Genomic DNA, 144,179 nt, shown 5'->3' on the forward strand with positions numbered 1-144,179 from the left:
AGCCTTTAGAATGGGAGAAAATAATAGCAAATGAAACAACTGACAAAGAATTAATCTCTAAAATATACAAGCAGCTCATGCAGCTCAATACCAGAAAAATAAATGATCCAATCAAAAAATGGGCCAAAGAACTAAACAGACAGTTCTCCAAAGAAGACATACAAACACATGAAAAGATGCTCAGCATCACTTATTATCAGAGAAATGCAAATAAAAACCACAACGAGGTATGCCAGTTCAGAATGGCTGCCATCAGAAAGTCTACAAACAATAAAAGCTGGAGAGGGTGTAGAGCAAAGGGAACCCTCTTACACTGTTGGTTGGAATGCAAACTAGTACAGCCACTATGGAAAACAGTGTGGAGATTCCTTAAAAATCTGGAAATAGAACTGCCATAACACCCAGCAATCCCACTGCTGGGCATACACACTGAGGAAACCAGACTGAGAGAGATAGGTGTACCTAAATGTTCATTGCACCACTGTTTACAGTAGCTACAACATGGAAGCAACCTAGATGTCCATCAGCAGACAAACGGATAAGAAAGTTGTGGTACATATATACAATGAAATATTATTATTCAGCTATAAAAAAGAATGCATTTGAGTCAGTTCTAATGAGATGGATGAAACTGGAGCCTATTATACAGAGTGAAGTCAGAAAGAAAAACACCAAAACAGTATATTAACGCACATATATGGAATTTAGAAAGATGGTAACAATGACCCTATATGCAGACAGGAAAAGAGACACAGATGTAAAGAACAAACTTTTGGACTCTGAGGGAGAAGGCGAGGGTGAAGTGATTTGAGAGAATAGCACTGAAACATGTATATTATCATATGTGAAAGAGATGACCAGTCCAAGTTCGATGCATGAAACAGGGCACTCAAAGCTGTTGCACTGGGGCAATCCAGGTGGATGGGATGGGGAGGGAAGTGGGAGGGGGGTTGGGGACAGGGGGACACATATATACCCATGGCTGATTCATGTCAATGTATGGCAAAAACCACCACAATATTGTAAAATAATTAGCCTCCAATTAAAATTAATTAAAAAATAATAACTTGCTGAGATTTTTATTGGAATTGTTTTGAATCTATAAATCAAGAGAGGGAGAAATGGCATCTTGATGGTATCAAGACTTCCTATCTGTGATCATGGAATATCTCTCCATTTATTTCATTCTTGCTTCTTTCTTCAGATTTTTGCAGTTTTTCTTCACAGACCTTATACATACCTTATTAAACTTAAACCCAAGTATTTCATTTTCCCCATACTAATGTAAATTGTGTTGTTTTCAATTTCCAATTCCACTTGTTCTTTGATGGTATATAGGAAAGTCCGGTATATAAGAAGGCAATGGACTCTTGTGTACCACCTATATCCTTCAACTTTGCTATTGAAAAACAACAACAGATTTTCTATACAGTCTTATCAGCTGTGAACAAAGACAACTTTATTTCTTCCTTGCCTATCACTGTATCTTTTATTGTCTTGTCTTACTGCATTAACTAGGATTTCCAGTGTAATATTGAGAAGGAGTGTCAGAGAGGATATCCTTGCCTGGTGCCTGATTTTAGTAGGAAAGCTTCTATTTTCTCATCATTAAGTATGTTGTTATCTGTAGATTTGTGGTAGATATTCTTTATCAAGTTGAGAATGTTCCCCTCTACTCCTAGAGTTGTCATCATGAATGGCTGTTGGATTTTGTCAAATGCTTTTTCTGCATCTATTAATATGATCACAGGAGTTTTCTTCTTTAGCCTGTTAATGACTGTGGATCACAATAAACTAAAATTCTGAAAGAGATGGGAATCCCAGACCACCTGACCTGCCTCTTGAGAAACCTGTATGCAGGTCAGGAAGCAACAGTTAGAGCTGGGACATGGAACAACAGACTGCTTTCAAATAGGAAAAGGAGTACGTCAAGGCTGTATATTGTCACCCTGCTCATTTAACTTATATGCAGAGTGCAGCATGAGAAACGCTGGGCTGGAAGAAGCACAAGCTGGAATCAAGATTACCGGGAGAAGTATCAATAACCTCAGATATGCAGATGACACACCCCTTACGGCAGAAAGTGAAGAGGAACTAAAAAGAAGAAAGTGAAAGAGGAGAGTGAAAAAGTTGGCTTAAAGCTCAGCATTCAGAAAACGAAGATCACGGTCCCATCACTTCATGGCAAACAGATGGGGAAACAGTGGAAACAGTGGCTGACTGTTTATTTTTGGGGTCTCCAAAATCACTGCAGATGGTGACTGTAGCCATGAAATTAAAAGACGCTTACTCCTTGGAAGGAAAGTTATGACCAACCTAGACAGCATATTAAAAAGTGGAGACATTACTTTGTCAACAAAGGTCCATCTAGTCAAGGCTACAGTTTTTGCAGTAGGCATGTATGAATGTGAGAGTTGGACTATAAAGAAAGCTGAGTGCCGAAGAATTGATGCTTTTGAACTGTGGTATTGGAGAAGACTCTTGAGAGTCCCTTGGACTGCAAGGAGATCCAGCCAGTCCATCCTAAAGGAAATCAGTCCTGGGTGTACACTGATGTTGAAGCTGAAACTCCAGTACTTTGGCCACCTGATGCAAAGAGCTGACTCATTTGAAAAGACCCTGATGCTGGGAAATATTGAGGGCAGGAGAAGAGGATGACAGGAGTTGAGATGGTTGGATGGCATCACCGACTCAATGGACATGAGTTTGGGTGAACTCCGGGAGTTGGTGATAGACAGGGAGGCCTGGCGTGCTGCAGTTCATGGGGTCGCAAAGAGTCGAACACGACTGAGTGACTGAACTGAACTGTTAATGAAATGAATTACATTAGTTGATTTTCAAATGTTTAACAAAGCTGCGTACCTGAGATAAATTCCACTTGGTTGTGCCATTTAAGTTTTTTATTAATTACTGGATTCAATATGATAGTATTTTGCTAAGGAGTTTTTCATGTAGGTTCATGAGAAATATTGGTCTCTAGTTTTCTTTTCTTGTAATGGCTATGTCTGGTTTGGGTATTAAAGTAATGTCAGCTTCACAGAATGAATTAGTAAGTATCTATCTTCCTCTGTGTGTCTCTCTCTCTGGAAAAGACTATAGACAATTATGAATTATTGATCTGATTTCTTTAAGATATAGGCCTATCCAAATGTTCTATTTCTTCTTGTGTGAGTTTTGGACAGATTGCCTTTCAAGGAATTGCCCATTTAATCTAGGTTATATAATTTGTGGGCATAGAGTAATTCACAGTATTATTTATTATCTTTTGGATGTCCATAGAGATTTATCATGATGTCCCTTTTTGTTTCTGAAATTGGTAATTTGTGTGCCTCCCTTTCATTCTTTTTATAAATTTAATGTTTTGACTGTGCCATGCGGCTTGCAGGATCTTAGTTCTCTAACCAGGGACTGAACCTGGAATCATGTTAGTGAAAAGTACTGAATTGTAACCACTGGACTGCCAGGGAACTCCCCTCTACTCTAAATTTTACTATTTCTTTTCTTCTGCTTACTTTGAATTTAAAGTGATCTTTTTACTTTCCTAAGATAGGTTAAATGATTAATTTTAGATCTTTTTTCCTTTCCAGTACCTGCATTCAATGTCATAAATTTTCCCATAAGCACTGCTTTCATTGCATTCCACGAATTTTAAGTTGTGTTTTCATTTTCATTAAGTTTAAAATATTTTTTTAATTCCTCTTAAGAGTTCTTCTTTGACCCATGTATTATTTAGAAGTGTATGGTTTAATCTCATGTATTTGTAGATTTTCTATCTTTAATTCCATAGTGGTCAAAGAATATACTTTGCAAGATTTTTATTCTTTTAAACTTATTAAGATGTGTTTTATTCTTTTAAACTTATTAAGATGTGTTTTATGGCCCAGAAGGTAGTTTATCTCAGTGAATGTTCCATGTGATAGTGAGAAGAAAATGTAGTCTGCTGTTGTTGAATTAAATAGTTCACTGATGTCAATTACGTCCAGGTGATTGATGGTGCTGTTGAGTTCAACCATGTCCTTACTGATTTTCTGCCTGCTGGGTCTATCCATTTCTGGGTCTATCCATAGAGGGGTGTTGAAGCCTCCAACTGTACTAGTGAATTTATGTATTTCTCCTTAAAGTTCTATCAGTTTTTGCCTCATGTACTATGAAGCTCTGTTGTTGACACATACACATTAAGGATTCTTATGCCTTCTTGAATAACTGACCACTTCATCATGCAACACCTCTCTTTATACCTCATACTTACTGCTTTGAATCTGCCATCTGAAATTAATATAGCTATCCTAACTTTATTTCAAGTAGTGTTAGCTAATCTTTCTCCATTCTTTTACTTTAAATGTACCTCTCTATTTAAAGAGGGTTTTTTGGGGAATTCTCTGACAGTCCAATGGTCAAGACTCCATGCTTTCACTGCTGAGGGCCTAGGGTCAATTCTTGTTCAGGGAACTAAGATCCCACACTTTGTGCAGTGTGGCCAAAAGAAATTTTTTTTAATTTAAAAAACTAAAGCAGATTTTAAAAAATAAAACATATATCTGATACTTGTTTTTAGATTCACACTGACAATTTCTTTTAGTTGCTGCATTTAGACCATTGACATTTTAAATGATTATTGATACAGTCAGACTACTATCTACTGTATTTGTTACTGTTTACCATTAACATTGGTTTCCCTTCTTTGTTACCATTTTTGTCTTTTCTTCCTTTTTGGTGTCAACCCAATACTTGATTCCATTTTCCCTTCTTTCTTAGTGTATCTATTGTACTTTAAAAAAATTCTAGTGTTTGCCCTAGAATTTGCAATATATATTTATTACAACCAATCCAAGTCCACTTTCAAATAGCACTATACTGCTTCACTGGCAGTACTAACACCTTACAAAATCAATATAATCCTAATTCCTCTCTCTAATCCCTTGTGTCATTGCTGTCATCCATTTCAATTATACATACTTCATAATCATGAAGCAGTTTTCTATTATTATTTTTGAATGATACTGTTTTGAGTATTTTTATTTTGAATAAAACTGTTATCTGCTATGTTCTCTGCTGAACCAATAAAGAAAAATAAAAGTTTTTATTTTACTATCACTTATTCATTCCCTATTGCCCTTCTTTTATTTGGATGAGTTTCTGACCTGACTCACTTTCCTTCTCAAGGCATGTCTTCTGGCAACAAATTTCATCAATGTTTATCTAAGAAAGTCTTTATCTCTCATTCACTTCTAAAGGATAAAGTTACAGAACACAGAATTCTAGATTGGAAGGTTTTTTTCTCCTCAACACTTATGTTTCATTCCACTATATTTTTGCTTAGATGATTGCTGAGGGGAAACTGGATGTAATTTTTACCTTTGCTCCTCTTTTCATAAGATGTTTTCTTTCCTTCTGGCTTCTTTCAAGATTTTTTTCCTTTGATTTTCTGTAGTTTGAATATATTATGCCTAAGTGTGTTTTTGTTTGGTTGGTTTGGTTTTGTGTTTTGGCATTAGGCTCCCTGGTGTTCCCTGAGCTTCTTTAATCTGTGGTTTAGTATTTAACATTGACTTGAGGAACTTCTCAAGTCTTGAGTTTACCAGAAGCCATCCTGATTCACAATCTAGAAGTTGTCTCTATATAAATAAAAGTTAAAGCCACAGTAAAGATAAATGGGTGACGTGAAACATTTTGGACATACTTGTGAGAGAACCAACCCTTAAGGTATATACTGAGAAGGAGCCATTAAAATGCTATTTAAAAAAAAAAAAAAAATTAACAGCGAGAAGAGAGTGGTCTGTCCAATAAAGGCATTTAAATAAAATCCAGCATCCCTAACAGAGTTTAAGAGTAAACTAGCAAATAATCCATCCTCTCTCTCTCTCTACACTCTGCTGCACTCTAAAAACACATCAACTGCATCCATGTCCCTGAAATTTGTTCGTAGTGATGCTTTCTAAGGCCCACTTGACTTCACATTCCAGGATGTCTGGCTCTAGGTGAGTGATCACACCATCATGATTATCTCGGTTGTGATCATGGCATCTGGTCCCATCACTTCATGGGAAATAGATGGAGAAACAGTGGAAACAGTAACAGACTTTATTTTGGGGGGCTCCAAAATCACTGCAGATGGTGATTGCAGCCATGAAATTAAAAGATGCTTATTCCTTGGAAGGAAAGTTATAATCAACCTAGATAGCATATTAAAAAGCAGAGACATTACTTTGCCAACAAAGGTCTGTCTAGTCAAAGCTATGGTTTTTCCAGTGGTCATGTATAAATGTAAGAGTCGGACTGTGAAGAAAGCAGAGTGCCAAATAATTGATGCTTTTGAACTGTGGTGTTGGAGAAGACTCTTGAGTTTCCTTTGGACTGAAAGAAGGTCCAACCAGTCCATTCTGAAGGAGGTCAGTCCTGGGTATTCATTGGAAGGACTGATGCTAAAGCTGAAACTCCAGTACTTTGGCTACCTCATGTGAAGAGTTGACTCATTGGAAAAGACCCTGATGCTGGGAAGGATTGGGGGCAGGAGGAGAAGGGGACGATAGAGGATGAGATGGCTGGATGGCATAATTAACTTGATGGACATGAGTTTGAGTAAACTCCAAGAGTTGGTGATGGACAGAGAGGCCTGGCGTGCTGAGATTCATGGGGTTGCAAAGATTCAGACATGACAGAGTGACTGAACTGAACTGAACTGATATGCACAAAAAAAAAATCACTTAAATTTGATCATAGACATAAATGTGAAAGGTAAAACTGTATAATTTCTAGAAGAGTACATTGGAAAAATTTTTGCATATTGGCTCATGCAAATATTTCTTAGAACACAAAAACACTACTTATAAAGGAGCAAATTAATAACTCAGAGTTTACTGAAATTAAAAATGCATACTCCTCTAATAATACCACTAAGGAAACAAAAATGCAAGACAAAGAATGGAATTAAATATTCTCAGCACATACCTGGCAAAGTACTTGTATCCAGAATATATAAAGAACTCTTGCCAACAAATAGGATGAAAATAGCCCAATAAAAATAAATAAAAGATTTAAACAATTCACAAAAGAAATTATACAAATGGTCAATAAGAACAAAATGCTCAAAAAATTAGTGTTCAAGTATGTGAAAATTTAAACTACATTGAAATAACATTGCACTTAACTAGGGAGGGGACATATGTATACTTGTGGCTGATTCATGTTGATGTTTGACAGAAACCAGCACAATGTTGTAAAGCTATTATTTTCTAATAAAAATTTTTAAAAAATGCTTCAGTTAATTTGTTCATAAAATCTTAAAAATGCTGATAGCTGGGTACTGGACTTGAAGTTTTCCCTCTTTTACACTTATCTGAGTTTTCCAAATTTTTGCCTTGAGTGTGTATCACTTCTGAAGTAGGAGAAGTTTTCCATAAAGCATATAATTTTACCTGTTTTTTTTTAACTTCTTTTGTGGCATTTTCCCCTTTTCTTAGTGTTATAACACATGTATTATCTCCTCGATTGATTTCTAAGTTTCTTGAAGACATAATTTACTCAGTTCATAATGTCTTACAGTTACTAGTGCAGTAAACTTGCAAATGAAACACCAATAAAATTATGAAGGGCTCTAGTACCACCAGATATTTAAAAATATCAAAAAGTTATTCACTGAGGTGTCAGTGCAAGAATAGACAGTCAGATAAATTTGTTTCCAAAAAGAAACTTGTAAATTGAAGAACTTATATAGTAAAGGTGCTAATTTAAGTATAAATGAAAGAAAAATTCATCAAGAGTTCATGCTGAGCCAATTCGTTTAGATTCTATAAATTTATATTACACAAAATAATTTGAGGTAGATTTAAGAGTTAAATATTAAAAGTCAAACTATAAAAATCCAGGAAGAGGGTAATAAATGTTTATTTGGTCTCTATTTGGAGAGAAAGTGAAGGACAGGGAAGCCTGGTGTGCTGCTGTTCATAGGGTCACAAAGAGCCAGACACGACTGAGTGACTGAAGGACAACATTGGACAGAATTCTCAAAGCACAGAAATGGACTAAATAATAAAGGAAAACATATTTTTATGAATCAAAATTTTAAAATGTGTGTATTATGCATGTATATATGAACATATAGGTTCATAAAAAATAAAGGTCGAAAATCAAGAAGGAAAAATCACATATGACAAGTTAGTAGACTACCAGTCACTCCTTTTGTGTGTAAACAGATCAAACGATTATTTAAAAAATATCAAGATGCAAGTGGATACTTATGCAAAATATAGGACCAAACATTCCACAAGAAAGAAAATATGTATGACTAACATAAACATTAAAAATTTCAACATTCTTAATATTGAAAAATACTAATAAAAAGAAATAGCCAGCTTTTTCTGACAGTCACTTTGTTTTTAATGACTACAGTCAATGCTAATGAGAGTAGGAAAAATGATGACATAGGTACTGTTTTACAGTTCTAGGAGTTGTGCCAAATCACTCAAACTCTCTGTAGAGTTGTTTAGAAATCAGTTTCACTCTAACCATCTCTCTATTCTTTCCTGAGTAATTCTTACTTAAGGAAACCAGGCAAGTCAAAATTTTATACAATATACATTATAATATTCAAAAAAATGGAAACAATTGTTTTGATTAAAGTAGTTGCTGATTAAGGATATTTGGACATATTCAAATGATGAAATATAAAACAGCTATTTAAAATTATAAAGCATTTTGAAATCAGGAGAAAACATTTTAGAACAAGCAAACAGTTAATGTTCAATATATGGTGGCTTTCACTGGTTTAAAAAAAAAACAAAAACCCTAAAATGCAAAACTGCTTATATGACATGATCTCTAAGGTATAAAAATTATTTTAAGAGACTCAAAAGAAATATGCTAAAATTTTACCAGCTCATGTCTGAAATTGCAATGATCTCTTTTCTTTTTTTGTGTGATTTTCTTATTGCCACAAATTATAGCAAGTGTCATTTGTATCATCAGAAGTTAAATGTTATCACTAAATGATGTTATCTTATTGTCCTTGGGCCAACAATCACATGCCTGGCAGCCATTGCCTGGAAAATGAACTCTTCTCTTTCACTTGAGAAAGTGCAGGTTGAGCAACCAAAGGTTGGGGAAGTTCGTATTAAGGTAAATTTAAATCTTTGAACTTGTACTTGTGAAGGCAAGTGTAGGGAAATCTTATTTCATGTATCAAGTTGTTCCCAGTGTTCCAGCACTCCCACTACTGATACTGAAACAGCTAGTCCCTATCCCTGCCTGTATGCTTTCTGGCTGAATTCCAGGCAGAGCAGTAATACAGTGGCTATGGTACCGGAAATGTTTCATTTCTATGATCAGTATAGGTGGATTGAGTCTATCCACAAACAAGAAAACCTGGGCTATTAACGGAGAAGTTTTAAAACTTTCAATGCCAATTAAATTTTGCAACAGTTAAACTCAAACACATTTTACATTATTAACTTAATGTTTTCAATATGCTGGTTTAAAATCGATTTTCCCAGAGGTCTGGGAAAACATTCCACAATACTGGGCTTAAAATTTTTGGTTTCTCAATGGTGGTGCTATGGATACGTGGTCAAAATTCCTTCATTAAATAGAATAGACTCTCATATTGCAAAACTAGTTGATGACCTAGGTTTACAGAGTAGATTTCAAAAGACCTACTTTATTACCAGATCTGAACATCCACCATGAGAGTGGTGGTCTTTGAGTCTCCCTTTCCACATCTTTAAATTAAGGGTAATTAGACGTGCCCTGTTGGAGAAGGCAATGGCACCCCACTCCAGTACTCTTGCCTGGAAAATCCCATGGATGAAGGAGCCTGGTAGGCTGCAGTCCATGGGGTCACGAAGAGTCGGATACAACTGAGCGACTCCACTTTCACTTTTCACTTTCTTGCATTGGAGAAGGAATGGCAACCCACTTCAGTGTTCTTGCCTGGAGAATCCCAGGGACGGGGGAGCAGGGGAGCCTTGTGGGCTGCCATCTATGGCGTCGTACAGAGTCAGACACGACTGAAGCAACTTAGCAGCAGCAACACCAGCAGTAGCAGACGTGCCCTGTGTTTCTCTGAATATTATTATAGGGATCAAATGAGGCCATTCATGTAAAAAAAATTATTCATAATGAATCTCAGACAAAAGAAAATTTCCAAACTAATTTATCCCTGGCCACTTAATTCCTGTCCAGATGATATCTACAGGGATCTGAGGTTCTTATGATCATGGTAAAAAAGGAGTAATCCCACTGAAGTATCCCTTCACCCCAGGCCATGAAGGAGCTGGAACTGTGGAGAGTATCGGCGACGGAGTGAGCTCAGTGAAACCAGGTGGAAATGGACCACAAAAATCTCTGCACAAACAGCCCACCACCAAAATGCATTAGCATATTTATAGGAGAAATAAGTTGGTTTGCCTCTGAATTGTTTTACCTAATCACATATCATGGTAGTAAATATATCCAGTGATTTCCAAGGGTCACACAGTTTCTCTGCTGTCAGTGCTAGCAATCCAGAGAGGTAGTGGCTGAGCCAAGTAACTAGTCACAGCGGAACAAGAGTTGAGACAGGACCAGTGTACTTCTAAACAGATTAAAATCTCCTTAGGAGCAGGGGCTGCTTCTTTTCTTTCCAAACAGACAATAAAACCATATTATAAACATTAAACTTTCTAAGTGACTAGATTTTAATTGTTACTGAAACTAAAAGAAATTATAATTACATGACACAATAGAAGTGTTAGCTAATATGAAAATGGCAATCATATTGCAATATAAATGTATCAAATCAATATAAACTTACAATTTTGTTTATCAAATATATGTCAGTAAAAACTTTTTTTTCTAATGAATTATTTGTCAGCAGGAAGGGAAATTTTATAATCTGGCAAGTTCATTTATTCTGACATAGCTGCAGAAGAATTCACTGTTTCCTTTTTTATTGAAATACAGCTGACACACACACAATACTATGCTACAGGAGTTCCCTAGCAGTTCAGTGGCTAGGACTCCATGCTGTCCTGCCAACAGCCTGGGTTCAAAGCCTGACTGGGGAACTAAGATCTTACAAGCTGCATAGTGTGGCCTATAAAAATACATCTATGTGTGTGTGTATCAGTTCAGTTCAGTCGCTCAGTTGTGTCCAACTCTTTGGGACCCCATGGACTGCAGCACCCCAGGCTTCCCTGTCAATCACCAAATCCCAGAGCTTGCTCAAACTCATGTCCATTGAATTGGTGATGCCATCCAACCATAACATTCTCTGTCATCCCCTTCTCCTCCTGCCTTCAAACTTTCCAGCATCAGGGTCTTTTCCAATGAGTCACTTTTTTGCATCACATGGCCAAAGTATTGGGAGTTTTGGTTTCAACATCAGCCTTCCAATGAATATTCAGGACTGATTTCCTTTAGGATTGACTCGTTTGATCTCCTAGCAGTCCAGGAACTCTCAAGAGTCTTCTCCAACACCACAGTTCAAAAGCATCAATTATTCAGCGCTCAGCTTTCTTTATACTCCAACTTGCACATCCATATGTGACTACTGGAGAAACCATAGCTTTGACTGGAGGGGCCTCTGTTGCCAAAGTAATGTCTCTGCTTTTTGGTATGTGGAATAGTTTGATCGTAGCTTTTCATCCAAGGAGCAAGCGGCTTTTAATTTCATGGCTCTAGTCACCATCTGCATTGATCTTGGAGCCCAAGAAAATAAAGTCTGTCACTGTTTTCATCATTTCTACATCTCTTTGCCATGGAGTGATGGGACCAGATGCCATGATCTGGTTCACATAATGAATAATAATGCAAGAAATGCTCAGACAAGAGAAAAGTTTAGAAAGAATAGTAAAGATTGGTGAAAGGTAGCTGGAAAGAACATAAAAGAAGGACCAGAAATTTAGACAAGAATAGTGTTAGGACAGAAACCTAAGTCAAACTGCAGAATGGGTATTCAGTGGCTCAGGCAGCCAAATAATACATGTCATCTGGTTTTAGAAACAGAAGTATCTAGAGCAAGCTTTCTCACTCTTGCCAGTCAGTCTGTAATAGGTATTTACTGGTTGCCTGCTGTTCCTCATGTACTTTCTGTGTTGATGGAAACAATGATGAGTAAAAATGTTTTAAATAAGACAGTGTCTCTCCATCTCTGATGGAGACCTGCCTTTACTTAAAAACTCATTTATCTTGTTTTTTAACTTACCATTTTATCTTTCTGCCTCCGTACTTTCATTTAAAATTTTCAATCTGTTCTTTTTGTTTAAGCTTACTCTTTTCAAGGAAGTATTTTAAACAATTAAATATTACATCATTGGTTTTTGGAAAATTATGCATAATTATTGCTTAAAAACATTACATAATAGTATCATTATGAAGGTAAGAATTAGCTGAAACTTCACAATGGCAGCATAGATGCTTTTAACTTTTGAGTAAACATCCTTTCAGAACACTTTCTTTTCTATTCTTTTCCATTCCATTCCATTATCTGTCTGTAGAATCTATCTACACATTATTTATAAAAAAGGTATATAGCCTTATGCAAATGAGATTATACTTAAGTCAGTGTTTTTCAAAATGTAGTTTGGCAAGATTACCAGCATCAAACCACCCAGACTTACTGGGATCTGCCTCTGAGTTAATGAATAGAACCCCCCTGTCTGGGGTTTTAGACAGTTTGACTTCCCATTTTTACCTTATTTTCCATTTTGATTAAGTAATGTAAATGTATAACAAAAAATGAAATATAAGGACCTATAATGAGAAAGCAATTTTTCGTTCCCAACTTCATTAAACAGAGGTATACACAGTTAAAATTTCCTGTTTTCAGATCTTTTGGTAGTTACTCCATAGAATGAAGTCATATGCCTATGCTTTATTTTTCCGTTTTAAACAAAATATATTAATACATTGCATAAGTAAAGCCAAGTCTTTCTTTTTCTTCCTTAAAACTTATTATTATTTGTAGTTCTATTGGTTGCACTTATAATTTTAAATTGAAATGATGGAAGTAAGATAATTAGCATTTAGTTCTCTCATATTAAAATTCATATTCTAAGATAGGATGTAATATTTTTCAAGAAAAAGCAATAACAGGAATGAAAAATGAAAAGACATGATAGAAAAGATTGGGGAATTAATAGGTAGATCAGATACAAGAAGAAGGGACCAAATGGGTCAGGAGTGGTTTCTGCCTTGCTGCTCATTTCCTTGCTCTGGGCACTTAGCACAATCCTGTCTTCAGATATGGAAGTGTGAAATCCTACCAATAAGGACAGTACAGTTTAGATTTATTACTTCTATCACACTACTTGAGTGCAATCTCAAAAATGGCAAAATGATCTTGGTTCATTTCCAAAGCAAACCATTCAATGTCACAGTAATCCAAGTCTGTGCCCCAACCACTAATGCTGAAGAAGCTGAAAAGTTCTATGAAGACCTACAAGACTCTCTAGAACTAATACGAAAAAAAAAAAAAAAAAAAAAGATGTCCTTTTCATCATAGAGGACTGAAATGAAAAAGTAGAAAGTCTAGAGATGCCTGGAGTAACAGGCAAATTTGGCCTTGGAGTACAAAATGAAGCAGGGCAAAGGCTAACAGAGTTTTGCCAAGAGAACACTGGTCATAGCAAGCAGTCTCTTCCAACAATACAAGAGACAACTCTACACATGGACATCCCAGATGGTCAATACTGAAATCAGATTGACTATATTCTTTGCAGCCGAAGATGGAGAAACTCTATACAGTCAGCAAAAACAAGACCAGGAGCTGACTGTGGCTCAGATGAACCCCTTATTGCAAAATTCAGACTTAAATTGAAAAAAGCAGGGAAAACTCCTAGACCATTCAGGTATGACCTAAATCAAATCCCTTATGATTATACAGCAAAATTGACAAATAGATTGAAGGGATTAGTTCTGATAGAGTGCCAGAAGAACTATGGAAGGAGGTTCAAAACTTGGTACAGGAGGTGGTGACTAAAACCATACCCAAGAGAAATAAAGACAAAATGGCTGTCTGAGGAGGCCTTACAAATAGCAGAGAAGAGAAGAGAAGTGAAAGGCAAAAGAGAAAAAGGAAGTTGTACCCATCTGAATGCAGAGTTCCAAAGAATAGCAAGGAGAGTTAAGAAAGACTTCCTCAGTGATCAATGCAAAGAAATAGAGGAAAACAATAGAATGGAAAAGACTAGAGATCTCTTCAAGAAAATTAGAGGTACCAAGGAAACATTTCATGCAAAGATGGGCACAATAAAGGACAGAAATGGTATGGACCTAATAGAAGCAGAAGATCTTAGGAAGAGGTGGCAAGAATGCAAGAACTATACAAAAAGGTCTTAATGATCAAGATAACCATGATGGTGTGGTCACTCATCTAGAGTCACATTTCCTGGAGTGTGAAGTCCAGTGAGACTTAGGAAGGATCCCTACAAACAAGGCTAGTGGAGGTGATGGCATTCAAGCTGAACTATTCCAAATCCTAAAAGATGATGCTGTGAAAGTGCTGCACTCAATATGCCAGCAAATTTGAAAAACTCAGCAGTGGCCACAGGACTGGAAAAGGTCAGTTTTCATTCCAGTCCCAAAGATGGGCAATGCCAAAGAATGTTCAAACTACCGCACAATTGCACTCATTGTACATGCTAGGAAGATAATGCTCAAAATCCTTCAAACTAGGCTTCAATAGTATATGAACTGAGAACTTCCAGATGTACAAGCTGGATTTAGAAAAGGCAGAAGAACCAAAGGTCAGATTACCAATATCTGTTGGATCATAGAAAAAGCAAGGGAATTCCAGAAAAATATCTACTTCTTCTTCATTGACTACTCTAAAGCCTTTGACTGTGTGGATCACAACATATAACTTGTGAATTATGTTTCATGGAAAGAAAGAAAGAAGGAAGGAAGGAAAAGAAAGAAAGAAAAAACACACAGTTGTGTCTGACTCTTTACAATCCCATAGACTATAGCCTGCCAGGCTCCTCTGTCCATGGAATTTTCCAGGTAAGGATACTGGCGTGGATTCCCATTTACTTCTCCAGGAGATCTTCTTGACCCAGGTTTTGAACCTGGGTCTCCTGCACTGCAGGCAGCCTCTTTACCATCTGAGCCAGTCTTAGATAATTAAGATAGTTGAAATCATAAGAGCAGGGACTTAGACACAGAAAGGAATGGTGTAAAAAAACACTATAAATTATTTGTTTATCATTAGCAGTCCACAGTCAAATATGACCAAATTTTATTCTCCAGAGGTTTTAATAATATTACAAAAAGTGTTGATAAAAATGAGATCACAGGGCAGAGAATTACATCTCTGTTCACTGACCACAAGCATTTAATAGGCATACCACACTTTATAGAAAATTCCTCTAGGCCTGAACAGAGTTTCTATCCCTAGGGTTGTTAATAGTGATGCCTTTTACTCTAGGTTTATTTTTTAATCTGTTTAAAGCTGCTTGAGTCAGCTTTCAATATTAGATCCTTGAAGAGTAGGATCTTGCTTTCTATCAAAGCAAGAGTGTATTAACTAGCAGCAAGGGAAATTATTTAGTAATGGAATTAATAGTGAAATTTTATTTTATGAAAATTCCCAATTGATTCCCCAAATTGACTTTACCACACTAATGGAATAGTCCTCTCACAACTGACTGTCACAGCTGAGAAGTGAAGATTTTTTTCCCATGGCTTTCCTTGTCAGCTTTAATTTTAACATTGGAAACTTCAGGAGAGATAATTAGAAAATTAATTAACATTGGAAGTAAAAAGCACATTTTAACAAATTGAAGCTATTTGGGGAATTAAGAAGATAAGACCAGAACAAAACCACTCTAGATGTGTGTTTTATTTTTTCTCAGTGAGACAGAAGACATTTGTTTATACTGTCATATAGCCTTTCACTTATTAACCTATTCATTTTCTATTTCTTTTCTTTTCTGATTTTCCTCATTTTTAGTCAGGCAGGCTCACTACCTTAGTGTCATTTCAACCTCCTCCCTTTCTGCTGCTTTTCATGTAATTTCATTTGTTTCCAGGCTGCTTGTTCTATTTTTTCAATGATTTCTGCTTCCATCGTCTTGTCTCCACTCCTGTATAGGTACTCTGTTTAATTATTTCTCCCTCGGACTACTATAATAGATTAACAATGTGTCTTGTGTTATTGGCCACTTCTCATTCCGATCATCTTTCTCTTTGCTGCCAGTTCAGTTTTCTCAAGACATACATTCACTTATATCCTTCCACCATGAGCCTTCTAAGCTCTGCTTCCAACAACATTCTGACATAAAAAGGGGAGAAGTCCTTCAAGTGATTCCCATTGAATGCATTTGTTTATTCAGTCTGTTTTTTCGCTTGCTCTTTAAAAAGATGCAATATCCAGTATATCCCCAAGGGTATCCATAAAGACTAATGTAATGAATTGAACCATCATATATCTGTTAGTTGGATTAAGAAATGAACTGAGGTTATGACAAATCCAGACAATGTTTTTAAAAGCAGAGACATCACTTTGCCGACAAAGGTTCGTACAGTCAAAGCTGTGATCTTTCCAGTAGTCATGGATGGACGGGGGAGTTGGACCATAAAGAAGACTGAAGGCTGGAGAATTGATGCTTTCAAACTGTGGTACTGGAGAAGACTCTGAGAGTCCCTTCAGCTTCAAGGAGATCAACCCAGTCAATCCTAAAGGAAATCAACCCTGAATATTCTTTGGAAGTTCTGATGTTGAAGCTGAAGCGCCAATATTTTGGCCACCTGATGTGAAGAGCCAACTCATTGGAAAAGACCCTGGTGCTGGGAAAAATTGAAGGCAAGAGGAGAAGAGGGCAGCAGAGGATGAGATGGTTAGATAACATCACCGACTAAATGGACATGAGTTTGAGCAAATTCTGGCAGACAGTGAAGGACAGGGAAGCCTGGTGTGCTGCAGTCTATGGGGTTGCAAAAAGCCGGACACAACTTAATGACTGAACAACAGGAACAACATACCTTGTTTCATTGCACTTTGCTTTACTGAGCTTTGCAGATATCGCATTTTTCACAGATTGAAGGTTTGTGGTAATCTTGTAGCTAAGCTAAATTATCAGTGACATTTTTCCAACATTTGCTTACTTTATATCTCTGTCACATTTTGGTAATTCTTGCAATATGCCAAAGTTTTTCATTATTATTACAATTGTTATGATAAACTGTGATCAACGATCTTTGATGTTATTACTGCAAAATATTAAGACTTGCTGAAGGCTCAGGTGATTTCCATATATGCTATTATATACTTAATAGACTAAAATATAATGTAAATATAACTTTTATATGTATTGGAAAACCAAAAAATTTCTGTGATTTACTTTATTAGTATTCTCAGGAACCAGACCTGCAATATCTCTGAAGTATGCTTATAATTTATGTTTTCTCAGTAAATCATTAATCAGCAAGTGTTTCAAACATGTTTGCATAAAAAATTTACATTGCATTTTCTTGTAATGAAAAGAAAATGTCTATCTTTGGTTAGTTTTCTTTCTTACTCCTAATCCTGTATGTGTGTATTTTTGTTTTCTCTCTTTTTCTTGATTTTGCTTCGCTCAAGGTCACTGAGGGTGGTACAGGCCCTGGTGAAACTGCTTTTCAGACAATCTAGAAAGAGCAAACTGGCTTGAAATCTTTACATGAAATCTCTGCAGATATTCAATACAGTTAGGCCTGAGGCTCTGGTCTGGTATTTGTGTGAGCGCCTTTTCCTTATCTGAACCTAGATCTTGCCAGTTTCTTCTATGTGATTATGTAGGCTAATTCTATACCACGCAGGTAGGGAGGAGTATGTGTGGCACTCCTTTGATGCACTTGAGTCTCTCCCAATATTCCATTGTCCAGCTGTAACTGTGAAAAGACACATGCAGCAACCATAGCTCAGGAATGCTATGATTCCTCAAGCCGTTATGAACCTGCCTGAAAGCATGGCTGCTTTCTTCAGAAAGCCTCATGATGTCAGTAATAAGCCTTTTCATATCCTCTTGGCCTCAGTGATGACATGTGACGTGATCAGTGACATCTGTGACATCATCAGTGCACATCTGGACAGATTTTAAGTGAGAGATCCACATTCCTAAAAACAGATTGTTCACTAGGACTTTTAAGGCTTGTCAGAAATACTTTGCTCCTGATGCTGCCTATGGCTCTGTCACCAACAAAGATCCTGGTTCTCAGGTTTAGGGAAAAATACCTATGGCACATTAAGCCAGGGGTTAGCACTGTAGAGCCAGCATTGCTGTCGAGGAGGCCCTAAACCCTGGCAATGCTGATATGAGACTCTCTGGAAGAAGAAACTAAATATAGAGTAGAGAGGATTTCCTCCATGTGTGGCTGGTAACTACCCTAAAAATACAACTATTTGACCCAGATGTAAATACAAAACTACTAAAAACTTTATAAAATAGAAAAACAAACAAAAGAAGTTTTTGTGTTTCTATAATACAGGTTCTAAATTAATATCTGCTGAGATACAACAATTGACAAACTTTCATGAACTTAATATTAGGACTCAGGGTATAGTTATAATTGGGGATCCTACTACATTTAAACCAAGAGATTTGACTAAATTTAAGTAAATGGCTCTCTATACTCTTAAGGGAGTGACTAAATATGGAACAGAGGGAAATTAGGTATTCCTTATCTTAATGCCTTATCTATTGCCTTGCTTAAATTTCCTATGGTCATATAGCATTCTTGTCCTAAAATATCCTCTAGTGGTTATGCATACTCTGGCCCAACAAGTAATAAAATAAATCTTTGGCACTTAAAATTGGCTTTCAAAAACAACCCCTCACCCCAGTTAAAATAGTTGATATAACACAATATAAATTAAAATAGGGATTTTAAGGATTGAAACCCATTATTCAAGACCTAATTAAAGAAGGGATGGTTATCTCCACTCTCTCTCCATTTAACAGCCCAATTTGGCCTGTTCTTAAATCTGGGAAGAATGATTGGCTCCTTATGGTGGACCACCACAGCTTTAATGTTGTGGGCATACTGTTAAGGACCCTGAAGGTGAAAGTATTAGTCACTCAGTCTTGTCCAACTCTTTGGGACCCCGTGGACTGTAGCCTGCTCTTTCCATGGAATTCTCCAGGCAAGAATACTAGAATGGGGTCCCTGACCCAGGGATCAGACCTGGGTTTCCTGCACTGCAGGCAGGTTCCTTACCATCTGAGCCATTAGAGAATCCCATTGAGGACCCTATACCAATATTATTGAAATGAATTATTATTTTCTGCAAAGAGTTTTTATAGTTACAGCTCTTACATTTAGGTCCTTGAGACATTTTTATTCAAAATGGATCATATAGGGTGAGATAGGGATACAATTTTATGTTTTTGCATGTGAGTATCATCATGTCAGCATTATTTGTTGAAAACAAATTCTTTGCCAACTGAGGGTCCTAGCACCCTTGAAAAAAATCAATTCATCACAAATGTATGAATCATAGATAATAAACTAGGGCAATTAATTGTAGAGCTCAATTCTTCTGTTTCTTTTCACTCCAAATACTCTTTCATTGCCTAATGTTCTGTCTTAAAACCATTGTCATATACAGATGTGAAAGATATATACATTATATCTATATAATACATGTATATGTATATATTATACACATTTATATTTTATACACAAATATTATACATGCTTTTTTTTTTCAGTTTTTTTTTCAGATGGGAGGGTAAATCTCATCTCAGTTACTCATTTTTGACCAGAAGTGAAAGTCTGGGATTAATTCATACTTTTTCCAAATGATTATTTTTTTAATATAGGGAAAAAAATGAAACAAGATCTGTCCTCTTAGTAATTGTTGAAGTGTGCCACACATTGTTGTTAACTGTAGGCACAATATTGTACAGACTTCTAGACCCTTTTCTTCTTTTGTAACTGAAACTTTATACACATCGAACACCAACTTCCTGTTTCCCCTTCCCATAGTCCCTGGCAACTGCTATTCCATTTTCTTCTTCTTGAGTCTGACTACCTTAGATGCCTCATAAAAGGGGAATCATGCAGTTGTCTGTGACGGACTTATTTCAACTTAGAATAATGTCCTTCAGGTTTACCCAAGTTATCACATATGACAAGATTTCCTTCCTTTATGAGGTTTCTTAGTATTCCATTGAATGCATATGCCGGATTTCTTTATTTCAAACATTCTAGTGTAACAATGGGGAGGGGATTAGTGCTTTCTTCCCTTACATTTTATATGACTGATTTTGTTGTTGTTTACCTGCTAAGTCATATCTGGCTGTTCTGCAAACCCATGGACTGTAGCCTACCAGGATCCTCTGTCTATGGACCAGAATACTGGAGTGGGTTGTCATTTCCTAATGCAGGAGATCTTCCTGATCCAGAGATCGAACCTGCATATCCGTATTGGCAGGCAGATTCTTTACCACTGAGCCACCAGGGAAGCCCCATATGACGGATTACTGATGATAAAAAGAAAAATGCTGCACTTAAGTAAAAATTCAGATCTTGTATAGTAGAGGGGAAAATGTAATAAAGGAGAAATAAAATTTTTGCATTAAAAAACCCATTGGTTGTTAAGGAGTGTGTTCCTAATTTCCTTAGATTTGTGATTTTTCCAGCTTTCCTTGTGTTATTGATTTCTAATTTCCTACTGTTTTGATTACAAAAGATACTATATATGATTTCAGAAATCTTTTAAAATTTGTTAATATTTGTTTTGTGACCTAGAATATGATATCTCCTGGAGAACTTCATGTGCACTTGACTTGAGAGAAGTGTATATTCTGCTGTTGTTTGATGGAAAATTCTGTGTTTGTCTACTTGGTCTAAGTTGTTGTTCAAGACCATTATTTCCATATTGATTTTCTACATGGTTGGTCTATCCATGGTTCAATGTGAGGTACTGAAATTCCTTATATTGCTGCTACTGCTAAGTTGTTTCAGTCATGTCCAACTCTGTGCGACCCCATAGAGGGCAGCCCACTAGGCTCTGCTTGTCCCTGAGATTCTCCAGGCAAGAACACTGGAGTGGGCTGCCATTTCCTTCTCCAATGCATGAAAGTGAAAATGAAGTCACTCAGTCATGTCCGACCCTTTGCGACCCCATGGACTGCAGCCTACAAGGCTCCTCCATCCATGGGATTTTCCAGGCAAGAGTACTGGAGTAGATTGCCATTGCCTTCACCTTATATTGCATGGCTCCCTATTTCTGTTCAGCTCTGTTAAAATTTGCTTAATATATTTAGCATCCTCTGATGTTCAGTTCAGCTCAGTTCAGTTGCTCAGTCCTGTCCAACTCTTTGTGATCCCATGAATCGCAGCACGCCAGGCCTACCTGTCCATCACCAACTCCGGGAGTTCACACAGATTCACATCCATCGAGTCAGTGATACAATCCAGCCATCTCATCCTCTGTCATCACCTTCTCCTCCTGCCCTCAATCCCTCCCAGCATCACAGTCTTTTCCAGTGAGTCAACTCTTTGCCTGAGGTGGCCAAAGTACTGGAGTTTCAGCTTTAGCATCATTCCTTCCAAAGAAATCCCAGGGCTGATCTCCTTCGGAATGGACTGGTTGGATCTCCTTGAAGTCCAAGGGACTAGCAAGAGTCTTCTCCAACACCACAGTTCAAAAGCATCAATTCTTTGGCACTCAGCCTTCTTCACAGTCCAACTCTCACATCCATACATGACCACTGGAAAAACCATAGCCTTGACTAGACGGACCTTAGTTGATAAAGTAAAGTCTCTGCTTGGTTCATATATATTTACAATTGTTATATCCTCTTACATGACATGTTCCCTTGGTATCTCTAATTTTCTTGAAGAGATCTCTAGTCTTTCCCATTCTGTTCTTTTCCTCTATTTCTTTGCCTTGATCGCTTAGGAAGACTTTCTTATCTCTTCTTGCTATTCCTTGAAACTGCATTCACATGCTTATATCTTTCCTTTTCTCCTTTGCTTTTCACTTCTCTTCTTTTCACAGCTATTTGTAAGGCCTCCCCAGAGAGCCATTTTGCTTTTGCACTTCTTTTCCATGGGGATGGTCTTGATCCCTGTCTCCTGTACAATGTCACGAACCTCAGTCCATAGTTCATTAGGCACTGTACCTATCAGATCTAGGCCCTTAAATCTATTTCTCACTTCCACTGTATAATCATAAGGGATTTTATTTAGGTCATAACTGAATGGTCTAGTGGTTTTCCTTACTTTCTTCAATTTAAGTCTGAATTTGGCAATAAGGAGCTCATGATCTGAGCCACAGTCAACTCCTGGTCTTGTTTTTGCTGACTGTATAGAGCTTCTCCATCTTTGGCTGCAGAGAATATAATCAGTCTGATTTCGGTGTTGACCATCTGGTGATGTCCATGTGTAGAGTCTTCTCTTGTGTTGTTGGAAGAGGGTGTTTGCTATGACCAGTGCATTTTCTTGGCAAAACTCTAAAAGTATTTGCCCTGCTTCATTCCGCATTCCAAGGCCAAATTTGCCTGTTATTTTAGGTGTTTCTTGACTTCCTACTTTAGCATTCCAGTCCCCTATAATGAAAAGGACATCTTTTTTGGGTGTTATTTCTAAAAGGTCTTGTAGGTCTTCCTAGAACTGTTCACCTTCAGCTTCTTCAGCATTACTGGTTGGGGCATAGACTTCGATTACTGTGATACTGAATGGTTTGCCTTGGAAACGAACAGAGATCATTCTGTCATTTTTGAGATTGCATCCAAGTACTGCATTTCAGACTCTTCTGTTGACCATGATGGCTACTCCATTTCGCTGAGGGATTCCTGCCCACAGTAGTAAATATAATGGTCATCTGAGTTAAATTCACCCATTTCAGTCCATTTTAGTTCGCTGATTCCTAGAATGTCAACATTCACTCTTGCCATCTCCTGTTTGACCACTTCCAATTTGCCCTGATTCATGGACCTAACATTCCAGGTTCCTATGCAATATTGCTCTTTACAGCATCAGACCTTGCTTCTATCACCAGTCATATCCACAACTGGGTATTGTTTTTACTTTAGCTCCATCCCTTCATTCTTTCTGGAGTTATTACTCCACTGATCTCCAGTAGCATATTGGGCACCTATCGACCTGGGGAGTTCCTCTTTCAGTATCCTATCATACTGTTCACGGGGTTCTCAAGGCAAGAATACTGAAATGGTTTGCCATTCCCTTCTCCAGTGGACCACATTCTGTCAGACCCTTCCACCATGACCTGCCTATCTTGGGTGGTCCCACGGGGCATGGCTTAGTTTCACTGAATTAGACAAGGTGGTGGTCCTAGTGTGGTTAGATTGACTAGTTTTCTGTGATTATGGTTTCAGTGTGTCTGCCCTCTGAAGCCCTCTTGCAACCCCTACAATCTTACTTGGGTTTCTCTTACCTTGGATGTGGGGAATCTCTTCAGGGCTGCTCCAGCAAAGCGCAGCCACTGCTCCTTACCTTGAATGAGGGGTATCTCCTCACTACCACCCCTCCTGACCTTGAACTTGGATTAGCTCCTCTAGGCCGTCCTGCGCCTGTGCAGCCACCACTCCTTGAATGTGGTGTTGCTCCTCTCGGCCGCCGCCCCTGGCCTCGGACGGAGGAGGGGTGCGGGGAGGTGGGGGGGGGGCACGGGGGGTAGCTCCTCCCGGCCACTGCCCCTGAACTCGGACGTGGGGTAGCTCCTCTCAGCTGCTCCTGTGCTGTTGCAGCCTGGCAGTCTCGGCCACCACACAGGCTAGCTCCTCTTGGCAGCGGCCCCTGACCTCGGTCATGGGGTAGCTCTTCCTGGCCGCCACCTCTGACTTCAGACGTGGGGTAGTTCCTCTTGGCTGCCTCCCCTTGGGCATGGGGTCTTCCTGGCTTCTGTCCCTGACCTTGGACGTGGGGTAGCTCCTCTGGGCCGGGCTTGTGTGCCGTTACAGCCGCCCACACTTGTGCACCGTTGCAGCCACAGAAGATGTTAAGAAGAGGTGGCAAGAATACACAGAAGAACTGTACAAAAAATATCTTCTTGACCAAGATAATCACGATGGTGTGATCACTCACCTAGAGCCAGAAATCATGGAATGTGAAGTCAAGTAGGCCTTAGAAAGCATCACTACGATCAAAGCTAATGGAGGTGATGGAATTCCAGTAGAGCTATTTCAAATCCTGAAAGATGATGCTGGGAAAGTGCTGCATTTAATATGCCAACAAATTTGGAAAACTCAGCAGGGGCCACAGGACTGGAAAAGGTCAGTTTTCATTCCAATCCCAAAGAAAAGCAGTGCCAAAGAATCCTCAAACTACTGCACAATTGTACTCATCTCACACACTAGTAAAATAATGCTCAAAATTCTCCAGGCCAGGCTTCAACAATACGTGAACCGTGAACTTTCAGATGTTCAAGTTGGTTTTAGAAAAGGCAGAGGAACCAGAGATCAAATTGCCAACATCCACTGGATCATGGAAAAAGCAAGAGAGTTCCAGAAAAACATCTATTTCTGCTTTGTTGACTATGCCAAAGCCTTTGACTGTGTGGATCACAATCAACTGTGGAAAATTCTGAAAGAGATGGGAATACCAGACCACCTGACCTGCCTCTTGAGAAATCTGTATGCAGGTCAGGAAGCAACAGTTAGAACTGGACATGGAACAACAGACTGATTCCAAATAGGAAAAGGAGTACGTCAAGGCTGTATACTGTCACCCTGCATATTTAATTTCTATGCAGAGTACATCATGAGAAATGCTGGGTTGGAATAGCATAAGCTGGAATCAAGATTGCCGGGAGAAATATCAATAACCTCAGATATGCAGATGACACCACCCTTATGGCAGAAAGTGCAGAGGAATTAAAAAGCCTCTTGATGAAAGTGAAAGAGGAGAGTGAAAAAGTTGGCTTAAACTCAACATTCAGAAAATGAAGATCATGGCATCTGGTCCCATCACTTCATGGGAAACATGGGTAAACAGTGGAAACAGTGTCAGACTTTATTTTTGGGGGTTCAAAAATCACTGCAGATGGTGAGTGCAGCCATGAAATTAAAAGACACGTACTCCTTGGAAGGAAAGGTGTGACCAACCTAGATAGCATATTGAAAGGAAGAGACATTACTTTGCCAACAAAGGTCCGTCTAGTCCAGGCTATGGTTTTTCCAGCGGTCATGTATGGATGTGAGAGTTGGTCTGGGAAGAAAGCTGAGCACCTACAAATTGATGCTTTTGAACTGTGGTGTTGGAGAAGACTCTTGAGAGTCCCTTGGACTGCAAGGAGATCCAACCAGTCCATTCTGAAGGAGATCAGCCCTGGGATTTCTTTGGAAGGAATGATGTTAAAGCTGAAACTCCAGTACTTTGACCACCTCATGTGAATAGTTGACTCATTGGAAAAGACTCTGATGCTGGGAGGGATTGGGGGCAGGAGGAAAGGGGACGACAGTGGATGAGATAGCTGGATGGAATCACCGACTCAATGGACGTGAATTTGGGTCAACTCCGAGAGTTGGTGATGGACAAGGGGGCCTGGAGTGCTGCGATTCATGGGATTGCAAAGAGTCGGACAGGACTGAGCGACTGAACTGAACTGATATCCTCTTGATGAATTGACCCCTTCATAATTATTTAATGATCTTCTTTTTTTCCCTGTCAGATTTTTTGACTTAAAGTCTATTTTGTCTAATATAAGTAAATATAGCTACTTTTCTTCTCTTTTGCTTTCTATTTTCATGGAATATCTTTTCCCACACCTGTACTTTCAGCCTCTGTGTATCCTTGGAGCTAAAGTGAGTCTCTTGTAGACAGCATATAGTTGGGTCTTATCCTTTTTTTTTTTTTTTTAACCCATTGCCAAGTCTATATCTTTTGGTTGGAGAATATAATCCATTTATATTTAATTATTGATGGGTGAAGATTTACTATAGTCATCTTATTGTTTTCTGTCTGTTTTGTAATTCCTAGTTCCTTCCTCTCTTGTCTTCCTTTCAGACTTGATAATTTTCTGCAGTTATGTGCTTTGATTATGTTCTCTCTTGTGTACTTATTATAGGTTTTTGCTTTGTGGTTACCATGAATCTTACATAAAATACATTTTGTTTCTAATAAAAGACAATTATTTCTACCTCTTTTTTTCCCCTACTGCCACATTTTGTTTCCAATGTCTCTTTTTATATTGCACATTCACTAATAAATTATTATAGATAGATTCATTTTTAGTACTTTTTCTTTTATCTTTATATTAAAGTGATTTACACACCACTTTTATGGTATTAAAGTATTCTGAATTTTATACTTACCTTTAAGAATTTATTTTATATTTTGAAAAGTTTTTATGTTATTAATTAGCATCATTTCATTTCAGCTTGAAGAACTTTAGTTTTTCTTGTAAACCTGGTCTAGTGATGATTAAACTCCCTCAGATCATTTATGTCTTTATCTCTTTATCTCTTCTTCATTTCAGAAGGACAGTTTTTCTAGGCAAAGTATTCTTGGTTGGCCAATTTTTTTTTTTTTTAATTTGAGCACTATGAATATACCATTGTATTCTCTTTTGACCTGCAAGGTTTCTGTTGATAGCCGTATAAGGATTTCACATATGAGATGAATTTTTTTCTCTTGCTTTTTTTGAATTTCATAATCCTTTGATTTTTTACATTTTATTATAGTGTGTCTCAATGAAATCCTCTTTTTAAAAATTATTTTTTAATTAAAAAATTTTGTTGATATATTTTGGCCACACTGCAAAACATGTGGGATCTTTCCCTGACCAAGGATTGAACCCATGCTCCCTGCATTGGAAGCACAGAGTCTTAACCACTGGAGGTCCAGTGAAGTCCAGACAAAATCCTCTTTTGATTGAATTTGTTTGGAGACCTTCAGATATATGGATGTCCATATCTCTCTTCAGATTTGGGAATTTTTTAGCCATTATTTCTCTAATTATACTTTCTTCCTCTTTTTCTCTCTGTTCTCTTTATGATAATATCGTAATGAAATACTATTTTACCTGATGTTGTCCCATAATTCACATAAGCTTTCTTCACTCTTTTGAGTTGGATTGACTTATCTCTATCTATGTTCCCTTATAGCTTGCTGAGCTTCCTTCAAGTAATAAGTTTTTTGCCAGACAATTTGCATATCTCCATTTCTTTGAGGTTCTCTACTGAAAAATTATTGTGTTCCTTTGGTAATGTCATGTTTTCTTGGTTTTTCATGTTCTTCAAAGTCTTATACTGTTGTTTTCACATTCAAAGAAGCAGTAACCTCCTCCACTCTTTACCAGCAGGCTTTGGATTCACCTGTTAGTCCAGCTAGGGATTCTGAGGCTTTCTCAGACCTCTCTATTGATGCACCTGCTTTGCACTTCTTGTTCCCTCTCAGGAGAAGGGCATCCTTAAGATTGTATCCCTTCTCTCAATCCTGCAAAACCAGACCAGGTGTGGAGGGCCCCTCATTTTTTCCCAAGGACAGTGCCCCAAACTGCTCGTGTTTGTGAGCCTTCAGTCCATCTTGCAGAGTTAGGGCAGCTTTCTGCACTTGCTCGTTAGCTGTCTGCAGAGGCTTGCTCTTTCTGGCCATGGATGGACAGAGAGGGTAAAGGGTGTCAGTGAGGAATTTGGAGTGTTAGGGATGACAGTGGGTCAGCTGGGGTTCATAGATGAGGCACCCCAGAGGCTCATCAGTAGAATTCCTGACAGAGTCCATGAAATGGTTAGCAGAAAGAACAGTGAGGTGTTTAGCAGAGTTTCTTTGATGACCTCAGCCCTGGCTGCTATGTTCCAGCCTCTCCCAGTCCTTTCACTCTGCAGACTACATCAGTAATCTGGGTTAGGTGAGAAAGAACGGGGCCTCTTGGAAACTGTCTCCCATGTTGGGGAAACTGGACACTCACTCCCATGCCCTCACTTTCCCCTTTGGGAGAAACTGTCTGTCACAGGGTCTCTCCTAGCACCAACCTTGCTGCCTCAAGGGAAGAGTAATGCAGACAAAGTGAAATGTTCTATTTCCCTCTTCAGTGTGTCTGTTCTCAGGATTTTTTGCTCCAAAAATGTGCTAGAATTTCTTTGCTGGACTCAGACTCCCACAAAGGCAGGCTCAACCCTGAGTCACTGCCAAATCAGTGTTCTGTGGGAGGATGATGGTTAAAATGTTCTATTCTGCCATCTAACTGATGCCACTCCCAGACAAATCTCTTTTCTGAGCTCAACAGTCCTACTTAATTTTTTTAGTAGTTGTCCTAGTGTTTGCAATATACATTTACAGCTAATACAAGTCCATTTTAAAATAACATTATAGTGATTCATGGGTAGTGAGTACCTTGTAATAACCAAAGATCCTAATTCTTCCCTTGTTTCCCTTGTATCATTGCTGTCATTTATTTCTCTTATACATAAGCATATAATGTATATATACAAACACATAATTGAATACATTTTTGCTGCTATTGTTTTGAACAAACTATTATCTACTATTTCATTTTAGAAAAAGTAAAATGAAAGATTTTACTTTTCCTTTACTTCTTCATTCTCTGATGCTGTTTTCTTTATACAGATCTGAGCTGGACCTATATAATTTTCCTTATTTCAAAAGAACTTCTTTTAGCATGTCTTGCAAGGCAGGTGTCCTGGCAATAAATTCCATCTGTTTTTTGTTTATCTGAGAAAGTTTTTATTTTCCTTTAAGTCTTTTCTGTGGATGTGTTTTCTTCAAACTTGTGTTCGTACGGTGCTAATTAGAGGGATTTGCCAGTTTCTCTTTTCAGGAGCTTGTTGTATCTTGTTTCCTCTGTTGTCTGTGTAGCTCAGCAGGTTCTCTGATTCTGCAGTTGCAAGCCATTCTGTTCTTCCTGGTCCACCAGCCAGCTCCCCTACCAGGGCCCTGAATCAGGCCAGAGAGATTGCAGACATGGATCCTCCTCTGAAATGCCTACTCCTGGATGCACATTCTGTTCCTCACCTTCTCTCTCACTCTGAGTGAGATGAGACAAAAATTGGTCCATCTGGCAGGCTACTCTCAGAAAAGTTGGTATGACGGTGGCACACTCCACTCCTTTCCCTTCCTCCTGAGGGAGAAGTTTCTGGTTGTGCACCTTCTCTCCATCGAGCAAAGTTGTGAAGTCAAAGTGTTAGTCACTCAATGTGTCTGACTCTTTGTGACCCCATGGACTGTAGCCTGCCAGGCTCTTCTGTCCATTGAATTCTCCAGGCAAGAATGCTGGAGTGGGTTGCCATTCCCTTCTCCAGGGGATCTTCCCAACCCAGGGACTGAAGCTGGGTCTCCTGCATTGCAGGCAGATTCTTGACCATCTAAGCCACCAGGGAAGCCTGAGCAAAGTTGTGCTGGCGTTTTCAGCTGCCTGCCACTTTTCCATCGACACCTTGTGCTGGTTCATCAGCCCCCTTATTAAGGGGTGAGGAGAGACAGAAATTAGTCCTTCAGGCAGCTCTCAGAAAATCAAAAATGTAGGCGGCATGTTCCTCTCATCTCTTTCCCTCCCTCCCAGAGAAGTCTCAGGGCAAGCTGTTTATCCCAGATAGGCAAAGCTGCGCCAACTAGGCCTTCCAGTTTTATGCTGTGCTCAGCTGCCTCTGGGCCTCCAACCTACGGTGGTTCTGCCAACAGTGAAAAGTGGGGCAAGACAGAAACCAGGCTCTGAAAATGTGGTGTTGAGTCTGAAAAGAAGGGTTCACTCTGTTTTCTACCAAAACAGAAGTTGCAGGTTGGGGCCTTTCTCCCTTGACACTGAGCTACGTTAGCTTGGGGGTGGAGCTGATATGGGTAAGGTGATGCTGCTTTTCTTACCCTTTTCAGTGCAGCTGTTCTAGGTTTTGTGTTTGCTTGCAGTATTGCAACTTCTTAAGTGGAATCTTGGATTAACATACAGATGTTTGGGTTTACGTGAAAGTGCAAGTGTAAGTCGTGTCTGACCCCATGGACTACAGCCCAACAGGCTGTCCATGGAATTTTCCAGGCAAGAATACTGGAGTGGGTTGCCATTTCCTTCTTCAAGGTATCTTCCCGACCCAGGAATTGAACCCAGGTCTCCTGCATTGCAAGCAGATTCTTTACCATCTCAGCTGCTGGGTTATATCATTACTAAATTGGTGTTTCTGCAGGGAAAGGAGGACTAGGACTTCCTCTTCAGCCATCTTGCTGGTCTTATCTCTGGGATTAGTTTTTCATTGGTAATCCCAGGGTTTATTTTCAGTTTTATGATGTAGGTAATATGTAATTAGGTAGAATGGTCTTCAGATTTTGCCTTGGTGTCTAATAAGATACTTTTACATAGGTAATATCTGAGGTGTTATGAAAAATGTGTTAGTGATTTAAAAATACTAGTTTTAATGTATAAAACTCAGTTTTTGCTGTTTAGATGGTTACATAGGAGACATTATAGGAAAGCACTTGATAAAGTTCTTGTAAGTAGTGCTCAAAAAGAGCATTCATAATTTAAAAGTATATAGCTACATAAGATTAATTCAATGTGTAGTCACACTTGATATTGGTACCCTTTCTCTGTTTCTAAAATCAATAATCAGTAACATTGAATAGTTTGGTTGCCTGAAATGCAAAACTAGTACCCAAACCAATCATTTCCACCAGCCTCTGATGGATGAGCATTTTGAAGTTCAGAGGCTTGAGCCAATCCTCCTCCTGGGAAACTTTCTCCTCATTGATTTCAGGTGCTGATGAGCCCAGTGGAAGCACCAGGTGCTCTGAACTTGAAGATGTTGGCTGGGCATATTCCCCCATGTTCACTGGTGTACACGTGGAACATGTGATCCGAGCACTCAGAAGTTCCATTGTTCAAATTGTTTTGCTGGATGAACCTGTATCATCAGCAACCACCACCACTTTGACTGATCTGGTATTGTTAGTTCATTGTATAGAGAATGTCTCTGAAATACTCAGGCATGCTCAACAATAGCTCTGTAGTGTGTGGACAATTCACCATTGTTATACCTGTACTTTCCCATCAAGTAATACATACTGTGAACATACTTGTGCCACAAAAATGTTAAGAATCTTCCTCTGAAAATAAATCAACTATTTCCATCCAATCCATCTACCAAAAGGGAATTTATTTTTCCGCAATAACATGTAAGCATACAGTAACATACCTAAAAAGAAGGTATACTCTCTGTACCATAAAAGAGGAAACAGAATATTGTTAGTTGAGCAAGAAGAGGAAATGAAAGGTGATTATAAGTTTGAATTGATTCATAAGATTAATAAAATTATTTAAATACTGCAATTCCATATAGTGAATCTATCCATTAGGTTTTACGATTATAGTGGCACATGATCACACAGCCATCTCTGCTATTTTAAAGTTAATCTTGGCAAATAGATTGCAGTAGAAATAAAATTTGCAATTATTAAAAAGTTGATCTCTATGTAAATTTTCTTCTTGAAGATCATGGAAAACTGTACCCAAGAGTGACACCAATATCCAAGGCATGGGATAGGCACCAATTCTGTTTTGTTTGCTGTATCCTCTATATCTATTTGAATGTGTGTACACACACACACACACACACACACACACACACACACACACACATAAAACACCTATGTGAGCACATGTGCATGCATGCTCAGTTTCTCAGTCGTGCCCATCTCTTTGTGACCCTATGGACTGTCGCACACCAGGCTTCTCTGTCCATGGGACTGTCTAGACAAGAATACTGGAGAGGGTACTTAGCACATAAAAGGTGCTAAATTCATATGCTGAATAAATGAATGTATGCTGTAGTGATGTTTTCTATTGGTAATCTAGTTTAGTGCTAGAAGCCCAGACTGGGGAAGTGGAAAGACCTGCATTTTTAAATCATTTCTGCTGTTAACTAATTGCTGACCTCAAACAGTGTTTAATTTTCCAGAGCTTCTGTTTGTTCACATGTAGAATAAGGAAAACTTATATCGTAAGGCTTTTGTCAGGATAACTGGAGGGGCCTATAAAGCACTTAGCATACTGTCTGAAACCTCAAAGCATCAGATACATGGAAGCTACTATAAACATTGAATGAAGCTCTTCTGTAGATAGTACAGGCTGATAGGGACTTAGAAATTTATTATATTTTCTTGTAGAGAAAAGACTTCCTAATCATACGGATTGGAGGTGGGGAAGTAGGATGATTCGAGTTACTGTTATAAGTTCCCTCTCTTGTTCAGAGAATAGTAAAGATAGTTGTTAAGTCCTTATATTAAAATGTTTAGTATAACTTCCAAATTAGTAGATAAAAGGAAATGGTGTGAGGTACTCAAAAAGAAGAAAAGGAATAGCATAGAGAACACAACATAGAAAGAAAGCATAAAATAAAGAAGAAATAAAATCAGGTATATCAGTGATCATAGTAAGTGTAAATAGATTTAATTGTCAGTAATTCAGTCAGACCTTTCCTGTAGCTTGCTGTACCAGGCATGTGCCAGGCCCAGTATGTAGAATGGTGAGTAAAAGCAATGTGATGAGGATGCAACCTCTCTGCATCTCTTGTATTGCCTTTCCTGTGTGTTCATTTCATTCTCAGCTCGGTTGTTTTTCCTTCCTGGAGCTGCTCAGAAGTGTTCTACCAACTTAGGAACCTGGCAGAAATAGCTGAGCTCTCTCTCAGAGCTACAGTGGAACTCCTTCAACAGAGTCTCAGGAGCCTGGCTCATGCCAGAAATCAGACTAGCCTGAAAAAGAATCTAAAAGAGTGGAAAAGAATCTAAAACAGTTGGTATACATGTATGTACATCCGATTCATCAGATATGGAGAGGGGTATTTACTTCAGATGTGGCGCATACAGACAATGGATTGTTACCCAGCCACAAAAAGAATGGAATAATGGCATTTGCAGCGACACGGATGGACCTTGAGATTATCATACTGAGTGAAGTGAGTCAGACAAAGACAGATATTGTATGATAACCCTTATATGGAGAATCTGAAAGAATGGTGCAAATGAGTATATTTCCAAAACAGAAAAAGAGTCACAGATGTAGAAAACAAACTTATGGTTACCAAGGAGGAAAAGGGAGAGGGGGATAAATTGACACACTACTATACATAGGGGCTTCCCTGGTGCCTCAGATGGTAAAGCATCTGCCTGCAATGCAGGAGACTCGGGTTCGATCCCTGGGTCAGGAAGATCCCCTGGAGAAGGAAATGGCAACCCACTCCAGTACTCTTGCCTGGAAAATTCCATGGGCTGAGGAGCCTAGTAGGCTACAGTCCATGGGGTTGCAAAGAGTTGGACACAACTGAGCAACTTCACTTTCACTGTATATAAAATAGATAACAAGAACCTACCATGTAGCAGAGGGAACTACTCAATACTCAGTGATGACTTATATGGGAAAAGAATCTAAAACAGTAGGTATACATATATGTCTATCTGATTCAATCTAAAAGAGTGGATATATGTGTATGTATTTTTGGGCTCCAAAATCACTGTAGATGGTGACTGCAGCCATGAAATTAAAAGACACTTACTCCTTGGGAGAAAAGTTATGACCAACCTAGATAGCACATTCAAAAGCAGAGACATTACTTTCCCGACTAAGGTCCGTCTAGTCAAGGCTATGGTTTTTCCAGTAGTCATGTATGGATGTGAGAGTTGGACTATGAAGAAGGCTGAGCGCCGAAGAATTGATGCTTTTGAACTGTGGTGTTGGAGAAGACTCTTGAGAGTCCCTTGGACTGCGAGGAGATCCAACCAGTCCATTCGGAAGGAGATCAGCCCTGGGATTTCTTTGGATGGAATGATGCTAAAGCTGAAACTCCAGTACTTTGGCCACTTCATGTGAAGAGTTGACTCATTGGAAAAGACTCTGATGCTGGGAGGGATTGGGGGCAGGAGGAGAAGGGGACGACAGAGGATGAGATGGCTGGATGGCATCACTGACTTGATGGGCATGAGTCTGAGAGAACTCCGGGAGTTGGTGATGGACAGAGAGGCCTGGTGTGCTGCGATTCATGGGGTCACAAAGAGTCGGACACGACTGAGCAACTGAACTGAACAGAACTGATACCTGAGTAACTTTTCTGTATAATAGAAGCTAGCACAACATTGTAAAAACTGTACTCCAATGAAGATTGATTAAAAAATAAAGACCAACTGGTGCTTTTGCCAATTTGAATGGCAAGTATATCCCAGGTTGGCTCAAACTTCACGCAATCTGCTAATATGACAAGTAGTGAAGTAAAATTTGATAATTTCTGTGGTTGTTGCTGTTCAGTTGGTGACTCATGTCTGACTCTTTGTGACCCCATAGACTGTAGCATGCCAGGCTTCCCTGATAATTTCTAAATTTAATTTCAAAAGATAAAAACAAAAGTTAAACATTAGGTACGTGCTGTGGACATCTGTAGTGCCTGAACCCTCAGTAATGTCTAACTTTTACCAAGGTTCTTTAGCACAGAATCCACTTTCTGGAGCTCTAGACCTCTCCCAGACTTCTTCTATACTCTCTCCAATCTTGATATAGCTGGATTTAGAAAATAGGTTCAGAATAGTTTCCATTATAATTTTGAAGTCATTGTTAATATTTTTGTATCACTAATGAAGCTGATAAGAGGTATGAAGTCATTCTGATTTTAAATTTTTATTTATTTACTTATTAATTTATTGTCATGATGTGCTTTTTTCTGAAAGATTTTTAAAGAAAATCTTTCTGCTTTGATGTTCTGAAATGTCATAGTAATTCATTTGTGAGTATTTTTACATTAATTGTTTCTGGTGTTTGATGAGGGGTTTTTTTAGTGTGCAAAGAGAAGTATTCTATATTTTCAGATCTTGAAAATTTTCTATTTCTTTCATAATTTCCTTTTTGCTTCTTCTTTGTTTAAATTTCAAGTAGTTGTATGTTTGATATTATGTTTTTCTCCTCCTAGCTTTTATTCCTGTTATCATTTCTGTGGGGTGTTTTTGTCTTCTCTCTTTTTTGAAAGGTTTTCTTCTTAAAGCTTTACATTATTTTTATTTAAAAAAATTTTCAGAAATCATTTTAACTTCCCAAGAACTCTTCTTTGTTCCTTTTTTATGCCATTCTCTTCTTGCTTCATAGTATTAAAGTTGCCATTTGTGCTTAAATACTTAAATGAAGCAAGTCAAACTAATTTCAAAATACATTTTTTAATCCATACGATAAACATAATGCAAAATATTAAAATTTAGAATATACTACTCTGGTTAGTCACAGACTTTCTTATCTTCTAATTACCATAAACCTGTTGACTTTTAATAACACTGGATTTCTTTTTTACTTTAAATTTGATACTTAAGAGGAAGTGATAAAAAAGAACACAAATATAGGCTTCTAGACATCCAAATGAGACACATTTTGTTGTTGTTTAGCTGCTCAGTAGTGTCTGACTGTTTCATGACCCCCATGGGCTGTAGCCTGCCAGTCTTCTCTGTCCTTGTAATTTCCCAGGCAAGAAAACTGGAGTCAGTTGCCATTTCTTTCCTCAGGGGAATTTTCCTGACCCAGGGATGAAATCCACGTTTCTTGAAATGGCAGGCAAATTCTTTACCACTGAGCCAAATAAAACACATAGAGTTCGTAAAATGTCTAACTTTTACCAATCTATGAATTAGAACAATTAGTTAGAATAACTGGTTTTCTAGTTTAAAATACTGTCAAGTTGTTCTGAGGGCTAAGTACCTACATACCAACACGACATGTGTTCTTTGCAAAAAGAGTTAAACTATGTTTGACCTTGGGCAAGTCACCTAACATCTCTGTGTTTCTTATTTTTCTCATTTGAAAAAGGAGGCTAGTAACACCCTCCTCTTTATGTCCTTATTGTGGTTTGAATATGAACAATTATGTTGACAGCTGCATCTTTATGTGAGTGTGTGTAACAAAATAAAGAGAAAACCTCACAGATGCAGTGGCTTAAAACAACACCCACTTATGAGTTGACAGCAATGTGGGTCAGAAGTGTAGGCAGGCTCAACTGGGTCTGCATCAAGGTGATTGGCTGGGCTGGGCTCTTAATCTGGAGACTCTGGGGAAGAATCTTCTTCTAAGCTCATTCTGTTTATTGGCAGAATTCTTTCGCTTGTAATTGTAGGACTAAAGCCTTCATTTCCTTGATGGCTGCCCCCAGGGGTCACTCTTGGCGCTTAGAGGTTAGCTACAGCCCTTCACATGGCACCTCCATCTTCAAGCCAGCATTAGTGCATTGTATCCTTATGTTTCAAATCTCTGAGTTCTCCCTCTGTTTTTAAGTGCTCTTGTAATTAGATCAAGTCAATTTAGACAGTCTCCTTTGGCCAAGTAACATAAAGAAAGAAAGAAAGTGAAGTTGCTCAGACAAGTCCTACACTTTGCGACCCCATGGACTGTGTAGCCCACCAGGTTCCTCCATCCATGGAATTTTCCAGGCAAGAATACTGGAGTGGGTTGCCATTTCCTTCTCCAGGGCATCTCCCTGACCTGGGGATAGAACCCGGGTCTCCTGCATTTCGGGCAGACGCTTTACCATCTAAGCCACTAGGGAAGCCCCTAGTTATTCATGTAACATAATCATGGAGATAATAGTCATCTAATTCACAGGAAATCTTGGTGGAGTATGGAAGATGTTTTGGAATTCTGCCTGCCACAACTCCATTTACCAGTGTGCCTGGATATATATTACAAATAACTGCTTTCTCCTTACCCCTTCTCCATCCTTGCATTCATAGCATGTCTATCTGATTGACAGTTAAGCAGCTATATCAAGTCATTTATTGCAGGTAATCCAGTGTGGTTCATCTCACGTTTTCTGTGCCTGTTTTGTGCTAAGTACTTCAAAACCACCAAAAGGAAACTGATGAAAGTAAATCCTTTTTAGGAAGCAGTTCTACAAATGATTAGATTTTTTTTCTTTTTTAATATTTGAAAATTTTATTTTTCATCTATAGTGTAATTCTATTTATCTTTTCACCTTATTTTTATTTTATGGTGAAATATAGTTGATTTACAATCTTGTGTTAGTTTCAGATGTACAGCAAAGTGATTCAGTTACACATATACATATGTCCATTCTTTTTCAGATTCTTTTCCCATATAGGTTATTACAGAATATTGAGTAGAGTTTTCTGTGCTGTGCACTAGGTCCTTGTTAATTATCTATTTGTACAATAGTGTGTGTATGTTAATTCCAAACTCCTAATTTATCCCTCCCCAATCTTTCTCCTTTTGTAACCATTATAAATGCTTCAATTTTAATGAAGAGAATGTATTTCTGAACTGGGAGTAAAAAGGCCTGAACTGTGATGTACAGATTCATTTTGAGTTCAATTTTCCAGTTGGAAAGGGTTCTTAACTTTCCAGACTTCAGTTTTCTTGTCTATGAAATGAGGACACTGGACTGTAGTATCTCCTTTAACTTCCAGCTCTAAAAATTCTATGCTTCTATATGGTTTTTTGGTATAAGATTTTCAGTTATTAGACCCAGAATCCTGAAAGTCTTCATATTCATTCTTCCCACACATACACTGATCACTCAATCAAGAATATTTTTCTCAGATATCTCTGGTACATCACCCTCTTTTATTTTCTTTATAACTCCTTTCATATCTGTTCATTTATTTATTCACTTGTTCATTATGTCACTCCCCATATACCTGGAAAATAAAACTTGGGATCTCACTTTCCTTGTTGATCACCATGTCTCCAGTTCAAGAACAATGTAGCATACATATTTACTAGGCATATGGCAGATAATAAAACAGAATAAAAGATAGATTTGGGAAATATCTGAGTTACTAGTATTGGTTTAGTGTTTAAAAAACTCTGTTTTTCTATGAAAATTTATGTTCTGTTTTAATAATTGAAAACATGGTAATAGTTCAGCTATTATGTGCCAGGTATTATGCGAAAAGTCTTATATTCTCTCATTTCACTTATCTGGGATGCTTTGCTTTTTAATAATTTTCAATATCTTGATAGTTGGATCTGTTCAGACTATGACTGACCTTCTGCCAGTGGATAAGTGAAGTGAAGTAAAGTCGCTCAGTCATGTCCGACTCTTTGCGACCCCATGTAGTCTACCAGGCTCCTCCGTCTATGGGATTTTCCAGGCAAGTGTGCTGGAGTGGGGTGCCAGTGGATTAGATAGGATCATATTTGGCTGCTCAAACATAAATACCCGAGTTAAAGTGGCTTAACTGAGATGGGAGCTTATTCATTGTCATGCATGGCCAGGGGGCTGTCTGCCGCTGTCACGGCAGCCCCACCACTGTCAGGGACCCAGACTCCTTACTACCATGCTGCCCTGTCATCTTCAGTACGCAGCTTCTGTCTTGTGGCTAAGATGGCCTTTATCATGATCCCATCTCAGCTAGCTGGAAGGAGATAGGATAGAAAAGTGCTGTTGCCTTTAGGACCATCGCCTAGTACTTCATTCATCATTTCTGCTGGAACCCCATTGAGCAAAATTTGGTCATGTTGCCATACCAATTTGTTAGTGAGACTGATGAAAGTGATCATTACTTTAAAAAGCTAAATTTCAATGTTATTTTTGAAGGTTCTTATTATTAAAATTTAAAGCATTAAATTTCAATATTTTTTTATCAAAGGGAGAATATACACAAAGAATAATTAGTGGCTCTGCCCCAATGAATAAATGGGGTTCACGTTTTCTCAACTTTGGGAAGGCACTAAGATACGAATATTTATGTGTTTTTATAGGATGACTAATAATGCTAATGACTATATGATTAGTTTGGGCACATTTTAGAAGCTAAGAAGCAATAGATCTATGTTGTTCAACCCCAAATTCAGAAATTTTATCAAAATTTCTAACATGTGAAATCTTAAAGAATTCCATTATTGGAATTCTAGATAACTCTGAACGGACTTCAAATATTGTCCCTCTACTTCAGAAAAAGTGGCCTCCTCACATCCATGGATTCATTAATTCATTATTGTAAATAACTGGATCCTCTTACTGTGAGCAAGATTCTGAGATAGTCATTCATATTTAAAAGGTAAACAAGATAAGCAAGTTTCCTATTCATTACAGGCACATCCCCAGGTTTTTAAAACTGGGGACTTGAGCCAATATTAGTATAATATGTTGAACATTGGCTTTAGTTACTTATCATTTAACACTATGCTTTGTAGGGTATATGAGCTCCACAGGTTAATGAAATCAATGGATGTTCAGGTCCCTTCCATTTAGAATATTTCACAATTTTTATTTTTTAACAAAACTACATTTGACTATTCAATTTTCTTTAGTTTTATGTCTGAAACTTTCAGAAGTCAATGTTATATTTAGCAGAGTCTCATACCCTAAAGATATTATTTAGTTGTGATTCAAGCTCAGTTCAGTTCAGTTGCTCAGTCGTGTCCAACTCTTTGCCACCCCATGGACTGCAGCATTCCAGACTTCCTGGTCTATCACCAACTCCCGGAGTTTACTCAAACTCATGTCCATAGAGTCAGTGATGCCATCCAACCATCTCATCCTCTGTCGTCCTCTTCTCCTCCTGCCTTCAATCTTCCCCACCACCAGGGTCTTTTCCAAAGAGTCAGTCCTCCACATCAGGTTGCCAAAGTTTTGGAGTTTCAGCTTCAGCATCGGTTCTTCCAATGAATATTCAGGACTGATTTCCTTTAGGATGGACTGACTGGATCTCCTTGCAGTCCAAGGGACTCTCAAGAGTCTTCTCCAACACCATAGTTCAAAGGCATGAATTCTTTGGCCCTCAGCTTTCTTCCCAGTCCAACTTTCACATTCATACATGACCACTGGAAAAACCATAGTCTTGACTAGACAGACCTTTGTTGGCAAAATAATGTCTCTGCTTTTTAAAATGCTGTCTAGGTTGGTCATAGCTTTTCTTCCAAGGAGCAAGCATCTTTTAATTTCATGGCTGCAGTCACCATCTGCATTGATTTTGAAGCCCCCTCAAAACAAAGTCTGTCACTGTTTCCATTGTTTCCCCATCTATTTGCCATGAAGTGAAGGAACCGGATGCCATGATCTTTGTTTTCTGAACGTTGAGTTTTAAGCCAACTTTTTCACGCTCTTCTTTCACTTTCATCAAGAGGCTCTTTAGTTCTTCTTTGCTTTCTGCCATAAGGGTGGTGTCATCTGCATATCTAAGGTTATTGATATTTCTCCTGGCAATCTTGATTCCAGCTTGTGTTTCATTTAGCCCGGCATTTTGAATGATGTACTCTGCATAGAAGTTACATAAACAGGGTGACAATATACAGCCTTGACATACTCCTTTCCCAATTTGGAACCAGCCTGTTGTTCCATGTCCAGTTCTAACTGTTGCTTCTTGACCTGCATACAGATTTCTCAGGAGACAGGTCAGGTGGTCTGGTATTCCCATCTCTTTCAGACTTTCCCACAGTTTGTTGTGATCCAGTCAAAGGCTTTGGCATAGTCAATAAAGCAGAAGTAGATGTTTTTCTGGAACTCTCTTGCTTTTTCTATGATCCAGTGGATTTTGGCAATTTGATCTCTGGTTCCTCTGCCCTTTCTAAATCCAGCTTGAATATCTGTAAGTTCATGGTTCATGTACTGTTGAAGCCTGGCTTGGAGAATTTTGAGCTTTACTTTGCTAGTATGTGAAATGAGTGCAATTGTGAGGTAGTGTGAGCATTCTTTGGCATTGCCTTTCTTTGGGATTGGAATGAAAACTGACTTTTCCAGTCCTGTGGCCACTGTTGAGTTTTCCAAATTTGCTGGCATATTTAGTGCAACACTTTCACAGCATCATCTTTTAGGATTTAAAATTCAAGGCCATATATATTTTGAAAATCCATGTATTCAGCGCTTGTTTTTACATCACTTATGCATATTTCAATTATGCATCTTTATACTAAAAATTCACATTAGTACATTAGAAGTAAAGTGAAAGGTAAAAGATCTTCATCTCCTTGCAACCCAGATTAGAGGAATGAAAACTAGCTTTGTTAGATATTAGCTAGCTGGGGGCTTCCCAAGAGGTGCTAGTGGTAAAAAATCTGCCTGCCAGTGCAGGAAACTCAGAAGACATGGGTTTGATCCTCGTATTGGAAAGATCCCTGGAGAAGAAAATGGCAGCCCACACCAGGATTACTACCTGGGAAATCCCATGGACAGAGGAACCTGGTGGGCTACAGTCCATGGAGTTGCAGATATGACTGAGCACACACATAGAGATATTAGACTGCCAGTTTATGGTGCAGCTGAAAACACCAAGAATTAACAGCACTTCACAGGTTTATTACAGTCATGGAATATATTGACAAGGAGAAAGGGGGCAAATCTGATTAAAGTCATATATGCTGTTTTCCTTCCACCTCTATTCAATCTCTACTTCTCTCAATTGTGAGAAGTAAGAAATGAAAGTTAGCTAGCTGGGTCTAGCTTATGGTTTTCTGTCCTGTGAGCTTGGGAAGAACACCTGGGCAGTCAGGAGTTCCGTATCCATATACATATCTGTATCTATGTCCATATCCATATGTACTTCGGTTGCATTTTAAAAGCAGAGCTGCTGAAACATCAAGCCTCAGTTCTTTCCTTTTTTTAAACTCGTGGCATGAAAAGAATCCCTGACTGTCTGTCCCTTCCATTCCCTACTGTCCCATTTCCTTCACAACCTGAAATGAATTCAGTCTATCTTTTCACTCTCCACTCAGTTTTTGGAGCTTTTGTGTCACAAGATCATATCCATTGTGCTTTTCTCATAGCAATTTATTTATACCACAAATACACTAATAATAATAATGATAAATGATTGAGCTTCCCTGGAGGCTCAGATGGTAAAGAATCTGCTTGCAATGCAGAATACCCGGGTTCAATCCTTGGGTCAGGAAGATCTTCTGGAGAAGGGAATGGCAACCTACTCCAGTATTCTTGCCTGAAAAATCCCATGGACAGAGGACCTGGTGGGCTACAGTCCATGGGGTCACAAAGAGTTAGGCACGACTGAGTGACAAACACTTTTGCTTTCACAATAATAAATATTATTATTTACCATACCACATACCACATGTGGTATACCCATACCACAACTAAGACCCAGTGCAGCCAAATAAATAATTATTTTTAAAAGTCTCTTGTAAGTTTAGATAAGGAACATCTTAACTTCACTGGCCCTAAAAAATTCCAAGGATACTGGGTCTCAAAATCAGGAGAAGCTCAGATTCTGCTGCCCTATCTTTTCTCTCAAATAGTCATCATTTTCCACAAAACTTTCACTGGGATTTGTTCAGTTAAAGAGGAGTTAGCTCCCTAACGATTGGCATTATCTTCTTGGAGTTGTGGAGAAGGCCGTGTCTTTTCGCTTTTGTCCCTCCCACTAGGCCTAGTGTCAGAGGCATGGCAGGTCCTCGATCATTGTTTGCAAAATGAATACCCTGATGATAGCTTTGTGAATGTCCTGACCACATGCCCTTCACATGAAGCTCACACATGGACTCTTCACATGTGTGATTGCTCTTATTTATTCTGACCATTTCAGATGTGCTAAGAATGGCTGTGTCAAGGTCCTTTCTGATATGCCTGGGGAAGAGTGTTTACTTTTTTTGATTCTTTGAAATATCATTATCATCCTGTCAACAAAGTTCTACTAATATATTCTACTTGATCAGAACATTCATTCGTTGAACACTCATTCGTCAGTCATTCGATGCATTCCAAACCTGAGCAGGCACTATGCTAAGTATGTGGGGGACAGACACTATATATATAGCAGCAGCAAAGAGAGAGAGAGAGAGTGAGAGTGAGAGAGAGAGAGCTGTCCCTCAAAAAACAAGCCAGTGGGACTACATTGGACTAAAAGGCTCAGGCACAGCTAAGGAAGCTATATAAACAAAATGAAAGGCATGCCTACTGAATGGGAGAAGATATTTGCAAGCAATATATCTGATAAGGGACTTCCTTGGTGGCTGAGACAATAAAACATCTGCCTACAGTGCGGGAGACCTGGGTTCGATCCCTGGGTCGGGAATATCCAGTCCCCTGGAGAAGGAAGTGGCAACCCACTCCAGTACTCTTGCCTGGAAAATCTCATGGACAGAGGAAGCTGGTGGGCTACAGTCCATGGGGTCACAGAGAGTCAGATATGACTGAGCAACTTCACTATCTGATAAGGGGCTTGTATACAACATTTGGGCTTCCCTGATGGCTCAGATGGTAAAGAATCTGCTTGCAATGCAGGAGACCCAAGTTTCATCCCTGGGTTGAGAAGATCCCCTGAAGAAGAGAATGGCTATCCACTCCAGTATTCTTGCCTGGAGAATTCCATGGACAGAGGAGCCTGGAGGGCTATCGTCAAAGGGGTTGAAAAGAGTTAGACATGAAAACATAATAAACACAGACACGCAGTATATACAATGAGTTAATACAACATTGAACTTAACATGAAGAAAACAAGCAACCTGATTTTAAAAATGGACAGAGAACCTGAACAGACCTTTTCCCAGAGAAGGCATATACAGATGGCCAACAGACAGACGATTAAAACCACAATGAGATACCATCTCACACTTGTCAGAATGACTACTATCAAAAAGACAACAAATAAGTGTTGATAAGGATATGGAGAAAAGGGAGCCCTCATGCACTGTTAGTAGGAATGCAAATTGGTGCAGCAACTATGGAAAACAATATGGATGTTCCTCAAAAAATTAAAAAAAGAACTTCTATGTGATCCAGCAATTTCACTTCTGGGAATTTACTGAAAGAAAATAATTAATTCAAAAAGATACACGAACACCAAGACTTATTGTAGCATTATTTGTAATAGCCAAGGTATGGAAGCAACTGGAGTGCCCACTGATTGACAAATGGATAAAGATGTGGTGTGTATATATAATATACATATGTGTGTGTGTGTATATATATATACCTGGGGTCTCTGGTGGCTCAGAGGTTAAACCATCTGCCAGGAATGTGGGAGACCCGGGTTCGATCCCTGGGTTGGGTAGATCCCCTGGAGAAGGAAATGGCAACCCACTCCAGAACTGTTGCCTGGAGAATCCCATGGAGGGAGGAGTCTGGTAGGCTACAGTCTATGGGGTCGCAAAGAGTCGGACATGACTGATCGACAAATGGATAAAGATGTGGTGTGTATATATACTATAGGTGTGTGTGTATATATATATATTACATATATATATACATACATATATATATACACACACATATACATACACCTCTTCCTACAACACAAGAGAAGACTCTACACATAGACATCACCAGATGGTCATCACTGAAATCAGATTGATTATATTCTTTGCAGCCAAAGATGGAGAAGCCCTAAACAGTCAACAAAAACAAGACCAGAAGCTGACTGTGGCTAAGATCATGAACTCCTTATTGCCAAATTCAGACTCAAATTGAAGAAAGTAGGGAAAACCACTAGACCATTCAGGTATAACCTAAATCAAATCCCTTATGATTATACAGTGGAAGTGAGAAATAGGTTTAAGTGCCTGGATCTGATAGATAGAGTGCCTGATGAACTATGGAATGAGGTTTGTAGCATTGTACAGGAGGCAGGGATCAAGACCATCCCCATGGAAAAAAAATGCAAAAAAGCAAAATGGCTGTCTGGGGAGGCCTTACAAATAGCTGTGAAAAGAAGAGAGGAGAAAAGCAAAGATATAAGCATCTGAATGCAGAGTTCCAAAGAATAGCAAGAAGAGATAAGAAAGCCTTCCTCAGTGATCAGTGGAAGGAAATAGAGGAAAACAACAGAATGGGAAAGACTAGAGATCTCTTCAAGAAAATTAGAGATACCAAGGGAACATTTCATGCAAAGATGGGCTTGATAAAGGACAAAAATGGTATGGACCTAACAGAAGCAGAAGATATTAAGAAGAGGTGGCAAGAATACATGGAAGAACTGTACAAAAAAGATCTTCATGTGTAGGGAATAAGGTATAAAGAAGGTTGAGAAGTGCTTGCAAATGAGACTCTCAACCAGGGCTGAACATTCTTGCAAATGAGATGTTCAGCTAAGAATCCTGTTTGTTCCCATGGGAAAAGAACATTTCTTGCACACAAGGATGTTTCTCTGATTCCTCAAAAGGAACAGACCCTGGGACAAAACGGATTCTAAGTTGATAAGAAAGTTCCCCAAAACAAAGTCTTAGCTGCAGTAAATAAGTCAAGGTAAAGGTTATCTTGCCCTGCACCTGCGCACTGTATAGTCTCTGAATCGTAGTGCTTGGCAGCTTGCCCTGTAGGTTGTTGTGCAAGGGATATAAAATAAAGCAGCTGTAAGAAGCAAGTGTTAAAATATAAAGATTTAAACCACTCTGCAGTGTTGGTGTTTCATTCCGTCGCCAGCATCTGGCGCCCAACGTGGGGCACGACGGAACCGAAAGGGTAAGCACCCCGGAGCAAAAGGCTAAAAGGGGGACTTTCAAAAAAAAGAGAAAAATTAAAAATCCAAAAGGGAGAGCACCCTGGAGTGAAACGCTGAAAGGGGGACTTTCGAAAAAAAGAAAAATAAGAAAAAAAGAACAGAAAAAAAAGAAAAAAAGAAAAAAAAACTATGGGAAATTCCCTGTCTTTAAAGTCACAATATATGGAGCTGGTTAAGGGGCTCCTGCATTCTATAAGAATTAAAACGTCTACTCGCCGCTTGAGTGAGTTATTCTGTCTTATAGAGCAGCATTGTTATTGGTTTCAATATCAAACAGAAGTAGAGCTGAATTTGAAGGAATGGAAAGTAGTGCAGAAAGAGTTAAAAAGGCAACATCAAAAAGGAAATGTGATTCCTTTAAGGCTGTGGACTCTATGTAGCGCTATAATGCAGGCTTTAAAATTAATGGCTGCTGATAGTGAGGCCGCCTCATGTTACCTTGAGGAGGGGGCTTCACCTCGGCCTCCGCCCAAACCTCCGGATGATAATAAAGATTCATCCACTGAGTCAGATAGAGATATGAGTTCTGGGGAGGATTCAAATTCTGTAGAAGCAATGACTGCTGTCTTTTAAAAGGTTTTATTAAATAGAAAACAAACTTCCAAGGCTGTTAACCCTTCTGCACCACCTTACGCATCCCTATTTCTGGTAGCTGCCGACAAGGCTGAGGTAAGAAAAGAGAGTCAATAGTTTTGGAAGTATGGGAAAAAGTATATTTTGGGAAATGCTTATTAATGACTCTCGTCCTTTAATGTCACTGATTATTGAAGGTAAACAGTTTAAAAGATTAGTGGATACAGGAGCAGATGTTTCGGTTATTTCTCTCCAGCAGTGGCCTAATGACTGGAAAAAAGAAAAAATTCCTCTTGTTTTAACAGGCTTAAGATCAATAGCAGATGTGTGGAGAAGCGCTCAACCTTTGTCATGCCAATTGTCTAATGGAAAAAAAGTATTTATTTCTTTTTACATTGTTAATGTACCTATTAATATCTGGGGAAGAGATCTTTTATTTTCTTTAGAAACAACGCTCACCATCTCGTCGGAAAACTTGTAGCCACTGCTCAAATTCCTCGAGCTCTCCCATTGAAATGGTTAACTGATGTCCCTAAATGGGTTGAGCAGTGGCCGCTTCCAAAAGTGAAGCTCGAGGCTTTAGAACAATTAGTAAAAGAACAGCTTCAATCTGGCCATATTGAACCTTCTACGTCTCCTTGGAATTCTCCTGTTTCGGTCATTAAGAAAAAATCTGGTAAATGGAAAATGTTGACTGATTTAAGGGAAGTTAACAAATGTATAAAACCTATGGGAGCTTTGCAATTAGGTCTCCCTTCTCCTGCTTTGATTCCACAGGATTGGTCTTTGATGGTTTTAGATTTGAAAGATTGTTTTTTTAATATTCCTTTGCAAATAAAAGATTAAAATAAATTTGTTTTTACTATTCCAGTGTATAATCATGGGCAGTGTCAGGTGACCTTACTATATGGATGGAAAACTTTACTTTAAATATTAATGATCCTAAAGGGCCATTTCAAGTTCATTTCATATTAATAAATCTTACTCTGCTATAGCATGTGTAAAATTTCCTTATTCTTTACTGTATGGGCAATAGATTTAAAATGAAATTTTGGGAGTTATATCATGTTCGGATTGTAACTTGACTCAATGTATAAACCGTTCCTGGTGGGAAAATGTTGAAAACAAGATGGTCCATTCCAGTAATCACTCTTCGGTCACTGTGAAAGCACGGGCTGACTCTGGTTGCCTGCGAATCTCACTCGGCCGTGGTCGGGCTCTTTTGCTGTCGCTCCTCTTGTGAACGCTGTGCAAACTCTTCTCCATCGATCTCGAAGAATGCTTGGCATTGTCATCGCATCAATTCTCGCCGTGGCTTCAGTAACAGCAACAGCAACTGTAGCAGGTCTTGCTTTGCGTCAAGGCATACAGACTGCTGATTTTGTCAGAAAATGGCATAAAGATGCTCATTTATTGTGGCAACAACAGCATGATTTGGACGCTCAATTGGCTACTGATGTATTGAATTTACAACACACTGTTTCCTGGTTAGGAGATCAAGTGACTGTGTTAGCTACAAAGAGTGTGTTAAAATGTGATTGGAACTCATCTCACCTATGTGTAACTCCTGTTCCCTTTAATATGAGTGAGGGTTGGGAAAAGGTAAAAAGGTCTTTAGTGGGACACCAAAATTTAACTGCTGAAATTATGAAATTGAAACAAACTATATTGTCAACTTTTAGTAAGACGCTGCCTGGTATTCTTGGTTCTGATATACTGAAGAGTCTTCAAAAAGGATTAGATAACCTTAATCCTTTAGGGCATGTATCTACATTGTTAACAACATCCTTTGTAAATACTTTGTTAATTGTTGCTTTATGTTTTATTGCTTTTATAGTCTACCAGCTGCGCTGGCAAAAAGGAAAACAATTAAAAAAAAAAGCTTTGCATATTCAAGCGTTTATTCAGCATCTACAAGAAAAGAAAGGGGGAGATGTAGGGAACAAGGTATAAAGAAGGTAGAGAAGTGCTTGCAAAGGAGACTCTCAACCAGGGCTGAACATTCTTGCAAACGAGATGTTCAGCTAAGAATCCTGTTTGTTCCCATGGGAAAAGAACATTTCTTGCACACAAGGATGTTTCTCTGATTCCTCAAAAGGAACAGACCCTGGGACAAAACAGATTCTACGTTGATAAGAAAGTTCCCCAAAACAAAGTCTTAGCCGCAGTAAATAAGTCAAGGTAAAGGTTATCTTGCCCTGCGCCTGCGCACTGTATAGTCTCTAAATCATAGTGCTTGGCAGCTTGCCCTGTAGGTTGTTATGCAAGAGATATAAAATAAAGCAGCTGTAAAAAGCAAGTGTTAAAATATAAAGATTTAAACCACTCTGCAGTGTTAGTGTTTCATTCTGTCGCCAGCATTCATGACCCAGATAATCGTGATGATGTGATCACTAATCTAGAGCCAGACATCTTGGAATGTGAAGTCAAGTGGGCCTTAGAAAGCATCACTACGAACAAAGCTAGTGGAGGTGATGGAATTCCAGTTGAGCTGTTTCAAATCCTGAAAGATGGTGCTGTGAAAGTGCTGCACTCAATATGCCAGCAAATTTGGGAAACTCAGCAGTGGCCACAGGACTGGAAAAGGTCAGTTGTCATTCCCATCCCAAAGAAAGGCAATGCCAAAGAATGCTCAAACTACCACATAATTGCACTCATCTCCTATGCTAGTAACGTAATGCTCAAAATTCTCCAAGCCAGCCTTCAGCAATACATGAACCGTGAACTCCCTGATGTTCAAGCTGGTTTTAGAAAAGGCAGAGGAACCAGATCAAATTGCCAACATCCACTGGATCATGGAAAAAGCAAGAGAGTTCCAGAAAAACATCTATTTCTGCTTTGTTGACTATGCCAAAGCCTTTGACTGTGTGGATCCCAATAAACTGTGGAAAATTCTTCAAGAGATGGGAATACCAGACCACCTGACCTGCCTCTTGAGAAATCTGTATGCAGGTCAGGAAGCAACAGTTAGAACTGGACATGGAACAACAGACTGGTTCCAATTAGGAAAAGGAGTGTATCAAGGCTGTATATTGTCACCCTGCTTATTTAACTTATATACAGAGTACATCATGAGAAACACTGGTCTGGAAGAAACACAAGCTGGAATCAAGATTGCTGGGAGAAATATCAACAACCTCAGATATGCTGATAACACCACCCTTATGGCAGAAAGTAAAGAGGAGCTAAAAAGCCCCTTGATGAAAGTGAGAGAGGAAAGTGAAAAAGTTGTCTTAAAGCTCAACATTCAGAAAACGAAGATCATGGCATCCGGTCCCATCACTTCATGGCAAATAGATGGGGAAACAGTGGAAACAGTGTCAGAGTTTATTTTGGGGGGCTCCAAAATCACTGCAGATGGTGACTGTAGCCATGAAATTAAAATATGCTTACTCCTTGAAAGAGAAGTTATGACCAACCTAGATAGTATATTCAAGAGCAGAGACATTACTTTGCTGACTAAGGTCTGTGTAGTCAAGGCTATGGTTTTTCCTGTGGTCATGTATGGATGTGAGAGTTGGACTGTGAAGAAGGCTGAGTGCCAAAGAATTGACACTTACTTGCTATAATTTGTAGCAATAAGAAAATCACACAAAAAAAGAAAAGAGATCATTGCAATTTCAGACATAAGCTGGTAAAATTTTAGCATATTTCTTTTCAATCCCTTAAAATAATTTTTATACAGTAGAGATCATGTCATATAAACAGTTTCTCATTTTAGGGTTGTTTTTTTTTTTTTTTGCCAGTGAAAGCCACCGTATATTGAATTACTGTTTGCTTGTTCTAAAATGTTTTCTCATGTTTTCAAAATGCTTTATCATTTTAAATAGCTGCTTTATATTTCATCATTTGAGTATATCCAAATAATCAGCAACTACCTTAATCAAAACAATCATTTCCATTGTTTTGACTATTATAATTTATATTGTTTATAATTTTGACTTGCCTGGTTTCCTTAAGTAAGAATTACTGGAGGAAGGATAGAGACATGGTTAGAGTGAAACTGATTTCTAAGTAACTCTACAGAAAGTTTGAATGATTTGGCACAACTCCTAGAACTGTAAAACAGTATTTATGTCACCATTTTTCCTACTCTCATTAGCATTGACTGTAGTCATTAAAAACAAAGTGATTGTCAGAAAAAGCTAGCTATTTCTTTTTATTAGTATTTTTTAATATTAAGAATGTTGAAATTTTTATGTTTATGTGAGTCATACATATTTTCTTCTTTTTGTGAAATGTTTGGTCCTATATTTTATGTAAGTATCCACTGGCATCTTGATATTTTTTTACTATCATTTGACCTATTTGTGCATGAAATGAGTGACTGGTTGTCTACTAACTCGTCATAAATGATTTTTCCTTCTTGATTTTTGACCTTTAATTTTTTGTGAATCTATATGTGCATATATACATGCATAACACACATATTAAAATTTTGATTCATAAAAATATGTTTTCCTTTATTATTTAGTCCATTTCCGTGGTTTGAGAATCCTCTCCACTGTTGATGTTGCTCAGTCGCTCAGTCTTGTCTGGCTCTTTGCGACCATGTGAACGGCAGTGCACCAGGCCCTGTCCTTCACTTTCCCTCCATATAGAAACCAAATAGATATTTGTTACCTTCTTTCTAGATTTTTATAGTTTGATTTTTATATAGTTAACTCTTCAATCTATCTCAAATTATTTTGTGTAATATAAATTTATAGAATCTAAACGAATTGGCTCAGCATGAACTCTTGATGAATTTTTCTTTCATTTATACTTAAATTAGCACCTTTACTATATAAGTTCTCAACTTACAAGTTTTCTTTTGGAAACATAAATTTATCTTACTGTCTATTCTTGCACTGACTCTTCAGTGAATAACTTTTTGATATTTTTAAATATCTGGTGGTACTAGAGCCCTTCATAATTTTATTGGCATTTCATTTACAAGTTTACTGCATTAGTAACTGTAAGACATTCTGAGCAGAGTAAACTATGCCTTCAAGAAACTTAGAAATCAATCAAGGAGATAATACATGTTTTACAACACAAAGAAAAGGGGAAAATGCCACAAGAGAAGTTCAAATAAAAAAATAAAATTATATACTTTATGGAAAACTTCTCCTATTTCAGAAGTGATACACACTCAAGGCAAAAACTTGGAAAACTCAGATAAGTGTAAAGGAGGGAAAACTTCAAGTCTAGCACCCAGCTATCAGCATTTTTAAGATTTTTATTAACAGATTAACTAAAGCATTTTTAACAAATTTTCATTGGAGAATAATTGCTTTACAATATTGTGCTGGTTTCTGTCAAACATAAACATGAATCAGCTACAAGTATACATATGTCCCCTCCCTCTTGATCTCTCTCCATCTCCCACCCCATCTCACACCAGTCAGAATGGCCATCATTAAGAAATCAACAAACAATAAATACTGTTGAGGATGTGGAGAAAATAAAGCATTGTTTTTAAGAGTATGATACTGGAAGGAACATAACGTCTAATACTAGGAAACTGACTAAATAAATAAATAAAAACAGCGTAATTATTTCCTTGGAATGAATTTCTTTGTTAAATGATAGGCACATTTTTAAGGCATTTAGCACAACACTGTCAAACTATCACCCAATAAGTTTCCATCAGTTTACTTTCCTAACAGTGGTGCATGAATTTCTATCGGTAGGAAAACATTGAGTGTTATCCACAGAAATCTTTGATAAGCTGTTTGGAGAAAGTGTCTTAATTTTGTTTCAAAGTGCACTTTTTGGATAACTAATAAAGATGGTTCTGTGAGAGCCGGGCCGGCGCACTAAGCCCAGGCGGCTGCGAAAGAGCCGGGCCGGCGCACTAAGCGCGGCCGACAGGAGCTACCCCACGTCCGAGGTCAGGGGTAGCGGCCTAGAGTGCCAGTCTGCCATGGTGCAGGAATGGCGGAGAGGAGCTACCCTGCGTCCGAGGTCAGTGGCGGCCAGGAGGATCTACCCCGGGCCCAAGGCCAGGGCCGGTGACCCTGAGGAGCCACCCTGAGCCCGAGGCCAGGGGCTGCACTGGGAGGAGCCACCTCATGCCGGAGGCCAGGGGTAGTGACCCTGAGGAGCCACCCCAAGCCCGAGGTCAAGGGTGGCAGCTGGGAGGAGCCACCCACTCCCGAGCCCAGGGCCAGTGGCCGGGAGGAGCAACCCGAGGAGTGGTGGCTGCGTAGGTGCAGGAGGGCCAAGAGTAGCTATCCCACATTGAAGGCCAGGAACCGTGGAGGTAGGGAGATACCCCTCATCCAAGGTAAGGAGCACCGGTTGTGCTTTACTGAGGCAGCCGTGAAGAGATACCCCACACATAAGGTAAGAGAAACCCAAGTAAGATGGTAGGTGTTGCAAGAGGGTATCAGAGGGCAGACACACTGAAACCATACTCAGAGAAAACTAGTCAATCTAATCACACTAGGACCACAGCCTTATCTAACTCAGTGAAACCAAGCCATGCCTGTGGGGCAACCCAAGAAGGTTAGGTCATGGTGGAGAGGTCTGACAAAACCTGGTCTACTGGAGAAGGGAATGGCAAACCACTTCAGTATTCTTGCCTTGAGAACCCCATGAACAGTATGAAAAGGCAAAATGATAGGATGCCAAAAGAGAAACTCCCCAGGTCATTAGGTGCCCAATATGCTACTGGAAATCAGTGGAGAAATAACTTTAGAAAGAATGAAGGGATGAAGCCAAAGCAAAAACAAGACCCAGGAGTGCACGCGACTGGTGATACAAGCAAGGTCTGATGCTGTAAAGAGTAATATTGCATAGGAACCTGAAATGTCAGGTCCATGAATCAAGGCAAATTGGAAATGGTTAAACAAAAGCTGGCAAGGGTGAACATCAACATTCTATGAATCAGGAAACTAAAATGGACTGAAATGGGTGAATTTAACTCAGATGACCATTACATCTACTACTGTGGGCAGGAATCCCTCAGAAAAAATGGAGTAGCCATCATGGTCAACAAAAGAGTCTGAAATGCAGTACTTGGATGCAATCTCAAAAACGACAGAAAGATCTCTATTCGTCTCCAGGGCAAACCATTCAATATCACAGTTATCCAAGTCTATGCCCCAACCAGTAATGCTGAAGAAGCTGAAGTTGAATGGTTTTATGAAGACCTTCAAGACCTGTTAGAACTAACACCCAAACAAGATGTCCTTTTCATTATACAGGACTGGAATGCTAAAGTAGGAAGTCAAGAAACACCTGGAGTAACAGGCAAATTTGGCTTTGGAATGTGGAATGAAGCAGGGCAAAGACTAATAGAGTTTTGCCAAGAAAATGCACTGGTCATAGCAAACACCCTCTTCCAAAAACACAAGAGAAGACTCTACACATGGACATCACCAGATGGTCAACACTGAAATCAGATTGATTATATTATATGCAGCCAAATATGGAGAAGCTCTATACAGCCAACAAAAACAAGACCAGAAGCAGACTGTGGCTCATCATGAGCTACTTATTGCCAAATTCAGTCTCAAATTGAAGAAAGTAGGGAAAACCGCTAGACCATCCAGTTATGACCTAAATCAAATCCCTTATGATTATACAGTGGAAGTGAGAAATAGGTTTAAGGGCCTGGATCTGATAGATAGAGCGCCTGATGAACTATGGAATGAGGTTCGTGACATTGTACAGGAGACAGTGAGCAAGACCATCCCCATGGAAAAGAAATGCAAAGAAGCAAAATGGCTGTCTGGGGAGGGCTTACAAATAGCTGTGAAAAGAAGAGAGGAGAAAAGCAAAGGAGAAAAGGAAAGATATAAGCATCTGAATGCAGAGTTCCAAAGAATAGCAAGAAGAGATAAGAAAGCCTTCTTCACCAATCAATGCAAAGAAATAGAGGAAAACAACAGAATGGGAAAGACTAGAGGTCTCTTCAAGAAAATTAGAGATACCAAGGGAACATTTTGTGCAAAGATGGGCTTGATAAAGGACAGAAATGGTATGGACCTAACAGAAGCAGAAGATATTAAGAAGAGGTGGCAAGAATACAGAGAAGAACTGTACAAAAAGATCTTCACAACCCAGAAAATCATGATGATTAGATCACTAATCTAGAGCCAAATATCTTGGAATGTGAAGTCAAGTGGGCCTTAGAAAGCATCACTACGAACAAAGATAGTGGAGGTGATGGAATTCCAGTAGAGCTCTTTCAAATCCTGAAAGATGATGCTGTGAAAGTGCTGCACTCAATATGCCAGCAAATTTGGGAAACTCAGCAGTGGCCACAGGACTGGAAAAGGTCAGTTTTCTTTCCCATCCCAAACAAAGGCAATGCCAAAAATGCTCAAACTACTGCACAATTTCACTCATCTCACATGCTAGCAAAGTAATGCTCAAAATTCTCCAAGCCAGCCTTCAGCAATACATGAACCGTGAACTCCCTGATGTTCAAGCTGATTTTAAAAAGGCAGAAGAACCAGAGATCAAATGCGAACATCTGCTGGATCATGGAAAAAGCAAGAGAGTTCCAGAAAAACATGTACTTCTGCTTTATTGACTATGCCAAAGCCTTTGACTGTGTGGACCACAATAAACTGTGGAAAATTCTTCAAGAGATGGGAATACCAGACCACCTGACCTGCCTCTTGAGAAATCTGCATGCAGGTCAGGAAGCAACAGTTAGAACTGGACATGGAACAACAGACTGGTTCCAAATAGGAAAAGGAGTACATAGAGGCTGTATATTGTCACCCTGCTTATTCAACTTCTACGCAGAGTACATCATGAGAAATGCTGGATTGGAAGAAACACAAGCTGGAATCAAGATTGCTGGGAGAATATCAATAAGCTCAGATATGCAGATGACACCACCCTTATGGGAGAAAGTGAAGAGAAGCTAAAAAGCCTCTTGATGAAAGTGAAAGAGGAGAGTGAAAAAGTTGTCTTAAAGCTTAACATTCAGAAAACAAAGATCATGGCATCCGGTCCCATCACTTCATGGCAAATAGATGGGGAAACAGTGGAAACAGTGTCAGACTTTATTTTTTTGGCGCTCCAAAGTCACTGCAGATGGTGACTGCAGCCATGAAATTAAAAGATGCCTACTCCTTGGAAGAAAACTTATGACAACCTAGATAGCATATTGAAAAGCAGAGACATTACTTTGCCGACTAAGGTCCATCTAGTCAAGGCTATGGTTTTTCCTGTGGTCATGTATGGATGTGAGAGTTGGACTGTGAAGAAGGCTGAGCGCCGAAGAATTGATACTTTTGAACTGTGGTGTTGGAGAATACTCTTGCGAGTCCCTTGGACTACAAGGAGATCCAACCAGTCCATTCTGAAGGAGATTAACCCTGGGATTTCTTTGGAAGGAATGATGCTAAAGCTGAAACTCCAGTACTTTGGCCACCTCATGAGAAGAGTTTACTCATTGGAAGAGACTCTGATGCTGGGAGGGATTGGCGGCAGGAGGAGGAGCGGATGACCGAGGATGAGATGGCTGGATGGCATCACCGACTTGATGGACGTGAGTCTGAGTGAACTCCGGGAGTTGGTGATGGACAGGGAGGCCTGGCGTGCTGCGATTTATGGGGTCGCAAAGAGTCGGACATGACTGAGCGAGTGAACTGAACTGAATAAAGATGATATAGACCTGTTTGAAAATTAGCACATACCTTTCCCATGGTGTCCATGGTGAGTCTTCTGTTTTCCTCCGTGTCATATAATGTCCCAAAGAATATCACCTCTTTTAATCTGCTCCTGGGGAAACCGGACTATTTATGTGCTAAGAGTAATTAAAAATAATAACATGCTGGAACAACCATGAAGAGATACCCCACGCCCAAGGTAAGAGAAACCCAAGTAATATGGTAGGTGTAGCAAGAGGGCATCAGAGGGCATACACACTGAAACCATACTCACAGAAAACTAGTCAGTCTAATCACACTAGGACCACAGCCTTGTCTAACTCAATGAAACTAAGCCATGCCCGCAGGGCAATCCAAGATGAGCGGGTCATGGTGGAGAGGTCTGACAGAATGTGGTCCACTGGAGAAAGGAATGGCAAACCACTCCAGTATTCTTGCCTTGAGAACCCCATGAACAGTATGAAAAGGCAAAATGATAGGATACTGAAAGAGGAACTCCCCAGGTCAGTACATGTCCAATATGCTACTGGAGATCAGTGCAGAAATAACTCCAGAAAGAATGAAGGGATGGAGCCAAAGCAAAAACAATACCCAGCTCTGGATATGACTGGTGAAAGAAACAAGGTCTGATGCTGTAAAGAGCAATATTACATAGGAACCTGGAATGTCAGGTCCATGAATCAAGGCAAATTGAAGTGGTCAAACAAGAGATGGCAAGAGTGAACGTCGACATTCTAGGAATCAGGAAAAAAAAAATGGACTGGAGTGGGTGAATTTAACTCAGATGACCATTATATCTACTACTGTGGGCAGGAATCCCTCAGAAAAAATGGAGTAGCCTTCATGGTCAACAAAAGAGTCTGAAATGCAGTACTTGGATGCAATCTCAAAAACGACAGAAAGATCTCTGTTCGTCTACAAGGCAAATCATTCAATATCATGGTAATCCAAGTCTATGCCCCAACCGTAAATGCTGAAGAAGCTGAAGTTGAATGGTTCTATGAAGACCTATAAGACCTTTAAGAACTAACACCCAAACAAGATGTCCTTTTCATTATACGGGACTGGAATGTTAAAGTAGGAAGTCAAGAAACACCTGGAGTAACAGGCAAATTTGGCCTTGGAATGTGGAATGAAGCAGGGCAAAGTCTAATAGCGTTTTGACAAGAAAATGCACTGATCATAGTAAACACCCTCTTCCAACAACACAAGAGAAAACTCTACACGTGGACATCACCAGATGGTCAACACCGGAATCAGATTGATTATATTCTTTGCAGCCAAATATGGAGAAGCTCTATACAGTCAACAAAAAAAAAGACCAGAAGCTGACTGTGGCTCAGATCATGAACTCCTTATTGCCAAATTCAGACTCAAATTGAAGAATGTAGGGAAAACCACTAGACCATTCAGGTATAACCTAAATCAAATCCCTCATAATTATACAGTGAAAGTGAGAAATAGGTTTGAGGGCCTATATCTGATAGAGTGCCCGATGAACTATGGAATGAGGTTCGTGACATTGTACAGGAGACAGGGAGCAAGACCATCCCCATGGAAAAGAAATGCAAAGAAGCAAAATGGCTGTCTGGGGAGGGCTTACAAATAGCTGTGAAAAGAAGAGAGGAGAAAAGCAAAGGAGAAAAGGAAAGATATAAGCATCTGAATGCAGAGTTCCAAAAAATAGCAAGAAGATATAAGAAAGCCTTCTTCACCGATCAATGCAAAGAAATAGACGAAAACAACAGAATGGGAAAGACTAGAGGTCTCTTCAAGAAAATTAGAGATACCAAGGGAACATTTCGTGCAAAGATGGGCTTGATAAAGGACAGAAATGGTATGGATGTAACAGAAGCAGAAGATATTAAAAGAGGTGGCAAGAATACAGAGAAGAACTGTACAAAAAAGATCTTCATGACCCAGATAATAACGATGGTGTGATCAATCATCTAGAGCCAGAAATCCTGGATTGTGAAGTCAAGTGGGCCTTAGAAAGCATCACTACGAGCAAAGCTAGTGGAGGCTATGGAATTCCAGTAGAGCTATTTCAAATCCTGAAAGATGGTGCTGTGAAAGTGCTGCACTCAATATGCCAGCAAATTTGGAAAACTCAGCAGTGGCCACAGGACTGGAAGAGGTCAGTTTTCTTTCCCATCCCAAAGAAAGGCAATGCCAAAGAATGTTTAAACTCCTGCACAATTGCACTCATCTCACATGCTAGAAAGTAATGCTCAAAATTCTCCAAGCCAGGCTTCAGCAATACGTGATTCGTGAACTTCCTGATGTTCAAGCTGGCTTTAGAAAAGATAGAGGAAACAGATGTCAAATTGCCAGCATTCACTGGATCATGGAAAAAGCAAGAGAGTTCCAGAAAAACATCTATTTCTGCTTTATTGACTATGCCAAAGCCTTTGACTATGTGGACCACAATAAACTGTGGAAAATTCTTCAAGAGATGGGAACACCAGAGCACCTGACCTGCCTCTTGAGAAATCTGCATGCAGGTCAGGAAGCAACAGTTAGAATTGGACATGGAACAGACTGATTCTAAATAGGAAAAGGAGTCCGTCAAGGCTGTATATTGTCACCCTGCTTATTTAACTTCTACGCAGAGTACATCATGAGAAACGCTGGACTGGGAGAAACACAAGCTGGAATCAAGATTGCCGGGAGAAATATCAACAACCTCAGATATGCAGATAACACCACCCTTATGGCAGAAAGTGAAGAGGAGCTAAAAAGCCTCTTGATGAAAGGGAAAGAGAACAGTGAAAAAGTTGTCTTAAAGCTCAATATTCAGAAAACGAAGATCATGGCATCTGGTCCCATCACTTCATGGGAAATAGATGGGGAAACAGTGGAAACAGTGTCAGACGTTATTTTGGGGGGCTCCAAAATCACTGCATATGGTGACTGCAGCCATGAAATTAAAAGACGCTTACTCCTTGGAAGAAAAGTTATGACCAACCTAGATAGTATATTCAAAAGCAGAGACATTACTTTGCTGACTAAGGTCCATCTAGTCAAGGCTATGGTTTTTCCTGTGGTCATGTATGGATGTGAGAGTTGGACTGTGAAGAAGGTTGAGCACCAAAGAATTGATGCTTTTGAACTGTGGTGTTGGAGAAGACTCTTGAGAGTCCCTTGGACTGCAAGGAGATCCAACCACTCCATTCTGAAGGAGATCAGCCCTGGGATTTCTTTGGAGGGAATGATGCTAAAGCTGAAACTCCAGTACTTTGGCCACCTGATGCGAAGAGTTGACTCATTGGAAAAGACTCTGATGCTGGGAGGGATTGGGGGCAGTAGGAGAAAGGGACGACCAGGATGAGATGGCTGGATGGCATCACGGACTCGATGGACACGAGTCTGAGTGAACTCCAGGAGATGGTGATGGACAGGGAGGCCTGGCATGCTGCAATTCATGGGGTCACAAAGAGTCGGACACGACTGAGCGACTGAACTGAACCGAACTGAAATGAGGTGTGAGAGAATAGTTTGAAACTAGATTCAATAATTGCATGTCTCTAGGCTTGGAGCGTTTCTAGCAAAAGAACTCTCTTAACCCCCTAATCACATGTTCATAACTTTTTGTTTTCTTTTGTAAGGGTTTCATAACTGCTATTTCATTGTCTCAGGGTCTTGCCCTAATACTGCTTCTCTCTTGTTCTCCCTAGTAATTATTGAAGCTTGAATCTCAAGACTTGGGTGAGAAACTGGGCTTGGCAGAGAGGACTGGCTTACAAGCTCAGGAGGATGCTCTTAGGAGGCATTCCAAGTGCCTATGCTTTATTTGGGGAGCTATCACTCATATAGGCAAGAAGGTATGTGAGTGGAGGTGTCTGAACAGGATTGAAGGGACTTACCCTTGTTCATTTCTCTCTTTTTAAATAATACCCTGATCTCTAAGCTTCCTGCACCCATGCATCTGCTCTTAGAATGTATACTTTATTCCTATTCAGCAATGCTTGGGCCGACTGACTTGAAATGAAGTCTGGCATGGAGGATCAGAAGGTCCAGCTTGGGCTTGTCTCTCCCATAGGATCTTGCTAAAGACCGAAACAATAGTCATTTATTTCCTACCCTGTTGCCTAAATCTAGACCTTTATTGGGTGTATATTCTGAGCCCTAAGCAAATAGCCAAACAAGGTCAAGGGTAGGACTGCAACTGGGAGCAGAAACTCGGAGCAATTCAACTTCAGTAGGATTTTCCCTCTCTGTTAAATGAGGCAGTACAGTGCAGTGGTTAAAAGCATGGATACTAACACTAACAGACTTACATTCCAATCTTAGTTCCATGTCTTGCATGTCTTATGTCAGTAAGAAATACAACTTCTCTGTCCTTCAGTTTCCCCATAAATAAAATGAAAATGATCATAGAGTTCCTACTTCATAGGTTTGCTTTAAACATTAAGAGAGCCAACATGCGGCAAATGCTTGGAACTGTGGTGGGCACATAGCTCTGCCTTTATGTGTTATCCATTATTATTACAGTGTCTCCCAGGATATTATTTCATTTTCTCAGCACAGCCTTGCTTTTGGGGACTATGCCACAAAAAAGCCACACACGATTATGAAATCTAACAACTGCAATGAGAGAGTTCAGATTTCTCTCTTAAGTCCAAAAATGAAAGAAAGGTTCTTTTTACTTAGTTTGAGTCATGTGTTCACTCCTAGACCAGGGAAAACTGACCAGAGTTGTAGGTTGGAAAAGAATTTGTTAGCTATGATCATAGCCATGCTGACAAACCTGAGCAGCTGAGGGTGAACAGGGAAGATCAACAGGGAAAATCACAGGGCAGATTGGTTCCACTGTGAAGTATGATCACCAAGACAAATGAGGTGTCAGCTTTGCGTGGCAATCCAGTTTTCCCTAAACAACCTGTTGTCCAGTTTCCTGAGATAACTGTCCCTCTTGCAATACTCGTACCAAACATCTGACCATCACCACCCCCCATCCCTGCCCATTTTCCTCCATCCCCATTCCTCTAGTAAGAAAGCTTACAACATCCTGAAAAGTCACCCAGTTGCTTCAGGCAAAAACCTTTCCCTCTTTATACCCAATCTACTAAAAGCTCTGCCAGCTCTGTCTCTGATGCATTTCCCTAATTTGTTAATGTTTAATGTCTGTATCCCTACAGTTCCTAGAAGAACAGAGGCTTTGAATCTCTTGCTATTTTTCTCTACTCCAAGTATCTGGAATGGTGCCTGATACAGAAGTATTGATTACATGGTTTAGAGTGGATGTTATCAGAGGGGACCCCCTTTAGGCCTGTTGCTAGTCATGTGTCTGCATCTGCGCTCATCCTGTTCTCCTTCCTCATCGCCTGTCTCCACTTGTGAAGCGTGATGTTATCGATGTCTTCTCTCAATGTGGTTTACCAGCTTTTTAACACACTCTACCACTGAAAAGGAAGGCAGAAACAAGCTTTCATTGCCCCGAATCTCTTTCCAGCTGCCACGGGGAATCAAGATGGATGTGCATGTGGCTGTCTGAAGCGAGGGTGAAGAATTCTAAGCCAAGCACTACTAATCTGGGCTTCTGTTGACCGGCCATGAGAAAGAACAATTGTAGTGAATTGGAACTTCTCAATCTGACTAAATAGTGGATTGACTTTTCAATTTGAATAACTTGAATTTGATTTATAAAAGGATGCCCATGTATAACTTGACTTTGTAATTTGGACTTTGCAGCTTTGGGGAGTTTCTATAGTGGTGTCAAGCAGTTACTTTATAGCCAGCAATATACCAGGATCATATTGTCTAAGAAAAGACACAATTTAAGAAAAAGACCCTTACATTCATTGTCTCCTTTTCCTCACCTTCCTCTCAGTCCTTCAGACATGACTTTGTGTTTTATATCCCTAATATTCCCCTCAAAGAGCCATTATTTAATCTTATTACTGCTGTCCATTTTAATAAAGCCAAGGAACATTTTCAGCAGTCATCCTGACAGTTCAGTACGACTGATCACTCCTTGAAACTCTTCCTTTGAGTTCTTGCCTCAACACTCTCCTGATTTTTTTCTATCATATTTGACTGTCTCTTTTTTGACTTTTTTTTTTTTAATGTTTCATCCTTCTCTTCTTGGCCATTAAGTGTTCCCATCAAGGTTCCTGACTATGCAGAGCAGCCTTGCTAAGCTTGAGAATTCACCCTTCTCTGGAGCTCCAGTACCTCTGTTACTAAGTCTTAGACCTGAATCTCAGCTATGGTCTGCCCTCCAACTTAAGGAGATTAAAAATGAAATGTGTCCCTTGGGATTGTTCTTTCTCTTTCTAAACCACTATCTTTTGTGTATGTAAATGACGTTTAAACAAGATGCTTATTATTTTTCTTTATTAAAGTAATACTTTTTCTTATTATAAGTGATATATGTTCAATTTAGAATATTTATAAAATATAGGAAGCCTAAAGGAAAAAATAACATCCTTATAATCTCATCACTTATTAATCACTATAAATGGTTTGGAACTTTTTCTACACATATGTAAATTTTATTTTTTCAAAGTTGACTATTGTATGTATATAGTTGACTGTGTACTACATTGCTTCAGTCCTGTCTGACTCTTTGCTACTCCATGGATTGTAGCCTGCCAGTCTCCTCTGTTCATGAAATTCTCCAGGCAAGAACACTGGAGTGGGTTGCCATGCTCTTCTCCAGGGGACCTACCCGACCCTGGGATTGAACCCGAGTCTCGTACATCTCCTGCATTGGCAGGCAGATTCTACCTCTGTGCCACCTGGGGAGTCCTATAGTTGACTGTTTCTCTCTCTCTCCATATATATATATACACACATATATATGTATGTGTATGTATGTGTGTGTGAAAGTATTAGTCACTCAGTCATGTCCAATTCCTTGTGATGCCATACACTGTAGCCCTCCAGGCTCCTCTGTCCATGAACTTCTCCAGGCAAGAATACTGGCGTAGGTTGCCATTCCCTTCTCCAGGGGATCTTCATGACCCAGTGATCAAACCCAGGTCTCCTGCACTGAAGGTGAATTCTTTACTGTCTGAATCATCAGGGAAGCCCACACACACACACACACACACATACACACACATACATATATATATATAGTGTTTTGCATCTTAAAAGTCTAAAATTACATTTTGACAATTTCCTATTTTTTTAAAGCATAGCTTTTAGTGGCTTTATTGTGTTTCATCCACAATTATATTTCTTTTGCAATTTCTTTCATTGTGGCAAGTAGGAACTGCTCTCTGGCTGCAGTGCTCAAGCTTCTCATTGTTTTGGCTTCTCTTATTTCAGAGCATGGGCTCTACAGTGTGTGGGCTTCAGTACTTGTGGTGCACAAACTTAGTTGCCCCCACCATGTGGAATCTTCCAGTACCAGGAATTGAACCCATGTTCCATGCATTGGCAGGAGGGTTCTTAACTACTGGACCACCAGGAAAGTCACCATTTGTACTTCATCCTTGTTTCTATATCCATATGACTAAAGAGGACTTTTGTTTGTATAATTCATTCGGATCTTAGCACATGCACTCTTTTTTGTTGTCTGTTTTATGGGTGGAGACTACTCTCTGGATTAGATTTGAGTCAAGAAATTCAGAAATCAAAACTGTAGAGAAAAACTTTTCTTCTTCTTTTTCCCTTTTTCTTTCTCCTCTTCCTCTTCTGTATAGGAAAACTAGGTTTGAATCTCTATCAAGGGCAGTTGAATGATGGTTATTTTTAGAGATTAAATTTGCGTAGTTATTTTTAGTCTTGAACATCACTATTGAATTAAGATGATTTCTATTCAATTCCATCATTATTAATCTTTCTTTCATATCAATCTCTATTTCACCTTGTAGAGCTGCTATCTGTCAAAATATATCTGTAGAGAGACTGGCGCTTGTTCCAGCACTCTCCTCCTCTTCACAGCACAGCAGTCAGACACCAATCAGTCAGCAAAGATGCTCACCTTCCCCAGTATCTCTTTCATTTTTAAAAATATTAATTAATTAATTAGGCTGCATCGGGTCTTAGTTGTGGCACTGGGGATCTTCACTGTGTCATGCGAGATCTTCTGTTGCAGCATGCACTCTTTTCGTTGTGGTGCCTGGGCTTTGTAGTTGCTCTGGAGCATGTGGGATCTTAGACCAGAGATTGAACCCATGTCCCCTGCATTGCAAGTTGTATCCTTAACCACTGAACCACCAGGGAGGTCCCAGCATCCCTGGCATTTCTCCTCCACTCAATACCAATCAGCATCGACTGAACACCTCCTCATTCCAGGCACTCAGGTGGGTTCAGCAGAGTGACAATGATGGACAAGAGTTGGCCTCTACCTGTGCCAGGAGGCAGTATGGGGCAGTGGTTATAACCCGGATATAGATTTGGGAAGATGCTATCCTTACTATCTATGTGAACTCAGAAGTATTAACTATCTTTGTCTGTTTTTAATCTACAAAAAGAGGGGTGAACAAATGAGGTAATCCTTTTAAAGCACTTATCAGGGAGGCTGACCGGTAGGACAACCCAAAAACAAACATTAGCTACAGTGATAAAACAAGCTTATAATCTATGGGAGGGAAGACAGGCAGACAATCAAGTCTTGTATGTATCAGCCTGTCTGGGAAGTGCTGTATCATGGGTATAAACTAGTGCTTTGGAAGCAGAGAAGGAGATGGCATTTGGAGTGGAGGGCTCAGGAAGCTTGGTAGAGGAGCCAATGTTTGAGGTAGACTGTAAATAATCTTGGAGAACAGAGAAGAATGCTCACTGGATCATTTCTATTGCCTTTTGTTCAGTGTAAGTAGTATGTGTATGGTTTCCAGAGAATAGGACTTTGATTTTTCTTCTGTCCACGTTTGGAGGCCTCACACGATCCATCATACAGTCAGCTATTTAATTCGAGGTTGTCTGTCAATGTGGATAAATCAACAAAAAAGGACATATTTCCCTAGAATTTCTGAGGGAACTTCCATGGTGGCTCAGACAGTAAAAAATCGCCTGCAATGCAAGAGACCTGGGTTCAATCCCTGGGTTGGGAAGATCCCCTGGAGGAGGATATGGCAACAATCCCATGGACAGAGGAGCCTGGCGGGGCAGTCCATGGAGCTGCAAAAGAGTCAGACATGACTAAGCATGACACAAGAGCCAAATCATGGAATTTTAAATCAGACATTTCATTTGAGCTAAAATTAGTCTTTGTGAAATTCAGAGTCCTTCTTAATAAAGAGATGATATGAACAATTAGTTTGGAGGTTGGGGTAAGAATAAAATGAAATTATGTATACCAAATTCTAAACCATAAAGCACTGCATACACTGTAGAAGAGTTTATTTTTATTTATACCTCTTTTCCTTCTAAACCCCTCATTTACTTTCCCTCAATCTTTCCCAGCATCAGAGTTTTTCAAATGAGTCAGCTCTTCACATCAGATGGCCAAAATGTTGGAGTTTCAACTTCAGCATCAGTTCTTCCAATGAATATTCAGGACTGATTTCTTTTAGGATGGATTGGCTGGATCTCCTTGCAGTCCAAGGGACTCTCAATAGTCTTCTCCAATACCATGGTTCAAAAGCATCAATTCTTCGGCGCTCATCTTTCTTTATAGCCCAACTCTCACATCCATACATGACTACTGGAAAAACCATAGCTTTGACTAGATGGACCTCTGTTGGCAAAGTAATGTCTCTGCTTTTTAATAACCTGTCTAGGTTGGTCATAAGTTTTCTTACAAGGAGCAAGCATCTTTTAATTTCATAGCTGCAATCACCATCTGCAGTGGTTTTGGAGCCCCCCTAAACTAAGTCTGTCACTGTTTCCATTGTTTCCTCATCTATTTGCCATGAAGTGATGGGACCAGATGCCATGATCTTAGTTTTCCAAATGTTGAGCTTTAAGCCAACTTTTTTGCTCTCCTCTTTCACTTTCAAGAGGCTCTTTAGTTCTTCTTCACTTTCTGCCATAAGGGTGGTGTCATATGCATATCTGAGGTTATTGATATTTTTTCCTGGCAATCTTGATTCCAGCTTGTGCTTCATCCAGTCCAGCATTTCTCATGATATACTCTGCATATAAGTTAAATAAGCAGGGTGACAATATACAGCCTGATGTACTTCTTTCCTGATTTGGAACCAGTCTTTGTTCCATGTCCAGTTCTAACTGTTGCTTCTTGACCTGCATACAGATTTCTCAGGAGGCAGGTCAGGTGATCTGCTATTCCCATCTCTTGAAGAATTTTCCACAGTTTGTAGTGATCCACACAGTCAAAGGCTTTCACATAGTCAATAAAGCAGAAGTAGATGCTTTTCTGGAGCTCTCTTGCTCTTTCGATGATCCAACTGATGTTGGCATTTTGATCCCTGGTTGCTCTGTCTTTTCTAAATCCAGCTTAAATATCTGAAAGTTCATGGTTCACCTACTGTTGAAGCCTGGCTTGGAGAATTTTGAGCATTACTTTACTAGGGTGTGAGATGAGTGCAATTGTGCGGTAGTTTGAGCATTCTTTGGCATTGCCTTTCTTTCGGATGCAAATGAAAACTGACCTTTTTCAGTCCTGTCGCCACTGCTGAGTTTTCCAAATTTGCTGGCATACTGAGTGAAGCACTTTCACAGCAGCATCTTTTATGATTTGAAATCGTTCAACTATAATTCCATCACCTCCACTAGCTTTGTTCATAGTGATGGTTCCTAAGGCACACTTGACTTCACATTCCAGGATGTCTGGCTCTAGGTGAGTAATCACACCATCATGATTATCTGGGTCATGAAGATCTTTTTTGTATAGTTCTTCTGTGTATTCTTGCCACCTCTTCTTAATATCTTCTGCTTCTGTTAGGTCCATACCGTTTCTGTCCTTTATTGTGCCTATCTTTGGATGAAATGTTTCCTTGGTATCTCTGATTTTCTTGAAGAGATCTCTGGTCTTTCCCATGTTATGGTTTTCCTCTATTTCTTTACATTGGTCACTGAGGAAGACTTTATTTTCTCTCCTTGCTATTCTTTGGAACTCTGCATTCTTCACAAGATAAATTATAATTTTCTCTATTCTAAATAAACTGTTAATATTAAAACTTGTAATGCATAAATTTAGACTCTGTAAACTGAACTTATGTGCCTTGCACTATGCTATCTACATAATTTATCCCATATAATCTTAATGTCATTTTACAAATTCAGTACTAACATCCTCATTTTAAAGACTGAAAAACTTAATTTTAATTAATTGCCTAAGATCTTACAGGGATGTACCATATGCTCTATTCTATATTAGGTCTCTCATATAGCTACCTAGAAAATATATTTTAGACTAATTCTGAAGCAGTGCGCTTTGGGGTCACTGAGATGCTAATCAGTCTGTCTCTGAAATTAGGTCATGGCTCTGTAGTCACACCCTCTGAGCTATGGAGTATGCATGATCCGTCAAATGCACAGCCTTCCTTTGATCCAAGGCTGATTATCTCTGGGAAACCATAAGATGTGATGTCATAGGAGGTAGGTCTTTGACATCACATTGTCTTCTCCAGAAATCTGGATAGAGGAAAAATATTCCTCTATGAAAGAAAATAAAAGATAATGTGTTAAAATCAAAGAGCATACCTTTAGCTTCCCCATAGGTATCTCTTACCTGTCCCATAGGAACAAAAATAGATTAATATCCTGACGTTATCAATGATATAGAATAGTCACAGTTCAGTGTACTCATTGGCACCCAAACATTTCATAATTGAGAAGCCATCTTACATCTCCCGGCCACTCCCCAGCAAAGGGTAAGACCAGAAGAAAATCTCACTGTATTGACGATAAATTCTCACCTTATCTGTCACTCTAATTAGCCATTTAAGAACAAAGCAGACAGTTATAATGTGTTATTTAAGTCTCTCTTCTGCAGACAACATCTCCCATTCCCACTCTCACCAGCCCTCACACCCACACCCAGTATGATTCCAGATTAGCTGTGTCCAGGAAAATTTTCTTCAATGATGAAATTTTTCTTTGGATTATTGCCCAACTCATTAGCCACAAGCCATATGTAGCCACTGAACATGTGAAGTATGCTACTGCAACCGGAAAACTGTTTAATTATATTTAATTTCAATTAATTTCAATTTAAATAGCCACATGTGGCCAGGGGCATAGTTGAGATTATTTTGTTTTCTGGCTTTTGCTAGGATGCTTGAGGAAACTATGGTGCAGAACTTAAACACATGAGCTTTGCTTTCAGATCACTTACTAGACATTAGTGACCTTACCAAGTAATTTAAAGTCCTTAATTGCTAGTCCCATCATCTGAAAAAATACGGTGAACAAAACATCCTTTATTACCCAGTGTAGTGAAACTAAATGAGAAAATGCAGGTAAAGCACTTGGCAAACAAGTGCTGACACATATTAGTCATTAAAACACTAAAATTAATGTTTAGTTGTAGCAGAAACAACAATGACAACAATAAAAGTAGCTTAATGGCCCTAACAAAAGATGAGGAGGAAGGCACCTATAACTATACAAAAGATGAATGTTGCAAAAGATAACTGAAGGATTTTTTGCCCTTTTAAGATATCTGGGAGCTCTTTTATTTTTTCATTGGTGTGGTTTTGCATGAGTTGATTACATGTCAATAAGACTGTATTAGTATCTCAATGCAAAATACTAGAGAAAACTTTACCATCGACCAGCCTCCCATTCTGAAAGTTTCTTTTTCCAGGGACTCTAGATGTCTGAATTTCCAGTTTGAATAAAAACACAATTTAAAAGTTAAACTGTTTCAAAAGTGATTAGGCTGGCACTTGGAATAAATAAGCACAATCGACACTGATATTTCCTCTCAATGCTAGTCCTTGGCCTCACTGAAGGAATCTACTCATATTTTCTAACACTTCTCCTATATTTGCCACATTTTCTTCCTCACTCACTACATCCAACAAGCACACTGAGGAAAATCACCCTTAAGAAGATTCTTGTTCTGGATGGAAAAAAATCTGTGATGGGCTTTTCCTATCATTCAATTCCATGCTGGCAAGTTTCTAAGTCACAAAATCTTGCCTAACAATTACATAATACTCAAATATTTTAGTGAAACTTGTCCTGTTAGGCAACAAAATATTTGAGGTCAAGGATTTGATAAAGAGTGTTAGTCATCTTTTATAAAGAGAACACATCTTTTTCCTAAAATAATGCCTGTAACCATACCCTAACTTTTTTAAAAAGCCTTAAATGCAATTTTACATGACACTTATGAAGAACCTAATGTTGTAGAAACAAAACCTTGCTAGGAATATAAAGACCTGGGTTCTAGGTTCAGCTCTGCAAATTTCTAGATATGCATTAGTGTCTTCAAATATACCCAGGATTTGACTTAGTCAGATATGGACAATGACAGACATACAGACAACTGCCTTAAAAGAAGTTATTAGTCACAGTTCCCCCCAAAGGAGGGAGCATGCCATGCTATGCAGGGTCAGTCAAGAAGACAGAAAGAGATAGGAAAAAGCATGGGCCAGAGCCTTTATTGTGGATTTCAGGAAAAGGAGTAAGCAAGCCAAAATCACTGCAGATGGTGATCGCAGCCATGAAATTAAAAGAAGCTTACTCCTTGGAAGAAAAGTTATGACCAACCTAGATAGCATATTCAAAAGCAGAGACATCACTATGCCGACTAAGGTCCGTCTAGTCACGGCTATGGTTTTTCCAGTGGTCATGTATGGATGTGAGAGTTGGACTGTGAAGAAGGCTGAGCACTGAAGAATTGATGCTTTTGAACTGTGGTGTTGGAGAAGACTCTTGAGAGTCCCTTGGACTGCAAGGAGATCCAACCAATCCATTCTGAAGGAGATTAGCCCCGGGATTTCTTTGGAAGGAAGGATGCTAAAGCTGAAACTCCAGTACTTTGGCCACCTCATGCGAAGAGTTGACTCCCTGGAAAAGACTCTGATGCTGGGAGGGATTGGGGGCAGGAGGAGAAGGGGACGACAGAGGATGAGATGGCTGGATGACATCACTGACTCGATGGACATGAGTCTGAGAGAACTCCAGGAGTTGGTGATGGACAGGGAGGCCTGGCGTGCTGCCATTCATGGGGTCGCAAAGAGTCGGACACGACTGAGCGACTGAACTGAACTGATCCCTAAGTGAGCTTCAGTGGATTCTGAGCCATAGGGATGGTCCCCAGTTATCTGGTAACTGGCCTTGGAGTGATTTAGGGCAGGAGGATAACATCCCAAACAGTTGGCAACAATAAAAGGAGGTGGTTGGGGGATATGAATCTGAGATTGGCTGGCTTGCATATCAAAGAGATACCTAAGCAAGCTGTTTGCTGTCTCTAGAAATTAAGTAATCCCGAGAGAGGCAGTCTCTCCTTGGGTCTGCAAGGTCTCAAGATATCAAAGCATAAAGTATTAAAAAATGAAAAACATAATAAATACAATCAGAGAAAAATACTCAACTTCTTGAAACCTCAGTCCTCTCAAAGTTATAAAAATGAGGAAAATAATGCCTGTTTTTGCCCTACTCACAGTGATCACATAGTAAATGGGGTCTAGGCAGGGTGCCACTAGCATATTCTGCAACTACTTGACCACATTTCTCTCAAAATATAACTAAAGTGCAGAAATTTATTTTTGAGGTTGAGACATTAGGTTTGTGAAGGAGACATATCTAGAGCCTCAGAGGGAGGGAGTAGGTACGTGGTAGCTCAAATCATACTAGCTGGAGGGTAAGCTGCTGCAGGAAATTACGGGCGCCCTAGGCACAAAGGAGAGCTGCAGGCCGATGGTCTGTGATCATGGCGGTACTGAATCCACTCCAGCAGTCCCCTGTGGTCCATGTAGGGCTCATCTGCCATACTGGTAGTCTAGCTACTCTGAGTGTAACTGCATTCCACGATGAATTAAATTACCTTGCTTTTTTCAGGAAGCATTTAACAGGAGGCTTCCTGTGTGCTGTTTTGGATCTGTCAGAAATCTTCTGTTCCTTATTAATTCCTGAATATTCAGGAATTAAGAGGAGAGGCAAGCCTCTCCTGGGGCTGAGGGATCCAGGCATTTCCTTCATTAGTCTTTCAATACGGTGACAAGTACCCTCTTCCTTCTTGTGAACCTTACGGTAAAAGTGATTGTTTACAACTCTCTCTCTCTTTAATATGGATCGCCTATGTTTTGTAAGTCTGGAATTTTAATCTTTATTTTTGCTGAGAATAACTACAGTATATATGCCCACACCATGTTGATTAAAACACCTTGCTCCATTAGAGCTTGAGTCCCCACATCTTTCTTTCTTTCTCTCTCTCTCTCTCTCTCTATTTCTGGCTGATTTCCTGGAATGCGAAAGCTGGCTGTGTAACCCAGGAAATAATAGCCTCTCTCCTTCTTTCACTTTCTCATCGTCGACTCCGGACCACCAGGTTCTGGTCCATTAAAGGACCTCAACAAGTGGCGACCAGAACAGGAGCTTGGTACTCGTGGCGGATTCGGATGGAGTGACCCCAGGGCCTATTGAGGCCAGTAAGTACTAAGACACGGGTCAATCGGCTGGAAAGCCCCCTCACTTTTCTACTTTACTTAAAGTTCAGGGACTTTGGGTTTCGTGCCAATGAGTAGAGGCTTGCCTTCAAACAATAGTTTAACATAATCCCTGGTGCCTTGATAAAGACAGTTTTAATTTAGAAATTTGGCACCAGGTCAAAGAGAATGTTGAATGAGCCACCAGACAGGGAAAAAAATATTCCGATAGATTTCTGGAAAAATTTTCCTACAAGCTCTGCCCTGGCTGCTCCAAATGCTCCTCCTGTGTCAACAGGTGTGAATCTAAAAGTCTCTCCTTTACTAGGACCTAATGAAATTACCGACTGGATGGAGGTGAGTTTGAGTGAACTCCAGGAGTTGGTGATGGACAGGGAGGCCTGGGGTGCTGCGATTCATGGGGTCACAAAGAGTTGGATACGACTGAGTGACTGAACTGAATGAAATTTATGCTGATGTTTTAGCTAGATTAGAAACTGCTATTTCCCATACTGTAATCAGAGAAAAAGATAAAAGGCAACTAGAGAAATTACTTGCTTATGAAAATGCAAGTCAGGAAAGTCAAAAGGCTATAGCTCCAATTCGTGAGACAGGGACTCTTATTGATTATTTGAATGCTTGTTACAATCTACCAGAGAAGGCAATGGCAACCCACTCCAGTACTCTTGCCTGGAGAATCCCAGGGACGGTGGAGCCCGGTGGGCTGCCATCTATGGGGTCGCACAGAGTCGGACACGACTGAAGCGACTTAGCAGCAGCAGCAGTTGCAATCTAAGATCAGAAACTGAAAAAATGTAAATGCTAGCTGAAACAATGGTTGCTGCCTTAAGAAAGGGAAATGAAGGATGCTTTACGTGTGGAAATAAGAACCATTTAAAAGGGGACTTCCCTAAGAAAGCTAATTTAAAAAAAAAAAACACAACAACCTCCAAAAATCTGCCCTGGCTACTGCTGATGTAGAAGAATGCATTGGGCCAAAGATTGCAAATGTAAATTTGACATTGAAAGAAAACCTATTCTGGAAAACTCCAAGCAGGGACCCCCCCCCAGGTCCCTTTCAACAAAAACCAGGGACAAATTCCATCTTTTCCCTGAAACCCTCAACATCTGGCAGTGCTGCCATCGATATACCAGCTTTGTTTTTAGATAATATGAAGCTAATGAGCTCTATTTAAATTCAAATTCATGTGAACTAAAAAATATTCAATATTAAATATAATGTTTATTTAAATATAAATATAATTTAAATATAATTGTTTGCTAATCTAATTAAATCATCAACATTATATAATACTTTTATTATGCCTAGGTTTAAGGTAAACTAAATTTGTCAACAAAAAGGTAACTCTTTATATATATATAAATATATAAATGAAATGAAAACTTTTAGATAAACTCTATTAAAAATAATTATATTTTTATTAATCTATTATTATAGCCTAAAATAATCTCTTAGGATTGGTATAACTTAAATTTCTAGAGTTATACTAAACTAAATAATAAAAGTTTATTAAATAACTAGTCATTTCCAAATAAAATAAGATTTTAAAACACTAATTACTGAACATTAACTTTCTCTTACAGAAAAACTAAAGAGATTTTAAGCTATTAATAAATATATAATGTATGATATATTTATATGTATAGATATAAATATATATAATAAATATATATTATAATAGGATATAATAAATATATTCACCAATCTATAAAATGTAATATACAAGACACTTCATAGTTGCTAAAAAAAGTAAGATATATGCTTTTAATATAAAAATAAGATATGGCAAATAAACTGATGAATACAAAAATATAAAAAAAGGTTTATGACAAATAAAAGAGAAATTACAGGTGACTAAGGAACTTACAGATACACAGCTAGAATTAAAGCATATTGAGGAATCTTGTTCTCCTTGGAAATCTCCTATTTTTGTTATAAAAAAGAAATCTAGCAAATGGCGTCTTCTAACAGACCTTAGAAATGTTAATACATCTATAAAACCTCTGGGTACATTACAACTAGTAAATCTCCAATGACCCTGGGAAGAAGGTCCCATGGTTGGCCTTGCTTTCAGATTACCTCAATTTTGTGTTATTCTGGATTCATTTTAATCATAGTGCCTACAAGTGGAAACAAATCAAATTTCATTTTACAAATATATTAAAATAGGGGGAATTGTCAGGAAGCATTTAACAGGAGGCTTCCTGTGTGCTGTTTTGAATCTATCAGGAATCCTCTGTTCCTTATTAATTTCTGAATATTCAAGAATTAAGAGGAGAGGCAAGCCTCTCCTGGGGCTGAGGGATCCAGGCATTTCCTTCATTAGTTTTTCAATATGGTGACAAGTACCCTCTTCCTTCTTGTGAACCATTTGGTAAAAGTGATTGTTTACAACTCTCTCTCTTTAATATGGATCGCCTATGTTTTGTAAGTCTGGAATTTTAATCTTTATTTTTGCTGAGAATAACTACAGTATATATGCCCACACCATGCTGATTAAAACACCTTTGCTCCATCAGAGCTTGGGTCCCCTGTCTTCCTTTCTTTCTTTATCTCTCTCTCTATCTCTCTATTTCTGGTTGATTTCCTGGAACGCGAAAGCCGGCTGCGTAACCCAAGAAATATTAGCCTCTCTCCTTTCATTTTCTCATCGTCGACTCTGGACTACCAGGTTCTGGTCAATTAAAGGACCTCAATAGCTTTTGGAGGAGGAAAAGAGTCAAAAGGTAAATGATTTGCTATCCCCATGAATGCTTTTTCCAGTTTTATACATAAACAGGTCATTTGATTCTTTGATTAGATTTGCTTGTTTTGGGGGGTTTTTTTGGAAGCCATTTTATTATTGACGTTTCCTTCTACAGAATTTAAAACCAGAGATTCTATTTCTAAACTGGTAACTGCTGCTGCTGCTAAGTCGCTTCACTTGTGTCTGACTCTGTGCAACTCCATAGACAGCAGCCCACCAGGCTCCTCTGTCCCTGGGATTATCCAGGCAAAAATACTTGAGTGGGTTGCCATTTCCTTTTCCAATGCATGAAAGTGAAAAGTGAAAGTGAAGTCGCTCAGTTGTGTCCAACTCTTAGCGACCCCATGGACTGTAGCCCACCAGGCTCCTCCGTCCATATGATCCTCCAGGCAAGAATACTGGAGTGGGTTGCCATTTCCTTCTCCAAAACTGGTAACTGACTACTTTCCAAAAAATAAATTAACATAGATCTACTTATAACCTATATCTTGCCTTTTGCAAGAAATAAATAAGGCATTTGAATTGCTCCAAGCTGAAAATTGGTGTTTGTGTGTATGTGTGTATGTTTGTGTAATGTGTCTCTGCGTGATATCTTGTACATATGACTCTTACATCCAAAATTTTATGAAAAATGAGAAGTCTCAGATCAAGTATAAAAGGGAGTGGTTGTAGGAAACCACGTAGATACAAGAGCTTTAAATCAGTTGTGAAGAACCCTTTAAGCAGTCATTGTGTGACCCTGAAGTCAAAGTCAAGGGTTGGTCAGTCATGTCCAACTCTGTGCGACCCATGGACTGGAGCCTGCCAGGCTTCTCTCTCCATGGAATTCTCCAGGCAAGAATACTGGAGTGGGTTGGCATTCTTTCTCCAGGAGATCTTCTCAACCCAGGGATTAAACCCCATTCTCTTGTACTGCAGACAGATTCTTTACCACCTGAGCCACCAGGGAAGCCCGTGTGACCCTAAGTGCCTTTGCCCATGCATCACTGTTGTCATCTATAAAATGAGGATGATACCTCCTCCCTTGAAAGTCAGGTATGAAGATCAAATGAGAAAATGAAAGACCAATGAAAGAATAAACACTACAAAATTATGTTATAGTAAAATTTTGTTTGCGATTTGAGTATTGATATAAGTTAAATTACAGTACAACTTAATTAGCAACCTACTTATCACTAACACAATTTTGAAATGATCTAAATTCCTCCAGAGAGTTATTTATTTACAAAGTACAATTTGTGCTGCTTTTATGGGTTTATTTTTCATCAATAGTTTACAATTTGATACTTCAGAAGTATTTCTCTTCAGCATACATTTACTAAACATTTAATAACAACACTGTGGTAAACATACTGGAAAAAGGGATAAAAGTAACCACTGCCTTCAAGTCACTGATGGTTCTGTATTATAAGACACTCATACAAAAAGAACTACAATACAGGGATGGATGTGACATCTGCTCAGACAATCCAAAAGACTATAGATTCAAGGCATAGAGACCTCACTTATGACTGGAAGACTGGGGAAGCCCTCTGAGAGCAGGTCACTCCCAAGTTGGGCTTTGGGAGACTGTATAACTACAACATGAACAATGGGTAAAAGACATTGTAGAAATTGGAACTGTGCATAAGAACCTATAAAAGAGAAAAAAGAAACTTCCAGATAGTAAGCAGGAAAAGAATTATTTTGCAAGGGGCAGATTGTGTTTGTATAGAGTAACGAGTGAGTTCAAAGGTCTTGACTGTAAAATATTTTCTGTGTAAACGAGAGTGCAAGAATGTTTACATTTAAAGAGAACTAGGTTTTCCTAGGATGCTGTATTCCCTTTCCTGAGTCTTACTATATGATATTGCTATGCAGTATCACCTAGTAGTGATTGATATAAACTAACAGTAGGTTTGGTTGAAATTATTAAAGTGTGCTTGGTAGACTGACTAAAATCAGTCAGTTACAAAGCATCTGAAAAACAGCGTTGGGGTGTTTGATCTTGAAGCTTCTTTGTAGCTCTATGAGTCCATCCGTGCATCTCTGTACATTGAGTGCAGAGTTGATGAGACTACGGTTATGGGTTCTGAAACAATATGACCCAAATAATTTTTATAGAACTCTGAAACTGACCCTTAAATAGGTCTCCTTTAAAATTCTTCAGCTGAATAGCTCACTCCTATCCACAGGCAATATTCAAATAAAAGTATCCTATTGGTCATTAGTAGTAAGAGAGTACCAAAATTCACCCGTCATTAGCCTAGAAAAACAATAGTTCCTACATTATTGATGGAGGACTGAAGCTTCATGTTGATAAGAAAAGATAAGCATGCTGAGAATTTAAAACTTACATTCTTCTCCATTTGAAGCATGAGGCCAATGCAATGTTACATACAATGGCGCATCCAAGAAAATATAATCTGAAAATTAAATAACCCATAGATTTTCAAGCATTTTAAATTTAGTGTTCTCTAAAAATTTAAAGACCAACGTCACCATATTGTGGGTGAAAATGCAAAAGTTGAATCTAACTTCTTGCTATTGCTTTTCAGTCCTAAGTTGTGCCTGACATTTGCTACCCCAAAGACTGCAGCATGCCAGGCTTCCCTGTCTGTCACTATCTTCCTGAGTTTGCTCAAACTCATGTCAACTGAGTCAGTGATGTTATCCAATGATCAAATCCTCTGTTGTCCCCTTTTCCTCCTGCCCTCAGTCTTTCCCAGTATAAGGATCTTTTCAATAAGTCACCATCTGGCAAAAAATTGGAGCTTCAGCGTCATATGTCTTTCCAATGAATATTCAGGGTTGATATCCTTTAAGATTAACTGGTTTGATCTCCTTACTGTCCAAGGGACTCTCAAGAGTCTTCTCCAGGACAACAGTTTGAAAGCATCCAGTTCATTGGTACTCAGCATTGTTTATGAACTCACATCTGTTCATGACTACTGGGAAAACCATAGCTTTGACAACGTGGACCTTCATCGGCAAAGGGATGTCTCTGCTTTTTAATATGATGTCTTAAGCCTGGCGTGCTGCAGTCCTTGGGGTCACAAAAGTCGGACACAACTTAGCGACTGAACAGCAACAACAACAACAACAAGAATAAGATTCACCTTTTCATTTTCACCTACAATATGGTGACGTTGGTCTTTAAATTTTTTGAGAACACTAAATTTAAAATGCTTGAAAATCTGAGTTATTTAACTTTCAGTTTATATTTTCTTGCATACACCATTGTATGAAACATTGCATTAGCCTCATGCTTCAATGGAGAAGAGTGTAAGTTTTAAACCTAATATGGTGTCTAGGTTTGTCATCATATTAAATCTGAAATGGGAAAGACTAGAGATTTCTTCAAGAAAATTAGAGATATCAGGAGAACATTTCATGCAAAGATGGGCACAATAAAAGATACAAATGGCAAGGACCGAACAGAAGTAGAAAATATTAAGAAGAGGTGGCAAGAATACACAGAAGAACTGTACAAAAAAGGTCTTAATGACCCGATAATCACGATGGTGTGATCACTCACCTAGAGCCAGACATCATGGAGAGTGAAGTCAAGTAGGCCTTAGGAAGCATCACTACAAACAAAGCTAGTGGAGGTGATGGAATTCCAGTTGAGCTCTTTCAAATCCTAAAAGATGCTGCTGTGAAAGTGCTGCGCTCAATATGCCAGCAAATTTGGAAAACTCAGCAGTGGCCACAGGACTGGAAAAGGTCAGTTTTCATTCCAATCCCAAAGAAAGGCAATGTCAAAGAATGTTCAAACTACCCCACAATTACACTCATCTCACACATTAGCAAAGTAATACTGAAAATTCTCTAAGCTAGGCTTTAACAGTATATGAACCAAGAACTGCCAGATATTCAAGCTGGATTTAGAAAAGGTGGAGGAACAAGAGATCAAATTGCCAACATCCATAGGATCCTCAAAAAAGCAAAAGAATTCAAGAAAAATACATCTGCTTCATTGACTATACTAAAGCCTTAAACTGTGTGAATCACAACAAACTGGAAAATTCTGAGAGAGATGGGAATACCAGACAACCTGACCTGCCTCCTGAGAAATCTGTATGCAGGTCAAGAAGCAACAGTTAGAACTGGACATGGAACAACAGACTGGTTCCAAATCGTAAAAGGAGTACGTCAAGTCTGTATATTGTCACCCTGCTTATTTAACTTATATGCAGAGAACATCTTGAGAAATGCCAGGCTGGATGAAACACAAGCTGGAATCAAGATTGCCGGGAGAAAGATCAATAACCTCAGATATGCAGGTGACACCATCCTTATGGCAGAAAGTAAAGAACTAAAGACCTTTTGTGAAGGTGAAAGAAGAGAGTAAAAACCTGTTTTAAGAATCAATATTCAAGAAATGAAGATCATGGCATCTGGTCCCATCACTTCATGGCAAATAGTTGGGGAAAAATGAAAACAGTGGCAAATTTTATTTTCTTGAGCTCCAAAATCTCTGCAGATGGTGACAACAGCCATGAAATTAAGATGCTTATTCCTTGGAAGAAAAGCTATGACAAGCCTAGACAGCATATTAAGAAGCAGAGATATTACTTTCCTGACAAAAGCCCATCTAGTCAAAGCTATGGTTTTTCCAGTAGTCATGTGTGGATGTGAGGGTTGGATCATAAGGAAAGCTGAGTGCTGAAGAATTGATGCTTTTGAATTGTGGTGTTGGAGAAGACTCTTGAGAGTCTCTTGGTCTTCGAGGAGATTAAACCTGACAATCCTAAAGGAAATCAGTCCTGAATATCCATTGAAAAGACCAATGGTGAAGCTAAAGTTCCAATGCTTTGGCCCCCGATGTATAGAACTGACTCATTGGAAAAAACCCTGATGCTGGGAAAAACTGGATTGCATCACCAACTCAATGGACATGAGCTTGAGCAAACCCTGGGATTTGGTGATGGACAGGGAAGCCTGGCAAGCTGCAGTCCATGGGATCACACACAGTCAGACATGACTGAGCATTAGAATTGAACTGAACTGAGGATCAAGTGTCCTTTAGTTTTGTGGCTGCAGTCACCATCCACAGTGATTTTGGAGACTGAGAAAATAAAATTTACCACTGTTTCCCTTTTTCCCCATCGATTTGCCATGAAGAGATAGGACCAGATGCCATGATCTTCTTTTTTTGAATGTTGAGTTTTAAGCTAGCTTTTTCACTCTCCTCTTTCACCTTTATCAAGAGGTCTTTAGTTCCTCTTCGCTTTCTGCCATTAGAGTGGTATCATCTGCATATCTGAAGTTGTTGATATTTTTCCTGGCATCTTTTCCAGCTTGTGATTCATCCAGCCTGGCATTTTGCATGATCTACTCCACATATAAGATAAATAAGCAGGGTAACAATATACAGCCTTGATGAACTCCTTTCCCAATTTGGAACCATTCGGGTGTTCCATGTCCAGTTCTAACTGTTGCTTCTTGACCTGTGTCCGGTTTCTCAGGAGGCAGATAAAGTGGTCTGGTATCCCATCTCTTGAAGAATTTTCCACAGACTGTTGTGATCCACACAGTCAAAGGGTTTAGAGCAGACAATGAAGCAGAAGTAGTTTTTTTTTTAATTCTCTTATTTTTTTTTATGATCCAACAGATGTTGGCAATTTGATTTCTGGTTCATCTGGCTTTTCTAAATCAAGTTTGTATGTCTGGAAGTTCTTGGATCATGTACTGTTGAAGCCTAACTTGAAGGATTTTGAGAATTATCTTCCTAGCATACGAAATGAGTACAATCCTGCAGTCACTTGAATGTTCTTTGTCACTGCTCTTCTTTGGGATTGGAATGAAAACTGACCTTTTCCAGTCCTGCGGCCACTGCCGAGTTTTCCAAATTTGCTGGCATATTGAGTGCAGCACTTTCACAGCATCATCTTTTAGGATTTGAAATAGTTCAAATGGAATTTTGTCACCTCCACTAGCTTTGCTTGTAGTAAGACTTCCTCAGGCACACTTGATTTCATATTCCAGAATGTCTGGCTCTAGGTGAGTGACCACACCATCATGGTTATCTGGTCACTGAGACCTTTTTGTATAGTTCTTCTCTGTATTCTTGTCACTTTTTCTTGATCTCTTCTGCTTCTATTAGGTCCTTGCCATTTCTGTCCTTTATTGTGCCCATCTTTGCATGAAATGTTCCCTTGATATCTCTGATTTTCTTGAAGAGATCTCTAGTCATTCCCATTCTATTTTTTTTTCCTCTTTTTGTTTGAGCTGTTCACTTAAGAAGACTTTCTTATCTCTCCTTGCTAGTCTTTGGAACTCTGCATTCAGATGGATATATCTTTCTTTTTCTCTTTTCCCTGTCACTTCTCTTCTTTTCTCAGCTATTTGTAAGGCCTCCTCAGACCATCTTGCATTTCTTTTTCTTTGGGGTGATTTTGGTCCCTGCCTCCTATACAATGTTATGAACTTCCATCCATAGTTCTTCAGGCAGTCTGTCTAACAGATCTAACCCCTTGAATCTATTTGTCACTTTTACTGTATAATTATAAGGGATTTTATTTAGGTCATACTGAATTTAGGGGTTTCCCCCACTTTCTTCAGTTTAAACCTGAATTTTGCAAAAATGAGTTCATGATCTGAGCCACGGTCAGCTCCTGGTCTTACTTTTGCTGACTGTATAGAGTTTCTCCACCTTTAGCTGCAAAGAATACAGTCTGTTTTCAGTACTGACCATCTGGGATGTCCATGTGCAGAGTCATCTCTTCTGTTGTTGGAAGAGGGTGTTTGTTATGATCAGTGTGTTCTCCTGGCAAAACTCTGTTAGCCTTTGCCCTGCTTCATTTCGTACTCCAAGATCAAACTTGCCTGTTACTCCAGGTTATCTCTGGACTTCCTACATTTGCATTCCAATCCCCTGTGATGAAAAGGGCATATATTTTTGGTGTTAGTTCTAGAAGGTCTTGTAGGCCTTCATAGAACTGTTCTGCTTCAGCTTCTTCAGCATTAGTGGTTGGGGCATAGGTTTGGATTACTGTGATATTGAATGCTTTGCCTTGGAAATGAACCAAGACGAAATAAGTATTGATGTTAATTTGATGGAGAACATGCTATTACTGCTGAAGTGGCCACTTCTGCAGTTTACAAGCACATAAAAAGGTCAGAAAAGTTGCCATTTCTGTTCTTCACATTAAATATGACAAACAGATAATAGCTATAAAGAAGCCATAGGTATTAATTTAATATAGTCATCTTACCTACCTTGAAACTGTATTTCAGAATTTGACCCTAGAAAAATGGTAGTTTTTCCCCAACATTTTCACAAAGTCCTCAAGCAATTTACATTACTTAATTGGAGTATGAGGAAATGTTACTTTTCTTTACATTTTCTTTTTTGAAATTGGCTTAATAATTATCTATGATTTAGCAACATCAGACTTTGGCAATAAACATTAAAATAAATAACATTACTCTTTGTACTAGTAACAGTGCATGTGGTAATAGAACAAAACAGACTGCAAAGAAACTGAGATGAACCTTCATGAGAAAAATCAAATACAGACCAAGCTCTGGTTGTTATACAGATTCCTGGACTAGAATATTATTAGCCTTTCCCAGTCTCACTATCAGAAGCCATTTGTAGAACCTTTCTGCAAAGGGACCTATTGAACTTAGCTTTGTTCGGGTATGGGCAGAGGTAATTGCCGAGATTATTTCATTCATTGGGGAAGAAAATCAAGGACAAGGGAAGCTCAGTGTAGAGACTTACCAGAATCCCATAGCCAATTGCCAGCTGAGTAAATTTGGCATTCTCACCACTCCTTTCTCTACATGAATCTTTCATGTTAACCTCACATCTTTCATTTCATTCCTTGTGCCTCAATTACATTGAACTTCGTTCAGTCTTTCCCGAGTTCTGTCCTTCAAAAGATACTAGAGTCCTTGTGTGTGAGCCTTCACACTCAGCCATACCCAAACCCCATCCCCACCAAATTCTATGTTCCTAACTCCCAGCCATTGTCCAAATCTCATTACAGCAAGACCTTTCAGTTCAGTTCAGTTCACTTCAGTGGCTCAGTCGTTTCCGACTCTGCGACTCCATGAATTGCAGCACGCCAGGCCTCCCTGTCCATCACCAACTCCTGGAGTTCATTCAGACTCATGTCCATCGAGTCGGTGATGCCATCCAGCCATCTCATCCTCTGTCATCCCCTTCTCCTCCTGCCCCCAATCTCTCCCAGCATCAGGGTCTTTTCCAATGAGTCAACTCTTTGCATGAGGTAGCCAAGTATTGGAGTTTCAGCTTTAGCATCAGCCTTCCAACGAACACCCAGGACTGATCTCCTTTAGAATGGACTGGTTGGATCTCATTGCAGTCCAAGGGACACTCAAGAGTCTTCTCCAACACCACAGTTCAAAAGCATCAATTCTTCAGCACTCAGCTTTCTTCACAGTCCAACTCTCACATCCATACATGACTACTGGAAAAACCATAGCCTTGAATAGATGGATGTTGGCAAAGTACTGTCTCTGCTTTTGAATATGCTATCTAGGTTGGTCATAACTTTCCTTCCAAGGAGTAAGCATCTTTTAATTTCGTGGCTGCAATCACTATCTGCAGTGATTTTTGGAGCCCCCCAAAATAAAGTCTAACACTGTCTCCACTGTTTCCCCATCTATTTCCCATGAAGTGATGGGACCAGATGCCATGATCTTCGTTTTCTGAATGTTGAGCTTTAGGCCAACATTTTCACTTTTCTCTTTCACTTTCATCAAGAGGCTTTTTAGTTCCTTTTCACTTTCTGCCATAAAGGTGGTGTCATCTGCATATCTGAGGTTATTGATATTTCTCCCGGCAACCTTGATTCCAGCTTGTGCTTCTTCCAGCCCAGCACTTCTCATGATGTACTCTGCATAGAAGTTAAATAAGCAGGGTGACAATATACAGCCTTGACGTACTCCTTTTCCTATTTGGAACCAGTCTGTTGTTCCATGTCCAGTTCTAACTGTTGCTTCCTGATCTGCATACAGGTTTCTCAAGAGGTAGGTCAGGTGGTCTGGTATTCCCATCTCTTTCAGAATTTTCCACAGTTTATTGTGATTCACACAGTCAAAGGCTTTGGCATATTCAATAAAGCAGAAATAGATATTTTTCTGGAACTCTCTTGCTTTTTTGATGGTCCAGTGGATGTTGGCAATTTGATCTCTGGTTCTTCTGCCTTTTCTAAATCCAGCTTGAACATCTGTAAGTTCATGGTTCATGTACTGCTGAAGCCTGGCTTGGAGAATTTTAAGCATTTCTTTACTAGCTTGTGAGATGAGTGCAATTGTGCAGTAGTTTGAACATTCTTTGGCATTGCCTTTCTTTGGGATTGGAATGAAAACTGACTTTTCCAGTCCTGTGGCCACTGCTGAGTTTTCCAAATTTGCTGACATCTTGAGTACAGCACTTTCACAGCATCATCTTTTAGGATTTGAAATAGCTCAACTGGAATTCCATCACCTTCACTAGTTTTGTTCATAGTGATGCTTCCTAAGTCCCACTTGACTTCATGTTCTTCACGTTCCAGGATGTCTGGCTCTAGATGAGTGATCACACCATCGTAATTATCTGGGTCATTAAGATATTTTTTGTACAGTTCTTCTGTGTATTCTTGCCACCTCTTCTTAATATCTTCTGCTTCTGCTAGGCCCGTACCATTTCTGTCCTTTATCGAGCCCATCTTTGCATGAAATGTTCCCTTGGTATCTCTAATTTTCTTGAAGAGATCTCTAGTCTTTCCCATTCTGTTGTTTTCCTCCATTTCTGTGCATTGGTTGCTGAGGAAGGCTTTCTTATCTCTCCTTGCTATTCTTTCGAACTCTTCATTGAAGTGGGAATATCTTTCCTTTTCTCCTTTGCTTTTCACTTCTCTTCTTTTCACAGATATTTGTAAGGCCTCCTCAGACAGCCATTTTTTTTGCCTTTCTTTTCCATAGGGATGGTCTTGATCTCTGTCTCCTGTACAATGTCACAAAACTCTGTCCATAGTTCTTCAGGCACTCTATCTATCAGATCTATTGCCTTAAATCTATTTCTCACTTCCACTGTATAATCATAAGGGATTTGATTTAGGTCATACCTCAATGGTCTAGTGGTTTTCCTTACTTTCTTCAATTTGAGTCTGAATTTGGCAATAAGGAGTTCATGATCTGAGCCAGAGTCAAGTCCTGGTCTTGTTTTTGTTGACTGTATAGAGCTTCTCCATATTTGGCTGCAAAGAATATAATCAATCTGATTTCGGTGTTGACCATCTGGTGATGTCCATGTGTAGAGTCTTTTCTTGTGTTGTTGGAAGAGGGTGTTTACTATGACCAGTGCATTCTCTTGGCAAAACTCTATTAGCCTTGGGCTCCCAGAAATATAGATTACATATACTTCCTCTCTGTTTCTATTGCATCCTCTGCTTTTATGATATTATTACTACTATGAAACCAAAATCAGACAAAGACAGTGCAAAGAAAGAAAACTAATACACCAAGCAGAATTTGTTCCAGATATGTAAAGCTGATTCAGTATTTGAAAATTAATCAATATAATCCACTGTAATCTCACAGGCTAAAGAAGAAGATCATATGCTCATTTTATGACACAGAAAGAGCATTTAATCTTCTTCTCTTCCCTTCTAGCTAAAACCTGCCTACTCGTTCACCTTTCATTGGGAATGTATTTCCTTCTCTTCATGTTCATCAGGGTCCTGGTGAAGTCTCTTAATCCACATACAGAGATTTGCTCAAATTCAAATCCTGATTGTTAGGCTTCTTACCTAAATTGGTTTCCATTTCTCTGAGTAACCAGCTCAGCATACCAAGAGGTGAGGTGCTTATGCTAAACTTCTAGATAAAACTAGCTAGTAACATCCTAATTCCTCAACAATGGGACACATACTTGGAAAACCAACAGATTACTCAAATTTAGACTCATAGATACCATATCTGCATTGGAAAAACAACACAGACACAATTTTATACAGGTTAATAGAAATTTTAAACTTGGACATTTAAAAGACCAAATTTAAAATTCAACAGAATGGATACTAAGAGGGGAACCTCATGACTAAGAGGAGAAAAACTTTGCACAATTTCACCTTTTGTGCTTGTGCACCGAGCTAAATCTTTTTCATATTATAATTAGGAAATTCCATCAAGGATCAGGAAAATCTGTTCCCAGTTATGAGGTGTATTAATTACCTGATTAATACACAAAGGTCAGGACTCAGCCTCTTGATCAAACAGTGACCTCTGCTCCCTTGGACTTTGAAAGTTGTAACCAGAATCTCCTTTTCTCAGTATATTCATCCGTGGCCAGAAGAACACAAGAGAAAATCAGCATGAGTACTACAGGGAAAGTAAGTATAGTATTGTTTTTATGTCATAGCATAAATATGTAAACCTGTGTGCTTGTCTATTTACCAACACCTGAAGAAGGACATGGCAACCCACTCCAGTGTTCTTGCCTGGAGAATCCCAGGGACAGCGGAGCCTGGTGGGCTGCCGTCTATGGGGTCGCACAGAGTCGGACACAACTGAAGCGACTTAGCAGCATTACTCAACTACTCTCTATACTCCTAAAGGTGAAAGACAATCTTAATATCTCTCCTTCTCCTTCCCCTTTTCTTTTATTCCTTTTATGTGCCTTGCCTTTCTTCAGTTTTTTTTTTTTCAGTTCTTTAATAGGCAATATATCAAGCTGTATATCAAACTTTCCAAAGTTAAAGATATATCCCCTCCTTAAAGGATCTCATAGAGAGACATAGTAACTATGAAAGAGAGTCCGAGGGTAGTGAAAAAGAGAGGGGCATCGCCCCCAATCTTGCCTGGCTTCACAGAGAAAGTGATAAATAAGAGAAAACTTACAGATGTAAGAATTCACCAGGTAAAGGAGGAGACAGTTGTGCAGGTAGACGAAACATGAGGAGAAACAGAAGAAAATTATCCAGAATTTTTCTATTGTTCCTGAGGGCAGGAAATGACTAGAAATAAGGTTGGAAGACTGACAGGAAGATCATGGAAAGCTTTGTAGATCATGTCAACAGATCCTGACAAACAACTGGTGACAATATCATTTTTAGGTAGGGAATTAGCATGATAAGGATTATAATTCAGGGCTTCCCTGTGGCTCAGACAGTAAAGAACCTGCCTGCAATCGGGAGATCTGGGTTCAATTCAGGTCTGGGTTAGGAAGATCCCTGGAGTGGGGCATGGCAACCCACTCCAGTATTCTTGCCTGGAGAATCCCCATGGACAGAGGAGCCTGATGGGCTACAGTCCATGGGGTCACAAAGAGTCAGATAGAACTGAGCGGCTAAGCACAGCAATGCTATAAAAGATGGACTTCAAGGTGATGAACCAAGCCAGGTGTAAGACAGTGAGGACTGGACTACACAGTAGCAGCAGAAATGGAGAAGAGGGGTCAGATTACAGAAATTTTTAGATTGTGGAGGTTGAGGGAAAGAGACAAATCAAGGCTCTTTCCCGGTTTATTTCTTGTATTATTGAATAGATTACATGGCAACTCACTGAAACAGAGAAAGCAGAGGAAAGAACAAATTGTGTGCTGTGTCCACCACTGGTCAAGGGAAGGGGGGTGGTGGAAGAAAGAAATAACAGTGTCTTCATGTTTTATCATGTTGAATTTGAGATGCTTGTAGGACAGTCCAAAGGGTCGCAAAGAATTGGACATGACTGAGCAACTAAGCACAGTACAATCAAATAGCCAATGAATAGAATCTAAAGCTTAGTAACAAGTCTGTTACAAAGATCATCTATATAAAAGTAATAATTGATTCTATATAAACTAGGTGAAATCACATAGGATAATAATGTATAGTGAGAACGATGATGGGCTGAAATCAGAACCCTTGAAGGACTACCTTACCACCAACAACCTCTTCAATCTCAGTCTGCCAGTGACCACCACCATTTGATGAAATGCCACAACTAGATGGTCTCCATTCCTGCCTGCACCCCAAAACTGATTCTCTCCCATACCTAAGATCACAAATAACTCTCACACTGCAATGTCATTTCTACCCTGAAACTGAACAACTTCGTTCATCATAAGATCAAAAGTGTGATATCTATCCCTTGGTTGCGTGGCAGTATGTAAATACAGTTAGAATTGCAAGACTGATTTGAATACAGAGACTGATAGTACAGGAAGAGTTGAGGTCAAGAGACTACATTCTGAGTATATTTAAGCAATGATCTCTTCCTTTTTTTTTTTTTTAATCTAGGCTTGAGTGTGAAAGAATTGGATTCAACCTTGTAATAATCATTAATATAGGAATTCTCTAACTCCCAAGCCTAAGGAGTTTCCCTTTCTGCCTCCATATTCTTCTTCCCAGATTATCAGGTGCAGAGCAGCCATAGTCTGGAAGCCTGGTGGATCATTTTCCATTGAGGAGGTAGAAGTGGCTCCACCAAAAGCAAAAGAAGTTCGCATAAAGGTAAAAAAAAAAAAAAATCCACAATATTTCCACGCCAAAACTCAGACTTGTTCACTGTAGGTTATACATTCTCTTCACAATGTTCAATTCAGAAAGAAAACTATACGCTCTCCTATTTCTTTTTTATTATACATTTCCATTAGTCTTCAAATCCAAACAGAGAAACAGTTAGGAAGGTATAGCATAGGCTACATACCCAATGGACACTTATTTGTAACTACTACTAATTAAAAGAAGTTTCTACCCACAAACCATACTTTAATCTGTACTTTCAATTTTCTTTATGATATTCTTCACAATATTTAAGTTACCTTGAAACAGTCCTCCCCCTATATCTGCAAGGGATTAGTACCAAGACTCCCCTACTCCATACCAAAATCCTAGGAGGCTCAAGTTCCTTATATAAAATTGTGTGACATTTGCATATAACTTACACACATTCTCCTGTATATTTTAAATCACCTCTGCTAAGTCACTTCAGTTGTGTCCGACTCTTTGCAACCCTGTGGACTGTAGTCCGCCAGTCTCCTCTGTCCATAGGATTCTCCATGTAAGAATACTGGAATGGGTTGTTGTGCCCTCCTCCTGGGGATCTTCCTGACTCAGGGGTCAAACCCACGTCTCTTATATCTCCTGCATTGACAGAAGGTTTCTTTACCGCTAGTGCCTAGATTACTTTAAAATACCTAATACAAGATAAATGCTATACAAATTGTTGTAAATACAATGTAAATGATATGTAAATAGTTGCCAGCATGTAACAAATTCCAGTTTTGTTTGGGCGACTTTCTGGATTTTTTTAAAATAATTTCAGTCCCTTATTGGTTGAATCCATGGAAAAAAAACCCATAGATAAGAGAGCTGGAAGAGCCTTACAGATACCTATTATTTTAAAAATAAGATTGAAATCAATAATGTATAGGACTGTTCTAGCAGTTAAATAAGAACAGAGACTTCAACTGCTTTTCTCAACCTTGCTTATATGTCTGGAATCATTTGGGAGCTTTGGAAAATGCTGAAAACTGAATCCCACTCTTAAACATTTTGAATTTATGATTTATCTGGTGTGGAATGCAATCTGATTGGACTTCCCAAGGGGCACTAGTGGTAAAGAACACTCCTGCCAAGCAGGAGACCTGGGTTTGATCCCTGGGTTGGGAAGATTCCCTGGAGGAGGGCATGGCAATCCACTCAGTATTCTTGCCTGAAGAATCCCCTGGACAGAGGTGTTTGGCAGGCTACAGTCCATAGGGTTACAAAGAGTCAGACATGACTGAAGCAGCTTAGCATGCACACAGGCTGATCATTAGAGTTTTTCAATCTCCCCTAGGTGGTTCTAATAAGAGGCTACCAGCCCAGAAGTTAGCTCACCTGACTTCTAGTTCAGTTTCTTTTGAATTTTCACTATTTAATGTTAGTAATGATGAATAAATATTATTTATTAATGGATCACAGAGGGATCATCATTTTCTAAGTTACCTTGCCTGTGCAGTCCATGCCCTCTTTTCAAACAGTCATCTCTGGCTTATATGATCCATGGAGTGCACAGAAAGTCATTTGGCCATCTCTATTCACTCTCCACGCACAGGATCACAACTCATACAGAGAAATGTGGACACCAACTCAAGGACATCCAGCCATTATCTGATAAGCTACAAATCTGAATCTCTCACTCAAGAATTTGAACAAGATATAGAGAGTCTGAGCAAGACAGGGAATGGAGGGAATTAGAGAGGCTGGAGGGGCTCAGGGCTGGCAGTCATTTTTAACCATGTGATCATATGAATAAGAGAAAGCCTGTCTTCAGAGAATGATAGGAAAATGCAGCTATACATACACTGAATCAAAGTAGACAGATGAAGACAAAGGCTGCTTGATGGATTTCTAGATCCATTAATTCTAACTGCACTGCTTACAGTCCAGGTTACAAGCAATTTTATGATACCCTTCAAATTATCCCCCTTTTACGTGGTCAAATGTCAATAGATTCCAATTCTTGACTTAGCTATGTGTGTGTATGTGTGTGTGTGTGTACGCACATGCATTCCAACCCCATAACAATTTTAGAGATGAAGAAACTGAGACTCAGAAGGACAATTTATCCCCTGATCACACAGTTAAACGGGTGCAGAGCCAAGATTTCAGCTCTGAACTCTTTAGTAACCACTGCTCTGAGGGCCTCTACTTTAAACTATCTGGCTGATTTACAACAAAAAGTGGAATTACAACTTGTACCAATAACATAACTGTAAAGCCCTCATGTGAAATAAATTAAAGCCTCAATTATAATAGGAGGCATTATCCCTCTCCTTCCTGTATCCCAATTCCTTCATTTCTACAATTGGTCTTGCTCCTCCACACTCCCACCCACAAGCTACAGTGAAGCACAGAGTGAGACCTTTGATGCCACATGTGGTTTTACAACGGTCTCTTCTGAGCATATCCTACCCTCTCCAGTAAGTTTTAAAATCATTTGATTCCAAAATTAGCTAGTGAAAAACATTGCATTGATTGAAACACATTACTGGTCCTTGCCCAGAATTAAAACTAAGAAATTAATGCATCAATATTAATGCAGCATATCAAACTACCAAAACACTTTACAACATTAACAATTCTAGAACATCTCTGAGACAGATGAAACTATATTACTCTTTGCCGTCCATACAGATGGTGGCCACTGCGCTCTGTGGGACCGAGATGAAAATGTTAAAGGATAAAAATCTTCAGCACCAACACTACCCTATCATTATGGGCCATGAAGGAGCTGGAATAGTCGAGAGTGTGGGAGAAGGAGTGAGCACAGTGAAAGCAGGTATGAACTGGTGCCTGGAATTAGGAAATAGCAGCAACCTGGAACCCACCTCAGGAATAAAAAGCATCCCTTAAATTATGTTAAGTGTAAGTGAAATAAAAGGTAAAATATTGGCCATTTCTCAGAAAAGGAGGGTTAAAAGTATAAATTACAGAAAAATAGTAAATGTATTCTTTATACTTATATTTTGATCTTAATAAAAATAAAAAATTGAATGTACTGAGATTGAACTTGAAAGAGTGCAAATGTGACAAAAACTTCCTCAAAAAAATCAACTGTGAGAGATTCAGTTGAACAATTGTTTAAATGAAGCATATGATAAATTTGATAAATAGTTCAACTATGCTAAACAGCTGAACACATTAGGGAACTAAATAGGGAAGAAGTTCAGAACTGGATCAAATTCATGTAGGAATTTAATATAGGATTAAGTTTGCCTTTCAAATTTGAAGGGGAAACATGGATTTCAATATATAATATTGAAACAACTGAATAGTTTTCTGGAGAATAGAAGTAACTTGAGTTGCTATTATATTTTTATAGAAAGAAAGATGCTATATGAATCCAAGAATTAAATGTGAAAAGTGAAATCATAGAAGTATTATAAATTATTGTATTATAAATTATTATAGAACATTTTGTAATACCTCAGAAAAGGGAAGGAAATTTTAACTAACCCAAAAAATTCAGATGTAAAATAACATATCGATAAATTTGAAAATAAAGTTCTTTAAAATTCTGTGTTAAAAAAATACCCTTCACCCAAATCAACAAGCCAGTATGACAGTGGGCAAATTCCTTTAATTTATAAAGAATTCTTTAACACTAACTTATGAAAATTGGCAAAGGAAATATACATCCAGTTTGGAGGGAAATATATACAGAGATATAGATATGTACACATATACACACAAATGCTTTTTAAGCATGTGAGAAGATGCCCAATCTCAAACCCTAAATAAATTAAAATGTTAAAGACAACAGAAAAACTGTTTATCTGAAAAATTACCAAAGACTTGAAAATGTCATATTTAGGGCTGACAACCTTTAAGGTCGTAAGACTAAAGTGCTCGACCTCCGCTGATAGGCTGTCAGCTGGGGCTACAGCCCTCAGCTCCTTGAAGCTGCTCACATTCCTTCTCATGGGGCCCCCTTGCCCACTTCTAGCCTCAGAGCAGCAATGGCACATCAAGTCCTTCTCATGCTTTGAATCACTTTTTCTTCCTCTTCTGCTTTCCTCTTGTCTCCTTTCATGGATCTTTGGTCCACCTAAATAACCCAGGATAATCTCCTATTTTAATGTCAATTGCTTAGTAATCTTAATTACATCTGCAGAGCCTCTCTTCTTTCCATGTAACATTCACAGGCATGATAACTTGATATATTTAATTTCTGGGAATTAGGATAAGACATCTTTGGTGAGCCATTTTAGAAATTCTGCCTACCACAGACCATGTGTGCTCAAAATATTTATTGCATTGTTCTTTTTCATGTCAAAGAGGAAGAAATAATAAAAATAGAAAACAACCTAAATGTCTGTCAGTGTACAGGGTGCTGCTTAAATATAAATTACGATATATTTATATAAAAGAATACTATATAAATATTAAATAAATGATAGAATGCTGTATTATTCTAAGATAAGAAGTCTCTAAGATCAACCTTTAAATAAAAAAGCAAGGCCTATGATAGGGTACATAGTATAATAGTTTTTGTCTTTCTAAAGGGAATATGTTCAGTTCCTGAGATACAGGTATCTCTTTACTTTAAAAATAATGCCTTCATAAACAATTTTGCTCTCTTAGGAGATAAAGTTATCGCACTCTTTCTACCACAATGTGGAGAATGCACCTCTTGCCTTAATTCTGCAGACAATCTTTGTATAAAATTCAAGTAAGTTTTTACAAACTTTTTTTGCAAAATTAATTCAGTTTCCTTAAAGGGAATCTAAACTTTCTAATTCCAAATAAATGTTTTTTGTTTGCTTTTGTCTATAAAAGACAGGGAGAAACCCACCTGATGTCTGATGGTACCAGTAGATTTACCTGCAAGGGAAAACCAGTATACCACTTTGGGAATACAAGCACCTTCTCTGAATACACAGTAATGAATGAAATCTCAGTTGCCAAGATCGATGCAGCTGCACCTCTGGAGAAAGTATTCTTAGTTAGCTGTGGTTTTTCTACTGGGTATGGTGGTGCAATCAATACTGCCAAGGTAAGAAGCATTTATATCCATTATGAATGTAATTGTTGACTTATGGAATTGGAAGGCCTTATGTATCTGGGCCATGTCTGATTATATAGCCTGAGAGAGACTCGCAAACCTGCCTCAAAACATCCTCAAGTTCTTTATTATTGTCTAGTCACCTGTACTCCCTTGCACATATTTCCCATTCCTTCTTGGTCAGCAGTATGTGGCAAATTAAGTCTAGATGCCATTCACAAGTGGAGACATCAGGAATTCCTGGGAGTTGAACATACTACGGTTTAAAATGACTATGTATCCTTCCACATTCCAGTTAATTCTTTTTTTCTTGCAACATACATTTATGGGGCCATTCACTGTTCCAGATGCTTTGATTCAACAGCTGAAAGTGCCCATTGAGCTTCTATTCTGTTATTTATCAGATGGTGATAAGTTCCTATAAAAATAAAAGGGAAGTAAAAAGACCAATTGATGGAGAAGATGTTGGCATGTAAAACAGACTAGTCAGGTAATCCCACTCTGGCTGAGTGGGTTACTGCTCTGTTTGATTTTTTATTTTTTTTCTTTTTGATGGTACCAAATTGACTTGCAGAATCTCAGTTTCCCAACAAGGGACTGAATACAAGCCACAGCAGTGAAAGCCTGGAATCCTAACCACTAGGCCACTGGGGAACTCTAGAGTGGGTTACTGTTAGACGACAGTTTCTGGAATATCACCCAAACCTGCCTAGCTTCTTTCTTTAAGTGGTTAATAAATTTCCTTTAAAAAAAATTTGTTCTTTTGTATTTCTTATTTTGTATTGGAGTATAGCCGATTAACATTATGATAGTTTCAGGTGAAGAGCAAAGGCACTCAGCCACACTCAGCCGTGTATCCATTCTCCCCCAAACACCTTTCCCATCCAGGCTGAAGCAGCAAGTGAATTTTAGTTCTTTATTTTTTCCAATCTCCATTAGTCCCCATACTATCCAGAGACTTAGTGTGGGGTTCAATTTAAATTAGTCTCATTTTAGACCCAATAAAAAATGTCTTCACCTTTGTAAGGCACTGACATTATAAGTGAAGCAAAGTTTACGGATATCCAAAAGAAAAGAGAAGGGAAATGTTGCAAGAAGGTAGAAAACTCAAAAATATATGAAATCAAATACTCTGTTAAATAAGTCTTAAGAGTCAATGAAAGTTCATGAAACTTCTACTTACCCTAATTCCTGAGACTTAAAACTCTTTTTACAGGTTAGTTTTTGCTCCTTTATCAAAAAGTATCCCATATCTAGAAATATGATGAGAAGCTAAAATTCTCTAGCCACATGTTTTTTTGAAGATGGCCTTTGTTTATGTCTCATAAAGAAGTACATTCAGATCTTGTCTGTCCAATTAAGTCACAGTATATGTTCCCTTTGCTCTTTTTTTCTGCCTTTGGGTATGCAGGTGACCCCAGGCTCCACTTGTGCTGTGTTTGGCCTGGGAGGAGTTGGACTGTCTGTTATCATGGGCTGCAAAGCAGCTGGAGCAACCAGGATCATTGCAGTGGACACCAACAAAGACAAATTTGAGAAGGCAAAGGAAGTGGGTGCCACTGAGTGCATCAACCCACAGGACTATGGGAAACCCATCCAAGAAGTTTTATTTGACCTGACAGGTGATGGTGTGGACTTTAGCTTTGAGGTCATTGGAAATCCAGAAACTGTGGTATGTGATTTTCAATTGTGAAAATTACCAATATTTCTATCAGTCTTTTTTTTTTTTTTTTTTTTTTAAGATTTGTATATTTATTGGCTGTGGTAGGTCTTCGTTGCTGCACATAGGGCTCCCTCTAGTTGTGGTGAGTGAGGGCTACTCTTTATTGTGGTGCACGGGCTTCTCATTTCCATGGATTTTCTCTTGTGAAGCAGAGCATCTAGGTGCCTGGGCTTCAGTAGTTGCAATGCACGGGCTCAGAAGTTGTGGCACGCGGGCTTAGTCATGCCACAGCATGTGGGATCTTCCCTGACCAGGTATTGAATCTGTGTCCCCTGCATTGGAAGACAGATTCTTATCAACTGAACCACCGGGGAAGCCCCCAGTCTTTATTTTAGATTCTTAACTGAGTGAAAATTCCACAATCTTCTATTTAATTCTCTTTGTGCCCCTGACATCCCACCTGGTACCTTCTGTCTACTCTTATAAATCTGTTCACTATCCCAAACACTGACCCCCCATACTGAGTTTTCTTCTCCCTCTGTTCCATTATATCAATACTATTCCTTCAAATAAGCAGACAGCCTACAATAGACAGGGGGAAAAAAAAGCTTTGTAAGGAATTCTTACTGAATTATTTCATAATAAGGAGCAGCTTAGTAACTATAACTTCCAAGCCAGAAGATTTAAGTGTGACAAGAATAATTAATGACCCTGCAAAGCTCTACACATTCAGCAAAGTCTATCATGTTGGATCTGAGATAATCTTCCAAGAAACATTATTTACCAACCTTGATTAAAAGAGTTCAAGAATGAAGGGGAAAACGGTCATTTTTCTGGCTGAATATGGTTTATGTAAGAATATAAATGGATAGGACATTATTTCACAATTTGAGCCTCTCTTTCTTTGGGACTGTAGAAATAGCATACTAGTGGGTTGCATGTCTCCATCTTCTAATCAGCTCCATGAAAACCCGAGATCTGCCTCCTCCAACTGAGACCCTTTCCTCAGCTTACAAAATGTTTCCATTCCTCACTACACATAAATTCCCTCATTGGTAAAAATGATATAACAAAATCTTTGTCACAGGCTTTCCTGCAGATAGTCTTGCTGTGAAAAATAGTGTTTGAAAATAAATAATGGGAACATGCTTATTTATAACTTTGCTAATATATGATGCTATGCAAATAGCCAACTCTATTTTTCAGTATCTAAAAGAATATGCTAAGTCGCTTCAGTCATGTCTGACTCTTTGCAATCCCACAGACTATAGCCCACCAGGCTCCTCTGTGCATGGTATTCTCCAGGCAAAAATACTGGGGTGGGTTGCCATTCCCTTCTCCAGGGGATCTTCCCAACCCAGGGATTGAACTCGCATCTCTAACATCTCCTGCACTGGCAGAAGGGTTCTTTATCTAGGGCTACCTGGGAAGCCCTATGAATATGTCAGCTCTAACTAACCACCCGTGTCAGTATAAAAATTATTACTGTCATTATTATTATTACTACTACCACGGGTGCCTTTATTTTCATTTTTTGATTTTCATCTATTGTACCAGATACTATACTCTGTAGCACACAATGTCTTATTTATGTTTCAGCGCATTCTTAAAAAATAAATGTTATTTCAAATGAGGACAAGGAGCTTCAGAAAAGCATGTAACAGACCACTGAGAACAGTCAAGCTGAGATTCAGACTTAGGTCCACCTCTCAAGTACACCTCTTAACCCCCCCATTGTTTTACATTGCTTTACAGGCAGCTGCACTGGCCTCCTGCCGTGAGAGCCATGGGGTCTGCGTGATTATTGGGTTAATCGTTGGTGTCCAACTCAACATTAGTGGCCACTTGTTCTTCTCAGGACGTTCTTTAAAGGGATCTGTTTATGGAGGTATGAATGATTCAGGGAAGAATGGAAACGTGTGGGATTATAGAGGAGGGGAGTAGAGAAATGTGTAATGAATGCTTGAATGAGAGCTTTAGATTATAGTTGTTTCAACACACAAGTATCTAAGATAAGAGGATGAATATTGATGTATGCAGTTGCTTCTTAGTAATTTTTTTTCATGCAAAGGAAGAGATTTTTTTAATTGATTAGTGTCCAAAGTTTAATGAAGATTCTAAATCAAAAAGGAAAGGCAATACTGTGATCAATAACTATTCAATTCAGTTATATGATGGCCAACTGGAATTCTTTGGAGAATATACTGAATTATTAGTAAATGGCTCAACTAATGTTAAATCTTATCCAAAACAATAGAGTTGGCATTGTACAACTCAAAGACATTAGACATAATGAACTCATGATTGAAAAGAGAAATGACCGATAAAACCGAAAGAGAATATTTTTTCCAGAGGAAAAAAAAATTTTCATACAATCCCTTGGTTTTCCATTTTTTAAACCTGTCTTACAACTTATATATTTTAAAGACTTTAGAAGTGTTTTCTTACTGAGGAAGTAGAAAACAAACTAAAATAAATCTGTGTGGGATTCTAGGCTCATAAGCAAGCAACCTGATACTTAAGAGAAATATACTTATCCAGAGATTTGGGGGAAATTTGAATTCTTGGGCAAAAGACATGAGAACCAGGAACTACCTGAATTTGGGGGACTGGTGGTTCATTTGTGTTCTCCCAACTGCTTACGGCAGCGTCCTATAGATACCAGGAATCTTATCGAAATCATGGGCATAAAGTAGAGAAATGGCATGGCCAGCCAAAACAAGCAATAAATCAGTTTAATTACCAGTTCCCCCATTTGGGATAATTAAACGTATCCATTGCTATTTCCCTCTAGAGACAATATATCCCTCAGAGACAATAATTGTTGATTCCAAATACACATACTCAGTTAACTCTTGTTAAATAGGCTCACTAATATTTCAAATAAAACTCACAAGGAAACTACTTTGCTCGACACCTATATATTCATATAATGGTCATGAATGTAAGTTAATTCCTTCTACAGATAGTATAATCCACTGGTTTCAAAGGTTTTCAGTTAAAGGGTAGCCTCTAATGACAGGACTGCTAAACCTCCTATAATGTACACAGTGAAAAATATTTCCCCCTAAAATTAGTGGCCTTGTTCAGAAACACTATCTAGCCTAGTTCTATTTTTCTGGACCCATCTTTTTTTTTTTCTTTTTTTTTTTGGGTTAAAAGAAGAAACAAAAAACAAGTGAAAGTGTTCTTTACATAGATATAAAAATGCTTTATCAGATTACCAATGAACAGGTAGGAAAGACATCAAAAGTTATCACAAGAAAAAACGGTAACTATGTGTGGTGATGGATGTTAACTAAACTTAGTTTAATAGTAATCATTTCATAATATATACATATATCAAATCATTATATTATACATATAAAACAAATGTTACATATTAATTACACTGCAACTTTTTAAATGATAAAAACAAATAGAAAAACACACCATACTTCATGTCATAACACAGAGCATCATTTAGAATTCTTGATTACACATAATTAAAACCAACTTAAACAGAAAATAAATGTATTGGAAATGTTTTAGATTGTGTTGAGAATAGTTTTGGAAAGGCTGGAGAAACTGGCTGGGGCTGGAACCAAGAAAAGCAAGTAACTGCCAAGACCCTGTCACAGAACCAGCTGCTTAGGACACTGTTGCCTCCTTGCAAAATCACTCACCTTTTGCAGAAATGAGCAGACCACCAAATTCTTTGTGGTGACTCACTGAGCATGTCGCTCAGCACAGAGCTAAACATGAAGACGATGCTTTTTGAGAATCACAAGAACAGAGAAAATACAATGCTAAGCTTTATATTATCTTAACTGACCCCATCTTTTCCTGTGCAATTTTACTTTCTAAAGGCACATTTTATTCTTACCTCACTTTATAAACATTCATTTTTCAAAAGTGTCACTGAGCACTGCCATGGTGAAAGTTCTTCTCTTCCCTTAAAATATTTGGCTCTTTCATGAAGTTGCAGATCAACACACACACACACACACACACGTACATCTCTAAGAAGAGGTCCATGTTCTAGTTGCTGTAAACAAATACTCCTCTGCAGGCCCAGAGGTCTCCTCCAGGATAATAGCCTTCCACACAAAGTATATGGCTGGGGCAGGCATTCATTCTCCTGATGGTCCAGACAAGTTAGCAGGAAATCCTGTATTTCCTCAAAGCCAACACCTCCAGCAACAAATTGTAGGGCCTTTCTTGTATACTGGCTCTCTTGTATTAAATCTATTGTTAATCTGTGTATTTCCAGGCTGGAAAGGCAGAGATGGTGCCTCTAAACTGGTTTCTGATTATATGGCAAAGAAGATTAACCTAGATGCACTAATTACCCATACTCTGAATCTTGACAAAATCAATGAAGCAGTTGAATTAATGAAAACTGGAAAATGGCAAGTGACTTACACAATTTTTATGTCTAAGTATTTGGGGCCAAGAGAAATGGTATGTGGAGGTGGGGGAGGCAATGGAAGGGAAGTCATGGCTGGAGAAGCCACATACAATCAACTGAAGGAAGTTTCAGGAATTTGCAAAAAATCTCCTTCCCCTATGCATTTTGTTTTATTACCACTTTATAATACATAATTCTTAAAATACTTCAATGGTCACCTACCCTTACCACTAGAATTTTATTTCCAATTTGGTATTGCTTTAAATGTACATTAACTTACTGAAGTTAGCTTATAAAATTCTAGCCCAAATTTAAGTTCATAATTTATAAGAATACAATTATTATTTTTGTCATTCTATTTCAAACAAGAAATTACCTCTAGAATTCTAAATTCTAGCACCTATCTTCGGCCCACAAACCAAACACTAGCCATAAACTGGGCATTAGTATTCCCCAAGGGGTATAAGCCTACTTACATATTCCTTACTCTTGGGGTTTCACATCATTTTGAAAAATCTCATAACTGATTTAATCTGCCTATTTTCACCTAAACTTTAGGAAAGGGAATCCAATTTATTCGTTGGTATACAAAGGGAAAATTTGAAATTCAAATCACAAATGTTGTTTTAGAAACATTTCGACTTTTTTTTTCCTTTGCTTTCTTTTTAGCATCCGCTGTGCCCTGTTACTTTAAGTATGATGCTCACCAACTAAATACCATTTGCATAATTTCACGGTTTAGAAGAATTATCCACACGATGCTGTTTCTGCCTGCTTGCCTCTGAGTCATTTAACAATGGGCTCATACCCAGCTTCTACTGTCACCACTTCATCACCATTGTTCTCACGTAACCAAGTGTCACCCAGAAACATCCTCCCTTTCAGAGCTAGGTTAAGGTTGATTTGAATCACCCAATCCTAGACCCTTCAAATAAACAAAAATCACCCAGGATACTCCCATTTCAGTTTTCTCTATGTCTGAGTCCATGTTTCCTTGCACACTGTGTTTCTTCCACATCAAGTTCTGCCTCATTTCACACCAAAGAAACAAAACTCACCATTCATGAGCTTATTGTACATTCAATAAGCCACAAGTTCCAGGAAATCTGTACCTCCCAAGAAGCCCTCAGGCAATGACTGACAAAAATTGCTAGAAAATACACAGTCCACAGAGTATCCCTATAAGGTTAAACTCCAATTGTCCACTTTGATAGTCAGCTTTAAAAACACACTCTTACACCCATATGCATAGCAGCATTATTCATAATAGCCAAAAAGTGGAAGCAACCCAAGTGTCCATCAACAGATGATGGATAAAAAAAAATTGTGCATGTACACATAGTGGAATTATATTCACCCCCTAAAAGGAAGGAAACTCTGACACATGGGTGATAACATGGATGAAACTTGAAGATATTATGCTAAGAGAAAAAAATCAGTTATGCAAGTATAATTGTGAGCTGGACTCCATTGTAAGATGCACCCCAATGATCCCCACCTTCTGGGGATTCACACCCTTGTGTAATCCCCTCTCCTTAAATGTGGGTTGGACTTAATGACTCAATTTTCACAGTAGAAAGGATGAGATATCATTTCTTCAATTGAGTTCTATTCCATCTGGAGAGTGTCTCTCTTCGATTGCTTGTTCTGGGAGAAGCCAGCTAGTACATTAAGAGGCAGCCTGAGGAGAGTGCTTGAGCTCAGAAGTGGATCTTAGGAGGCCTGTAAACCACTGTGCAAGTGAAACTGGAAGAACATTCTTCTTGAACCAAGCTTTGAGATGACCAGCCCTGGCCAATACCTCAATTACAGCTTTGTGAGAAACCCGGAACCAAACCACTCAGCTCAGCTGTTCCCTGATTCCTGACTAGTAGACACTTTGAGAACACAAATGCTTGTTTTAAAGCGCTAAGCAACAGATAACTGGTATAGTATACTGGTAGTAAGTGAGATAGAGTCTCTCTTGGCATGCTCTTGGGATAAAATTACTGTGAGTCTCCTGTGATTAATTTGGATGGGATACAGATTACAGAATATGTGCTGCCTTGTGCAGTATTATTAGCACTTGAGAAATAAGACGGTAATGGTAATTATGAGGACTGTGGATTTAGTTATTGTTAAGTGTCATCAATACCCTGAAGGAAAAAAAATGATAGGCTTGAGTCAGACAACAATTAACCAATAGTATGATAGTATGACTAACAACCACAGGACTTCTATAGCAGCATTTAAATGTCTCCTTATCTCCTATCACTAGAGGACAAATTGGGCTGAAAAATCAGGCCAATGATTTAATTATGATATTAGCAAAATTGCAGAGAGGTTTTCATCTATAAATCTGTCACTAAAACCAGGGCAATGATAGGAAAGGGGTGATATCTTAAAACTGAACTGGACTATCTTAACTTTGAACTGCAGATTCTCCTAAATGCTATAGGCCTAAAGAAGTGTGCCACTCCCCCTTGCCACAGGTAGTAGCCTCGCCTTGCCTGGAGACCACAAGGAGCCTTACTAAGGTGAATCCCTCATAAAATGATACTTGCCCCCTTAAAGGTATACCTTTACTTCTTCCTCATGATTTCTAGGCCAATAAATGCATTCAAATCTCAATGTGACTAGGGAAATAGTTTGTTTATTTTTAAAAAACTACAAAATCTGGCTCACATGCATTAGCAAGAATTAGAAAAACATGTTGCAATCAATCATAGGCATTCTAAGCCAGAGACTATAAGGGAGAGATTGTTGGAATAGGAGCAGTCTCTACCTCGTGATTTAATTCCTGAGAAGGACAGCTGGAGTCAGTTCTGTGCTAGTGCAAGGGCTCCTCAAAGCTCAGAGGGAAAACAATGCCTTACAGTAAACGAGATGAAGACTCCATCAGTGCTTTGGAAGAAGCCACCAGGCTTAGAAAAGAGGAGTGATGCAGGCATCACGTGAGCAGGAAACGCTCCCTTTGTCTCTCCCCTTCAGTCTCCAACCAGTAAAACATCCATAACTCAACAAAAGTCCCTCTGCCCAACACACGAGGATGTCAGAGATGTCCACATCTGTACGTCTAACAGTCAGTAGACTGGAACACAGAGAGGAGGCAGAACTGAAGAAACTACGGAGGCAGACTCTGCGACCCCAGCTCACCAGCTCCGATGGCTGAGCCTGTAGCCGCAGAGAGCCTGGTAGCAACAGAGGTGGCACACGCGACTCCAGTCTCCGGGCTATGCAGCAGAGGGGCCTGCAGCTCTGTCCCTGAAAGCACCCAAGACTCCAGCTCACTGGCATCCTCAATGGCAGCTCCTGTGAACGCCGAAAGCACAGGTGCAGCAGGGGGATCTAAAACCTTAGCTCTTCCTCCCACCCTCCTTCTCTCCCTATGGTGGCAACTCAGGTGATCCCAGATGCGGTGGAGGCACCAACCAATCCAGCGCCCCAGGCAACGATGCCAGTGACAGCAGCAACCCCAGGATCAATAAGGCACCAGCAACCCCAAAGACATAAGCAGTATCAACAAGGGTACCAGGCAACACTTCTGGCAGGGACAGTGCAGAGTGGGAATATCTCAAATATAGCCAGAGCCATATTTTTCTTATGTAAGAAAAATAAAAAACTTGAACTACATTGCCACCCATAGAGTTATATTTCATAAACATAAATCTGTTTTGTTGGGAAAAAGGCCTTTAATTACAATTTATCAAATTACTAGATTCAAGTTAAAAAAATAAATAAAAAGCTTAAAGATATTTGCTATTTCAAATGCACCAGCAGAGGGACAACCCATGAAGCACCATGAAAAACCACAATTACATGAAATCACAAAAAGAAATTAATAATTCTCCAAAAATCAAACTTAAAATCAGAGAATAGTGTGATCTAACTGATAGAGATTTCAAAATAGCTGTCATGAAAAAACTCAATGAGCTATAAGAAAACTCAGAAATGAATTTCGGTGATCTCAGGAATAAAATTAATAAACAAAAGGAATTCTTTTCCAAAGAGATTGGAGCTTTCAAATAAAGAATCAAATAAATTCTGGAACCAAAGAACTCAATAAATGTGATGAAGACTACATTAGAAAGCACCAAAAATAAAGACCATATGTAAGAGAGAATCAGTGACCGTGAAGATAGAAACCTAGAAATGACACAGGTAAAAGAGGAGTGGGAACAAACATCCTTTTAAAATGAAAAAAATAATATGAGAGCTATCTGGCTCCATTAGGAAGTGAAACAATAATAATGGGCATCCAAGGAGGAAAAGAGAGGAGATGGGAGCAGAGAGCTTATATAAAGAAACAGTAGCTGAGACCTTCCCAAACCTGAGGAAGGAACTAGGTAAAGAAACCCACAAAGTTAAGAGAACACCGAATTACCCTGATGCAAAAAGAAATTCTCCAAAACACAATATATTAAAGCTGTCAAAATTTAATGACAGGAAAGAATTTTAAAGGCAGTCAAGGAGAAAAGGACAGTGACTTATAAAGGAACCTCATTAGGCTACAACAGATGTCTCCACAGCAACTCTACAGGCCAGCAGAGAGTAGAATGACACACTCAAAATATTGAAAGATAAAAAAATATCAGCCAAGAACACTCTATTCAGCAAAGTCATCTTTAACATATGAAAGAGAAATAAAGACTTTCTCAGATAAACAAAAGCTGGGGGATTTCATTACCACTAAACCTGCCTTATAAGAAATGTTGAAAGGAGCTCCTGTACCTGAAATGAAAAGGCAAGTATAGCAAACTTTGTGTAAGGTGCTAAATAGACAAAAAGAATCAGAAAATTGCAACTCTATATCAGAACAATTGTTAAACAGTTACAGCATAAATGCTAAAGGGGGGGGAAAGCAGTATAAATAACTATAACTACTTCAATCTGGTAACAAACTCACACCATAAAAAGGGATAATTTCAGACAACCTAAACATAAAAGGGAAAGCAGGAAAGGATGGAGCCTATATAGACAAGTGAAGATAAGATGTTATCAGCAGGAAAAGGGCTATTTTATCTGTGAGATGTTTTGTACAAACCTCATGGTAACCACAAAACATAAATCTAGAACAGAGACATGAAACATTTAAAAAAAAAAAGAGGAAACCAAGAAAAATATCATAGGAGAGCACCAAACTAAAATATCAGACAGAAACACTAGGATATAGGGATATAGAACAACCAGAAAACAAAAGATAAAATGGCCGTACCCAGTCCCCATTTATCAATAATCACCCTAAATGTAAAATGACTGAATTCACTAATCAAAAGATACAGAGTGGCTGGGTTGTTTGTTTTTGCTTTTATTTCTTGTGCCTTGGAACACTAATCTAGGAAAATATTGCTACAATTTATGTCAGAGAATGTTTTGCCTATTTTCTTTTCTAGGAGTTTTATGATGTCATGTCTTATACTTAGGTGTTTAAACCATTTTGAACTTATTTTTATATATGGGTGAGGGAATGTTCTAATTTCACGGATTTATATGTAGCTGTCCAGCTTTTCCAACACCTCTTGCTGAAGACTGTCTTTTCTCCATTGTATATTCTTGTCTCCTTCATTGTAGATTGGCTATAGGTGTCTGGGCTCCATGTCCTGTTCCAGTGATCATTGTATATCTGTTTTTGTGCCAATACCATGCTGCTTTGATTACAATAATTTGTAGTATTGTCCCAAGGAGCATTTTCAAGTGTTCAGCCATAGTTTGCCATGAGCAACCTGGTGACCTCAAAAACCAGCAATATTTGTTTCTGTAAAGTGTGCCCTTTCCAGTATCTTAGATATTTTATATTTTGATGGCTAGAGTAGCAAATATAAACCAAGAGACAATATACATATCAGAAAAAGAAGATTCAACGAATGTAAAGGCCTTCTGGTCATTGTTAAAAGAGAAATCATACATAGCAAATTACTGGTGAAAGATGGATTAAAACAACCCCAACTTAAGTCTACAAAAAGCAAGTGTGGTTTTGTAATTTTTTAAAACAAGTAATTTAAAATGTAGGTCTTTAAAACTCTATAACAACATGCTCGTAACTAATTCCAGTAGTCATATACAGATGTAAGAGTTGGGCCATAAAGAAGGCTGAGTGCTAAAGAATTAATGCTTTTGAACTGTTATGCTGGAGAAGATCTTGAGAGTCCCTTGAATAGAAAGGAGATCAAACGGGTCAAACCTAAAGGACATCAACCCTGAGTGTTCACTGGAAGGACTAATCCTGAAGCTGAAGCTCTAGTACTTTGGCCACCTGATGGGAACAGTTGACTCTTTGGAAAAGACTCTGATGTTGGGAAAGATTGAGGGCAAGAGGAGAAGGGGGCAACAGAGGATGAGATGGTTGGATGGCATGAGTGACTGAATGAACATGAGTTTGAGCAAACTCAGGGAGATAGTGAAGGACAGGGAAGCCTGGCCATGCTGCAGTTTATAAGTTCACAAGGAGTCAGATACAACTTAGCAACAGAACAAGTCTTGAGGCACCTCCATGGTGTTTTCCAGACAGAATTCAAATCCCTTGAACCAAAGCACCCCTCAGTGAATATGATGTTTTCAGTAGCAGTTGTCGTCAGCAATCCAATAGACATTCCCTCAATAACCTCTCTTAATGCATGGACCCAGCCTTTAGAAGTTTCTCACAATCTCACAAATTACATTTATACCCACAATTTCCCATGACTCTGAAAAATGCATAATAACCAAGATTAATTTAACAAGAAATAATTTTTAACAAGATATCTTTTTAACAACATTAATTTCATAGAAATGTCAAATGGGACACTTTCTTATTTAAAGATGGCCCAGGACAGGGTTAATAATCAGCTGCCTGTTGCTCTGGCTAAGCCATGAGAAGAACATCATGGGTAAAGAATAAAAGCAAAATATAGCAATACAGTACAATCTAAACAAAAATATATCAGGTTATTAGTTGGGGTTGTCATGCGCTGCTAAGCTAAGAAAAAACTTAGTGTGGACCTTGAAACGCCGGGTCAGCACAAGTTCAGAATGCTGCTTGTTCACACACAAAGATGTTTTCCCAAGGCATATGAGGGGGTATGACCTCCAACTGGGGGATACCCCTTGTACAAGAAAATAGCAAAGGTAGTTCAAAGTGATCAATAAAATGAGAGACGTGACCAAGGACACAGGAATCTGACTTTATTGCAGCAAAACAGATACTTTTTGCTTACTAAGACATTAAATAAAAGTGATGTGGCTGAGGAACAGGGCTCTTGATCTAAGAGATCTTGAGTCCCCCAGTCCCATCTCTAAAACTTTAATTCTGTCTCTAGTTTCTTTTTCCCAAGCTGTGTGTCGACCACTTTTGATCCCTACCTGCTGCACTGGCAGCAGCAGCCCTGTATGCAAAAATTGCTGACCTTAGTTATTCACCGTTCAATAAATAAACCATGTGTGTAACAACTGTCTGCCAGGCATGATTGGCAGCCACCACATGCGTGATTTGAACAAAAGAGATATAGCCTTGTCTTTATAGAGTTTGTAGTCAGGAGACTATAGGAGAGATATAAGGAAAACACACATTAAACATGTAAACACATAAATAAACAGAAAATTACAAGCTGTGGCAAATATCAGAAAAAGAAGATAATTGGCTCCTATGAATCAGAATGAAAAGATGGACCTATTTTAGATGAAAGTCAGGTTTTAAATACTGAGGGAATCTGTAAGTACTAATACAGCAATGTGGGTTTAATAGACCTAGATAAAGTTTGTATTTGCACTGAGTGTTTTTACTCTCTTTTGGGATCTGTTCTCTGATTTTTAGGTTGTCATTATTTGTTTGACAGGCATGCTTTGCTCCTAACATTAGGAGGATGTGAAAACGTTTGAACTGTAATTTCTCATTTTGGTTTTCAATAATATTCAATAAAACATGTGTGATGCTTAATAACTCAGTAATGGGCTTCCCTGGTAGCTCAGTGGCAAAGAATTCACCTGCCAATGCAGGGGACACAGGTTTGATTCAAGATCCAGGAAGATCCCACCTGCTGCGGAGCAACTCAGCCCCTACACAACTGTTGAGCCTGTGCTCTAAGAGGCGAGGTACCGCGACTACTGAGCCCACCTGCCGCAACTCCTAAAGCCCGTATGCTCTAGAGCCCGTGCTCCACATCAGGAGAAGCCACTGCAATGAGAAGCCCGCACACTGCAATGAAAAGCAGCCCCTGCTTGCTACAATTAGAGAAAAGCCGGCCCAGCAGCAAAGAGCCAGTGGAGCCAAAATAATAATAATGACTTGGTATCTTTTTCTGTAGTCTCCCCACCTTTGTTTTCTCCTGAGAAAAAACATATTATGTTGACTCTGCTTCAGAGCAGCTCATGCTCATCCTGAGAAAGATCCCCCACTATAGCCTGTGATGTACCTAGAGTTTGCATTGTAAGCCAATGATAAAGAATTACTATAAATCCATTTAAATCCTGTGTACTATTCACCCTAGTGATACAACTGAGTAACACCAAATTTGAAAGGGAAAGCTAAAAGTGTTATGAATAAAAAGTATGGGGGGGCTTTGAGAGAGTAACATTGGGGCCCTGACCTGGTTTGAGAGATTTGAGGAGGCCTACCTTGAATAAGTGAGGCTTATGCTAAAATCTGAAAAATAAGTTATATTTGTCTGACATTCTAATGCTAAAACAACTACCTTAATATGAATTATCACTTTACAGATACTCATCTAAAGATGAAGAAAAAAAATAACCTTCTTTTCTAACTAGGACTTAGAGAAGCAATTCATTACAATTTTATTAACAACAAAAATAAAAGTAAATGCAAATTTAATTTAAACTTATTTAAAAATTTTACAGTAAAATAGTAGCCATCATGGTCAACAAAAGAGTCCAAAATGCAGTACGTGGATGCAATCTCAAAAACGACAGAATGATCTCTGTTCATCTCCAAGGCAAACCATTCAATAGCTCAGTAATCCAGGTCTATGCCCCAACCAGTAACACTGAAGAAGCTGAAGTTGAACTGTTCTATGAAGACCTACAAGACCTTTTAGAACTAACACCCAAAAAAGATGTCCTTTTCATTATACAGGACTGGAATGCAAAAGTAGGAAGTCAAGAATCACCTGGAGTAACAGGCAAATTTGGCCTTGGAATGCGGAATGAAGCAGGGCAAATACTTTTAGAGTTTTGCCAAGAAAATGCACTGGTCATAGCAAACACCCTCTTCCAACAACACAAGAGAAGACTCTACACATGGACATCACCAGATGGTCAACACCGAAATCAGATTGATTATATTCTTTGCAGCCAAAGATGGAGAAGTTCTATAGAGTCAACAAAAACAAGACCAGCAGCTGACTGCGGCTCAGATCATGAATTCCTTATTACCAAATTCAGACTGAAATTGAAGAAAACAGGGAAAACCGCTAGACCACTCAGGTATGACATAAATCAAATCCCTTATGATTATACAGTGGGATTGAGAAATAGATTTAAGGCAATAGATCAGATAGATAGAGTGCCTGATGAACTATGGAATGAGGTTCATGACATTGTACAGGAGACAGGGATCAAGATCATCCCTATGGAAAAGAAATGCAAAAAAGCAAAATGACTGTCTGGGGAGGCCTTACAAATAGCTGTGAAAAGAAGAGAGGTGAAAAACAAAGGAGAAAAGGAAAGATAGAAGCATATGAATGCAGAGTTCCAGAGAATAGCAAGAAGAGATAAGACAGCCTCCTTCAGTGATCATTGCAAAGAAATAGAGGAAAACAACAGAATGGGAAAGACTAGAGATCTCTTCAAGAAAATTAGAGATACCAAGGGAACATTTCATGCAAAGATGGGCTCAATAAAGGACAGAAATCATATGGACCTAACAGAAACAGAAGATTAACAGATTAAGAAGAGGTGGCAAGAACACAGAAGAACTGTACAAAAAAGATCTTCATGACCCAGATAATCACGATGGTGTGATCACTCATTTAGAGCCAGACATCCTGGAATGTGAAGTCAAGTGGGCCTTGGAAAGCATCACTACGATCAAAGCTAGTGGAGGTGATGGAATTCCAGCTGAGCTGTTTCAAATCCTGAATGATGATGCTGTGAAAGTGCTGCACTCAATATGCCAGCAAAGTTGGAAAACTCAGCAGTGGCCACAGGACTGGAAAAGGTCAGTTGTCATTCCCATCCCAAAGAAAGGCATGCCAAAGAATGCTCAAACTACCACACAATTGCACTCATCTCACGTGCTAGTAAAGTAATGCTCAAAATTCTCCAAGCCAGGCTTCAGCAATACGTGAACCATGAACTTCCCGATGTTCAAGCTGGTTTTAGAAAAGGCAGAAGAACCAGAGATCAAATTGCCAGCATCCGCTGGACCATCGAAAAAGCAAGACAGTTCCAGAAAAACATCTATTTCTGCTTTATTGACTATGCCAAAGCCTTTGACTGTGTGGATCACAATAAACTGTGGGAAATTCTGAAAGAGATGGGAATACCAGACCACCTGACCTGCCTCTTGAGAAATCTGTTTGCAGAACAGGAAGCAACAGTTAGAATTGGACATGGAACAACAGACTGGTTCCAAATAGGAAAAGGAGTACATCAAGGCTGTATATTGTCACCCTGCTTATTTAACTTCTATGCAGAGTACATCATGAGAAACGCTGGACTGGGAGAAACACAAGCTGGAATCAAGATTGCCAGGAGAAATATCAATCACCAGATATGCAGATGACACCACCCTTATGGCAGAAAGTGAAGAGGAAGTAAAAAGCCTCTTGATGAAAGTGAAAAAGGAGAGTGAAAAAGTTGTCTTAAAGCTCAACATTCAGAAAACGAAGATCATGGCATCCGGTCCCATCACTTCATGGCAAATAGATGGGGAAACAGTGGAAACAGTGTCAGACTTTATTTCTTTGGGCTCCAAAATCACTGCAGGTGGTGATTGAAGACATGAAATTAAAAGACGCTTACTGCTTGGAAGAAAAGTTTTGACCAACCTAGATAGCATATTCAAAAGCAGAGACATTACTTTGCTGACTAAGGTCCATCTAGTCAAGGCTATGGTTTTTCCTGTGGTCATGTATGGATGTGAGAGTTGGACTGTGAAGAAGGCTGAGCGCTGAAGAATTGATGCTTTTGAAGTGTGGTGTTGGAGAAGACTCTTGAGAATCCCTTGGACTGCCAGGAGATCCAACCAGTCCATTCTGAAGATGATCAGGCCTGGGATTTCTTTGGAAGGAATGATGCTAAAGCTGAAAGTCCAGTACTTTGGCCACCTCATGTGAAGAGTTGACTCGTTGGAAAAGACTCTGATGCTGGGAGGGATTGGGGGCAGGAGGAGAAGGGGACTACAGGGGATGAGATGTCTGGATGGTATCACTGACTCGATGGACGCGAGTCTGAGTGAGCTCCAGGAATTGGTGATGGACAGGGAGGCCTGGCGTGCTGCAATTCATGGGGTCACAAAGAGTCGGACATGACTGAGTGACTGAACTGAACTGAACAGTAAAAGTAAGATGAGCAAGATCCCTAGAAGTCAAAATTCTACCTTCAGGTAATGTCAGGAGAAGGAAATTACAAAGTTCAAATTATACAACTTTCTAGACCAGCAGCTTAACTGGAAAAAAACATGAACTTTGTAAGCAAACATTTCAAATCAAATCCCCACTCCTCTAACAACTGACTGGCATCAAATAATTGGCTATGCTGTTTCATCTGTTAATAAGAAACATGATATCAACCTCACAGACTGTAATAAGGATTAAATCAATAATGTGCATAAAGGTGCTTGATTTCTAACTAGGCACTCAGTGAGGGTTCGTTTGTTTCCACTAAATAAAACCAAATAGCAGTTTTATCTTGGTTAATAATTTAAGTTGCAAACAAGAATTGTTAACAGGACAAACTCCTATTACAGAAATCAATCTCTCAGTAAAAATAAGCCTTCTCTTTACCCTTCCCAAGATAGAGACTGTCAGATTAAAGGACTTTTGGCTAATGATTTATCATCATGGACATTTCAAAGTCTCTTTTCTGGAAATCAAAGAACTTCCACTGGAGTTAGCGAAGGACCCAGTCCTATCCCAGATCTGGAACCCCAAAGCTACTAGTCCAAAACTGTCTGCTACTACTTCTCAAATTGGGGCTTCCCGGTGGTTCAGTGGTAAAGAATTCACCTGCCAATTCAGGAGACACAGGTTTGATTCTTGGGTTGGGAAGATCCCCTGGATCAGGAAATAGCAATTCACTCCACTATTCTTGCTTGGGAAATCCCATATACAGAGGAGCCTGGTGGGCTACAGTCCACGGGGTCGCAAAGAGTCAGACACAACTGAGTGACTAAGCATAGCACTGTGTGCTCAGCACTATATATATTCATTATCTCAAGGAATACTTCAAACCACCCAATGAAATAGGATTATCATATCTATTCTAAAGCAGTAAGAAAGGAAGGGAAGTGATCAGGTTGGGACCTGTGCCTCTAGAAGGGGACACAGAGAGGAGGGAGATTACATGGGCTCAGATATCCTCCCTGTGGAGTGAACAGTTCGAATTACATATTGAGCACCTCAGCCCTGGGGTCCAACACTGGGAGGGCAAGTCCACTTAGCTGGTTTGAAAACCAGTGGGACTGACAGCAGGTCTGTGAGAAACCTAGACTCCACTCACAAAGAATGTGTGCACATATCTTGCTCTCTCCCAAAACAAGATGGAGGAAGCAAACTGAAATTGTCTGGGACTCTGAGCAGTTTCCCACAACTGCCTCGATGTATGTCCCAGCCTGTACCCCAGCCTGTACCCTAGCCTGAACCAAGTTTCTGCCCTGGCCCTCTTGTTCCATGGCATAGCTCCACACTAGGGCAAGGGAAGATGCAGCCAGAGTGAGTGAGCAGTTGTGAAGGATGGAGCCTACTCAGACCCTACATGGCATCTTAACAGGATGAGAGTGGCCATTGCTAATGCCCATGTAGTCAACAGATCCAGAGCTCTGACTGGGACCAGGACTGCCACAGCCCATGCCCGGCCTCAGGCTGAAAACCTACACCAGCCTCTCTTGCTCAAGCACCACTTCCCTCTGGGTGGAGGGAGCAGTCAGTTGCTTGGAAGATGGAGAGCACACACTTAGAGGGATTCAAACCAGCTCAGACCCAACCCTCAGGGCTTTTTCTCCAGCAACTAGGGACCTGACCCTGCTCCCAATAGAGTCCTGCTGGACACTGAGCAAAGGAGAAGACCCAGCACACAACTGAAAAAGGAAACAGATATCCAGGTACAGAGAGTCTCAAGCAAGATGAACCCAAACAGACCCACACTAAGACATATCATACTCAAAATGGAAAAAGTTCAATAATGAGAGAGTTCTAAAGGTAGCAAGAGAAAAAGGATCATATACAAGAGAATCCCCATAAGGTTATCAGTTGAGGAATGATAGGATCTGAAGCAAGCTGTAACACTCTATAGAAGAGTAACAGGGCAAGTAGGGAGGCTGGTGGAAGCGACTGCAGTTATACAGATGGCAGAGCAGAAGGACGTAACGCAAGACAGTGGAGTAGAAAGACGTGCACTCATCTCCTGCAAGAACCCCAAAATTACAGCCCCTCGCTGAACAACCATCAACAGGAGAATGTTGGATCCCACCAAAAACAGATACCCCACATCCAAGGGCAAAGAAGCCCCAACAAGATGGTGGGAGGGCCAAAATCATGTTTAGAATCAAACCCCGTACCCACGAGAGATGCCAGGAGGGCGCAAACAAAACCTTGTGTGCACCAGGACCCAGAGGCCACACAGAGACTGAGCCAGACCTGCCTTTGAGTGTTTCAGTGACTCCTGTGGAGGCACAGGTCAGCAGTGGCCTGCCACGGGGCCAGGGGCTCTAGCTGTAGCAGACCTGGGTCACAAAGAGTGTGGCATAAGCCCTCTTGGAGGAGGTTGCCATTGACCCACCATAGAGCTGTCAAGCAGACAACCCACAAACTGCAGAACAATAATACCAAAGAAATTCTCACACTGTTAAGAAAGTTCTAGGCCACACAACATATTTCCCAACCTGGGGATCCAGCAAAGGGACTGAGAAACCCCACCAAATTTGACTTTGGAGGCCAGTGGGATTTGATTACAAAACTTTCACAGGACTGGGGAAACACTCTTGGAGGGTACAGACAAAACCTTGTGTGTACCAGGAGCCTGGAGAAAGGAACAATGACCCACAAGAGACTGAGTCAGACTTGCCTGTAAGTGTCCAGGAGTCTTGGAGAAGGAAATGGCAACCCACTCCAGTACTCTTGTCTGGAAACTTCCATGGGCTGAGGAGCCTGGTAGGCTACAGTTCATGGGATCACAGAGAGTCGGACAGGACTGAGCAACTTCAGCTTCAGTTTCAGTCCAGGAGTCTCTGGCAGAGGTTTGGCCTCAGGCCAAACAACAGGGAGGGAACAAAGCCCCATCCATCAACAGAAAATTGGATTAAAGATTTATTGAGCTTGGCGCTGCCCATCAGACAATACCCAGTTTCCCCCACACTCAGTCTATTCCATCAAGAAGTTTTCATAAGCCTCTTATCTTTATTCATCAGAGTGCAGAAAGAATGAAAACCACAATCACAGAAAACTAATCAAACTGATCACATGGACCACAGCCTTGTCTAACTCAATGAAACTATGAGCCATACCATGTAGGGACACTCAAGATGGACAGGTCATGGTGGAGAGTTCTGACAAAACATGGTCCTTTGAAAAAGGGAATGGCAAACCACTTCAGTTTTCTTGCCTTGAGAACCCCATGAACAGTATGAAAAGGCAAAAAGATAGGACACTGAAAGATGAACTCCCCAGATTAGTAAGTGCCCAACATGCTACTAGAGATCATTGGAGAAATAACTCCAGAAAGAATGAAGAGATGGAGCCAAAGCAAAAACAGTGCCAAGCTGTGGATGTAATAGGTGATAAAAGCAAAGTCCGATGCTTTAAAGAACAATATTGCATAGGAACCTGGAATGTTAAGTCCACGAATCAAAGCAAATTCAGTTCACTTCAGTTCAGTTCAGTCACTCAGTCGTGTCCGACTCTTTGCGACCCCATGAATTGCAGCATGCCAGGTCTCCCTGTCCATCACCAACTCCCTGAGTTCACTCAGACTCATGTCCATTGAGTCAGTGATGCCATTCAGCCATCAAAGCAAATTGGAAGTGGTCAAATAGGAGATGGCAAGAGTGAACATCGAAATTTTAGGAATCAGTGAACTAAAATGTACTGAATGGGCAAATCTATTCTGATGACCATTATATCTACTACTGTGGGCAAGAATCCCTTAGAAGAAATGGAGCAGCCCTCATAGTCAACAAAAGTCCAAAATGCAGTACTTGGGTGCAATCTCAAAAATTACAGAATGATCTCTGTTCATTTCCAAGGCAAGCCATTTAGTATCACAGTAATCCAAGTCTATGACCTAACCAGTAATGCTGAAGAAGCTGAAGTTGAATGGTTCTATGATGACCTACAAGACCTTCTAGGACTAATACCAAAAAAAGTTGTGCTTTTCACCATAGGGGACTAGAATGTAAAAGTAGAAAGTCAAGAGATACCTGGAAAGTGAACGTGAAAGTGAAGTCACTCAGTCGTGTCCGACTCTCTGTGACCCCGTGGACTGTAGCCCACCCGGCTCCTCTGCCCATGGGATTCTCCAGGCAAGAATACTGGAGTGGGTTGCCATTTCCTTCTCCAGAGGATCTTCCCAACCCAGGGATCAAACCCAGGTCTCCTGCATTGCAGGCATATGCTTTAACCTCTGAGCCACCAGGGAAGCCAAGAAATACCTGGAGTAACAGGCAAATTTGGCCTTGGAGTACAAAACGAAGCACGGCAAGGACTAACACAGTTTAACCAAGAGAGCACACTGGTCACAGCAAACACCTGCTTCCAACAACATAAGAGACGACTCTACACACGGACATCACCAGATGGTCAATACCAAAATCAAATTGATTACATTCTTTGCAGCCAAAGATGGAGAACTCTATACAGTCAACAAAAACAAGACCGGGAGTTGGCTGTGGCTCAGATCATGAACTCCTTATTGCAAAAATCAGACTTAAATTGAAGAAAGTAGGGAAAACCACTAGACCATTCAGGTATGACATAAATCAAATACCTTTTGATTATACAGTGGAAGTGAGAAATAGATTCAATGAACTAGAGCTAATAGAGTGCCTGAAGAACTGTGAACAGAAATTTGTGACATTGTACAGGAGGCAGTGCTCAAGGAAAAACAAATGCAAAAAGGCAAAATAGTTGTCTGAGGAGGTCTCACAAATAACTGAGAAAAGAAGAGAAGCTATAGACAAAGGAGAAAAGGAAAGATATACCTATCAGAATGCAGAATTCCAAAGAATAGCAAGGAAAGATAAGACGGCCTTCCTCAGTGATTAGTGCAAAGAAATACAGGAAAACAATAGAATGGGAAAGACTAGAGATCTCTTCAAGAAAATTAGAAATAGCAAGGGAAGATTTCATGCAAAGATGGGCACAATAAAGGACAGAAATGGTATGGACCTAACAGAAGCCAAAGATAATAAGAAAAGGTGACAAGAATACACAGAAGAACTATACAAAAAAGATGTTAATGACCCAGATAACCACGAGGGTGTGATCACTCACCTAGAGCCAGACATCCTGGTGTCAGAAGTCAAATGGGCCTTAGGAAGCATCACTACGAACTAAACTAGTGGAGGTAAACTATTTCAAGTCCTCAAAGATGATGGTATTAAAGCTGTTCTCAATATGCTATCAAATTTGGAAAACTCAGAAGTCAGGACTGGAAAAAGTCAGTTTTCATTCCAATCCCAAAGAAAGGCAATGTGAAAGAATGTTTAAACTACCCTAAAATTGCACTCATCTCACATGCTAGCAAAGTAATGCTCAAAGTTCTTCAAGTGAGGCTTCAATAGTATGTGAACCAAGAACTTCTAGATGTTCAAGTTGGATTTAGAAAACGCAGAAGAACCAGAGATCAAATTGCTAACATCTGCTGGGTCATCAAAAAAGCAAGAGAATTCCAGAAAAACATCTACTTCTGCTTTATTGAGTATGCTAAAGCCTTTGACTATGTGGATCACAACAAACTATGCAAACTGTGGGAAAAAAGATGGGAATACCAGATCACCTGACCTGCCTTCTGAGAAACCTGTATGCAGGCCAAGTAGCAATAAATAGAACTAGACATGGAACAACAGACTGTTTTCAAATTGGGAAAGAAGTACGTCAAGGCGGTATACTGTCACCCTGTTTATCTAACATATGCAGAGTACACCATGCAAAATGCCTGGCTGGATGAAGCACAAGCCAGAATCAAGATTGCCGGGAGAAATATCAATAACCTCAGATATGCAGATGACACCACCCTTCTGGCAGAAAACAAAGAGGAACTAAAGAGCTTCTTGATGAAGGTGAAAGAGGAGAGTAAAAAAGCTGGCTTAAAGCTCAACATTCAAAAAATGAAGATCATGGCATCCAGTCCTATCACCTCATGGCAAATAGATGGGAAAACAGTAGAAACAGTGACAGACTATTTTAGGGGGCTCCAAAATCACTGCAGATAGTAACGGAAGGCATGAAATTAAAAGATGCTTGCTCCTTGGAAAAAAAGTTATGACCAACCTAGATAGCATATTCAAAAGCAGAGACATTAGTTTGTCAACAGGTCCGTCTAGTCAAGGCTATGGTTTTTCCAGTGGTCATGTATGGATGTGAGAGTTGGACCATAAAGAAAGGTGAGAGCCAAAGAACTGATGCTTTTGAAATGTGGTGCTGGAGAAGACTCTTGAGAGTCCCTTGGACTGCAAGGAGATCAAACCAGTCCATCCTAAAGGAAATCAGTCCTGAATATTGGAAGGACTGATGCTGAAGCTGAAACTCCAATACTTTGGCCACCTGATGCAAAAAACTGACTCCTTGGAAAAGACCTTGATGCTGGGAAAGACTAAAGGCGGGAGGAGAAGCATATGACAGAGGATAAGATGGTTGGATGGCATCACCGACTCAATGAACATGAGTTTGAGTAAACTCTGGGAGTTGGTGATGGACAGGGAAGCCTGGTGTGCTGCAGTTCCTGTGGTGGCAAGGAGCTGGAAACAACAGCAACTGAACTGAACTGATTTCTCTGCAGAAACTTTGTAGGACAGAAGGAAATAGAATGATATATTTAAAGTGTTGCATAATATGTTGATGGAGAAGGCAATGGCAACCCACTCCAGTACTCTTGCCTGGAAAATCCCATGGACGGAGGATTCTAGTAGGCTGCAGTCCATGGGGTCACTAAGAGTTGGACACAGCTGAGCGACTTCACTTTCCCTTTTCCCTTTCATGCATTGGAGAAGGAAATGGCAACCCACTCCAATGTTCTTGCCTGAAGAATCCCAGGGACTGGGGAGCCTGGTGGGCTGCTGTCTATGGGGTCGCACAGAGTCAGCCACAACTGAAGTGACTTAGCAGCAGCAGATATGTTGAAAGTGCTAAAGGGAAAAACATATAGCATATGATGCTCTACCAAGCAAGATTATCATTTGGATAAAGAATTTTTCAGATAAGCAAAAACTAAGTTCATCAGTACTAAACCTATCCTAAAAGAAATGTTAAAAGATCTTCTCTAAGGTGGAAAAGATAAAGCTATAGCAAGTGGTAAGAATCTCTAGCAAAGGAAAAAAAATACCACTAGTAAAGGCAAATATATAGTAAAGGCTAGAGATCAACTATTTAAATAAACTAAAAAGATTAAATGACAAAAAACAATAAAATCTACTGCAACTATAATAAACAGTGAAAGGATAAACATGAAGATGTGAATATAACATCAAAAACACAAAACTTGGGGGAGAGGAGTAAAAAAAATGCAGATCTTTTAGAATATATTTGAACATAAATGACTACCAGATTAGAACAAGTAGATAAAGTTATAGGTAAAAAAAAAAAAAAAAAAAACCATGGGAACCACAAATCAAAACCTAAAAGAGATACACAAAAAGTAGAGAGAAAGGAACACAAGCATATCAGGGTTCTTACTAACATTACTAAAGAATATCAGCAACCTACAAAGGAAGAAATGAAGAACTATAAAAACATCAGAAAAACAGCAACAATCAAAACACATAGGGTGGCTGATTGGATAAAAAAGAAGACCCAGCTATATGCTACTTAAAAGAAACTCACTCCTGAGCAAAAGACACATAGAGACTTTAAGTGAGGAGATGGAAAAAAGATATTTATGTAAATAGAAACAATAAGAAAACTGGGGTAGCAATACTTACAGCAAATAAAATGAACTTTAAAACACAGTCTATAACAACAAAATAACACTTTTTCTTCCTGTTATAAATATATGTATATATACATATATATATACTTTTTTTTTTTTTTTTTTGCCTAAGTGGATGTATATAAATACATCTAAAGAAACTGCATCAGAAGCAAAAGTTATGCTTCCTTACCAAGGAGTGATAAAGATGGTCTCCTTGACTGAACTTGAGCCAGGCTGTTCTGAGCCCTCTTCTGACTAGGCCTTGACCTTGGATTCTGTCCTTAGCCTGCTTAGTCCTGCTGGATCATTAATCAGTATTACTAAACAATCCTGTTGGGTGAGTTTAGCAAAACTTCTCCATTCTCAATATCTAATCCAAGTCCTCAACCCTCACCCTTTATATCTTACCATCCTAGTATGTCTTCAGCAAGAATCTTTGAATTGGTGTAGCAAAAATAACCCTATTCTGAATGATTCCTCTTGGCAAACTTCCATTGACTCCCAACCTGCTCCTTAGTATAAATCTCCACATGTCCTCATTGCATTCACAGTCGAGCCAGATATCTCTCTCATACTGCAAAACCTTCCTTACAGTTCACTTCAGTTCAGTTCAGTTCAGTCACTCAGTCATGTCCGACTCTTTGCGAGCCCATGAACCGCAGCACGCCAGGCCTCCCTGTCCATCACCAACTCCCGGAGTCCACCCAAACCCATGTCCATTGTGTCAGTGATGCCGTCCAACCATCTCATCCTCCGTCATCCCCTTTTCCTCCTGCCCTCAATCTTTCCCAGCATCAGGGAAAGATTGCCCTCATTTTCAAATGAGTCAGCTCTTCACATCAGGTGACCAAAGCATTGGAGTTTCAACTTCAGCATCAGTCCCTCCAATGAATATTCAGAACTGATCTCCTTTAGGATGGACTGGTTGGATCTCCTTGCAGTCCAATGGACTCTCAAGAGTCTTCTCCAACACCACAGTTCAAAAGCATCAATTCTTTGGCACTCAGTTTTCTTTATAGTCCAACTCTCACATCCATACATGACCACTGGAAACACCATAGCCTTGACTAGACGGACTTTTGTTGACAAAGTAATGTCTCTGCTTTTTAATATGTTGTTTGGATTGGTTCATTGCAGTAGTCCCTCTTGAATAGTGTTCCTTACCATCTTTAGTGTCATGAATAATTTTTTCTTTAATAGGAGACAACTGCAACCAAAGGTTATTAGAAAGTAAAGGCAGCCCAAGAAAATGACATTTGTGTTTTCACTGAATCATCAAAATTGTCTTAGTTTCTAAAAAACGTGAATGAATATAGTTTGTTGGGCTTAAATTCAATATTTAAAGAGAATGTAAAACAAGAATTAATGTCACATTGTTCTTCAAAAAGTTACTGTCACGAAAGATAAATAAAGCCTAAGAAATTGTTCACAACTAGAGGAGACAAATGAGATATGACAAATAAATTCAATATATGATCCTGGACTGGAATTTGCACTCATAGGTAAAAACATGTCATAAAGGGCATTATTGGGAAATGGTTAAAACTAGAATATGGACTTCTTTATACTTAAATTTTTTTTTCTATTTTGAAACAATGCCAACTTACCAAAAAAGTAGTAGGTGCAGTACTAAGAATATTCTTTTGAACTATTTGAGAATAAGCTGACAATATCTCACAACCCCCAAATACTTTAATGCATATTTTGTACAAAGATCTTCTTACAGTAAGAATATCAAAATCAGAAAATTAGTACTGATATTCTAGGACCATTTAATCCTCAGGCCCCATTTTAATTTCTTAACTGTCCCAGTAATGTCCTCAGAGCAAAAGGTTATGTTAGGTAGTTAGAATAGGAAAAGGGAGTCCTGAATGGCGGTGGCTTAAAGACAAGGAAGGGAAAAGCCCGCAAAAATAGAACAAAGGAAGGTCCAAGGACCATAGTGAGGACCTCAGGTACAACAAGCAACATTCCTGGCTAGCCCAATTTACATAGTGCAGGCCCAAGGGGAGGGAAAAACATATAAAAAGAGGAGCCAAAGGGCTAGGGGGGGTCTCTCTCATGCGCATGTGTGCTCTCTCTCTCTCTCTCTACTTGCTTGCTCTCTCTCTCCCTCTCTCTCTCGCTCTCTCCTCATCACATCTTTTGGGTCAGCATGCCCTCACGCCTTGAGGATGGATTTTCCTTTATTTTCTACATAAAACTGAGCTGTAACACAAGCTGTAACACTGATCTGTCTGAGACCTGAGACACGATCTGTCCGACGGCTTTAACATCCATCACTTCAAATTTTTGTTGTGAGGAGACAGAACTGAGGAAATTACACACTGCCCTGACAGATCCATTTCGGAATCACAAGTTGCATGTAGTTATTATGTCTCTTTAGCCTTCTAAGTCCTCTATCTTTCCTTGAGTGTGATGGCCTTGGTGCATGCATTCTAAGTCGTTTCAGTCACGTCTGACTCTTTGTGACACCATGGACTGTCGACCACCAGGCTCCTCTGTCCATGGGGATTCTTCAGGCAGGAATACTGGAGTCAGTTGCCAAGCACTCTTCCAGGGGATCTTCCAGACCCAGAGGTCAAACGTGTGTCTCTTATGTCTCCTGCACTGGCAGGCATGTTCTTTACCACTAGTGTCACCTGGGAAGCCTTTATGGCCTTGGTACTTTTCTGTTACCTTAAAAAAAATTATTTTAAATAAAGAGTTAAAAAAAAAAGAATAAATGACATTACTAGAAATTTTGTGACTCTATTATTTAACATTAATATTTATGTATATATAAGTTGGGCTTCCCAGGTAACACAGTAGTAAAGAATCCACTTGCCAATACAGGAGACAGAAGAGACACATGTTCGATCCCTGGTCAGGAAGATCCCAGAGAAGGCAATGGTAACCCACTCCAGTATTCTTTCCTGGAGAATCCCACAGACAAAGGACCCTGGCAGGCTACAGTCCATGAAGGCACATAGAGTTGGACATGACTGAGCTACAGAACACACACCACAATGTGTTGTTGTGTTTTCAAGCTTCCAAGCAAGTCTCAAGATTGAGAGAATATTGCTAAAGCAGTAATTACCATGTAATCATAGTGCTCTTTAGAACCATTGAGAGCTCTATAGTAATCTCTAAAAAGTAGATTAGGTATGAAATTTCTGTTTTATTTATTTATTTATTTTATTCTTTTACTTTACAATATTTTATTGGTTTTGCCATACATTGACATGAATCTGCCATGGGTATACATGTGTTCCCCATCCTGAACCCCCCTCCCACCTCCCTCCGCATACCAGCTCAGTGCACCAGCCCTGAGCACCCTATATCATACATCAAACCTGGACTGGTGATTTGTTTCACATATGTAATTTACATATTTCAGTGCCATTTTCCCATATCATTCTGCCCTCACCCTCTCCCACAGAGTCCAAAAGACTGTTCTATACATCTGTGTCTCTTTTGCTGTCTCACATACATGGTTATCATTACCATCTTTCTAAATTCCATATATATATGCATTAGTATACTATATTGGTGGTTTTTCTTTCTGGCTCACTTCACTCTGTATAATAGGCTCCAGTTTCATCCACCTCATTAGAACTGATTAAAATGTATTTTTTTAATGGCTGAGTAATACTCCATTGTGTATATGTACCACAGCTTTCTTATCCATTCATCTGCTGATGGACATCTAGGTTGCTTCCATGTCCTGGCTATTATAAACAGTGTTGCGATGAACATTGGAGTACACATGTCTCTTTCAGTTCTGGTTTCCTCAATGTGTATGCCCAGCAGTGGGATTGCTGGGTCATAAGGCAGTTCTATTTCCCGTTTTTCAAGGAATCTCCACACTGTTCTCCATAGTGGCTGTATTAGTTTGCATTCCCACCAACAGTGTAAGAGGGTTCCCTTTTCTCCACACCCACTCCATCACTTATTGCTTGTAGACTTTTGGATCACAACCATTCTTACTGGCATGAAATAGTACCTCATTGTGATTTTGATTTGCATTTCCCTGATAACGAGTGATGTTGAGCATCTTTTCATGTGTTTGTTAGCCATATGTATGTCTTCTTTGGAGAAATATCTATTTAGTTCTTTGGCCACTTTTTGATTGGGTCGTTTATTTTTCTGGAATTGAGCTGCATAAGTTGCTTGTATATTTTTGAGATTAATTCTTTGTCCATTGCTTTATTTGCTATTATTTTCTCCCATTCTGAAGGCTGTCTTTTCACCTTGCTTATAGTTTCCTTTGTTGTGCAGAAGCTTTTAATTTTAATTAGGTCCCATTTGTTTGTTTTTGCTTTTATTTCCAATATTCTGGGAGGTGGGTCATAGAGGATCCTGCTGTGATTTATGTCTGAGAGTGTTTTGCCTATGTTTTCCTCTATGAGTTTTATAGTTTCTGGTCTTACATTTAGATCTTTAATCTATTTTGAGTTTATTTTTGTGTATGATATTAGAAAGTGTTTTAGTTTCACTCTTTTACAACTGGTTAAACAGTTTTCCCAGCACCACTCGTTAAAGAGACTGTCTTCTCCATTGTATATTCTTGTCTCCTTTGTCAAAGATAAGGTGTCCATAGGTGTGTGGATTTATCTCTGGGCTTTCTATTTTGTTCCATTGATGTATATTTCTGTCTTTGTGCCAGTACCATACTGTCCTGATGGCTGTGGCTTTGTAGTAGAGCCTGAAGTCAGGCAGGTTGATTCGTCCAGTTCCATTCTTCTTTATCAAGATTGCTTTGGATATTCGAGGTTTTTTGTATTTCCACACAAATTATGAAATTATTTGTTCTAGTTCTCTGAAAAATACCGTTGGTAGCTTGATAGGGATTGCGTTGAATCTATAGATTGCTTTGGGTAGTATACTCATATTCACTATATTGATTCCTCCAATCCATGAACACTGTATATTTCTCCATCTATTAGCATCCTCTTTGATTTCTTTCACCGGTGTTTTATAGTTTTCTATATATAGGTTTTTAGTTTCTTTAGGTAGATATATTCCTAAGTATTTTATTCTTTTAGTTGCATGGTGAATGGAATTGTTTCCTTAATTTCTCTTTCTGTTTTCTCATGGTTAGTGTATAGGAATGCAAGGGATTTCTGTGTGTTGATTTTATAACTTGCAACTTTACTATATTCATTGATTGGCCTTGAAATTTTCTGGTGGAGTCTTTAGGATTTTCTATGTAGAGGATCATATCATCTGCAAACAGAGAGAGTTTTACTTCTTCCTTTCCAATCTGGATTCCTGGTATTTCTTTTTCTGCTCTGATTGCTGTGGCCAAAACTTCCAAAACTAGGTTGAATAGTAGTGGTGAAAGTGGGCACCCTTGTCTTGTTCCTGACTTTAGGGGAAAATGCTTTCATTTTTCACCATCGAAGGATAACATTTGCTGCAGGTTTGTCATATATAGCTTTTATTATGTTGAGGTATGTTCCTTCTATTCCTGCTTTCTGGAGTTTTTTTTTTAATCATAAATGGATGTTTAATTTTGTTGAAGGCTTTCTCTGCATCTATTGAGATAATCATATGGCTTTTATTTTTCAATTTGTTAATGTGGTGAATTACATTGATTGATTTGCGGATATTGAAGAATCCTTGCATCCCTGGGATAAAGCCCACTTGGTCATGGTATATGATCTTTTTAATGTGTTGTTGGATTCTGATTGCTAGAATTTTGTTAAGGCTTTTTGCATCTATGTTCATCAGTGATACTGGCCTGTAGTTTTCTTTTTTTGTGGCATCTTTGTCAGGTTTTGGTATTGGGGTCATGGTGGCCTCATAGAATGAGTTTGGAAGTTTACCTTCCTCCGCAATTTTCTGGAAGGGTTTGAGTAGGATAGGTGTTAGCTCTTCTCAAAATTTTTGGTAGAATTCAGCTGTGAAGCCGTCTGGACCTGGGCTTTTGTTTGCTGGAAGATTTCTGATTACACTTTCAATTTCCGTGCTTGTGATGGGTCTGTTAAGATTTTCTGTTTCTTCCTGGTTCAGTTTTGGGAAGTTTTACTTTTCTAAGAATGTCCATTTCTTCCAAGTTGTCCATTTTATTGGCATATAATTGCTGATAGTAATCTCTTATGATCCTTTGTATTTCTGTGTTGTCTGTTATGATCTCTCCATTTTCATTTCTAATTTTATTGATTTGATTTTTCCCCCTTTGTTTCTTGATGAGTCTGGCTAACGGTTTGTCAATTTTATTTATCCTTTCAAAGAACCAGCTTTTGGCTTTGTTGATTTTTGCTATGTTCTCTTTTGTTTCTTTTGCATTTATTTCTGCCCTAATTTTTAAGATTTCTTTCCTTCTACTAACCCTGGGGTTCTCCATTTATTCCTTTTCTAGTTGCTTTAGTTGGAGAGGGCAATGGCACCCCACTCCAGTACTCTTGCCTGGAAAATCCATGGATGGAGGAGCCTGGTAGGCTGCAGTCCATGGGTTTGCTAGGAGTTGGACATGACTGAGCAACTTCACTTTCACTTTTCACTTCCATGCATTGGAGAAGGAAATGGCAACCCACTCCAGTGTTCCTGCCTGGAGAATCCCAGGGACAGGGCAGCCTGGTGGGCTGCCATCTCTGGGGTCACACAGAGTCGGACACCACTGAAGCGACTTAGCTGCAGCAGTAGGTGTAGAGTTAAGTTATTTATTTGACCTCTTTCTTGTTTCTTGAGGTAAGCCTGTATTGCTATGAACCCTCCTCTTAGCACTGCTTTTACAGTGTCCCACAGATTTTGGGTTGTTGTGTTTTCATTTTCATTCGTTTCTATGCATATTTTAATTTCTTGTTTGATTTCTTCTGTGATTTGTTGGTTATTCAGCAGCGTGTTGTTCAGCCTCCATATATTGGAATTTTTAATCGTTTTTCTCCTGTAATTGACATCTAATCTTACTGCATTGTGGTCAGAAAAGATGCTTGGAATGATTTAAATTTTTTTGAATTTCCAAGGCTAGACTTATGGCCCAGGATGTGATCTATCATGGATAAGGTTCTGTGTGCACTTGAGAAAAAGGTGAAATTCATTGCTTTGGGATGAAATGTCCTATAGATATCAATTAGGTCTAACTGGTCTACTGTGTCTTTTAAAGTTTGTGTTTCCTTGTTAATTTTCTATTTAGTTGATCTATCCATAGATGTGAGTGGGGTATTAAAGTCTCCCACTATTATTGTGTTATTGTTCATTTCCCCTTTCATACTTGTTAGCATTTGTCTTACATATTGTGGTGCTCCTATGTTGCTGCTGCTGCTAAGTCACTTCAGTCGTGTCCGACTCTGTGCGACCCCATAGACAGCAGCCCACCAGGCTCCCCTGTCCCTGGGACTCTCCAGGCAAGAACACTGGAGTGGGTTGCCATTTCCTTCTCCAGTGCATGAAAGTGAAAAGTGAAAGTGAAGTCGCTCAGTCGTGTACGACTCTTCGTGACCCCATGGACTGCAGCCTTCCAGGCTCCTCCATCCATAGGATTTTCCAGGCAAGAGTACTGGAGTGGGGTGCCATTGCCTTCTCCAGCTCCTATGTTGGGTGTATATATATTTATAATTGTTATATCTTCTTCTGGGATTGATCCTTTGATCATTATGTAGTGTCCTTCTTTGTCTCTTTTCACAGCCTTTGTTTTAAAGTATATTTTATCTGATATGAGTATTGCTACTCCTGCTTTCTTTTTGTCTCTATTTGCATGGAATATCTTTTTCCAGCCCTTCACTTTCAGTCTGCATGTGTCACTTGTTTCGAGGTGGGTCTCTTGTAGACAACATATATAGGGGTCTTGTTTTTGTATCCATTCAGCCAGTCTTTGTCTTTTGGTTGGGGCATTCAACCCATTTACATTTAAGGTAATTATTGCTAAGTATGATCCCATTGCCATTTACTTTATTGTTTGGGGGTTCGATTTATACACCCTTTCTGTGTATAAATCCTTTAGCATTTGTCGGAAAGCTGGTTTGGTGGTGCTGAATTCTCTCAGCTTTTGCTTGTCTGCAAAGCTTTTGATTTCTTCTTCATATTTGAATCAGATCCATGCTGGGTACAGTAATCTGGGCTGTAGGTTATTTTCTTTCATCACCTTAAGTATATCCTGCCACTCCCTTCTGGCCTGAAGAGTTTCTATTGAAAGATCAGCTGTTATCCTTCTGGGAATCCCCTTGTGTGTTATTTGTTCTTTTTCCCTTGCTGCTTTTAATATTTGTTCTTTGTGTTTGATCTTTGTTAATTTGATTAATATGTGTCTTGGGGTGTTTCACCTTGGGTTGATCCTGTTTGGGACTCTCTGGGTTTCTTGGACTTGGGTGATTATTTCCTTCCCCATTTAGGGAAGTTTTCAACTATTATCTCCTCAAGGATTTTCTCATGTTCTTTCTTTTTGTCTTCTCCTTCTGGGACTCCTATGATTTGAATGTTGGGGCATTTAACATTGTCCCAGAGGTCTCTGAGATTGTCCTCATTTCTTTTAACTCGTTTTTCTTTTTCCCTCTGTTTTATTTATTTCTACCATTCTATCTTCTACCTCACTGGTATCCTATCTTCTGCCTCCATTATTCTACTGTTGGTTCCCTCCAGAGTGTTTCTGATCTCATTTATTGCATTATCCGTTATATATTGACTCTTTTGTATTTCTTCTAGGTTCTTGTTAAACTTTTCTTGCATCTTCTCATTCCTTGTCTCCAGGCTATTTATCTATAACTCCAATTTGTTTTCAAGGTTTTGGATCATTTTCACTATCATTATTTGGAATTCTTTATCAGGTAGATTCCCTATCTCTTCCTCTTTTGTTTGGTTTGATAGGCATTTATCCTGTTCTTTTACTTGCTGGGTATTTCTCTGCCTTTTCATCTTGTTTATATTGTTGTGTTTGGAGTGGCCTTTCTGTATTCTGGCAGTTTGTGCTTCCTTTTTATTGTGAAGGTTCCTCACTGTGGGTGGTGTTGGACAGATGGCTTGTCAAGGTTTCCTGGTTAGGGAAGCTTGTGTCGGTGTTCTGGTGGGTAGAGCTGGATTTCTTCTCTCTGGAGTGCAATGAAGTGTCCAGTAATGAGTTTTGAGATGTCAGTGGGTTTGGTGAGACTTCGGGCAGCCTGTATATTGAAGCTCAGGGCTATGTTCCTCTGTTGCTGGAGAATTTGAGTGGTATGTCTTGCTCTGGATCTTGTTGGCCCTTGGGTGGTGCTTGGTTTCAGTGTAGGTATGGAGGTGTTTGATGAGCTCCTATCGATTAATGTTCCCTGGATTCAGGAGTTCTCTGGTGTTCTCAGAATTTGGACTTAAGCTTCCTGCCTCTGGTTTTCAGTCTTATTCTTACAGTAGCTTCAAGACTTCTCCATCTATACAGCACCGATGATAAAACATCTAGGTTAATGATGAAAAGTTTCTCCACAGTGAGGGACACCTGGAGAGGTATATAGTTACATGGAGAAGAGAAGAGGGAGGAGGGAGATAAAGGTGACCAGGAGAAGAGGGTGAATCAAAAGGGGAGAGAGCAAGCTAGCCAGTGATCACTTCCCTATATGCTCTCCACGGTCTGGATCCCTCAGAGATGGTCACAGAGTTACACAGAGAAGAGAAGAGGGAGGAAGGAGACAGAGGTGGCCAGGAGGCTGAAAGGGGGAATCAAAAGGAGAGAGACAGATCCAGCCAGTAATCAGTTCCCTAAGTGTTCTCCACAGCCTGGAACACACAAAGAGATTCACAGAGTCGGGGAAAGAAGAAATAGGGGAGGGGGGAGTTAGAGGCAACCTGGTGGAGAAAAAGGAGAGTCAAAAGGGGGAGAGGGCAATCAGGCCAGTGATCTCACTCCCAAGTAAAAATGGGTACTGAAGATTGGGTTCTTAAAGGTACAAAGTTGATAACAAATACCAAAAAGCAAAGATTAAAACTCCAGAGTAAAGATTAGATTCTCAAAAATACAATATTAGAAAAAAAGCAAAGTTACAAAAATTATAAAATATATATATATAGGAAGTTTGCTTTAAAAGTAGGGTCTTTTTTTTGCAAGGTAATAGTAGGTTATAAAAATGAAAACTAAAGGAGTAATAGGGGACTTAAAAATAATTTTTTTTAATTTAAAAAATAATAATAGTAAAAATGTATCTAGGACTTTCTCTGGAGCTTTTGCGGACAGTGTGGGGCCAGTTCATTTTCAGATAGTTCCTTGGTCTGGCTTGTACTTCTCAAGGTCTATAGGCCCCTTCCTATGTAGTCGGTGCTAACTACAGGGTTTTAATCTATTGCTCCTGTCACTTCCAAAGCAGTTCCCTCTGTTTATTTTAGCTTCTTCTGTTTGCTGGTCTCATCAGTGTCTAGTTTCCACCCTGACACAAGAGGAGTGGTGGTGCTCACTCTTTTAAGGCTCATTTGTTCAGTCGTGCTGTGGGGAGGGAGGAACACTGCAAACAAACATCGCTGGCATGTGCTCACAGTGATTCAGCCACACTGGGTTTGCCCCCAACTCACAGCGTATGTGCTTTCCCAGTCTACACTGCTCAGGTTCTAGGTTGCTCTGCCAGGAACTGTCTGATGTGGGCCCTGGGTTGGATGCACTCCCCACATCTAAGCCACTCAGGTTCAGGTTCTCAGGTACTCCACAAAGGCGCAGACTTGGTTGGGCCTGCATTTTGTGCCCGTCCCAGGTCCAAGCAGCTCAGGTGACCAGGTGCTTAGCGCGCACAGCCGCCCCCAGTTGAAGGCTGTGACTTATTGCCTCCCCCTTCCCAGCTGCTCAGTTTTCTGGGTGTACAAAGGGTGCACCTTCTTAGGTGTGCCATGTATCTCTTCTGGGGAGCTGATCTCTGGCTGTGACCCTCCCAGCAAATGTCGACTGTCCAGAATCCCAAGAAGTCTTGGTTAGCAACGAAATCATCTTGCAGTTTGGTATAGGATGCTTCTCTGGGTCTGCAATTGCCCCCTTCCAGCTCTGGCTGTCCTCGTCTGCTTGTCTCTGGAGGGGGATGGGCCAGTCGGCAGCTGGCTAGCTCTGCTCAGTCCTTTGTTCTGTGAGCCGGCCTGGCAGTGCCTTGAGTGAGTGAGTGAGTGAGTGAGTGAAGTTGCTCAGTCGTGTCCGACTCTTTGCGACCCCATGGACTGTAGCCTATCAGGCTCCTCTGTTCATGGGATTTTTCCAGGCAAGAGTGCTGGAGTGGATTGCCATTTCCTTCTCCAGGGGATCTTCCCAACCCAGGAATCAAACCCGGGTCTCCCGCATTGGGGGCAGACGCTTTACTGTCTGAGCTACCAGGGCAGTGTCTAAGGTTAGGGCTTTTCATGGGTTAGCTATCCACAGTCTGGGTTGCTATCTCAAGCTAGTTTCCTCAGATTGCCCTTGGGGCATTGAGGCCTAGTCCTTACCCTAAGCAATGCAGCCCGCGCCTCCCTGTCCAGCCCCCACTTGCTGGTGGGGGATGTGAGGATCTGGGCTGCTGCTCCACTGGGAGTTGCTGTTAGGCACGTAATCTGTGGGTTTTAACTATTTATTTATTTTTCCTCCCAGTTATTTTGCCCTCTGAGATTCCAAGGCTCGCCACAGATCCACCGGAGAAGAGTGTTTGCTGGTGTTTGGAAACCTCTCTTTTTTAAGACTCCCTTCCTGGGACGGATCTCCATCCCTACCTCTTTTGTCTCTCTTTTTATCGTTTATATTTTTCCTACCTCCTTTCGAAGACAATGGGCTGCCTTTCTGGGTGCCTGATGTCCTCCGCCAGCATTCAGAAGTTGTTTTGTGGAATTTGCTCAGCATTCAAATGTTCTTTCAATGAATTTGTGGGGGAGAAAGTGGTCTCCCCGTCCTATTCCTCCACCATCTCGAAATTTCTGATTTATAGTGACCCTTACTGATTAAACCAGATCTTGCATAGGTGGTCCCTATTAGATGCAATCCCCATTCTGAGATTTCTAAGTTGATTATTTAGGACTGGTTTATGATCTCCACGCAGGCTTGGGGTTCAGAAACCAGTCCTAAGAAATCAATTTACATGCTACAGCTAAGACACAAATGAAACTAACTCCATAATAGACAACAATGGAGAAAACACAAGGAGAATAAAAATAAGATTTCTAATTAGGGACACTAGTAGTATACATTTAGGGATTTCAAAATAAAATTATAAAATGAATGAAATATAAATATCAAAAATATACCAAGAACAGAAAAATTAAAATGAAAAAACCTCCGTAGTTGGATATGTTAACTATATTCAGTTCAGTTCAGTCACTCAGTTGTGTCCAACTCTTTGTGACCCCATGAATCACAGCACACCAGGCCTCCCTGTCCATCACCAACTCCTGGAGTTCACTCAGACTCATGTCCATCGAGTAGGTGATGCCATCCAGCCATCTCATCCTCTGTCGTCCCCTTCTCCTACTGCCCACAATCCCTCCCAGCATCAGAGACTTTTCCAATGAGTCAACTCTTTGCATGAGGTGGCCAAAGTATTAGAGTTTCAGCTTCAGCATTAGTCCTTCCAACGAACACCCAGGACTGATCTCCTTTAGAATGGACTGGTTGGATCTCCCTGCAGTCCAAGGGACTCTCAAGAGTATTCTCCAACACCACAGTTCAAAAGCATCAATTCTTCAGTGCTCAGCTTTCTCGACAGTTAACTATATTAGAATATGCAAATGTTCTTTGCAGCTTCAAATGGTTGAAATAACAAAAGATCAGAAAGTAAGGATTCTTGTAGTATCAACCCAAGAATTTGGGATTTCACTTTGTTGGTCCTACCAAATGAAACATTCCTTCTTCCAACATAGTTTCTTTGAACTGGAAGGAATTTATAAAAGACAAGATCTAGTTCAAGTCTTTCACTTTTAAGATGATGAAATCTAGGCACATGGATAACCATTCACTCTCAAGTTTAAATGGCTGAGTCTGCTCTTGATCCAAGGTCTCCTGTTTCTTAGTCCAGTCCTTACCCCTACATAGAAAAAGTCATTGGTTTTGTGATGGATAGGGAGATCCTATCCACATGTAACTATACGAGTGACAATTTCCTAAGCAATTTACCACAGATGAATGTAAAAGATTGAAAACCTATAAGGTAATCTATCTAGCTCATCTCTTCATAGATTCTGCCTCTTCCTTAAGTTTATGAGAAGCTAGGAGTCATCTTTGTTGATGGGACCAGGTATGGTCATTAAACTCCCTGCAAATTTAGAATCTAGACCAAATAAAGTGTGTTGATTCAGCCTCTTCCTAAGAGTCTAGCTTAGGAATATGTGACCTGGGGAAATAGTCATCATAATTTCAACCAAACGAACAGAGATCAAAAGAAGGCCCATCTGCAGCAAGAGGAACGAAGATGCACAGAAAGAAGAGAAATGGAGACGTTCCCATGGAGGCCTACTGCCTAGTTCCAGTTCCTGCCTGAGGCTGATTTGACTCTGCTTTGGGATTCCATGATACATCCCCGGATATTTATAAATAAATCTCTGGCCAAAAGCCAGGTCAAGTGAGATGCTGCAACCAAACAATCCCAAGTAATTCTATAACCTTTGCAATACAAAATAAAGTACATTTCAACCAGTCCTTTATTTGTGTAAGGTGATATTCACCAAAATGGACACATCTTTTTTTTATTAGCCATAATATATTTATACTGATACATTAATACTTCCTCATGCAATCCCCTTTGTAATCCTTCAACACAAACATTAGCAATTTAACAATTTGATCTAAAATCCTGGAACGGGGAAAATCTAACTCATAAGAGTTGAACCAATGACACTGACATAGCACACTTAACCTATTGGCTGACAGAGAGAAGCACGTGGTGACTGATACATACATGAAACACACACAAATGGAACAGGGAAATCATAAAAGTAGGTGTCAATGTTTTTCCATGTCTCTTCATGGGAGGTATTGTTTTGACTTTGAGCCATTCATTTTCTTTAAGTAAATGTATATCTAGAGTAGAGAGTAAAGAGCATTTATCCAGGTTTATTGTGATACTGTTTGATTCCCCAATATTATTCTTCTCCCAGATGATGAAATTAAGCCAAACAGCACTTTTAAACATATTCCCTTGCAATTATTATTTGCCTAGAGATGAGCATGTGATTTGAGTTGGCCTAATTACTTTACAATCTCCCATGAGTTTAACTGGGTTATACCTGGCTTTAATTCTTTGTTTTCCAGAACCCCTCATCCTGGGTGATATAACTTTTTCCCTTTTTTTAAAGATGCTTTTTCATGTGGACCATTTTTAAAGTTTTTATTGAATTTCTTATAATACTGCATCTGTTTTATGTTTTGGTTTTGGGGGGCCTTGAAGCACATGGGATCTTAGCTCCTTGGCCAGGGATCAAACCTTCACCCCCTGCACAGGAAGGTGAAGTCTCAACCACTGGATCTCCAGGGAAGTCCTTGATGGTTTTTTTTGTTTGTTTTTGTTTTTTCTTTTCTGGAACTATAAATCTAGTCATCAAATTAAAACCAGTTTCTTCGCTCTCCTTCTGTCTTCCCTCTCCCCATCTTTCAATTTCACACAAACAAGGAAGCATGTAGTACCAATCAAGGACTGTAATCAAAAAGAAAAAGAGCCTTTGATGAATTCCACAGTGACAGTAAAGCAGAGAAAAAAATAAAGTCAGGGTTCTTACTGACATCACCGAACCACTAAATCAACCAACTCCAGAGCCAGTCCTGCCCCTGGAAATCTAATTAAAGTCATAATGATCTTAGGAAGCTAGCTTGAGTCAGAGATTTCAATCATTTTTTTGCACAAAATATCTTGAATAATTTAAGCCCTCCTTACTCTAAACAAAATAACCCAACTTTCTTTAGATTTCCCAAAAGCCAACTGACTTGTCTGAACTGTGAATTCTAATTTGAGTTTCATAAGTGTATGTACTGATCAGCAAGGATATGGCCTTTGCCGAGATCAGCAATGCATTTCTGGCAGGCCCTGTATATCTCCGATTATAAATTAGGACTAACTGGCATCACAGTGTGCAGTCACCTATGAGGTTTTTGTGGGTTTTCTTGGCTGCACTCTGCAGCATTCAGGATCTTAGTTCCCTGACTGTGCCCTCTATATTGGGTGTACAGAGACTTAACCACTGGACTGCCAGAGAAGCCCCATCTGTGAGTTTAATTTTATGCCCCTTTTCTCAGAACTACCTTATCCCTAGATGAAAAAACATCCTGTTTTTTTAGGACTTTAAAATTAGTAAGATAATCATGGGCCAGATGTTTACTTCATGCAATGTGAGTATATTAATCTGTATTCAAAACTATACTTTAAAAAGATGAATCACATAAACTTATTTAAAGTGTAAGAGTAATCATCTCCAAAAATACATAAATAGCTAATTTTCTCTGTAATTTTTACTGACTTCCATTTATTCCATCCCATCACCGCCCTTCCCCTCAATCAAGAAAAAAATGCAAGTTAATATGCATTTTAAAAATACCTCCAAAAGTAACTGTTCTTAGTCCAAACCATCTCAGATTAGAAATATCTCCCTTTTTATTAAACAGCCTCGACTGTAAGATTATGAGAAAAACTGCAGCAGTGAAGAGCAACAGTGGTCTGGGGCTGGGAGAGTGCTGCCACTCCTGCTGAGGAGTGTCCCAATCTCCTCTTGGGAAAAGAATCAGAGACAAACAGCCACACACCTGCATCTTGCTAGCCAGATTTACTGCCCGAAGACAAAATCACCATTTCACTCAAAACTGCTTTCGCCACCAGCAAATGCTCTGTCATTTGGTTATTACTACTTTAGTATCTTCTCACTGGCATAAATTAATCTTTATAAAATCATGACCCATGACCTCAGGCCTGTTTGCTCTATAAAACCCTTATAGGAAAACAAAAATCTCTTAACAACATGGGTCATTGAACTTCTAAGAAACTTAACAGATGACGTTAGGAACACAGGTGAAAATAATTAAAATCAACAAACAAGATGTTTGTTAAACCTGAAACTTAAGTTACTAGGTTTACTGAACAAACTACACCTTTTTTTCTACTGTGCTCCAGCTCTCCCAAATAATACTGTCCTTTATAGTTTCAAGTTAACGTCCAGGAATCTGTCTTATTTCACACACCACTTTTCCACTTCATCAGCATGATTCCTCCCCTTCAAGCCAGGTTTAAAGTTATTATATTTATGGATACATATTTCTGTAGGTTTCATATGTCAGTCCTATTTGTCTGATTAGATTGAAGACAGGGTGTTTCTCTTTTACTTAATAAATAAGCCAAGTATACAGTATTACAACCAAAAGTGAGGTCTGGTTGCTTGCTGCTCCAAAGCCAACAAACAGGCAAGGTTAGTGGAAAGGAAAGTTTGCTTTATTTTGGATGCTGACAACTGGTGGTGGGGTGGAGAGGGGTGGGAACTCCTCTCCAAAGGCCTACTCCTCCCACCCCAGGCCACTGACAATCAGTTGGCAAGAGCTTTTATAGATGAAGGGAGGGGGCTATATGCAGAAACAGCACTGTCAGCTCTGACATTCATCTTTTCTTTTAATATATGAAAGACTTTTATTTAATATCGGTTTGTAAAATGCCATTAAAGGAAGGATTGAAAATTTTTACGGCATAAAAGTACAAAATAAAATTTTCTTAAAGTGATTTTGAGATTTAGCCATAGGTCATACTTGTGGGTCTAGATCTCCAACAATCATCTTGAAATTGGTCAGAAGTGGTCTGACCAGTGTCATCTTAGTTGTCTTAAATAGAGCTAATCTTCCGTTCCAGGTTGGTTTGTTCCCATTTCCTTAAGGCCAGTTCCTGGAATTGTGACAGTTTATGTCATGGCCACAGTCTGTCAACAGTAGTTAACTTCTACCTGATGGGGATTTCAGTATCTGTAAGACAGCTCACAGGATATGGCTCAGAATATTATCTGTAGCCCTTGAAGAGGAACTAAAGGTCCTTGAAAGTGAAAGTGAAGTAGCTCAGTTGTGTCCAACTCTTTGCGACCCCATGGCTCCTCCATCCATGGGATTTTCTAGGCAAGAGTACTGGAGCAGATTGCCATTTCCTTCTCCAGGGAATCTTCCCGACCCAGAGATCGAACCCAGGTCTCCTGCATTGTAGACAGAAGCTTTACCATCTGAGCCACCAGGTAATTACAGCTATTATCATTTAGCCTCCCCCCTCCCTTTTTTTTTCATTTCTTTATTAACTTTTTAAAAATTAATTTATTTTTTATTGAAAGATAATTCTTTACAGAATTTTGTTGTTTTTTGTCAAACCTCAACATGAATCAGCCATAGGTAAACATATATCCCCTCCCTTTTGAACCTCCCTTCCATCTCCCTCCCTATCCCAACCCTCTAGGTTGATACAGAGCCCCTGTTTGAGTTTCCTGAGCCATACAGCAAATTCCCATTGGCTATCAATTTTACATATGGTAATGCAAGTTTCCATGTTACTCTTTCCATACATCTCACCCTCTCTTCCCCTCTCCCTATGTCCATAAGTCTATTCTCTATTTCTCCATTGTTGCCTTGTAAATAAATTCTTCAGTACCATTTTTCTAGATTCTGTACGTATGTTAGAATACATATTTATCTTTCTCTTTCTGACTCACTTCACTCTGTATAATAGGTTCTAGATTCATCCACCTCATTAGACCTGACTCAAATGTGTTCCTTTTTATGGCTGAGTAATATTCCATTGTGTATATGTACCATAACTTCTTTATCTATTTATCTGTTGATGGACATCTAGGTTGCTTCCATGTTTTAGCTATTGTAAACAGTGCTGCAATGAACAATGGGATATATGTGCCTTTTTCAATTTTGGTTACCTCAAGGTATATGCCTAGGGAGTGGGATAGCTGGGTCATATGGTGATTTTATTCCTAGTTTTTTAAAGAATCTCAATACCGTCTTTCATAGTGGCTGTACCAATTTACATTCCCATCAGAAGTGTAAGGGTGTTCCCTTTTCTCAATACCCTCTTCAGTATTTACTATTTACAGACTTTGATGATGGCCATTCTGACCAGTATGAGGTGATATCATATTGTGGTTTTCATTTGCATTTCTCTAATAATGAGCAACGTTGAGCACCTTTTAACATGTTTGTTAGCTATCCATATGTCTTCTTTGGAGAAATGTCTGCTTAGGTCTTTTCCCCACTTTTTGATTGGGTTGTTTGTTTATCTGGTATTGAGTTGTATGACATGCTTGTATCTTTTGGAAATTAATCCTTTGTCAGTAGATTCATTTGCTATTATCTTCTCCCATTCTGAGGGTTTTCTTTTCCCTTGCTTATAGTTCCCTTTGCTGTGCAAAAGCTTTTAAGTTTAATCAAGTCCCACTTGTTTACTTTTGTTTTTATTTCTATTACTCTAGGAGGTGGCTCTGAGGTTACTGATATTTCTCCTGGCAATCTTGACTCCAGCTTGTGCTTCATCCAGCCCACCATTTCTCATGATGTACTCTGCATATTAGTTAAATAAGCAGGGTGACAATATACAGCCTTGACATACTCCTTTTCCTATTTGGAACCAGTCTGTTGTTCCATGTCCAGTTCTAACTGTTGCTTCCTGACTTGCGTATAGGTTTCTCAAGAGGCAGGTCAGGTGGTCTGGTATTCCCATCTCTCTCAGAATTTTCCACAGTTTATTGTGATCCACACTGTCAAAGGCTTTGGCATAGTCAATAAAGCAGAAATAGATGTTTTTCTGGAACTCTCTTGCTTTTTCCATGATCCAGCGGATGATGGCAATTTGATCTCTGGTTCCTCTGACTTTTCTAAAACCAGTTTGAACATCTGGAAGTTCACGGTTCATGTATTGCTGAAGCCTGGCCTGGAGAATTTTGAGCATTACTTTACTAGCGTGTGAGACGAGTGCAATTGTGTGGTAGTTTGAGCATTCTTTGGCATTGCCTTTCCTTAAGATTGCTGGGGAAAATATCAATAACCTCAGATATCCAGATGATACCACCATTATGGCAGAAAGTGAAGAGGAACTAAAAAGCCTCTTGATGAAAGTGAAAGAGGAGAGTGAAAAAGTGGGCTTAAAGCTCAACATTCAGAGGGGCGGTCCTAAGATGATGGAGGAATAGGATGGGGAGACCACTTTCTCCCCCACAAATTCATCAAAAGAACATTTCAACGTTGAGCAAATTCTACAAAACAACTTCTGAATTTGTATGGAAATACAAAAACACTCAAATAGCCAAAGCAATCTTGAGAAAGAAGAATGGAACTGGAGGAATCAACCTGCCTGACTTCAGGCTTTACTACAAAGCCACAGTCATCAAGACAGTATGGTACTGGCACAAACACAGAAATATAGATCAATGAAAAGCCCAGAGATAAATCCACACACACCTATGGACACCTTATCTTCGACAAAGGAGGCAAGAATATACAATGGATTAAAGACAATCTCTTTAACAAGGGAAAACTGGTCAACCACTTGTAAAAGAATGAAACTAGATCACTTTCTAACACCATACACAAAAATAAACTCAAAATGGATTACAGATCTAAACGTAAGACCAGAAACTATAAAACTCCTAGAGGAGAACATAGGCAAAACACTCTCTGACATAAATCACAGTAGGATCCTCTATGATCCACCTCCCAGAGAAATGGAAATAAAAGCAAAAATAAACAAATGGGATCTAATTAAAATTAAAAGCTTCTGCACAACAAAGGAAGCTATAAGCAAGGTGAAAAGACAGCCTTCTGAATGGGAGAAAATAATAGCAAATGAAGCAACTGACAAACAACTAATCTCAAAAATATACAAGCAACTTATGCACCTCAATTCCAGAAAAATAAACGATCCAATCAAAAAATGGGCCAAAGAACTAAATAGACATTTCTCCAAAGAAGACATACATATGGCTAACAAACACATGAAAAGATGCTCAACATCACTCATTATCAGAGAAATGCAAATCAAAACCACAATGAGGTACCATTTCACATCAGTCAGCATGGCAGCAATCCAAAAGTCTACAAGCAATAAATGCTGGAGTGGGTGTGGAGAAAAGGGAACCCTCTTACACTGTTGGTGGGAATGCAAACTAGTATAGCCACTATGGAGAACAGTGTGGAGATTCCTTAAAAAATTGCAAATAGAACTGCCTTATGACCCAGCAATCCCACTGCTGGGCATACACACCGAGGAAACCAGAATTGAAAGAGACACATGTGCCCCAATGTTCATTGCAGCACTGTTTATAATAGCCAGGACATGGAAACAACCTAGATGTCCATCAGCAGATGAATGGATAAGAAAGCTGTGGTACATATACACAATGGAGTATTATTCAGCCATTAAAAAGAATACATTTGAATCAGTTCTAATGAGGTGGATGAAACTGGAGCCTATTATACAGAGTGAAGTAAGCCAGAAAGAAAAACACCAATACAGTATACTAACACATATGTATGGAATTTAGAAGATGGTAATGATAACCCTGTATGCGAGACAGCAAAAGAGACAGACATGTTTAGAACGGACTTTTGGACTCTGTGGGAAAGGGAGAGGGTGGGATGATTTGGGAGAATGGCATTGAAACATGTATACTATCATGTAAGAAATGAATTGCCAGCCTATGTTCGATGCAGGATACAGGATGCTTGGGGCTGGTGCACGGGGATGATCCAGAGAGATGATATGGGGTGAGAGGTGGGAGGGGGGTTCAGGATTGGGAACTCATGTACACCCATGGCTGATTCATGTCAATGTATGGCAAAACCAATACAGTATTTTAAAGCAAAATAAAGTAAAAATAAAAATTATGAAAAAAAAAAGAACAAGCTCAACATTCAGAAAACTAAGATCATGGCATCTGGTCCCATCACTTCATGGCAAATAGATGGGGAAACAGTGGAAACAGTGTCAGACTTTATTTTGGGGGGCTCCAGAGTCACTGCAAATGGTGATTGCAGCCATGAAATTAAAAGACGCTTACTCCTTGGAAGAAAAGTTATGACCAACCTAAATAGTACATTGAAAAGCAGAGATATTACTTTACCAGCAAAGGTCCATCTAGTCAAGGCTATGGTTTTTCCAGTGGTCATGTATGGATGTGAGAGTTGGACTATGAAGAGAGCTGAGCGCCGAAGACTTGATGCTTTTGAACTGTGGTGTTGGAGAAGACTCTTGAGAGTCCCTTGGACTGCAAGGAGATCCAACCAGTCCATCCTAAAGGAGATCAGCCCTGGGATTTCTTTGGAAGGAATGATGCTAAAGCTGAAACTCCAATTCTTTGGCCACCTCATGCAGAGAGTTGACTCATTGGAAAAGACCCTGATGCTGGGAAGGATTGGGGGCAGGAGGAGAAGGGGACGACAGAGGAAGAGATGGCTGGATGGCCTCACTGACTCGATGGACATGAGTTTGAGTGAATTCCAGGAGTTGGTGATGGACAGGGAGGCCTGGCATGCTAGATTCATGGGGTCACAAAGAGTCAGACACAACTGAACTGAACTGAACTGAACTGAGGAGTGGGTCATAGAGAATCTAGCTTTGATTTATGTCATTGAGTGTTCCCCCTATGTTTTCCTCCAAGAGTTTTATAGTTTCTGGTCTTACAAGTATGTCTTTAATCCATTTTGAGTTTATCTCTGTGTATGGTGTTTAGGAAGTGTTCTAATTTCATTCTTGTACATGTAGCTGTCCAGTTTTCCCAGCACCATTTATTGAGGAGGCTGTCTTTGCCCCATTGTATATTCTTTCCTCCTTTGTCAAAAATAAGGTACACATAGGTGGATGGGTTTATTTCTGGGCTTTCTATCTTGTTCCATTGGTCTGTATTTCTGTTTTTGTGCCAGTACCATACTGTCTTGATGACTGTAGCTTTGTAGTATAATTGAAGTCAGGAAGGTTGATTTCTCCACCTCCATCTTCTTTCTCAGGACTGCTTTGGCTATTCAGGGTCTTTGTGTTTCCATGTGAATTTTTTTGTTCTAGTTCTGTTAAAAATGCCATCGATAATTTGAGAAGGATCACATTGAATCTGTAGACTGTGTTTGGTAGTATAGACATTTTCACAATATTGATTCTTCCTGCCCAGAAACATAGAATCTCTCTCCATCTGTTTATGTCACCTTTGATTTCTTTCCTTAGTGTCTTATATTTTTCCAGGTACAGTTCTTTTGTCTCCTTAGGTAAGTTCATTCCTAGATATTTAATTCTTTTTGTTGCAGTGGCGAAGGGGATTGATTCCTTACTTTTTCTTTCTGATTTTTCATTGTTAGTATATAGAAATCCAAGTGATTTCTGTGTATTGATTTTGTATCCTGTAACTTTGCTAAATTCACTGATTAGCTCTCGTAATTTTCTGATACTATCTTTAGGGTTTTCTGTGTAAGGTATCATGTCATCTGCAAACAGTGAGAGCTTTACTTCTTTTCTGACCTGGATTCCTTTTATTTCTTTTTCTTCTCTGAATGCTGTAGCTAGGACATCCGGAACTATTTTGAATAAGAGTGGTGAAAGTGGACACCCTTGTCTTGTTCCTGATCTTAGGGGGAATGCTTTCAGTTTTTCACAATTGAGAATAATGTTTGCCATTGGCTATCATATATGGCCTTCACTATGTTGAGGTAAGTTCCTAAGAGTTTTAATCATAAATGGATGCTGAATTTTGTCAAAGACTTTTTCTGCATCTATTGAGAGTATTACATGGTTTCTATCTTTCAGTTTGTTAATATGGTGTATCATATTGATTGATTTGTGTATATTGGAGAATCCTTGCATCCTTGGAATAAACCTAACTTGATCATGGTATATGAGCTTTTTGGTGTGTTGCTGAATTCTGTTTGCTAAAATTTTGTTGAGAATTTTTGCATCTATGTTCATCAGTGATATTGGCCTGTAGTTTTCTTTTTGTGTGTTGTCTTTGTCTAGTTTTGATATCAGGGTGATGGTGGCCTCGTAGAATGATTTTGGAAGTGTTCCTTCCTCTGAAATTTTTTGAAAGTTTTAGAAGGATAGGCATTAGCTCTTCTCTAAATGATAGAATTCTCCTATGAAGCCATCTGGTCCTGGGCTTTTGTTTTCTGGGAAATTTTTTATCACAGCTTCAATTTCAGTGCTTGTAATTGGGTTTTTCATAATTTATATTTCTTCCTGGTTCAGTCTTGGAAGGTTGAACTTTTCTAAGAATCTGTACATTTCTTCCAGGTTATCTATTTTATTGCCATATAGTTTTTCATAATAGTCTCTTATAATCCTTTGTATTTCTCCATTGTCTGTTGTGACCTCTCCTTTTTCATTTCCAATATTGTTGATTTGATTCTTCTCTCTTTTTTATTGATGAGTCTGGCTAAAGGTTTGTCAATTTTGTTTATCTTCTCAAAGAAACAGCTTTTAGTTTTATTAATCTTTACTATTGTCTCTTTCATTTCTTTTTCATTTATTTCTGCTCAGATCTTCATGATTTCTTTCCTTATACTAATTTTGGGGTTTTTCTGTTCTTCTTTTTCCAGTTGTTTTTAGTGTAAAGCTAGGTTGTCTATTTGATGGTTTTCTTATTTCTCGAGGTACGATTGTATTGCTACAATCTTCACTCTTAGAACTGCTTTTGCTGCATCCCATAGGTTTTGAGTTGTCGTGTTTTCATTGTCACTTGTTTCTAGGAAATTTTTTATTTTCCTTTTGATTTCTTCAGTAACCTGTTGATTATTCAGAAATGTGTCGTTTAATCTCCATGTGCCTGTGTTTCTTAGTTTTCTTCTTCTTGTAATTGATATCTAGTCTCATAGCACTGTGGTCAGAGGAGATGCTTGATTCGATTTCAATTTTCTTAAATTTACTGGGGTTTGATTTGTGACCCAAGATGTGGTCTATCTGGAGAATATTCCATGTACACTTGAGAAGAAGGTATATTCTTCTGCATTTGGATGGAATGTCCTGAAGATATCAATGAGATCCATCTCATCTAATGTATCATTTAAGACTTGTGTTGCCTTATTAATTTCTGCCAGGAGCTGCCATGGGAGATCCCCCCACCCCCACCCCATGACAAGGTCATGTGGAAAAGAACTGTTAAGCAAGGCTTCAGAACTCAAGGGGCTCCCTAGGCTTTCTCGAGCATCTACCCCAAAACCAGAATCTGTCTGTTTTACTGTTTCATGACTTTCCCCAACTCCTCTGACATTAACAGGGAGCTAACCCTGTCCACCTTTCTCTGGAGAAAATTAACTTAGGGCTATAGCTAATAAGTCTCCTGGATATGAGAGGAATATTTCAAATCAAACCCCCGCTATTAGCATTCTAGCTTGCTTGGCAGGTTATCCAGACTCTTGCAGCTATGCATACAATTATTTACAGCCTCCCAACTGTGAGAAGCATGGAAAGCCTAAAACATAGAGCCTTTGAAAGAGTTAAAAGTTATTAGAGTAGTGCTAGTGCTGATGTAGGATTTCATTATTGGGCCAATGCTTGTTGCTAAGTTCCCATATCTCTTATCCACTGCGCACCTAGGAATGCATTAGTTAACATAGTGAGAATGCAAGAAAAATAAGTGTAGCCTTGAATTTAACCATACCAGACTTTTGAGCTAATTGGTTCTTTCTTGTAACTCACTGCACCTTTGCTCTGTGAAAAACGTAACTCTGTTTGGCATTTTCTGAGGCTGGCATAGATTAGAAATATGAAGAAAAAACACTTTGAGGGAAAATAAGTTTTCTGGTTGAGCAGCCTTTATCAAAAGAGGGTCATAAAATGTTCACAGGGCTCCAAGGCCAGAAGATACTGTACACAACATCTTTTGTGGAAAAGGTATGCAGGAAAATCATGGTTTCAATAAGGACAATACTGCTGGAATGTTGGGCTGACTCTGTATGACCTTGCATCTTTCATTTCCCTCTATGTACAAAAAAAGTTATATAAGTACCGTTTAAAAATAAAGCTATGGATCTCGCTCATCAAAGCAGCTTGATCTCCTCGTGTCAATCACTTTCCTCCTCTTACTCTCTCTTTCAGGCTAGTTCCCATCTGGAGTACAGAAATCTACCATGTCTACTTATTTGCCTGGGTTTCTAAGACCTGAACGGGAAGGAGCCTTCACTCCCTCAGGAGACCAGGAGGGCACCTGTGGCCTCACGTAGACGGTGCAAGTCTCTTGTCTTGAGACTTTATTGATTTTCTGTATAAACCAAGGAACACCAGCCTCTTTTCTTCTCTCCTCTATTTTCTTATCTACAACATTCTTAACTATCTCTCTCTCTCTAAATCAATCGCAATTGCCGTCGCCGTTTCTCCTTCGGGTTTCTCTAGATCCTGCCGGGCTTGGACCCCGGCAATTTTCTGTTTTGATGATCTGTCCATTGGTGTGAGTGAGGTGTTAAAATCTCCTACTACTACTGTATTACTGTCAACTTCTCCTTTTATGTCTGTTAGTGTTTGTCTTATTTATTGAGGTGCTCCTCTGTTGGGTGCATAGATATTTACAATTGTTATGTCTTCCTCTTGGATTAATCCCTTGATCATTATGTAGTGTCCTTCCTTATCTCTTGTAATCTTCCTTATTTTAAGGTCTATTTTGTCTGATATGAAGATTGCTACTCCTGCTTTCTTTTGCTTCCCATTTGCATGGAATATATTTTTCCACCCTCTCACTTTCCGTCTATATGCATCTTTAGGTCTGAAGTGGGTTTCTTGTAGACAGCATATATGGGTCTTGTTTTTGTATCCATTCAGCCAGTCTGTGTCTTTTGGTTGGAGCATTTAATCCATTTACATTTAAAGCAATTATTGATATATATGTTCCTATTGCCATTTTATTAATTGTTTGGGGTTGATTTTATAGATCTTTTTTCTTCTCTTGTATTTCTTGACTATATAAGTCCCTTTAACATTTGTTGTAAAGCTGGTTTTGTGGTACTGAATTCTTTTAACTTTTGCTTGTCTGCAAATCTTTTGATTTCTCCATCAATTTTGAATGAGATCCTTGCCAGGTATGGTAATCGTGGTTATAGATTTTTCCTTTTCAGTACTTTAAGTATATCCTGCCATTCCCTTCTGGGCTATAGAGTTTCTGCTGAAAGATCAGCTGTTAAGCATGTGGGATTTCCCTTGTATGTTACTTGTTGCTTCTCCCTGGCTGTGTTTAATATTTTCATTGTGTTTAGTCTTTGTTAGTTTGATTACTGTGCGTCTTGGCATGTTTCTCCTTGGATTTATCCTGTATGTGACTCTTGGACTTGATTGACTATTTCCTTTTCCATCTTGGGGAAATTTTCAACTATAACCTCTTCAAAAATTTTCTCATACCCTTTCTTTTTCTCTTCTTCTGGGACACCTATAATTAGAATGTTGGTGTGTTTTATATTGTCCCAGAGGTCTCTGAGACTATCCTCCATTCTTTTGATTCTTTTTACTTTATTCTGCTCTTCAGAAGTTATTTCCACCATTTTATCTTCCAGCTCACTGATTTGGTCTTCTGCTTCAGATATTCTGCTATTGACTCCTTCTAGAGTATTTTTTATTTCAGTAATTGTGTTGTTTGTCTCTGTATGTTTATTCTTTAATTATTCTTTGTTAACTGAGTCTTACATTTTCTCCATTTTATTTTCCAGGTTTTTTATCATCTTTACTATCATTATTCTGAATTATTTTTCAGGTAGTTTGCCTATTTCCTTTTCATTTACTTGGACTTCTGTGTTTCTAGTTTATTCCTTCATTTGTGTAGTATTTCTCTGCCTTTTCATTATTTTTTTTTTAACTTATTGTGTATAAGGTCTCCTTTTCCCAGGCTTCAAGGAGA

At 39.2% G+C, this 144,179-nt stretch overlaps 1 protein-coding gene and 1 long non-coding RNA gene across 3 annotated transcripts; both read left to right on the top strand.

The window, feature by feature from the left end:
* LOC108636211 lies at window positions 45,173-47,650 on the top strand. The gene is made up of 2 exons (XR_001918173.1): window positions 45,173-45,257; window positions 46,176-47,650. It is a non-coding gene; the product is annotated as an uncharacterized LOC108636211 (long non-coding RNA).
* On the top strand, window positions 70,846-99,197 carry LOC102177153 (alcohol dehydrogenase 6). 2 transcript variants are annotated; one of them, XM_018049292.1, is made up of 10 exons: window positions 70,846-70,948; window positions 84,985-85,043; window positions 87,042-87,143; window positions 89,814-89,958; window positions 91,764-91,851; window positions 91,959-92,175; window positions 93,596-93,856; window positions 95,603-95,735; window positions 98,100-98,238; window positions 98,907-99,197. In XM_018049292.1, the coding sequence occupies exons 2-10, from the start codon at window positions 85,026-85,028 to the stop codon at window positions 98,929-98,931; spliced, it is 1,128 nt and encodes a 375-aa protein (XP_017904781.1). In that variant the 5' UTR covers window positions 70,846-70,948; window positions 84,985-85,025; the 3' UTR covers window positions 98,932-99,197. The 2 variants fall into 2 exon arrangements, with proteins under 2 accessions (XP_017904781.1, XP_017904780.1); XM_018049291.1 differs by lacking the exon at window positions 70,846-70,948 and having other exon boundaries at window positions 84,876-85,043.

The sequence above is a fragment of the Capra hircus genome, chromosome 6, assembly GCF_001704415.2.
Source record: "Capra hircus breed San Clemente chromosome 6, ASM170441v1, whole genome shotgun sequence".
NCBI lineage: Eukaryota > Metazoa > Chordata > Mammalia > Artiodactyla > Bovidae > Capra > Capra hircus.

Coding starts and splice junctions, on each gene's coding strand:
- LOC102177153 (XM_018049292.1), top strand. Junction 95,736..98,099: donor AAAGGGATCTGTTTATGGAG/GTATGAATGATT, acceptor GTGTATTTCCAG/GCTGGAAAGGCAGAGATGGT. Junction 98,239..98,906: donor TTAATGAAAACTGGAAAATG/GCAAGTGACTTA, acceptor CTTTCTTTTTAG/CATCCGCTGTGCCCTGTTAC.